Source organism: Phodopus roborovskii, unplaced genomic scaffold, assembly GCF_943737965.1.
Source record: "Phodopus roborovskii unplaced genomic scaffold, PHOROB, whole genome shotgun sequence".
Classification (NCBI taxonomy): Eukaryota; Metazoa; Chordata; class Mammalia; order Rodentia; family Cricetidae; genus Phodopus; species Phodopus roborovskii.
This window is the reverse complement of record NW_026126511.1, coordinates 50,367,955-50,478,665: the sequence shown is the minus strand read 5'-3', so window position 1 is coordinate 50,478,665 and position 110,711 is coordinate 50,367,955. Positions and strand designations below refer to the sequence as shown.

Genomic DNA, 110,711 nt, shown 5'->3' with positions numbered 1-110,711 from the left:
AATGCCTTCTCTTTTCTCATCTCAAAGGGAAAAGGGCTCAGAGTCAAAAGTAAAGTGTAGTTAGTGCTTTGAACTCCTTGACATGGAGGATGGGGGGACCAAGCATTAAAATGTTCAACCTTCTTACATGTCTCTAACCCCAGAAGCTTGAGTAGCACAGGAAGAAAGAGGGAGTTCAAGACCAGCATGGGGCATATGGTGAGCATGAGATTTGTCTAGGTTACATGGGATCCTACCTCAGAAACCAAAACCAAAACACATTCGTTTTCCTATCTTGCTTTAGTTTGGATCAGAAATGTGGTCCCAAAGTCTGTGTTAAAAGCTTGGTCACCAACTTGGACTAGAAGGTGATAGTGAAAACTTTAAGAAGTAGAGGCCCAGCTGGAGGCCTTTAGTCATTGGACTCAACCTCTTTCTCTTTCTTTTTCACTTCTAGCTATAAGGTGAATGGCTTTGGCTTTGTTATGCCGCACACTCTTACCATGGTCTTCTACCTCCCCATAGACCCAAACTCTGAAGTTGTGAAATTAATCCATCAATCTGATTAGCTCAGATATTTATCATAGTGACAGATAGACAACTAGCAGTCATTCCTCCAATAAATCAATCATCCAGTATGTGTTGAGGGCCTTCCACGGGCAAGATTCTCTTCTCAGAATTAGCAATACAGCTGTAAATGAGAACCTTCTCTATCCTCATGGAGCACAATGTTCAGAAAATCAAAACCCGGTTTTTCAGTTTTCAGTACGCTCACAACCCCGTTGTTCTTTATGCATTATTATCTTCATAGCATTCTTCTCAATGGAACCCTCACAAATGAGAAGGCAGTCTGCTTCTGGGGTCAGGGGTGGGGGCCAAGCCTAGATTTTGAGAAATCTAAATATACTTTAACACAAACAGTAGGTAACCCATTAGCCTGTGATACACATAATGAAGTTCATAAATGTTCCTTATCCTATGTTTTATAAATGAATAAAAAAGTATATTTGTCATGCTTATAATTGCTAACTAAGTTTTCCACCAAAAGCATTTGTTTACTTGTGAAATGGTTTTTCTCAAAAGCAGAGTTGTAAGCATGCTTACCCGCTTACTGACAACTACATAGCTGCCCTTTCAAAGGATAAACATCTACTCTGTGCCAATGCCAGGAACACAGCATAAGCTAAAAATGGATGGGATGCATCAGCAGGTTATGGTACAACTTGGAAGTCACTTATACAGCTACGTAAGTAATCTATGATACCTCACTGTGGTGAATGTAACTGCAGCCCACAGGCTGTGAGGGAATCCCTGAGAACTGGGTCTCACATTTTGCAGGGAGGACAGCCAGCTGGACTCCTGAACCATGGGAGCCTTGACTCCCTGAACTCCCTGAAGTGTCCTGAACCAGGTGCCATTTGCTTCACAGTTTAGAATTCCATCCTCTCATGTGGGGAGATGGGGGTACATCTTGGAGGATGTAGGGGAAGAAGAGAGAGTATATATATGATCAAAATACATTGTATGAAACTTTCAAGTAATTAAAAGTTTTAAAACTCTAAAATGGGGGTTGGAGCAATGGCTCATCAGGTAAAGACATAATGACTGCAATTGGATCCAAGACCCCACATGTTAGCAGAAAAAAAGCAACTCCCTCTAATTGTTTTCTGGCCTCCATACATATACCATTATATGCCTAACACACACCCAAATAAACAAATAAATGAATAAAATGTGATAAAAACTTAGAAAAATGCATAATGGATATGAGTAGGTAATTCCAGGAAAGGAAACAGAAAAACAAGCATACTTTGAAGTCCTCAAGCCACTGGTGGTCACCCAAATGACCAAATTAGTACTGTCCCTCTCCGTACAGCTATCAATTGCTAATAGCTCCTCATTTAGGGGTAGAACTTCATGACCAACTCCCTTTGCCATACTGGAATTTGAAGACTTGTCTGGCTTGAGCTTTAACATATCTTGTGTATGCTGTCATAAACACTATGAGTTCAGATGTGCAACTGCCCTGCTGAGTCTGGAAGACACTGTTCCCTTGTGGCCATCCATCACCCTTAGCTATTACGTTCTTTCCACCCCCTCTTCCACAATGATCCCTGAACCTTGAGATGAGGGGGGTGCAGTATAGATATTCCATTTAGGGCTAAGCATTCATCAGTTCATTCTCTACCTTGGCCAGTTGAGGGTCTCTGTGTTATTACCATCTATTACTGCAAAGAGAAGCTTCTCTGAAGAAGGTTAGGAGATGCATTGATCTATGGGTATAATGATGTCGTTATTATCCATTTGAATACTATGTCTACTTAGCAGAAAAATGTAGTAGGTGGTCCTTGGTCTGATAATGTTGCCAGGTGTTAATTTTGTCTTGTGGAGGAGGACTTAAATTCAAACAGAAAGTGGTTGGTCACACCCATGATATTCATGCCACTATTACATTAGTGGGTATGTCTTGTCATGCCAGTCATTATTATTATAACTCACAGGGTTCACAGCTAGGTAAGACTGATGATTATTTTCCTCCTCTGGGAAGCTACATAGAACTTAGCACTATAGAAGCGAGCATCAGGGGTGGAGCTTCCAGCTTGACTTCTCCATATTCTACAACTCAGTTATGTGATGTTTTCATCAGTAAGGTCTTACTGTCAATATCTAGAGGGTAACTGAGAGGTTTTGCAAGCTTGTAATGTTTGGGAGGTCTACAAGACCTCACTGACCAACAACTAAAAAAGATGAATGTTATGAGCACTCTTTTCCACCAGCCTGGTCCCACAGCTGTGTCAACCCCAAATGAACACTCAGAGACTTATATTAATTATAATATGGTTAATTGTTATAATATGGTTGGTTGATGAATAGGGCTTCCTATTGGCTAGCTCTGTCTCAATTATTAACCCATTTCTATCTATCTATATATTGCCATGAGGCCGGTAATGCCCGGCATGGTGTTACTTCTCCAGCAGCATCATGACTCTGTCCGGTGGGCTCACTCGGCCTCCCCTTCCCAGAATCCCCCTCTTCTCCTAGCCCTGCCTATCTTCCTGCCTGGTCAATCAGTGTTTTATTCATCAACCAATAAGAGAAACATATACAGAATAACATCTCCCATCAATATAAACCATTCCTGGCACTGAGCCTTTTATTTGTTAGCCTTTGGTGTCTACTAGAAGCATTTCCCCTCTATTATAGGGAAACTCCATTTTCAATATGTATCCAAATATATATGCATATATACATACATAGATATACTTTAGGAAGCTTCAACAATAAATTCCCATATGACTTTTTTAAGATCTTTAATGTTATTTTTCTCTTCCCTTGTCCCCTTCTCTATCCTGCCCTCTCCTCCCCAACCACAATTTGACTCTTCCTTTCACATTATTCCCTTTATACTACTTCATTCTTTCTGCCCTCTCTTGAGCACCCCCCACCCAGACCCCTTAATAATTTCCTGGATTCTATGGATATTCCAAATAAAGCACACATATCTGAAGGTCCAAATACTGGCATCCACAAATAAGAGAAAATATGTGACCTTTCTCTTTCTGGGTCAGGGTTCCCTCACTCCAGAATGACTGCTTCCAACTCCACACATTTATCTGCTAATTTCATTTTTCTTACCAGCTGAGTAATATTCCATTGTATAAAATATACTTACCTTTCCACTATCCATTCATCAGTTAATAGACATAGGGCTATTTCTATTTCCTGGCTATTGTGAATAGAGCAAAAATGAACATGGAAGGGCAGGTATCTCTATAATAGGATATGGAGTCCTTTGGGTATACATCTGTCTTAGTTAGGCTTGCCATTGTTGTAATAAAACCCCATGCCAAGAGCAAATTGGGGATGGTGGTATTTGGTTTACACTTCCACATCACTACTCATCATTGGAGGAAGTCGGGACAGGAACTCAAGCAGCTTATAAACCTAGGTGCAGGAGCTGATACAGAGGCCATAGAGGAGTGCTGCTTACTGGCTTGGTCCTCGTGGCTTGCTCAACCAGTTTTCTTATAGAATCCAGGGCTACCTGCCCAGGTTTGGGACCACCCACAATGGGCTGGGCCCTCCCCCATCACTTACTAATTAAGAAAATGTCCTACAGCCAAATTTTATAGAGACACTTTCTCAGTTGAGGACCTCTCCTCTCTAATGACTCCAGTTTGTGTCTATAAAACCAGCCAGCACAACATCTAAGAGTGGTATAGCTGAATTGTGTGGTCAATACATTTCTAGCTTTTTTAGGAACCTGAACACTGATTTCCACACTGGTTACTCCAGTTTATACTCCTTTCCCCACATCCATACCAGCATTTGTCATCATTTGGTTTGACTGTTGACCTTAGCCACTCTGACTATGTTGACTTGAAATTTCAAGATAGTTTTAATTTGCATTTTCTTGGTAGCAAAAAAGATTGACTGTTTTGTAAGCATTTCTCGACCATTTGTATTTCATCTTTTAAGAACTCTTTTCGTTCCATGCTTAGTTTTTAACTGGATTATTTGTTTCTTGATGTTTAGTTTTTCTGTTCTTTATAGTCTACATACTAGTCCTCTGTCAGATGCATAAAGAGTAAAGTTTTTTCCTGTTTTGTGGGCTACCTCTTCACCTGAGTGATGATATCTTTTACTGTGTAGAAGCTTTTTGGCTTTATGAGGTACCAATTTTTAATTGCTGGTCTTAATTTTTTTTCTGTTTAGTCTTTGGTTGGTTTTGGTATAAGGGTAATACAAGGTTCTTGGAAAGAATTTGGAAATGTACATCACTTTCTAATTGGTGTGATAATTAAATAGTATTGCTGTTTGTTTTTATTTCAGAGTCTGGTAAGATTCTGTGTTTAATCCTTCTTAGTTTGGAGATTTTTAGTTGTTCCTTCTAGCTCATGATTATATCATGGATCTATTTAATTTAGCTTTGGCATGCTATAATTATCTATAAACTAATCTATTTCTTTTAGGTTTTCCAGTTTGACAAAATACAGATTTTTTTAAGCATGTCCTTGTAATTCATTAAATTTCCTGTGTATTTTGCAATGTCTCCTATTTTATCCTTAATACTTTAATTTAGCTTCTTTCTCTATCTTTTCAGCTTATTTGTATACACTCTTGTTAATATTTTCAAAAAGAAAAACTCTTTATTGAGATGATTCCTTTTATTTTTGTTTGTATGTTATTGATTCAGCTCTAATTTGATTATTGCTCCTTTTTTTGAGTAGTTTGTTCTTGTTTTTCTAAGTCTTTCAGGGATATCATTACATTGTTAATTTGAGATCTCTCAAAATTTTAATGTAAGCACTTAGTGCTCAAGTCTCAGGAATGCCTTTAGGTTGTCCCATTGATTTTAGTCTGTATATTTACATTTCCATGCAATTACAGGAATTGTTTAAATTTCCTCCTTCATTTCTCTCTTGACCTAATTGTAATTCAGTAGTGTGATATTTAGTTTCCATGCATTTGTGTGTTTTTTCTTGTTGTTGATATCCAGCTTTATTTCATTGTGGTCAGATTGGATGCAAGGTGTGAGTTCAGTTTTCCTATATTTGTTGAGACTTGCCTTGTGTCCTAATAGATGACAGATTTTGAATAAAGTCCCATGGGCTTCTGAGAAAATTGTACATTCTTCAATCTTTGTATGGAATGTCCTGTAGATGTCTGCTATATACATTTGACTTGGTTTTTGCCCCAAATAATAGGTCTATTGTGAGATTAGGATATTGAAATCATCTACTATCAATGTGTTGGCATCAATCTGTAGTTTGATATTTAACAGTGTTTCATTTATGAAATTGGGTTCCTCCATGTTTTGTGCACTTATGTTTTGGACTGTAATATCCTGTTGGCAGATTTTTCTTTTAATAAACCCTTCCCTATCTCTTCTGATTAATTTTGGTTTGAAGTCTATTTTGTCAGATATTAGAATAGTTATGCCTGCTTTTTTTTCTCAGTTCCATTTGCTTAGAATACCTTTTTTTTCATACTTTTGCCATAAAGTGATGGCTATCTTGATGGTGAGGTTTGTTCCTTGGAAGCAGGGAAAAAAAAAAAAAAACAGATCTAGTTTCCTAATCCAACCTGCCAGCCTTTATCTTTTTATTGAAGAAATGAGACCATTTATATTCAGAAATATTATTGAAATGTGTGTCATCTTAACTATTGTATTGACCTTTTGATGTTTTCTTGGATCTCTTTTGATTAGCTGTTCTGGTATTACTTGAGCTTCTGGGAACACATATTCTTCTCTCCAGATTGAAGTATTCCTTCTCACAGCCTCTGTAGAGATGACTTGTAGCCAGAAAGTCCTTTAATTTGCTTTTATCATAGGAGTTTTTATCTTGCTTTCAATTCTAATAGATAGCTGTGCTGAGTATGTTAACCTGGATGGCAACTGTGATCTTTCGAGACGTGGAACACAGCTTTCCAGGCCCCTTTGGCTTTATAGGTTTCTGTCAAGCAATCCAGTACTACACCCAGCATACTTTGTACATAACTTGAACTTTCTCTCTTACAGATTTCAATGACATTTCACTATTCTGTTTTTAATGTCTTGGTTGTAATGTGCCAAGAAGTTCTCTTCTGGCCTTGTGTGTTTCACATTCTGAAAGCTTCTTTCTACATGGACGACATCTCTTTCTCCAGGCTTAGAATTTCTTTCTTCTATGATTTTTCCTAAAGTTTTTTTTCTATGTTTTGGCTCTGTTGTTCTCCTGTTTTATAAGCATAATTCAGAAGGTGGGGTTTTTCATATTGTTTTTATCTGTTAGAATTTGAACATCTGGATTGAGTTTGTTGATTGTAATTTCCTTCTTATTTTGTAAGTCACTTTTCTTCTCTCCCCAGGAGCAATTACAATGCTCAGGAGGTTAATCATACAAGGGTTGGGAATGTTGATTGTCCCTAATTTTCTGGTTTGGGGAGACAGAACCTCTTTCTCAGGTCTTCTGCTTGTCAACTACAATTTGATGCCTTCATTGGCTTAGTCCAGAAGCCTAGAACAAGTTTACCCTAGAACAGTGTGAACCTCAAAATGGGCTGGTGATGGGCTAGGACAATGAGAGGGTCCCAACCAGGAAGGTGACAAAGACTCTGGTGATCCCAAAAGAAGGAAATGGCCTGTGTCTTCCAGCTACGTGTACTGACTGGAGAGTCCCTAGTTGGGGGAACAGGCTGAGAACTAGTGAGTCCCAAATGGAGGGAGGGAGCGTGGAGGAGGTCTTAGGTGACTAGAATGAAGAGAAGTGTCTGTCATAATCCAAAGGTACAGTACTCTGTCTGCCTAGATGTACTACATCAGAACAGCCCCAGGAGACGGAAGCATCATAGAAGCACATCACCAGCCCATAGAATCTGAAGAGATTACCAAAGGTCCTAGAATCCCATGGGGAGTTCAAAAGATCCAATGTCTCAGCCGGTAGTGGACGTGAAAGCAGCCTGAGAGTGAAAGCAGCTAGTTATCGGGTCAAACCTCAGCAAAAACTTAAATTCTTCTGCCTTAGTTTCCCCCTCTATGAAATGGGAATAATACATATCCTCATAGCATTTGTTGTGGGGATTCACACAATCTGCAGGTGTGCCTGGAAAATATCTAGAACACGGAGAATACTCAGTAATGCTCACCTTGCTTGTTGTTATGGCTATGAACAAATGTTGCAGTGTAACCCATCCACCCTGGCAAGATGGAAGCCAATACACAATCTCTTTAAGTGATCAGAGACCAGGGTGACATCAGCTTCTGCTGAGCACCACAATGAAAAATCAGTTGCTGTTCATATTTTATTCATCTGCACTTTGAAATATTTAATTCACGTAGGAAATATCTCCAGCATTTTAAGTTTCCCTGTCAATGTTTCGTGAAAATGTCTCCAGAGCAATTTAGAACTGTGCATTCATGAAGCTGGGAAATCATAGCCACAGAAGTGACACAGCCAGAAGTTGTTTTCCAAGCAACAATCCATGCTAACATTAGCAATTAGTTAGCCAACTTCTGCTAAATTAAATCCAGTCTTAAGAACCTCACAGTCATACAAGGAAGAACCTAAGAGATTCATACAAGGGGAAAGGAACAAGAGCTCCTGAGCATATTGGAGTGGGGGGCAGTGAGTGGAGAGGGAGTTAGGAGAAAGAGAAGGGGAAGAAAGGAGAACATGTGGGACCAGGAAGATTGAGTCGGGGGACAAATAGACAAGAGGAAAAGAGAGAGAAAGAGAGAGAGATACCATAATAGAGGGAGCCGTTATAAGTTTGAAGAGAAAACTGACTCTAGAGAAATGTCCAGAGACCTACAAAACTGACCTCAATGACCTCAACTAACAATCTGAGCAACAGTGGAAAGGCTACCTTAAATGCCCTTCCCTGATAATGAGATTGATATCTAACTTATATGGCATCATAGAGCCCTCATCTAGTAGCTGGTGGAAATAGAAGCACACACCCATAGCTAAACACTGAGCCAAAGTCCTAGAATCCAGTTGCAGAGAGGGAGGAATGATAAGAAAAGGGGTCTAGACCAGGCTACAGAAACCCACAGAGACAGCTGACCTGAACAAGGGGGAGCTCATGGACTCCCAGACTGATAGCTAGGAAACCAGCATTGGACCAACTCATACCCCCTGAACGTGGGTCTCAGTTAGAAGGCCTGGGCAGTCTAAGGGACCTCTGACAGTGGAACCAGGACATATACCTGGTGCACGAAAGGACTTTGGGAGCACATTCCCCATGGAGGGATATTCCCTTAGCCTAGAGGCAGGAGGGAGGGCCTTAGCCTAGAGGCAGGAGGGAGGGCCTAAACCCTACTCCAAATGACTTGATTATCCCTCCTGGAAGGCATCACCCTCCCTGTGGAGTGGATGAGGGAATGGGATGAGAAAGGGATTGGGGGGCATGGGAGGGAGAGGAAACTGGGATCAATATGTAAAATAAGAAAAAATTATATAAGGTTTTTTCCACCCACCGCTGGTCTGTCTGTATTAGATATAATGATGTTGGCCAGGTACTAGTTTCTTATCAGCTAGCTCTGTCTTAATTATTAACCCATTTCTGTTAATCTACGAATTTCCACGTGCTTTCATCTTACTGGGGAATGGGCCTGCGTCTGGTCTCCCCAGCCTCTCCATCTGACTCCTCCTTCCTACTTCCTCTTTCCTCCTTGTCTCCTAGTCCCGCCTATCTTGCTTTCCTATTGGCCAACAGTGCTTTATTCATTAAACCAGTATGAGAAACATATATACAGAATGACATCTCCCATCATATATATAATATATATGTATGTATGTATATAGATAGATATATCACCTCACAATCTTGTAAGAAAGCGCTTGCCATTTTCTGTAGCTCCCCGTTTACATGAACATCTAAAGTCTACCTTCAAAGAGAAAGACTGAGTCCCATGAGAGGTAAGCCAGGTTGCTACATTCCCCTGACCTGGCCCAGAGCCTTAGATCCCAGCAGATAACTAAGAGCTGTTTCTTGGATGAATGGATGGGTGGGAGGGTGGATGTATAGATGGATGGATGGATGGATGGATGGATGGATGGATGGATGGATGGATATATGCAAGGATTGATGGATACATGGATGGATGGGTGGATGGATGCATAGATGGATGGATGGATGGATGCATAGATGGTTGAGTGGATGGATGCATGGATTGATGCATGGATAGATGGATGGAATGCTTTCTGTGGGTACTTGAACGGAAGTTAAATACATGTCTTTCCCCTGTTATACTGTGGCTTAGAGTCCGAGACACACAATAGTGACTTGAATGAAAATTCAAGACTTGGAGAGATTTCGTATGAAACAGAACTGGAACTATCCTTCCTAAGACCCGAATTACCCTTGTCTTGAGTATCTCCAAAACTTTGAAGTGAATAGCCTACTGATTACAGGGGTGTGGGTGCTTGTCAGGTTAAAGAGACCCCACTGGACCTCTTTTTCCCAAATAATTATAGTGGGTTTGTTGTGCTGTGTCTGCGGACTGCTCTAGAGCTCACATTCCATGCAGTACACTCACTCTTGTTAGTAACAGGTGAGGCCAGCTGTCTTGCTCCATCCTGATTGACACAGACCTTGCACTGCTTGCTTCTCCTTTACAACATTGCACTTGTTCGAAGTTTCAGGTCACGCTCACAGACTGATCTATTGTTTTCTTTCCAGGAGGAGGAGAGAAGCTTTAGGTACCTGGCACTCAGCAAAACCCAGAGTTACCATGGAATTCTTCAAAGTAATAAAGGACTAGCTGAAGGGCTCCTCACTGGTACAACCAGGTCACAAGCCTAAGAAGGTTTGATGGGCATGACTGGCTCTATCCCCAGGGCGTACTCTGCTCTCATCTGGGCTTTGCTGCCTAGAGCTGAGTTGCTTCTCCTGGCTCGCTGTAGAACTTCCAAACTCCAGGAATTTGGACCGAGTGGTAGAGACATCGCCGGCAGAGACGGCTATCGCCAGCTTCCTCCCTGGGGTGTCTTGTGATTCAGAGCACACTCTGTCCCACTCTTTTAAAAAGAGCAGCATGTTGATGCTTGAGACACCAGAACAGAATCAAACAAGGAGACTGCCATTTGATCAAAGAGTCGGTGAGTATGCAGCTCATCCCTAGTAGCAATGGCAGGACTTGGGTCACATGGAGTCTGGGTGTCAAAGTCTGTCTGCTGAGGGTTGCCAGTGTTCTGGGGAGTTTGTAGAAGCTGCAAGAGCTCTTGGAGTAGGGCTTAAAGCTTTCAGTAATGACCCTAGACTAAAGCCCACTTTCTCTACAGACACATACACCCATGCAAATTCCCACTCCCTGGGTTCCAAGGTCGTGTGCATTTGTGCTCAGCTGTGAAAAGCAGAGCTAGAAAACATGGCTTTTTCTCTTGGGTCTTCATCTAAAGTGAACACCACCGAGCCCAGGGCCTTGCTTGGAAGCTTCTATAGGAAGTATTTTGGACTGAGCCTCCATCTCCCATCAACCTAGTCCAGTCCCACAATTAAGGCACTTAGTGAAGATTGCTACTGTCTTCTGTCCACTGACACAACCATTGAGAATACTCTGCTCGGCTCTGCTCTCGTCGGACATTGCCCTCTTCTCGTGGTACCCTGTCTTCCTTGGAAGGGCACAGTTCTGAGGAGGGGCTTTCTTTTGATTCATCTCCTCTCTGTGAACTAATCCATGTAGCATGGGTTCTAGGGTTCTAGGCCCAGCTACCCCATGCATCAGTCTTCAGATGCATGAATGTGTTCTTGACATTTTATGGAGCACTCTTGAAGGCCAGGATCTGTCACAGCCCTATTATTCTCCCCAGACCAATGAGTCACTGAGTTCTCTAGAGCGCAGCCACCGTAACTGTAGTTGTGATAGCCAGTATACTCATTACAATATTAACCCAGAATACATACTCTCCTTAGCATAGAAGATGATCTTCAAGTATGATTAATATATAACTACTCATGATAAATGTGGCACAGCTATAAACAGGCTGAGTCCCAAGAAACAAGGAATAGGGTGCACTTTTGGCATTTCTTTTCCAAACATATTGGTTTGTTTCGGCATGACCAGGACTTTCCCAAGGCCACACCAGCAGTCAGTAACAGGAGCAGACATTCAAGCACGTGATTGAGGTTTCTAACTGACCCCAGCCCAGTCAAGCAGCCTAGACAGGAAGGCTCATAGTGGGTAGTCAAGAACATGCAATGAGCCTGCCCTTTAGCCATTCCTGGTCCCTGGAAACAGAGCTGGGTGTCCTAGTTCTCAGGCAACGAGACTTGCTGCCATCTCTGTCACCAGCCTCTCCCGTTTCTCCTCCCTCTGCATTGCAGGTGTCCAGCCTCCATGCGGCCTCTCCTGCTCGCCACTCTCTGTCTTGTCTCCTCCTGCTTCTCAGCAGCAGGAGGAGGAGGTAGCCCCCTCAGTGAAGGCCTGTGCTTGCTGAAGACTGAGTTTGCCCTTCACCTCTACCGGACTGCAGCAGCAGAGAGAAACGGGACAAACTTTGTCATCTCACCTGCCAGTGTGTCCCTCTCCCTGGAGATCCTGCAATTTGGAGCCCGGGGAAACACCGGCTGGCAGCTGGCAAGTGCTCTGGGATACACTGTACAAGGCAAGAGGCTCCTTCGCTCATGCTTCCTCTTCATGCCTGCCCCCTGTCCCTCCTTCCTGCTCAGGGGCTCTCAGGAGTGGGGAGCTCAGCTCCCAGTGTGCACAGGCACAGAAGTGAGGCTGCACATGATGCATGCACTCAGACTTTACAGCCATACTTCCTCCTTCTGGCCTCGTGACTGTATTTCAGTTTTGAGTCCCCCTTTTATAGTCTTGTTGTGGCCGGACAGGGTGGGAGACCCCTTATAAACATTTACTAATTGCTCAACACCCTTCGAAGCTGGTGATTTCATTGTGTTTGGGAAGTAGATAGACACAGGGTAGAGGCAACTTGCTGGAGGTCACATAGTCAATAAGTGGCAAGGCTGGACTCAAATTCAAATGTTTAGAGCCAAGGCTATGCTCTGGACCAACCTGTTTTCATGAGACTGTGGTTTCTGGCCAGAGCTCAATCCACAGCTTATCTCTGTGTGTTGTGAATCTCAGAACAGCTCTGCTGGCAGCAATGAGAGTCTATAGAACCCAGGTCAGCCCACATACTCCTGATGCAGCTCAATACTTGACCAACTATAGTCTACAGCCAACATGACCCTCCCTTCTCAATCTCAGAGTAGGATGCCAATGGGAAGCTTACTGTGGTGGCCAAGGTGGACTTCTCAGTTCCAGGCCACTCTGTTATGTAGCAAGAACCCCCTTCTCAAAACAATGAACAGGTCACTAAAAATGACAGGAGTGGTCTTTGTATGAATTAAGATTTTTTTTTCAGAAAGCACAAGAAATAATCCCAACCTTGCCTGGCCATGACATCCTTTGTCATGGACCCTTGAGCTGTCAAGTAAAGGTTAGTACGCTACATATAAGGCACTAATGCCACCTGAACTGCCTGCCCTCCTCTGTGTATGTTGTTCTTTTGATACAACTATTGCCTATGAAACACAAACACGAGACTCAGTGCCCACATGGAGTTTATTGAGGGAAGGGAGAGAAAGGGGGGTAGCTGGTGGCCAACCGAAAGCAGGGGAGAGAGAGAAAGAGAGAGAGAGCAGATAGAAAGAGCAAGAGAGAGGGGGAGGGCAAGAGATGGGGGCCAGAGAGAGAGAGAGGCACGCTTGGTGCACTTGCTTTAAAAGGAGGGCTTGCGCATGCATGCATAACTGAGTCCCTTGGTAGCCAGGTAAAGTTTGAGCAGCCAGGTAAGGCTGACATAGCGATGACATGGCCATGAGCGCCCCTCCCATTGTTGGGGGTGGGGTCAACAGACTGCTAGTTTCCAACAGTGTATACTCTGGCCACTGCTAAAATCAAGTCTTACACTCCTGTTGGACAACAGGTAGGTTTGTTCTCTTTAGGGACAAAGGAAATCAAAGGTAGCTTTTAGAACGTAGTCTTTCTCAGCAGTTATACCCCACAGCAGTGTACACATCCATGGGCTCTCATCAGGGTCCACACAGTTCAATTCACCAAGTGTCATGGTGATCCTACCACGAGGCCACGACTGGGGAGGGACCTGCTTATGTGCATGAGGAGAACTCTGAATGCAGCAACTATGTCTCAGGGGAGCAACACATGTGGATGGGGGCGGGTGCTGTATGATGTTGTAGATGGGGGAGGGTGCTGTATGATGTTGTAGATGGGGGTGAGTGCTGGGTGATTTTGTAGTTGACAGTGGGTGCTGTGTGATTTTGTAGGTGGGGGTGGGTGCTGGGTGATTTTGTAGTTGGGGATGGGTGCGTGTGATTTTGTGATTCCACTAGCAGGCCAGAGGATCCCTGGCCAGGGAGAAGAAATGTGAATATGAAAGAAAAGGAGGTACTTCAGCCTTCAACAGAGTCTCACACAAGTCAGAATGGTTGGACTGGGACCTGCAGGAAAGGGTCAGTTCTGAGACCAGATCCTATCATGGTACCTGGTACCAGGCTGATTGAGTATGATGATAAAATCCTGTCCAGATGTCAGGAACACTTTGCATGACAATGATCCTCCTTAAGTTTCTGAATCACACACTTCTTTACCTTTGTATGGAGCCAGCATCAGTTAGTAAGACAGGGACAGGCCGTTCTCAGCGTCCTCTTCATCACCCCATTTTAGTCACACTGTGTCCTGCTTAAAGTCATGCACCAATGTCAGCTAGCTGCCACAGCCCAGCCTTTCTTTTAAAAGGTAATACAGGCCTGGAAAGATCTCCACAGCAGTGGTTAAGAGCACATGCTTCTCTTGCATGTCAGACAGCTCACAGACCTGTAACTCCAGCTTTAAAAGACCCAATACCATCTTCTGGCTTCTGTGAACATTGCATTCAGCTGCACAAACAAACCTATACACAGAATGCAACTTTTAATATGTTCTTTGTTTTTAATTCAAATATAATTACATTGTTTTCCCTCTTCCCTTTCCTCCATCAACTCCTTCCCATACATGCCTTCCTCCCCCTTGCTCCTTCTTGAAATCGTGGCTTTTTATTGGCTATCGGCACACACACACACACACACACACACACACACACACGCGCGCGCGCACATACAAGCACGCGTCTTGTGCAGCGCACGCGTGCATGCGCGTGAATGCCTAAATATATCAACACAACCTGTTCAGTCCATTTATTGTTACTTGTGTAGGTATGATTTCAGGGTTATACCACTTGGTATTGGCTAACAAATAAGGAGGAGGTTCTTCCATAGGGAAGGATATTTCTTCCTTAGTGTTACTCAATTGCCTATAGCTCTTTTTCTAAGGCTGAGGCTCCATGAAATTTCCTTCTATATTAGCATGTCTGTTGGTGTTATACTTGTCCTGGTCTTTTTTAGGCAGTCATGCTGTTGAGATTTCATGGATAAAACTCCCTTGTCATTTGCAGGAGACACAATCTCACGGTAGATTTCCTGGTCATCTCATTCTTCCAGTCCTGCAGCACCCTGTCCCTTGCTGTGTCCTCAGGTGAAGGAGCTGTGCTGCAGGTGTTATCAGTAGGATCAGTTTGATCCAGCTGCATTTTGATCAGTTGTGGTGTTCTGTAAATGGTCTCCAATCTGTTCCAAGGAGAAGTTTCTTGATGAAGGTTCAGTGCTACTCTTACCTGTGGGAATAAAGAATAAGTACTTGGAATACACTTAGGTGTCCCGCACTACCGTCTCGCCAGCAAGAACGATGCGGCACACAGATAGGATCCTTCTGCGATAATAGCTTTAATGCTTCTTGAGAGGCAGAGCATAAGCTTACACCAACTGTAGAGCGAAGACCCCGAGAGCAAAAACCCACACCCTTATATAGAAACTCAGCCTCGCTTAGGACGTGTCACTCCCTGACTGGTTGCTCGCTCATCAGGCCGAATGACGCCACGGGAGAGGCGTGGGAGAAATCCCCTTGCACTCGCACACAGGCTTATTTATGCCAACCGTCAGCCGGATGCCAGTGCCATCTTGTAATGGAGAATGTAGGGACGGCTCCCTACACTTAGGAATTATGCTGGTTTAGTAAAGTAGTGGTTGTAGGGTCCATGTAGTTGGCTAGGTTTCTGTACTTCCCTCTTGTTGAACGGGTCTTAAGTTCAGTTAGCGAGCTCTTGGTTACTGACAAGATATGTGTGCCACTACTATACCTTTAGGGGTTTTGTGCCATGCCAGTCATTGTGGTAGGACTACTGGCTGCTCTCCTTCCTGGGAAGATTGCATAACAACTTCTAGTACTGAGAAAACTGGTTCTCAGGGAGGAGGCTTTCAAGCCAGAACCAGCTTGAATTCCCTAGGCTTTGTTCCATGGGAATGAATAATTTCCCAATGCTTTGGCATCTAAGCATTTTCATTATTCTTCTAGGTGAATTAATGAGACCATTTTAGCACAGAGGCTTCAGAAAGGAAAGTGGTCTAGTCCCAGGGAAAGAATTATGTTTTGTGGTGCATACTAAGTTTTCTTTTACAATTGTCATTGATTCTCACAGACTAACACAAGAGGTAAATGGTTTAGCAAATCTCAGCTGGACCAGTGGCAGGTAACAGCCAAGATTCAAGCTCCAGATTGTTGATTCCAAATCCTGTGCTCTCTCCACAGTTCCTTAGCCCCATTTGGACCAGGAAGCAGCTGCATCCATTTATAAGCAGCTTACTTTCTCTCTTGCTCATCACCTCATCAGAGGTAGCTTCCTCATCCTCCCATCCCAACCACACCTGCTGGAGAGCACCTGCACTCACCCCTCTCAGAGTTCTTGAAAATTCAAATACCAGTATTTCTCACAGTTTGAGATTTTTATGGACATGAATCTCCCAGAGTCTAGAATTCTGCAGAGTCCAGAACTTCCCAGAGCCCAGATCCGCCAGCTTTAGAGTCGCCTATCGGATGAACTTAAGGGTGATTTTTCAGTCCCTGAGCATTTATTTTCTTCTTCCTTTTGTCCCTTGGTACCTTGTAAAAGCCACTTAATTATAGGTCCTCTCCCAACACCTTTTTGCTTTGGAGGCTGGAGGCTAAGTAGAAGCTAGCAGACATAAGGTTCCTCTTGGAGAGCTTGGAGAGCCTTATCTCTGCTCTCAGACCATTCATTTCTTCCCCTCTAGAAGGCTAAAGAATGTAGTAAACATAGTCCCTGCTCCCTAAAGTCTGTGTGATCCACAGCTCCTGTTCATCTGGAGAACAGAGCTCTCCCAAGCAGGGTCTTCAAGCCTAGACACTCCTCTTCCTGATAGCAACAGGGTGAGGAGGCAGCACTACCTCCAACATGGTGACCCTGAGTAAGTGATGAACAGGTCTGAGACTAGGCTGTCTCCTCCCTACCGCAGTTGGAACACAGCCCTTACTGGAAAGTGTTGCTGAGAACATTCATTGTAATCAAACTGTAGAGTGTTCTATACAATGTTTGTAGGCAGCATCAAGTTTAACATTTTATTCTAGCATTGAACACTCTGGAATGAACATGTGTAAGCATGCTTCTCTGTGTATAGATGGGCAGGGACAAGTCAGGCTCACTGGACCTGCCATATCCCAGCTCTAGACTCTTCTGTTCCAGAATATTTGTACACTGTGTGAAGATGTGTTGCTGTGATTGGTGTAATAAAAAGCTGAATGGCCAATCAATAGGCAGGAGAGGATAGGCAGGACTTCCAGGAAGAGAGAGAGGAAGTCAGGGGATGATTCTAGGTGTGTGAGAGACTCCAAGAGCATGTGAAACAAGTAAGACATATATGACAAAGGAAAGGTAACTGAGCCACATGATAGAACATAGATTAATAGAAACAGGTTCATTTAGGTTATAAGAGCTATTGGGATAAGCCTAAGCTAATAGCCAAGCTTTCATAATTAATAAGAAGTCTCTATATTATTATTTGTAAGCTGGTGGCTAACAAAAAAAAAAAAGCTTACTTGCTACACTCTCCTCTGGAACTCAGCAATGTTCCTGAATCAGGAATTCAGGAAAGCACAGTCTTGCCACTTCTAAGACATCAGCAGACTCCCAGCTAGATTTGTTTGTGACCTAGCATGTCTTCTGCCCAACTTTTAAGCTATGGAGTTAGGTGGATTTCAACTCAGGTAGCTATGTCATATCCAGTGAGGGACTTTTAGGTGATACTTAGAAGGTATGTACCTTCTGAGACAATCTATTGACAGGAGTTTCTGTCCCATCTGGTCCCACAGCCATTTAGTCCCAAATAGACACACAGAGGCTGATATTACTTATAAACTGTTTTGGCATATGATTTAAGCTTCTTATTGACTAGCTCCCTCGTAATTATTAGCTCATATCTATTCATCTATATATCTCCACATGATCTTGGCTTACCAGTGATGCCCGAGTTTCTTGCTTTCTTGGCAGCTACATGGTGTCTCCCTGGAGACTCACTCTCTTAGTTCTTCATCCCAGAATTCTCCTAGTCTGATAACCCTGCCTGGCCATATCTGGCCTGTCCATTGACTGAAACAGCTTTCTTCATCAACTAATAAGAGAAACATATATTCACGGCATATGGAAGGACATCCCCCATCAACAATCTGCAGATGGGAGCTGTGCAAGCCCTTATGAACATTCCTTTCCCACAGATTCAAGAGTGAGAGAGTTCCTGCACAGTGTTTATACCGCACTGCACAACTCCAGTCAGGGCATCGGGATGGAGCTGGCCTGTACCCTTTTCATCCACACTGGAGCATCTCTGTCTCCCTGCTTTGTGCAGCAGCTCTCCTGGTGGGCCAACAGCAGTCTGGAGCCAGCTGACTTTGGTGAGCCCAACCGCACCACCATTGAAGTCTCCAGACAGAGCACAGGTAAAGGAAAACCGTCCTCCTCGGCACAGCTAAGGGCAGAGGACCGCAAAGAAATAGTGCCACCCATCATTTGTCAGAGCCATGGTGAGGTTCAGTATGCCCTGGATTATAGCAGACATTGAGATGGCAGATCTATCTTTCAGTGACATATATGTTCTGTGAAACAACCACAGCTGACTTGTTCCTCCCCTTCACACCCCAGCATAAATGCACATATCCACCCATACTTGAGTACACAGACACACAGAAAGGTGTTCCTCAGAGCTTATCACCTCTGGAAATACCCATGTCATTCTCCCCAGGTCATTTCTCACCAAGATCTGTTTTCACCTACAATTAACAATTAACCCCAGATGAGAGCAAAACGCAGCAGGGGCCAGGAAAGTAGCTTCTGGAAAGCACACATAAAAGGACAAGGTATAATCCATATGTTTCACTTGGTTCTGTCCAGGTTAGCTATGCAATCAATGGCAACCACCATGTGCTATGACTGTTAGGAAGCGGGTAGAAGTCACTAACATCTGCTAGCCTGTTATTTTATTTTATTTTATTTTATTTTATTTTATTTTATTTAGTGCTGTTTGAAATTTGATTCCATTTCACTCACCCATTGATCCTAAAAGTTGGGTGCGGTCTCCATTTTTACAAATGGAGGACTTGAAGTACCAAGGGTTGAGCTTCTTGCTTGCCCGTGAGCCACCAAGCCAGGATTCTGATCCAGGTAGTTTGGCTGCAGTGGTAAACACACAAAAGACTCAGACAAATGGAGAGTATTCAAGATCCAGTGTTGTTTAAAAATAGAACAGAAAACTGGGATCCATATAGACTGGATGCTGTATTCCCTCGGTATTTTCAAATGCTTAATGCTGTCTTTGGCAATTTACTTCACAAGGAGTGATCCTTGGGGACTCAACTGTTAAAAGGGTACCTCATAACTGCCTTTAATGCCATGGAGGATCTGATGCTCTCTTCTAGCATTCAAGGTTACCTGGTTTCATTTGTACATACCCACACAGAGACAAACACATAGATGCATTGTTAAAATATTGTTTAATTAAGGAGTGATCCCCTATATCCTCCTTGAGCTGCCGGGGAGCACTCAAAATCCGACATAGGTATTCTCAACTCACGGCCTGGCTTCCCTTTAAGAAAAAGGACTTGTGTAGCTATCCAAAGTGACGAATATAGAGCCCATCTGCTCAGATTCAAAAGCAAGGACCTTTTGGTGGGTAACTGGGTAGATGGTAGTATGACAATGACTTCCCTGAGCCTCACTCCTCTCATCTTGGAAATAAGGAATGACAACAAAATGTCAGGGAGACTTCTTCAAGCATTTAGGCAGAACTTAGCACAGAATGTATTTATGAAACAGTTGAAGCCCCAGGACAGACACTGTCTCTGTAGGAATGGTCTGCTTGCTCCTTCCTGCTCTAACATGCAAATTTAACCACAGACCTCTCCAAACTATTCTGACTGTAGTTGCCTCAGCAAAAGTTTGGGGAGGGATACAGCTCAGCAATTAGTGGGCCCCAAGGTTGGGGTGACAGAGTATAGTCTTCTCCCCATCACAGAGTGTCATCCGTGCAAGCATCTGCCTGGGGAGACAGTGCCTATTAATCTCTGGGAAATGACTCAATGGAACCAGGGGCAGGGAATCCATGAATACATGCTAACAAGAAGGCTGTAATCAAATCCTAAGGTGCCTCACTGCCCCTGAGCAGGAGTGCAGTCATCGGGGACCCACTCTGAGCCTATGTTCTCACTTTCCATTTCCAAGGCAATAAGTTAAAAGCCAGTTAGTTAGCAGCTAGTGGCTGTGGATCCCTTGGCAGCATAAGGAATTAAAGCTTTTGTGGTAAACTGAAAATAACACAAAACTAGGTGGGAGGGAGGAGAGGGGGGAAGAGAGAGAGAGAGAGAGAGAGCCTTCTAACTATAGGTGAGGGCCCAGGTAGCCCACTGTGGGGGCAGGCTGGTGCCCTGTCTACTCAGCTCTCCATCATGAGCACCATGACCTTCCAAAGCACCTGGCAGAGGAGATTCTCTTCCATGGCCTCGCAGCCCCTGCCTTTCACCTGCGCCCAAGGCCTCGTCCTTCAAGTCCCTGCAATGCACCAAGTGACAGAGGTCAGCTACGGTGAGTCCTCCTCCTCCCCACATTCAGAAAGTTGGAGGAAACCCAGCAACTCACACAAGAGAGGGGAGGTGGTCTCTGTTTTTCAGGACTGGATGGACATAGGTTTCCAGAGGGGTCCATTGTCTAGGCTGTGGGTGGACTGAAGGAAAGTCCAGAGTAGCGGGAGACTTACAGAGGAGTCTTGGGTGGTATACCCATCTGGATGCTGAGGACACAAATGTGGAAGAGAATTCAATTTCATGCTTGTCATTGGCCTGTGCACTGCATATGAACATGTTCGTGTGAAATCAAAAATGCCTGGACCAAACGCCTCTCCTAGAAGACACTTTCATGACATAAACACCCAGCTAGGACCAAATGAAGGCTAAGATGCCACCAGACTACAGGGCCTCCTGACCCTGAAATGCCATTGCTCTGTGTGACCCTCCTGTTTGTGGGTACTTGTCTCAGTCAGTGTGGGAGGTTCCCAGTGCTAGAAGATGCCGGTGTCCTCTTGGGTGTGTGATATAGATGCCAGCAGACTGTCCTAAGGACAAGCCAGAGCATGCAGTGGGTTCACCTAACACTCATCTCCACCTTTCTCCCTACAACCCGCACCAGCCCCCAAGCCCCCATCCCTTCTCCAGCTCAGCATGTTCTGCTCTCATCACACCCTTCTGCAACCACACTCTGCCTGGTGGCCTGGGCTTGTCTTCAACCAGCAAGTTTCTTTGCCCACAAGCTCCCAGCTGTCCATCCTGAGACCTATCTGTTTAGGTCACAGTTAAAAATGATCAGTCCTCAAGTCAAACCCAGCCAGGATGTGTGTTTTGTGGGTCTGTGGGATGTTCTCATAAGAAATATAGACTTGAAGCTTTTCTTAAAGACAAGATGAAAACACAAAGAGCCTGGGCCCCAATAAGCCCAGGCTACTCAGGCTCCCTCAAGACACTGCCCCAACAGGTTCAGTTTCTGTACATCCTTGAGTAAGACCCCCCGGAGAGATCTTAGGGGGCATTAGGATTAGTAAAAGGGAAATGCCACCCAACTGTTCCCAGTCTAGGGCTGCTTTGAGGCTGAGATTGGCAGGCACTCTGTTTTACTGTTACCATCATTTTTTTTTTTTTTTTTTTTTTTTTTTTTACTGTTACCGGGTAAGTCTCTCTACCCCAGGTTGTGGCATTGTTTGGTTTCCCTGGCTCCTAGGACAGAGCTAATCCCTGACCCACTGGACCCCTAGGCCAGTTCCAGGATGCTGCAGGCCATAAGGTAGATGTTCTGGAGCTGTTGTACCTGGGAAGGATGGCCAGTTTGTTCCTGGTGCTCCCCCAAAACAAGGACACCCCTCTCAACCTCATTGAACCACACCTCACAGCCAGTGTCATCCACCTCTGGGCCACCAGGCTGAAGAGAACCAGGATGGATGTGTTCCTCCCCAGGTGAGTGGCTATCTTCTTTACTGTGGAGCTTTCACTTAGAATCCAGTGGTCGGACTCCAGGGCCTATCCTCCCACTGAGCTAGCCTGTCAAATGAGCTTAGGCCAAGGAGAAGTTCCCTGGGGTTTGAGTCTATTCTAAAATTATTTCAAAGTAGATCAGGGTAAATACAGTTGAATTAACTCATCTCGGGAAGACCCGGGATGAACTGCTCTCACTAGGCTGGCTCAAGTCCCTACCTCCTTGCTGCAGAGGCATGTCACTATGGAATGAAGAAGTGTAAGGAGGCACCCTTGTGGGTACAGTGGTCAGTGCCCCCAAAACAAAGAGAAAAGATAACTTACATAACTGAGAAAACATATGTAATGCTAGTCAGAAGCCAAATCAGAACACAAAAATTTAAGACTTTTTCAGGCATGGTGGTACAACTATAAATCCAAACAATGGAGGGGACAGTAGTCAGCAAGTTCAAAGTCAGCCTGGGCTACAGAATGATTCCAACTAGCCTGAGCAATTTAGTGTGAGTCTTTCTCTATTAGATAGCAAATTCAAGATTTGACATCTTTGTGCTAAGTGGGGAGGTTCCTTACTTGAAGAAAATCCAATAGATACAAAATACACAATTGAAAAAAAAAAAAAAAGAAACAAAAAACAATCTAAGGAGAGTGCTAGCTCTTATTTTCCAAAGCAAAGATGTTAGCAAAACATTGTTTTACAAAGGGGTTCTGCTTAGAGTTTTTCAAATGATGGGATTGTTTGGCAGTTTGAGAACATTCAGCATAACTTTGTAGGTCAGCATTAAGTGCACAGTGTTGCTATCCAGGAGCTCATTTGCAACACATGAATTCTTTACACTCCTGGCAACTTGGGGGCCTTGGTCACACTCCAAGACAAGGGCTCCCAATGGGTGAAAGCCAAGGCCTTCGAAGTTCTCCCTCAAGCAGTTAAAAATAAGTTCATGTCCTGGAGCAAAAACACACAAGGGTAGCCCCAAAAGAGGCAGGGCCTGGGTCTAACATGAGATCAGGCATGATGAAGGGCCAAAGGTGAACTCATAGCCAAGCACAACCCCTCTCTCAAAGTCAAATGCTCAGCCCCTACCAGAGCCCCTGATTCTGTGACATTGGGGAATAATCAGTGCAAGAGGGAAGGCAGCTCTTGCAGTCAGCATGCAGGGAAAGTGCAGCCCAGGGAAGAACCTGCTCTCACATGACGATGAGAAGCCTGGACTGGCTAATGTAAGAGTCTCCAGGAAACACTGAGCTCTGTAGAGAGGAGAACATCACAGTGACATTCTCCCGAGCCCTCAGCAGTGACCCTGAAAACTCTGGGAAGAGGAGGTCTGAGGGCCTCAAAATGATTCAAACAACCTTGCTCTGATAGTTATGTAATCACCCCAAGGTATCAAGCATCTAAGCCAAAACTAATAGAAGATTTTTAGTAAAACAAAACCAAACTTACACACACACACACACACACACACACACGCACGCACGCACGCACGCACGCACGCACGCACGCACGCACACACACACACACACACACACACACACACACACACACACCAGACCACAGAAATAAGACCAACCAAATGGAAAACTTAGTTGTAAACTCTGTAGGGTACAGGTTCCACACCTCTAGGTCAAAGACCCCTTTGGGGATCAAACAACAAGATATCTGATATGGAGCCCCGTATCAGATATCTTGCATAGCAGACATTTACATTATAACTCATAACTAGAAAAAATACAGTTATGAAGTAACAACAAAAATAATTTTATGATTGGGGGTCACCACAACATGAGGAACTGTATTAAAGGGTTGCAGTATTGAAAAATTTAGAACCACTGCTTTAGGAAATAAAGCAAAAAGTTAAAACTGCTTTTGGTTTGGATTTAGACATATAGTTTGAACCATGATAGACAGAGCCAGGTTTTTGTTCTTTGCTTGCTTGCTTGATTTTTAGACAGATTCTCACTACATAGCCTTGCTAGACTGGAACTTACTATGTAAATCAGGGTGGCCTCAAACTCACAGAGATCCACCTGCCTCTGCCTTCTAGTGCCCAGGTTAAAAGACACGCACCACCACATCCCACTACACAGCCAGCGTTTGAGTAAGAATTTCCCTCTGGCTCCCTCAAATTATGCATTCACCATTTAGTGTAATGTGCTCTGTGGTCATCATATAGATTCTGCTGAATGAGAGCCCAAACTCTTGCACCCTGTGGACAGGAGTTCATGTTGTTGCATATTATTTGGCATGAGCCCAGAGGGTGTGCTTGAGTTTGAGCATCACCAAGCCGTACTCTAAGATGAACTACCATGCTGTCTCCCAGAGTTTGTTTATTTATAAAATTAAAGACCAGTTAGCCTACTAAATAATCACGAAAACCAAGAATGGATGTTTTTGGACCATTTGTAGTCATCATCATGCAATCATACCCACACTCCGCAGAAAATAGATTTAATATAGAATATAGATTTAATGAATAAAATGCTTGCTTCTAGGTCTATAGAGGAGAAAACTGAAAAAATCCACAATATTAGATATGGTTTGTACTATCCTGCTTTGTACTTTCAAACCATTGAAAAGCAATGCCTGAAACTAGATAGTAATATGTTTAGGAATATAGAACAACCCAGGCCAACAGAGCTATATAGCTGTCTAAAAGACGAGAACCTGGCTGTGTCTACTGTGGTCCAAAGTCCAAGATATATGTCTAAATCCAGATATTAATCAGTTTATTGCCTACTATGTTAGCACACACTATAGTTTCCCCATACATACGTTATAGTTCTAGAAGAGCCTGGAACCAGCATCTCCTCTTCTCTGTATCATGACACAGATGATGACATAAACGGTGGTGGCAGAAGCATTCACAGGGCAAGAAAGGATGTGGGAGATTTAAGGTCTGACTTCCTCTTCTGCATTGAGAACCACTCTCATGGAAAACGGCAGCAGAACTCCAAGGGCTGCCCTGAGTGGTTACCTTCTATCTGGCCCTGCCTCCCAAAGTCCCCACCAACTCAATACCACTACCCTGAGAGCCAAGCTTCCACCACAAGATCTTTTGGGGACACACCCAAGTAATATTCAAACTACGTAACACACACATCCAAAGTGAGTTTTGCTCCTCTTTGAAGCTGCCAGCCAAATGATGCACAGCACTTTTCTAAGGATCCCCCCCCCCATGGGATATAGTGCTCATAAAAATCACTTTTAAAGTGCACATTGAGCTGGGTATGGTGGTGCACACCTTAAATCCTAGCACTCCAGAGGTAGAGACAGGCAGATCTCTGTGAGTTCAAGGCCAGCCACATAGAGGCTAGCCACAGCTATTTAGCAAGAACCTGTCTCAGAGGATACATAGACAGATAGATGATAAATATATATATAGATAGATAGATAGATAATAGATGATAGATCCACATTGCATGTCTTTTTTAATATATTTACAAAATTGTGCAGCCATGAATACTAATTTTAATTTTTTTGAGTGTTTCACATTGCTAAAGATGACCTTGAACTTCTGATCCTTCTACCTCTGGATCCTGAATGTTGGACTCATAGGTGTACACCAGAAGTTGGGTTATGTAGTAGTGGGGATCAAACTTAGGGCTTCATGCATGCTAGGCAAGCACTCTATCAACTGAGCTATGCCCCCAACCAACTTCAAATTCTGAGAGATGTTTATTACCTTAAAAATAAACTCATATTCATCAGTCATCACTTATCAGTGATAGGCAACCAGTATTTTACACTATATCTTTTAGGGATATTTCATGCAAATCAAAAATATACAACATTAGTCTTTTATTGGGCTTTTTTTCACCTAGTACGAAGTTTTAAGATTTCATCTTTTTAATGGCTGAATAATATTCTAGAGTATGGATACACCAAATTTTATTTAAGCATTCTTTTTAAATGTTTATAATTGAAATGGAATAACATCACTTTTCCCCCCATTCCCTTTCCTCCTTCCAGGCCCTCCCAGCTATCCTCTCTTGAGCCCCTCCTATGCATGCCCCTCCTCAAATGCTATCATTGTTGCATACATATGCAGTCATTATTTGCCTCTAGCTCTTTATCTGGGGGTGTGACCCGGAGAAAATTTTCCCCTTCCATGTTAACAGGTCCATTGATATTGTCATTGCCTAGGTCTTGTTTATGCAGCCATTTCTAAAGAGACTGTTTTGTGTAATTGCTAAAACCTATTGCCTAATTAAAGTCTCAAAGATCTATGCCTAGTTTTTCTAAGAGTTTTATTGGTTTCGCTCTTACTTTAAGTTTTTGTTCCACTGTGAATTAACTATTGCACCCTTGACAACTTGAGGGTCAGGGGACACCAACCTCCCTTGCTGTAGGAAATCTGCATGTAGCTCTTGGCTCCCACAAAACTTCTAATAGCTCTGATCTTGACTGTTCTTATCTCAATATTAAATCACACAGTATATATTTTGTGTGAAATATGTATGGTTAAAAATAAATGAGGCCCACAAAAGACCACTTTTCACAGAGATGATCAGCATAGAATAGTGGGGGGGGGGGGCATTGCAGATGTTCAACAGAAGAGGTTGTGAAATGACCACGGCAGTATAATAGACTGGTGTCAATCTTATGCAGTTATTTCTCAACACAGCATCTTTGCATCTGCTCATATTTTCAAGAATAAGAGAGTGAAACTGGTGCATGTGGCAATCTCTAGGTGTATGTCAGCCTTAACTTGTTTTAATACATTTGCACACATCTTCTGGTAGTAAATGGCAAATTACCACGTGTTATGTATCCATAACATGCCTTCAGCGTTATTTTGCTAAGCTGCATAGTTCACCTGTGAGGTTTCCAAATTGTTGCAAATTTCCCAAAATAAAAGAAAACTCGATGTTAAGTGGAAACATCCAACGGCACTTGGTGTAAAAGAGAGGCCAAACCTTCATGTGTTCCAATGTGGTGATTGGCCCAATATCCTATACATTTGTTGATAGGATCATCCTTTCCTTCATTTTGTTGTCTGGATATCACTGTCAACATTGTTTGCCAAATGTATGTGTTTATTTCTGAACTCCGTTTGATTCTATGGGCATAGATTCTTATATTCTATAGTGTTGTGTCATTGTGGCTCCTAGAACACCAGTCTAGAAATCAGCAGGTGACTCTTTGTTCTCTTCTTCCTAAAGACTGTTTTACTTAAGATCAGCTTACCAGTTTCCGCCCAAAACAAGCAAGTTGGCATTAGACACAAGTATGTCTTGAATGATGTCAGTCAGGGAGTACTGTCTTCTGACATGGGTGTCTCATCTGTCAGCTTTGGATGCCTTCCATTCAGTTCATTGTTTAACAGTGTTTTGTGCTTCTCAGTGTCCATGTCTTATACTTCTTTTACTATTTTTTCTAACTATTTGGCTTATTTTGGTGAATTGGAATTAGAATTATTTTCTGAATTTTGTCTTTACATTGTCAATATTAGAAATGTCATTGAGTTTTATATCTTGATAGTATATCTCAAATGGGATTGTCTCAAATTAGCTATAATTAGGGTTTTTTAGTGTTCTTCAGTATTTTCTCCAGGTAAGACCAAGTTATTTGTGAATTCAAATAGTTTCTTTGTCCTTTTAAAAACTTTTATTTCATAACTTTTTTTTTCATAGTACTGGAGATTGAACTCAGAGCCTCTTGCATGCTGTAATCACTGAGATATATCCCCTAGACTTCACCTCCTTTCTATGGATGCTTTTATCTGTCTTTTCCATCCTTCGGCACAAGGCCAAAGAGAAGTGATGAGACTATTATCCTTGTCTTGTTCTTGATCTTAGATGGAAACTAGAAGGAAAGATGCCAGGTGTTGGGATTTTATAGACATTCTTCATCATCTTGAGTCATCGAATGTCCCAAGTTGGCCGAGTATTTGATGCTTGATGGAGCTTTTTGTTTGGGCATTATTTTTTTGTTGTTTTCAATAGTGAGGTTAAAGCAAGCTAGGCAAGTGCTCTATCATTGAACATTCCCCAAAGTCCTGTTGATTTTTAATCATGAAAAGGTGTTAGATTTTGACACAAGCTTTTTCTGCATCTGTTAAGATGACTGTGTGGTCTTACTCCCTTACTTTATTAACATATGTGTTATCTTATTTTCATGTCTTGAACACATCTTGCATTCTTGCAATTAATTCTACTTGTCGTGGAAGGATTTCTGTGGTACTGGATTCATTTTGGATCCAATTTATTTCAAGTCAATCTTACTATGTTGTTGAGAAGTCATGGGATATGGCTTTATTTTCTTTAATAACTTGCTTTAATACCTAGCTTCTTACAAGCAGGCAGCTACTTGTTACTGTGCCATTTCTTGTAGTTTGGCTTTCATAATATTACAGGAATATCGCTGGAATCTTTTGAAATCAGACCTGACTTTTGTTGCTTTTACTTTATTAAAACATATTATTCAGTTTTCTTACCCCACCACATCTTTGATTTCAAACATACTTTAACTTTCTCAATATTACTATGAAACCACAGTTAAAACACATGCTAAGTGCTTAGGCCATGCTGGGCGTTGTACTGAACACTTTACAAGAATTTTCATTTAGTTATCACAACCCTGTTTAGATTTTACTGCTGTCATGCTTATTTCACATAGAAATACAATAAGGATAGAGGCACCTTGCCACTGAGTCTGTAAAGTAAAAAGTTCCTGGTGAAGGGAACCAAACTAAAAAGCCAGGTCCATAGTACTAATCATTACATTTAGTGTTTATGGATTTTAGAAAGGATGCTTTCTGTGCTAAAGACAATTTCAGAAGTGGGCCAAATAGTTTGAAATACATCAACATACTTTTTTGTTCTAACGTTATGTATGGTTTATACAAAAGACAGCTTAAATTATATATATATATATATATATATATATATATATATATATATATTCAAAGACACATAGTAGTAGCAGTCTATTTGAAGGCTTCTTCAACAGCAAATAAGTGCTTTGTCCTGGGGAAAAGTTGGTATGAGGATTCTTTCTGTTCTCAATGGTTTATTCAAGGCTGAATTCGTTCTCTGATGCACATCAAAGGCACATACTGCACACAGCAAACATGAAAATGTGTTACACAGTAGAAAAATATATGCAAGGTACTATAGCTACTTTTTTTTCTTTTTTGCATCTATTATGTCTGAGAGTCTACCCAAATGTGAAGATTTGGAGTCCAAGTAATCGTGGCTGGGCTCCACATGCCCATAGCCCAGATTTAAACCAAGGTGCATCACATACTCATTAGGTCATTGGACACGTCTTAAATACTTTATGCCTGGTATTTTTCATCTACTGCATAAGGAATAATAGCCATTAGAGGAAAATGAAATAATTTCTATGAAGTTCTCATCATAGTGTCTAGCAGTGTGCCAGAACTCACTAAATATTATTAATAAAAATGGGCTGAGGCAGCTACTCTTCTCAGGTCATTTATGCCGTCACAAAGAATATTAATAGGAAGCAAATTGTTCTGTATATCCTAAGAGTACAACTTTGCAAATTGGGCTTTAAGAACCAAGTGTCACTAGGCTAGGGGTGGAGCTCAAGTAATAAATATGTTGATTATGCAGGAGATCCTGGATCCTATCTCTAGTACCATTTTGAAACAGAAAATCTGAGTAGGAAGGTAACAGCTGAGGAATGGACAGTTATTTAAAGGCAGTCAAGGGAAACAGAGCCATCACAAATGAGCAGTATAGACAAAGCTGGGAGAAAGCCCAGAGGGGTCAGCTTAGTCCCAGGGATGACTCAATAAAAGTAACAATGAAAAATACAGTGGGGTGGGAGTCCAGTGTGCACTGACCTCCAGTTAGAACCTTATACTTCATTCAATATGTATGAACGAATAGTGTGAATTCCAAATAGCAACCGATAATTTGCTTTTGTTTTGCAGGTTTCGGATCCAAAATCAGTTTGACCTAAAAAGCATTTTAAGATCATGGGGTATCACTGATCTTTTTGACCCACTCAAAGCTAACTTGAAAGGAATTTCAGGTAGTAATTTTTCAATTCTTCCAGTCTTTTGGGGGACAGTTTTGTTATACTCTGATTAAAGGACATTTATTGTTTCCATAGAGCTGTTGACAGTAAAACACTTGCATGAAAGAATCAAGTGTTGGTTCTATGTAAGAATGTGGGGCCTCTCTAACTGTAAGTTTTTATTAGATTTGGTGGGCAAGGGATGCTCCTTGGAGACATTAAGCATAGAATTGGAAACCACCTTCACAGTGGAGCAGGTGGCCATAGGTAACGAGTCTTTTCCCTTCTACCATAACCAGACTCTCCTGACTACAGGCAGTACCAGAACCTTTATTATGCCCTCTGCTTTCATATCAGCACCAAGGTCATCCTGTTTCTACCCTTTAGTCCTTCCTGACTGCCTTTAACTCCACATGCCTTTTGTGATGAACTAAGCAGAAACTTTTCCTTCCATCCATTCCTCAAATGCCCTGTGCTTTCGTGACCTAGCCTTAAGATGCTCTTCTGAGCATCCATGCTCAACTTTTCCCCATAGTTGACATGCTACTAATGATCAATAGGGGCCTTTTGCCCGTGGTCTGAGCTTACATTGCACACTGAAAGGGAAATGAATGGTAACGTCTACTTTGAAAATTATTTGAGGGAACCACCGTCTTAACTTTAGCCAACTCAAAAGGCCCTGGATTATATCTACTCTACAGATTATCTGTCAGGAGAAAACACTGCAACAGACATTCTCATTGGTCTTGACATTGCCTTTACTTGATGAACTTGAAAGTTACCATTTTAGACAGTGACCATTGGAATACCTGGTACTAAAACTTTGTTCTGAATCTTCCTTCTTAATCACAGAAAATAATGGGAGTTTTATCTTCAAGTCCTGGCTTGTGCTTTAGACATGGCCAGACAGAATAACTGCAAGTTACTTAGTTAATAAAGCTGTATCTAATTAAGAGTACTAAAAATTTGTCATCTTGGGGCTAGGACTTCATAGTAGTCTCCATCTCCAACACTACAATACACACAAACACACATACACACACACACACACACACACACACACACACACGCACACACACACACACACCTCAAAAACCCATCTACCACCTCTTATCTAAATGTTCAGAGATAACAGTCAAGTTATCTAGTGTTCACAATACTTGATACACAATTAGACAAAAGGGAATATTGCTGGCTTAGTTGAAAATTTCAACCAGAAATCTTCCTTATTAACAGGCATGCTTTGACACTGCAGAAAAGGAAAATAGCAGCAAAATGATCAAAGGCAAGGAGCAAGGGACAGCCAAGTTATGCACATTCTATCTTCAATTATGGGCAATCATCATGCTGTCTTCTCAAGGCTTCAGAACTCAGCTACAATATCCCTGTGGCTACTGGAGATTCAATTACTATTTTAGGGTGCTGGGTTTGGTACCCAGTACCAGAAGAGGGGGCAGCCTTGAGGTTATTCTTGGCCCTCTCTTCCACACTATTGTACTAACCTGTTTTACTTCTGCTTCTTCATAATTCCTGGCCTTTCTTCCTCAGCATCTGAGAAAAACATACTCAAATGTCAATCTTGTGTTCTTAAACAGTAGTGGTCCTCAACTGAATCTTGCAGTCCCACTATAAGCAAAAACACCCATGGCCTATGAGTGATCCACATTTTTGAGACAATCTCTCACTGGGATTAGACTCCACTGGGCAGCAAGCTATGGGACTCCACTGCCTTTCCCCCATACACTGCTGGAAATGGATGCATGCACTATGCCCCTGACTTTTAAACGTGGATTCAAGGAATCAAATTTGGGTTCTCACACCTGCACAGCAAGCACTTAACCAACTGAGCCATCACCCCAGCCTGTCACTGAATCTTCTGAGTACCATTTAGATGGTTCACATCTAATACAATGCATTTACTTACATTTGTTCAAACCAACATAATTATAGGCTCACAGATCTGGCTTACTTAATAATCCAGCATGTGTTAAATATGGAGTTTGTAGTCATGCTTTTTACTGATGAGATCTAGCGATCTCCTTTCACTGTTTTGTTTCAATAACAAAGAATTTAACAAATGATGACTCAATACCTGCTTCTATTAATTAAGCAGCTTATACTCATAAAAATTATCTGCCTGTGGTGACACATGCTTTTAATCCAGCACTCAGGAGGCAGAGGCAGGTGGAACTCTGAATTTGAGGCCATCCTGGTCTATGAGTGAGTTCCAAAACAGTCAGAGCCATTGCACAGAGAAACCCTGTCTCAAAAAACAAACAAATATAAAATAAGGCTGTTTTCTTGCTATGGTAGTGATGCTGAGTCACTGGGACAGACATGGAATTGGTGATAATTAAAAATTTTAAGTTCACTCCCTTATAGATATAGCTTGCCAACTAAGATTTTGATTGCTTTCTGATGCCCTTATTTAAATATAACCCAAGACCACTCACTCCAAGTGGCTTCTGCCTATTGTAGAGACAAGGCCATTGAAACAAATGGAAAGCTACTACCCATCTCACCAATTGTATTACTCAATGTCTTGGTTTTTAAAATTAAAAATTTTATGTGCATGCTTGGGTGGGAGGGAGCATATGAACCACGCATGTGCAGGACAGAGGACATAGTTCTCCCCTTCCACTTTTATGTGGGTTTCAAGGATTGAACCAAGGTCATCAGATTTGTGAGGCAAGCACCTTTACCTGCTGAGCCATCTTACCAGCCCTATCTGCTGCGGTTTTTACAAAAGAAGAAATGATCAGAAAACAGAGCCATCCTCTATTAACAAAGGGTCTCCACATTTTAGATTACTGAGGAAGCCCAACAAAGCTTTTCTTTCCATCCGGTTCCAAAGCAAGAATCACTCACAATTCTCCTTTCCTAGCTAAACATCACTTCTCTGTTCCTTCTTGGCATCAAGCTCATCTGAGCTCAGATATAGCTCTCCCCTACCCATTGACACCCTTCTCTCTACAGATTACAAAGTTACTGAATTGTTCCAGTCTCCTCACTGAAGAGAGCAGGGAGGTACCTGTTCCCCTTCCTTATGGACCACCAGCAGGTTTTAATACAAGCTCACACTCCAGCTAAGGAGGTCTTCCTTGTGTACAAACTCAAACCTCTTAAGAAACTATCTTAGTCTTTGCTTTCATAAGCAGGTAGTCCACTTCCAACTTCTGCCCATTAAGAAGTTCAAGCTTATATGCAATGACTTTAAGTAAGTCTAGAGTGCATGAATTAACTTGGGCCAAAGGAAGTACAGCCAACACTGCACAGAAAACAAGGGGAAGGACAGAGGAAGCAACCAGCTGTAACTAATTGAGTCACCAAGATTCTTCCTGACACTTTCTATATCCTGGTCTATCTGCAATGGTATGTTACACATCTACCCTTCACTTCTTAGTAGCTAAGTCAAAGCATGAAAGACAAAAGGAGGCAAGTGATATCCCATCTCTGTTCTGATGAGGATGAGGTCAAAATGCAGACAATGATTTACAAAGTGTGTGACCAAGAGTATACAAAAGAACGATTGCATCTACCAACCAATGGGGTAGGAATTAAATCCTTGCCAATTAAATCCTTGTGCTTCATCCTTCCTGATATGCACACCCATCATTTCTTTGACACATGCATGGACTAAACATCATTCTGAAAGTTGGGTAGAGTAATAAAGTGAGCATGTCATAATTTCCACTTGCTAGAGCTAACAATCTAAGAGGGAAGAGTAATCCTTAATAGTGCCATGGAAGAGGAATGGGCGGTATGTTGGGAGGGAGGGCAGAAGAACCCCTCACATTTGCTGTGCAACATGGAATACAGGCACTGATGTATTCACAGTTGGCTGTATGTGGCGCTTCAGGGTTGAAAGCTGTGTGCTGCAGTCCTGCTGAAGCCACCATGCAAACATTAGCAAATCAGCAGCTCCAAGAAAGTTTCCTACTCACAACAATGTGGGCTCCATTAACTAAAGGAGTCTTTTCTACAGAATAACTATAAATGATTCTGAGGGCAAATTTTGGGAAAACAAGTTGTGACCTTTAATGGCACTAAGCTGATACCAACAACTCAGATAAGCAAAAGCCAAGAAAACCCCTCAGCTTTTCCTGGTTATTTCACTAGTGGCGTAATATTTCAATAGCCATATGACAGAAGGGAGTAAGCTATAGTCAAAATACAAGGTAAAGGAAGAACATGAACTAGTCTACAGAAATGTCAACTCTCCCCAAAGAATTTCAAAGATGTGATGAGGTAAAGGAAGAACATGGACTAGTCTACAGAAATGTCAACTCTCCCTAAAGAACTTCAAAGATGTGATGTTGGTGGCATGTGGCTATGGGTAGACTCAGCTATGGTTATGCAAACATTAACAATTATCAGGTCATTCTTAGAATCTGGTGAGAAAAAAACTACTTGAGCAATTCACTTGCTTTTTCAAAGACTTTGAAAACAGCCCAACCTAGCTTACCGAAGATGTATTTGGATTTGCTGTGTTAGCTGACAAGGAGTTTTAGAGGGAAGCTGTTCTCATTTAATCATATCAGTGTTCAGACAGCATAATAGTAGTGAAGTCACAGACAGTAAAATCTCAACTGGCAAAGACACTTTTTATAAAACTTTAATTTTGGCACTGTTTGCTCATGGCTAGAAGGGGCTAATAATCATTAACAGAGAATCTTGTTTCTTCTCTCAAAAAGACCACCATCAAACCAATCTGATTCTCCACTGGTACCATGTGACTATCTACTGACTTCTTTCCTGTGGCACTTGCCCATCATCCTCTACTGCTATCAATTGTTCCTTACAGTCAAAATAACCATCTTCTGATATCCCATTGTCTCCTTGCAATGATGATACACAAGGATCTGTATCTTAGGCTCATTTTTAGTTTCACATGACCTTCAGGGGCCATTTCCTTGTATGTGTATGACTAGTGCAGACCAATCTAACAAGCAAAGCTTCCCAAAGTACATCAAAATGACTGTTAATATGCAGGTCTCTCTGATGGTGTGCTATAGAGAGCAGTTTCTTGAATGGAGGGGGTTGGGTAGAAATGGGCCTTGAGTCTGAAGCCTGGATATTCTCAGTTCTCATGAGGGTGTGTGATACCAGATGAGCACTTCCTCTGAAATGTTAGGGCTGGGCAGCTTAATGTCTTGCATGACCACTTTTCACCTTTGGAGAATTGTTAAATTACAGAAATCTGTTAAGTCTTCTAAGTTCTCTCATCACTAATTGCTAAGCTTATATTTGAAACTGTTAGCACATACATATAGCTATAACCTCACATTTCTCAGCAGGTTACAGTCCTTAAGGTGAGCTAACTAACCAAGCAGCATAGCCAGCTGCCTAGGAAATAGTTGTGGAGCAGCAGACACTTCTAACACTGGACTATCCTCATAACAGAATCCTATGGCTTTAATCTTCAGTGTCTTCCTAAAAGCTACAGCCCAAGAAGACAGCCAAGGGGAAATTATCTCAAAAGCTTGTTGAACTTGTTCCTGGGCAACAATATTTTTATTTTAGAAGACACTCTTAAGAGCCTAGTAACATACCTAAGTTTTAGAAATGCAGGCTAAAGGAAAGATTTTAATATTTTAAATTAGCTTTGGGTTCAGTTTTACTTATGAATCTTTAAACATGTACATGATATGTACAGAAAATGTAAATAAATCACTTTTACATTTCTGTCATTTTTTAATTAGGTCAAGATGGCTTTTATGTTTCTGAAGCAACCCACAAGGCCAAGATGGAGCTTTCAGAAGAGGGCACCAAGTCATCTGCAGCCACAGGTACATCCACAAGTCCAAGCACTAAGCACCATGGAGTGGCTCACCCAGTCTAGCCTTTTTGAGTCTGCCCAGTTGACTCTAGTTGTAAACCACACTACTTAAGCCCAACCCAAAGTGTGATATAGCATTTTAAAAAACTAACAGAAAGGAAAATCTTTTTGAAAAGCAATGATACCAGTTTTAACAAAGTATCACTGCCCCATAAGTATTTTACATTTGAGGGAAGCTATTTCATGGAGTATCTTAAAAATGAGACACAGGATTAGTTTAATATCTTTCCTCTTTAATTTCAGCATTTGCACTCCCATAGTACTACACAGTGAAATGTCACTAAAGTGCTTAGACCCCTTAAAGGAAAACCAAGGTTAGTCCCTATGTATCTACATGTATGTGCTTTGCGGTGACAGGAAATGTGACAGGGTCTACTCTCTCCCCAGCTGTGCTGCTGCTGAGGAGGTCCCGGACTCCTGCTTTTAAAGCAGATCGGCCCTTCATCTTTCTTCTGAGAGAACAGAACACAGGTACTGACTCTTTTAAAACACAAATTCGGACATTTATCTTCATCTCTCTAGCAATCCAATTTTACTTATCCATTATAATCTCAAATAAATATTTCTTCTCTCTCTTTCTATGGTGTTTTCCTAGCTGCTATAATTCACAGTACAAAGGAACCTCTTTTCCTTCATAGCTTTTATTTTTCCAGTCTATTTATTTGTAGCTAATGCTGACTTTTTCAGTTGAGTAGATTTCTGCTTTAGACTTAAAAAGTCATGAAATCACAAGTCAATCAAATCTTGCCTTCCTTGTTGCTGTCCTATCATGTTAGAAAAGATGGTTTCTTCAAGCCAAGATATACCACAGAATTCACCAGAGATGATAGTATTTTAGCAATCCAGATTTCTATGCTGATTGCTAGCCTTTCTCAACAACCAAATGCTTATCATCATAGTACTTTCCCACGCCACTACAGAAAGAACAGTCTCAATGCCAAAATGGCAGGCACAGGTTATCCTAAGTAGCCCAAAGGAAGAAGCACATGTCTCTAAAATCCAGTAATATTGAAAACAGTCTTTGAATGGTTTTATTTCCCCCTTCATTGTTCTCCCCCAATTATTGGCCTTAGAAGGAAGAGATTCTCAGTTAAGAGTTGTTGGCAATTCTCAGTAATGTTTAAAACAGCAGTATGGAACAAGATTAATAAAATCAAGTCAAAGTGAATCTACTTTAACTAAACATCAAGTATTACTTTTATTTGTGGAAAGAAATATTAGAATAAAAATTAGCATAGTTTAACACAGATTGTTAAAAGTAAATACTGTCAACATCATTTTATCTGAGAATCATTTGTATGCTGCCATAACGTGTGCTAGAAAGGAAAGGAGAGTTCATGACAAAAAGGGTGCAGATAATCACTCCCTGGAAATAATCTACTCAGGGATGATTTGGGAAGAGGGCCCATAACAGAAAATGTCCACTTAGTATTTCACCGTGATCACCCCAACCCCAGTGACTGCGACTAGACAAAAATGGCACTGATTACTCAAAGTAGGCAGCAGAGAGAGAGAGAGAGAGACACAGAGACAGCGAGAGAGAGAGGGGGAGAGAGAGAGAGAGAGAGAGAGAGAGAGAGAGAGAGAGAGAGAGAGAGAGCTAGCAACAAAAAGACAAGTTTTAAATCCTCAAACCAAGAGAGAGGACTAATCTTAACTTCTAGGAGGGCCATTGCAAAAGCTAATATCCAATAAAGGGGACAATTAGAAGACAAGTAACAGATTCTTGAAATTCAACTGTATAAAAACCTTTGTAAAGATGTTGGACTAGAAAAAAAGACATCACAATTTCAATAGTATAAATTTTAACTGCTTTAGGAATGAAAATAAGGATACAGGTCTAATCAAAAACGAATACCCTAATTTATCACAAATCTTAGTCCCTGTGGCTTTTCCTTTCCAGAAACTGGCTGTTCACATTACCCAAGGCAAAGGGGCTACTTTTCTGATGATATATAAACTTTCAGCTGGGGCTGAAAGATGGCTCAGCCATTAAGAGCATTTTCTTCACTTGTAAAGACTCCAGCTCCCAGCACCCACATGGAAACTCAACAATCTGTAACTCCAGTTCTGGGGGGGGGGTTTGACACCTTCTTTTCTGGCTTCCACAGGCACCAGGCATGCATGTGGTACACTTACATACATGTAGGCAGAACACTGAACAAATAAAAACTAACCTTAAAAACAAAACAAAAAGAGCCTCAGCCTTCACTGTTTAAGAAAAATTACCTAAAAACTCCAATATTAAGCATTTGGAGAGTACCACCTGTCCAGCACAGCATCATTCCATGACCTCAAAGACTTAAAGATACTGACCTCCAGGTATACCCCTACCTTTGCTAAGGATTCTGTAGAAATTTCACTAGTTTACCTAATAACTTGCCCAACGTTTTTTAAAAGGCAAAAGCCTGAGGTGGGATCTTAAGCTTTAGTTTTGATAGGCTGCAAACTTTGGGACTAAGTTTTAGTGTTAAGGTATAAAGAGTTTTATGCCAGGCAGATAAGGGGAGGAGGGCAGTGAAAAGTGACAGAAGAAACTATTATTTTACCACCCCCTTGCTGGTTCATTACGTAAAATGTAGTAAAGACAAAAGATCTGAGCATTTTCCCACCAACAACCTGTGACATGAGGACCCTTGCAAGAACACTCCCCAAGTGCTCAGACTTTAAGTATAACTTCTATCTTTAAATGACTCCAGTGTTCCCATGATCTCACTCTTAATACACAACCATAAAGTCAATCTGGATTTTGTATAGTTCCTACTGAATTTAGCAGCATGACTACAGGCAATTATTTCAATAATTCCGTTCCTAAATTATTATCTTCAATTACTTCCAGGTATTTTGAAGAGGTAAGAACTGTTTAATGAACTGTTATATGAAAATACTACAAGTCACATTAAATGCTTCTTTTTCTTTATAGGGTTTGTCTTCAGTATTGGGAGAGTTTCAAATCCCCTTGACTAAAATAGCAAGTCTCAAGAATGTTCTATGTATGCTTTCCTTCATAAATATTTACAATTTAAGGGTATGTGATTTCCAAATATTATTAATCTAAAAATAATTCAATTAAAAAAATAATTTTGGAAGCTTTTCCCATCTCAAATTATTCCAAATCTAAAACTCCTAACCTTTTCTATTGGATCCCTCCAAACCACTAAAAGGCACAGCAGTGATCTATGAATGTGTGTATAAGTCAGAACACAGGGTGGCATCCATTGTAAGAGTGTACAGCCCTGTGAGGATGGAGAACCTAAGTGTCGGATATCCTCGTGTGCAAATCAGTGGAAAACAAAACGAGCAAGTCATCTAAACAACAGTCTCAGTGTCAGAACCAAGAGATTTTCTCTGAATCCATCATCACAGACTCATGTAAGCATGACATGAGACCAAATTACTACACACTAGACATTTCAGAATGTGACATACCCTAAACCTACCATGCCCTAACTAATGGCTAGACTTGAGTGTCATCCAAATATCCAAATCCTGTGAAAAAGGTTAAAGGGTGCTAAGAAACCACTAATAACCAAGTAATCTACTTATAAAGTTGTTGTTTTTTTTTTTTTTTTAAACATGTCTGTCAGCCACAGGCATAGCCATTCCCATTATCCAGGTAAGAGTGGAGTACGTTGGCATGGCCAACAAAAAACTAAGAACATATACTTAAAAAGACAATGCAGGTTATGTAACATATAATTACAATAGTTTAACAAATATTAAGTTGTGTTTTTTCAATGCTAAAAAGAAAGGCCTTTAAATTTCCACTGTTTTAGAATGTTAAGTAGTTACTTTAAATGTGATTATTTCCTAAACCACACAAGAGTAAAATAGAGCATTTATTGATGGAATAACAAAAGTGCTTTTCTTAAATATTCTTCAAAATACATTTGTACAACTTACAATAATATATCCAAAATAACTGTATATACAAAACATTACCTAGTTCTTAATGTATGTGCTTTTTTTCCCCAAAAATTACAAAGTAACTTCTTTTTAATTTTTTTTCTTTTTTTCTTTTTCTTTTTTTTCTTTTTTTTTTTTTTTTTGGCAAAGTTCAACCTTAACAGAGCTGACAATTTTAAAGGTTGGTTTAAGAAAATATAACCTGAGGGAAACTGACACGCAAGAGCCAATGACAAGCGGACGATTTGGAGAATAGTTTTAGTTTGTTAAATTAAAAAAAAAAAAAAAAAATTAGTGATACTTTTCACATTACAAAAATAAACCAAAATGAAAAGGTCACTGTAAAATGATGGAAAGAATCTGTAGACTGTTTTAGTATTTCAAATAGTCAACAATGCATGTCAAAGAATGAATGCAAGATTACAACAGTCTTGTATTTACTTTGTATTTGGAGAAGACAGTGAAATAAGTGGCCACATTCTATTTTCCTTTAATTGCTATTAATATGGTTGATCTGATTGGCTCTCCGGTGAATTTCATCCAAGAAGTTCTCCAGCTGTTCTATTAGCATTCGCTTTTTAAACCTGTGTGAGCAAAATAAGAACATTCTCAATTACCTCTAATGGATAGCATGCATAACCTAGTACAGACAATTCAAAAAGAAAAGCTGGCTTTGGGAAAGATTAAAGTAGAATGAAAATGAAACCCAACACCTAAGATCTGTTGGGAACTGCCTAAATATGAGCCGAACAAGGGTAACACCAATGAACACATGCTAAAGTGGACAGAGAAAGCTCATGAGGTCTCAAACCACCAAAAAGGAAAAGAGAAAGAAAATACTAATATACACAAGGATTCTAAACATTATAGTAAAAGTTGGATCCCATCCAGTCCCTTCTGAGAACTAAGCGTTAAAAGAAGAATGGAAACAAGGAAGAAATGCAAGTGCCTACACAAAGAGGAAATGGAAACCAGTAGTAGCATTAAAAATCACAGTGTTCTACTGCAATCTGAGGACTAGGATACCAAGTGTAATAAGGTATCTATAACAGAGTATATATAGCACAAAATGTTTTTTCAGTATCAAATATAAATAGGCTAAAATTATATACACAAAATCATTACTATCACTGATGCTTTTCAGAATATCTCAAAAATATTGGATGTTCTGTTTTTTTTTTCCTTCTTTCTTGTAAAATGATACAAATAGGCACCAAATTCTACAACAAAGGTGCCAAAAAGGCAGGTGCAAGGAACTAACTAGATCCAAGATGCATCAATATGGGGGCACATTCCTAGCAGATTGAGGCTAGCCTGAGCTATGCAGCAAAACATTGTCTTAAAAATCATCTACACTAAAAATTCAAGGTACACTATGAACTGACAAAAGACAGAATAGTCTTTCTTTTCTGTTTTCTTTTTTTTCCAAGACAGGGTTTCTCTGTATTGCTTTGGAGCCTGGAGCCAATCCTGGAACTAGCTCTGTAGACCAGGCTGGCCTCGAACTCACAGAGATCCACTTGCCTCTGCCTCCCACATGTTGGGATTAAAGGCATGGGCCACCAATGCCCGGCCAGAATAGTTTTCATTAAAAACAGAATAATTTAAAATATTTCAACTTATATGAAAATGTATAGCCTTATCTTGATCATTCAAGTAGCCTAGACCCAAACCACTCAAAAAACAAACAAAAAAAATCCTGTCTAACTAAAGCAGTTGTTTCCAACCTTCCTAATGTTACAATATTACCTTTCAAGGTTATTTCTAATCACTTAAAATAATTATTAATATAGAAAAGGGGAAAATTAAAGATTTATATTCAACACCATCAAAAGCATGAGAAGAAAAAGCAAGAATTTTAAAAGAATATATAATAGTTTACAAGGGAAAAGGCTATAATTCCTCAAGGGTTTGTGTGTCTATTAATTGTGTGTCTATTAATACCTTTGAATTAAAAGGGGAAAAATTCACATTTCAATAATCAAATGCATGCATAAACTCAAGTGTATAACAAATGCCATTCAAACATCAAGCATGCAGACCATTCACTAATATTCAGTAACAAACAAGCTTCTTTACCTGGATGCTTCCTTAATGACATTCTGCAAAAATATTAGCCTTGTTTGTAAACTTCCTTGCACATGCTTCAGTAAAGTGAAGATTCTTTCATATTCTTAAAACAAAAAAGGAAAAACAATTAACTGGCTTTATCTGTATTCTCACAATGTTTCTCCTGCAGCTTCTTTGCGCTGACAAAAATATACTCAGACAAAAATATTCCACACAAAAATGTTACCGTTACCACAGACACAGTTGCCGCCCTACTTGTTAGATATGTACATCAAAGTATGTGTCACCAAAAATTAAACAACTTTCCAAGCACTTTTTTTTTTTTTTTTTTTTTTTTTTTTGCCAAAACTTCCCAATAAGACAGCAAGGCAGCTTAGAGATTAAAGAGCTCTGCAATCATCCAGAGAAACAGGCAAATAGCCTTTACACAAAACATCTTTACTGTTCAAATTCTAAACTCTTAACACAATGAAAGGAGAAAACCCCAAAAATAAAGTTACTGCTTCACTTTCAAGTTTTCATATATAACTCCATCCAAAATTCCACAAGTTCCTGAATACCCTTCCATTGTATTTCATTGCACCACCATAGTAGTGATGACCTGTTATACCCTGAATGGATGCCAATACTACTCACAGTTCTTGTACCCAGAGAATCTTCTTGCATTCATGTGACAGTCTTAATGACTTTGGTTTTGGACTAAAGCACACCCAGTTATTCACACATGGTAGTGGGCAGTAGAGAGGAACTTTACAAACACAAAAGTTTTGAAGGGGCTTGCAGAGAGGACGGTGTTGAGAACTGAACTTTGGGCTACACAGGTGCCCTACTTGTTAGATATATTGTCAGCCTAACACATTTAGTAGTTAGTAGTCACTCTACCTCTTTGAGTTATCTATTCTACTAAAATTTCAACTCCTAGTTGAAATAACACACCAAGACTCTGGGTCCCTGTCATGGCAGCTATATCTGTCTACTACACTGGAGTACCATGACCACCAAAATTATTCAGTGTTTTCCAGCTGAATAAGAACTTAAATCTTACAGAGTTCATATAGTAAGTACTTCTATCTTGATGTGTGTTTAGTGAATTTGACTTGTTTTTGTTTATTTGAACACATAACGAAATCAACATTTTATCTCTAATTCTACATACTTCTTCCTGGCTTTCGGATCTCTTTCATTATTTGTGCTTTTAGTTCTGTGTTGACCTCTTCATGGCTTCTGCAATGCACTGGTTTCTTTCCTTTGCTCAGTGAAGATGCTGGTATATTCTCTTCAGTGCTTTGTTCTTTATTTCTTGGCTCATCATGATTTTCTAAAAATCCACCAACAGTGAGATCATTATTTCCTAAATGTTCATGAACAAGGGCCTCTGTATGATTGGTTGATGGTTCAGGAAGATTGGCTGGAGATGTTAAAAATTCAGTATCCATAGCATTTGGTGTCATGCCTGATGAAAGCTGGTCTGCAACATGATTTTCAACCACATCATCTCCTGCCGAATCACTGGTGCCTTCTGAAATAAAACCAAAGACATACAGCCAAAAGTGAGACCTGGTATTAAAATACACAATAAGAATGTTCAAGTAACATAGTTACCACAAATAACTCATTTCTTAGACTAAGACATACCAACAATGTGATATGGTTCTTAGGCTTTGCCAAAGATAAAGTATATCAATATGGAGCATTCATAACACATACAGAATCCTGCAACTCTGTCCTTACAAAGAAATGTAAAACAAAGTCTATTTTAGTTTTCAATTTAATACCTTATTTTAGCAATTTTATTTAGCAAATTTTCACTACTTCAGAGAAAAATACATCACTAAAATTGTCATTGTCACCTTTTTACCTACCTACCTCATTTTAAGCCTACTTCTGTCATATAAACCTGTTATTCTTTAGAGAGAAAAGTAAACAATGAGTGGTGTTTCCAGCTCAACATTTTGCAGAAAGCACCAAATAGGGCACACATGATTTTCTAGCTAACCTTTCATTCCCAACCTTGCAATACTTTGGTGTCCACTTCAGCTCAATAGACTGGGAGACCCAAAAGTTTACTAGCTTGACAATAAAAACGAGATTCTTAGACATGATTCCTAAAGTCTGGACTGTTCACTAGCCTCCAGAGCACCAGCTGAACTCATCTGTTCTATAGCTCAATGTAAAGGCCTGTTTTCTATATGCTACATGCTTCCTTGAACAAATATTCCCACAAATGCACTGCTCTCCTCCTTCCATCATCTCCTTGGTCCTTTCTAAAATCTAATCACTGTTCTCCACAATTGCTCCTCAGCCTTTTGGCTAAAGTGGAGACTAAAAAAAACAATAATTTCTGCTTCACTGAAAATCCAGCTCTCCTATTTAAAAATAAAGACAACAACAACAACAACACTGTTTTCCTTTTCAAATCTAGAGTAGAAATTGCTTTTTCATGAGTGTAAAAGTGGGATATACCTTCACCTCCTAAATATAATTTCAAAATTCTTTTTTTAAGCTCTTGCACTTTTGAACGATACTGTCACTTATCTAATCCCTTCATCATTATCTTCATATTGAGTCCAGTGCACACGCTCTGGCACCTCATTCACTGTACATTCTCAAGCCCCTCCTGACATTCTAAGAGTCTCTTACAACTCAAAGTGGCATTAGCCCAGGCATAACCTCTCAAATGCTTCCTTTGTGCCCCAGCCTCCAAGTGCTCGATAACGAGTAGTTTAACAAGAAGCCCAGGTAAACATCATCCATGTTCCATTTGGTAAGTTCAGCAGCACCAATATCTATGCAGAGCAGCAGCATCTATCAAAAACCTTAACTCAAAAAACTTTCAGTCCCATGTATACCTTTTCCATCTAACACAAACTCAAAGATGGAGGTGCATCCCTTTGCAGTATTCCAGTTCCTTGTCCTTAATACAGCTGGACTTTTACTGCAGCAACTCCTACTTTCTTCTAAGAATCAGACTCTTGCTATATATTCACTTTCTTCTTTATGAGGCTTATCTCCATGATGAATCATTTTTATACTACAGTCCCAATGATCTAGTTCTAACACCTTGCACTATCTGTCAAGTACAACATCAAACTTTATGACAGGTTTACCCTGTCTGGTAGGTGCAGACCTTTAATTGGAGCGATGGCAACTGTTGGAGAAATGGGTGCCAGGTTTGCAGGGATGGCTCCTAGGATCTTCAGCACTGCTTAGCAAGCCCTCCACAACATATTCTCCCACTCCCACAGATATTATTCAGTTTCCCTTAGCCTCTTCTAAGCTCTAACTGTCCCAATCTCCCCTGTACCTCAGTACCTACTTTCTACTCATAGGAGAAAAGCAAAGTCCTAAAATCTTTTCTACACTCTTGTTCCTAATTAATTTATACTCAAACCCATTTTGTTCAACAAAAGCAGCATTCTTTCACCAACACTCTTGCCTTCTTGATAGAGATTATGGCCTCTTTCATCTTTATTTTGACCTTTCTCTATAATGTGTCCACCATGCCAGGATTTAAACACTCAAGCAAAACCACTATTTTCATCTCCTTGAACTGGACCATTGACCAGCCTTTCTGCCTTTAGAGCTAATTTTTCATACTCATTGTCTCTTTTTTTTCCTCTCACTTACCCTTCATCCTTTTTTCTGTTTTAACTTTCTATCCTTTACTCCACAAAAAAAAAAAAAAAAAAAAAAAAAAACCATTATTGGTAAAACAGAGACCAAAAGATGTTTCTAATTTTCTTGGTCTGTTTCAAAAAGCATTTGAACTGGCCAACACAATATCAAAGTAAACTCACACTCATTGCTTTTCCCAACTTGCCTATTGTGTCTCAAGACACAGTGTGGGGTTATAATCATCAGCATTTAATAACTAGCCCCTGTGGATGAATAATAGTTACATTATAACATCAACTATCCTATCAGCATGTACATCCTTCAGTTATTTTATACATTTTGTATTTGAAAAGTTTGATCTTATTTGATTCTGGGTCCAAATGAGGCCCTTGAATTTAACTGGCTTGTTTCCTGAAACTTTGGATTACAAACCTTCTGTGTCTCTCTTTTCACCTTAACAACAAAAAACAACATAACAAATGTTTTTGTCCTATAAAATTCCTTATGACCTTAGTTTTCAATTCTACCCCTCTTTTGTTATTTAACATGTTTTTCTGTCTTTTATTCCCTATGGAATTACTGGCTCTAGAGGCTTGATGACTCTAATATCCAATAAAAGATGTGGAGAACAGGCAGGTGTACTTAAGAGGGAGTATTATAGAATTCCATCAAATGGTATATAATATTGGGTTTCTTTCCACTTAAAATGTTATATAAGCCAATGGGGTCATTAGGTATAATAAAAATATTGATTTACTCATGTTCTATATACATTAACCCTGATAATATCCCACTTTATACCCAAATATAATTATAAAATCCTGATTAACCAAGTTACTACCTCTTTCAAACCTTTCAATGGTTTCTCACTGTCCTGGGGTTAAAACAGAATCTTTACAAAAGGTTCCAAAGCCACCCATGATCTGGATTCTGAGTATCTTTCCAGTCTCTTCATATTAAATACGCTCAATACCTATGCTATAATGGGACTCTTTTGGGCCTCCTTAAATACCTTTCTTTTTATATATTTTTATGCATACTCTCTTTAGTACAAGTAAAGCTTTACTTTACACTCTTTCCACAAACAAAACATTCAAAATTCTTCATGTCAAATGGTTCCACAGTATGTATACACTCTAACATTTATAACACATGTAATTGATTATGACTTTCATTCCTTGCCCTCTGTGAGGACAGAGATCACTACTGCCTTGCTCATGTCTGTAGCACAGTTACACATTTAATAGTTGTTGGGTTTTACTAAATTGAAAAGCATATTTTTACTTATAGTGAAAATACTCCTTCCAAACTATTTGTGAAATACTTAGTTACTAATGTCATTTTATAGCATGACATGCAATATAATAGAGTAAGAATATATAAAGTGTTCATCAAAAAGACATCCAAAAGCTACTACATACCAATTCACAATAAACAATACTCACTGGACTCTGCTGAACAATTTTTTTCTGTTTCTATTATAAAAATATCTTCCCTTAGGAACCCCAAAATAGCAAGTAGTATTTGAAAGCCTCAAAGTGCTACCTTTATGCAGAGGAAGGGGTTTAATAAGACCTGGCTGTGCTTGAGTCATGGGTGCAGGCGGTCCTTTCCCTCCGATGTGACTGTTCACAGCAGGGCTCTGCCGCCGGCCTCTCAAGAGTGGAGAGGCACACCGGCGCCTCTTTGGGATCCCTTGCATGCTTGGCTCTCCAGGACGTTTGTGTTTATTTTGAGGTCCAGCAACAAATTCATCTGCTTCATCTATCATCATACCCTATTAACAGAGATAAAATGTTCTTGGATTTATATATAATTTCAAAAATGTAATGGCCACCATTTATTTTAACTGATGAATTTATAGGATATAATATGACAGCTTGATTCATGCATAGTGTAGAAAGGTTTAATCATGGGCTGGCAAGGTAGAATAGCAGGTTAATGTGCTTTGCTTCACAATCCCAGAGACCTGAGTTCAGAGCCCAGAAAGAATCCACAGAAAGGTAGAAGAAACAGAGAACTGACTCCACAAAATTTTGCCTTCAGATTCCCACATGTGTGCCATGACATGTATCTATATACACACACACTATATTTTAAAGATTTAATTGTGGAATCAAAAGGTAAGAGCACTTAACGGCTCTTAACCAGACATGACAGCTCAAAAACACCTATAAATCCAATTCCAGGTGATCTAACACGCTCTTCTAGCTTCCAAAATTCCAGCACACATGCAGAGAATAACACACAGACTCACATATTATACATGTAAGTAAAAAATAAAATCTTAAAAAAAATTTAATCAAGGTAATTAACACAGCCATTATCTTACTAACTCGAGTATAAAGGGGGTAGGGGAGTTAAAAATATGTTTTTAGCTATTTTGAAATATATAACATTATTTAGATATTATTAATTGGGATTACAATGTTGTCAATAGATCACTAAAACTTAGTCCTCAAGCTGAGACTTAGTATCCCTAACCATTATCTTCCCCTTCTTTACCTTCATCTGGTATCTATCTACTTTTCTACATACATACATACATACATACACACACACACACACACACACACACACACACACACACACACACACAAATGCCATTTTCTTGAATGTCTATGCCATTTGTGTAAGGGTGCAAGCATTCTCAGCAAGGACATGTCATACTATACATATGGAAGTCAGTGGTTACAACCATAGGTAACTTTTCACCTTCCACCTTGTTTTTAAGACATGATCTCTAGTTCACCACTGTGTGTGCTAGGTTAGCTGGCCCACTAGCTTCTGGGGGTCACCTGTCTCTTACTCCCAACTTGACAGTGTGTGGGGATTAAAACTGAGTGCTACTGTGTCTGGCTTTTTTTAATATGGGTTCTGGAGATTTGAACTCAAGTCTTCAGGCTTACAAGGCAGGTTCTTAGCCCACTGAGACATCTCTCCAGCTTCTCTATACAGCTTTTTAAGTAATACAACAAATACAACTAATCTCAATTCTTTAATTAATACTATACTACTGGCACTTTTTTAATAAGACACTCTACCCAGAAAATAACTTTAGCTAAATAAACAGCAGCTACCACAAACAAATTATATTACAGAACATTTCAAGAGTTACCTTTTTATCCAGTTTAAAGGGATTGCCAAATGTATGCAACCTTCGAGGCTGATCAGGATCAAGTTCTCTTAGTGGAGAAGGTACTTGCTTGAGGTACTCCTGGTAATTCCCCATTTGTGCTATAGGTACACTGTGCACTTGATCTTTTCAAAGAGAATATATCAACAACAAAAGTTACCTTCACTAATATAAATACACTCATCCTGTATTACTACATACAGGAAGCCAATATGGGGAAATTAAAAATATAATAGCCTTTAATTCTCCAAAAGTAAAATTTGAAAGTACTAATTTTATCTTCTAGGCAAAATACAGTAGAATTTGTAGAAAGCATTAGAGTGGAATTATCACATGAATATAAACTGGTAGTGAGACTGTTCAAGTCACAGCAAAGGTTAATGATTATTTGATGTGATGCACAGTAGATGCCATAGATACATCAAGGAAATAGCAGAATATGCCATGAAATGGTCAACCAGAGTAAAACTATCAGATACTAAAATAGAGCAAAAAAAATGACTGTATGTGTCCACGTATCTGAAAGTATGAGGAAGGCTAAAAATAAAATAAACTGTTAAGAGAATTTGTGGTTAACAGTGGCAGTAAAAAGGAAGACAGAAAATAAGGGATGAATCACCCTTTTTTAAAAAAATTTTACTTACAATTATGTGTATTTATATTATTTGTAATTATGTGTATGTACCTATGTGAATGATTCCCCTTTATGTCACTTGTTTGTAAAATTTGTTACCACTCCCTTAAAAATTATAAAGAAAAGTTCTTTTATAAACAGGAACATTTAAAATTGTACTCTAACCTTCATCCTGGCCTTTAAGAAATTTGCGGGTGCTCTTTAAAAGATTAGATCTCATTCTTGTTAAATGATCCAGAAGATTCCGTCTTGGTATATCATAAGCATTTCTAAAGGTCTGAGGCTTCAAATCCTACACAAACACATTCAAGGATAAAATATTTCTAAACAGATTTTAAAAGGGTCTAAAATCTCTTAGCCTGCAGCATAGGACCAGAAAATAAAAAATAAAAATAAATAAATAAATAAATAAAACATGTAACTAGGTAGCTTTAAAAAGGAAAAAGAAACCAGACATATGATGCAATCTTAAATACAATGTGTTTAAAGCCAAATGACAGAAATTATGGTAAGCTCAACAAAATAATTTCAAATTCACCTTTAACGTTAAAGGTTTTTTAGTATGTTCTGGGTAGGAGAAGCAAATCACTTAATAAGACCCCTATTTAAACACTGGAAGAACCCACTTTGACACCCAAACACATGACCGAGTAAGTGTGTGAGTTTATAGTTGGGTGACTACCACCACAACTTAGCTTTAAGCACTGTCATGTGTATTATCAATTCCTATTTCTGTCTCCAGGCACTATCTATGGGTTGCTTTCTGCCTACCTATATTCATTCTGTCTTATATGCAAAATCTTCCAATTCCTAAGTGTTTCATACCTGGCTTCTTTTACTTCACTTCAACTTTTCTTTTTCTTCTTGGGTTCTCTTGGGTCCCCCACCCTCACCCTGAGACAGGGGTTCTCTGTACCTTTTTGGAGCTAGTTCTGAAACTCATTCTGTAGACTAGGCTAGCTTCAAACTCACAGAAATCCAACTGTTGCTGTCAATGGAGTGCTGGGATAAAGGTGTGTGCCACCACTACCCAGACTGTTTTTCTTTGTATTCTACAATACTATTTCATTTTATGGAAATAAAATTTTTTTTAAAAATCCACAAGGATGTTTTCTGGCTACAATAAATAACACGGCTATGAAAATTTGGCACATGTGTCATATAGACAATGTATTTTCCTTTGTCTTGTTACTTACAAATAAGAATTGCTGTCTGAATACAATTATGTGTGTTACCTCTTTAAAAAACCACAAGCTATGGTCCTTCAGTCATTTCTTTGTTTATATTTAATTAGTTTACCTTTATGTGTGTGAGTATTTTGCCTGCATGGTGTACCATGTATGAGCAGTGCCTCAAGATCCCCTGGTACCAGAGTTACAGATGGTTATGAGCTATAGTGTGGGTGCTGAGAATCAAACTCGGGTCCTCTGGGATGGCAGCAACTGCTGAGCTATCTCTTAAGGCCTGCCTTCACTCATTTATGAAAGTTCCAATTCTTCTGTGTTTGAACAACATTAGATACTTCAGTAACTCTGAATATGAATATCACATGATGCATTAATTTGCATTCCTCTGATGGCTGACAAGGCTAATTATATGTGTTGTGTTTCTAGATCTTGAAATGTTTCTTCAGTTGTGTTACTTTGGTTATTTTTACTGGGATATTCAATTTTTTTGTTAGTGAGCTAGATGTCAATTATTTTGAAACCAGACTTTTATCAGATGTTATGTTTCTTTTTGGCCTGTACCTTGCCTGTTTTTTCTTTTTTTCTTCTTTCTTTAATGTATAGAGTACTGAGGGTGAAAACAGGGCCTGTCAGATGCTAAGCAATCACTCTACCATTCAACTACATCTTGTTACAAAATTTCACTGAAGAGCAAATTCTTTAATTTTTTAAAAAGTTCAAATTACTAACACTTTGGGCATATGTTTAATTATAAAACTCTTCATTCGATTAAAATCATGAAGACTTTTTTTTTTCTACAAGCTTAAGGTTTAATTTTTCTATTTATGACCAGGATTATTTCAAATAATGTGAGGAAAGGGTCTAATTATTATTTTGAACAGGAATATCCATTGTTATAGCACTGTTTAAAAGTCTTTTTTCCACTTTGATTATCAGCACCTCTGTTAAATGATTGTGTGTGAGAACCCACTTCCAGTCTATTCCATTCTACCTCTCCTCTGTGTATTTAACCATACACAATCATTTCAATGTAATTACTACAATCTTTACAGTTCTAAATCATGTAGTTTCAGTCCTCCAACTGTTCTAAGTTTGGTTCAGCTATTCCAAACCCTTCAGAATTTCCATATAAATGTTACAATCAGCTTGGCTATCATCTACAGAAAGGCTGCTGAAATAAAAATAGTTTTAATAATGAGCATAAAGTATTTCAAGGTCTGCAATGTAAGTGAATTCTAACATCAGCTCTATAATTTTTTAGAAATCTTTAAGTGTTTGTTTAACTCTATAAAATAAACAAGCTTACTCATTCATTCACACCATATACAATTTCTGTTTGAATTCCAAAACTCAATGTTCAGTAATAATACAATGAGTATCATTCTGCAGCCAAACAAAAGGACTCTGGAAGCTCAGACAAATTGAATGTTAGTTACATAAACTGTGACTTGCTCTATTAAGAATACAATACAACTAAGGCAGTGTTAAGCTGACTGTTACCTTATTTAGTAAAGCAACCTGGAACCCAGTGTACTCCTTCATGTTAAGGTCTAGCAGCCTGTGGGGGACATCCTCTGAAATTCCCTGCAGCACTTGTTGAAAACCTTTCCTGTGTGCCATTGACAAACCATGTGACCTGCTTCGGACTTTAATTCCAGTTTCCTGTACTACTTTTTTGCCTACAGAGCCGATGACTCTATCAGATTCAATTTTGGCCTAAAATAAAAGAAACAAGAATTTCATCAATACAATCTAATTTACAAATTAGATACTAGGGAATTTACCCTTCCATAAATTATTTATTGCATTTAAAAAATTAAAATCTCAAGAAATCATAACTTACATTGAGAACTAGGTAAACCAAACATATCTTTAATAACAATACTTTATCACTTAAAATAAATTACAATTTAACCAGGTAGAGGTGGAGCAGGCCTTTGATCCCAGCATTTGGGAGGCAGAGGAAGACAGATCTCTGAGTTTGAGGACAGTCTGTCTACAGAGTGAGCTGCAAAGAAGCCCTGTATCCAGGGGGGAGGGGGGATTACAACTCTAAGCTTTTACAGCAAGACAAACATTCCTTCAGGTTATTTTATTTATTAATAACCACCACACATAAACTATGAGGTATAAATGTTTCAAAAAGAAAACATTCCCAATTCAGACGTTATAAGAAATAAGACAACAAATTGTTTGAAGACATTATGATTAACACATAACTACACATTTACAGATGTGGCAAACACTGATGTAGACTTCAGCCACATTTTTTATTCCTTCTAAGTTTCAGAGAGATGTCTAAAATACTAGGAATTTTTTTTTCTAAAAGACATTCACAATTTGGATAGAAGTAAACTGCCCACTGCTTGATAGTCACAGTATCTACTCATAAAACTTATAGCTAGAATAATAGAATCCCAAGATTTTACATATAGTTCCAAAGAAACAGCTCCAAAAACTACGGCTTTAAAATACAAAGCAAAATAAAATGGTACTTTTTTTTTTCCCCCTTTTCCTTAGAAAAGAATCTCCAAAAAAAAAAAAAAAAAAAAACACACACACACACAATAATCATACATAGAAGCCATATTCACAAATGAGAATTATTAAAAATTTAGAACCAGCAAAATCTTGCTTGTAAGTCTGTTGGCTATAATATGGTAGTATACTTGCAATCATGGCTACTCAAGAGACTGAAATGGGGACTACCAAATTCTAGTCTGATGCAGATTAACTTGTCCCAAAATGAAAATAAAAAAGTGTTGGCCAACAGTATTAGCTCAGTTGCAAAGAGCTCACCTACCATGTGGGTTTGATCCCAGCATCACAGCAATAAAGAAGAGTTATCAAGAACTAGCTTCTAGACTATTAGCCATCTTAGCTATCAGTCAGATTCTTTTTCTTTTTTGTTTTTTTGAGACAGGGTTTCTCTGTGTAGCTCTAAGCTTTGTAAACTTTGTAAACCAGGCTGGCCTTGAATTCACAGAGATCCACCTGTCTTTGCCTCCTGAGGGCTGGAATGAAAGGTGTGTGCCAGCTATTGGTCAAATTCTTAATGCTCATTTCTGACATTACCTGCTGACTCAATTTTTTGAGGTATGAAATGACACTGTAACTGAGTCCATACTCCATACTGTCTGCTATAAGATTAGGTGCGCCCATCATCCTAACAGCTTTCTTTAGGGGCTATAGAAAAGAAGAGGAAAACAGCATTCAATGTCAAGCTTGTTAAAAAATGTTCTACATAGTAACTTTTTAAAACTTCTCACCACAAATCACATTCTTTGCCTTAAAAGGAACATAATATATCAATTATTTGTATTTTTATGAAATGTTTGTAAGTAGCATGAAAAGCAATTAAAGATAACTAACATATATTAGAAGTATAATAATCCATTCCAGGGCAGTAAGTTTGAAGTCCTGTAGTGCTCAGTGCCATGAGGAGATACTCATGTGGAAGACAGGAGCGTCTGAGACATACCGCGGGGCCAGTCTGACTGCCACCTGAGGGTAAGCAGCTGGACTGCAGCTTAGCAAGCCAACTGAACTAGTGAAAGATTCTCCTGTTTAAGCTCTTACTTTCAGAGGGAGGACAATAACATCTGCGTTGATCAAGTTGTCATGGAATTAGGTGAATTAATACATGGAAAGCCTTATATCATAAAACCACCTGGCATACACTACACATTCAACAGGTCTTGATCCTCATTATTACTATCATTACCTGAGCCAGAAATACAAACAAGCTCTGAAGAGGAAAAAGAAACAGGAGAATGGCAGAATAAAAACTTTACAGCATATATATAACAGTAAAAATCTTCAGTGGTAAGAAGGTGCTAATTCAGAGTCTCTTGATACAGTAAAACATCACTAGCAAACATGCCTAATCTATGTGGACGAAATACAGCCAGAAAAAGAAAAATAACCAATGGCATGGAAAGTGCCTATGCTCTGGCGTCTCCTGAAATCAAATCCCAGAGCTCATATTTAATTCTCATGAAGCTCGAGCTAAGTTTTAAAGATTTCTATGAAAAATAAGTGAGGTGAGATAGCTACAAGTCCCTTCTTACTCTCTAACAGGACAAGCACCCTGTGCTAGACTAAATGCTTACAACTTAGAAAGATTAGTTCTAGACAGAGATAGAAAATTATTGCATCAAAGTAGAAACTAGAGCTAGGAATGACCACTTTACTTTTGGTTCCTGAACTTCATCTGTGAAGCAGAAAGAAGTCATTTCTACCTCACAGAGTGACTATAAGGAGGAACCACCATTAACAGACACATCACACTAAGACAGTACCTGACCTTTGCTATAGAGATTTCACGTATTTTCACAACCACTATTATTCTATAAGCCATTAAAATTTACATAATTACACTCACAGTATGCCATGTGTACATTCAATTTTCATGTCATCTACAGTGAGGAGTATAAGGTTACAATACCAACAATAAACTATAAGTGTTAAGGTCTATTTTAACAAGGTTATTCTTACCCCAAGATAGTAGGGAGGCATTGTCTTCAAATAACTTTCAAATGACTGTCTCCACTTCAGCGTTGGCTTTGCTTTGTGCACTTTGAACAAGTCATCTGGGAACAGTCAACAGCAGAGCAGCATTACTCACTGAGATCTAGTCAAAGCTCCTCAAGTCTGCATGCTTACTGCTGAGGTGGTAGCACAGAAAATCTTAACTAAAAGCAGCAAACACAGCTCTAGGGTTCTTGTTTGTAATTCAATTTTAAAGGTGAAATGGTGTTAATTATAATCTAAAAAATAAGCATTAATGAAGTAGCATCATAAAATACACAAGGAAAAAACTTATTCCCTGCTAGAAAACTAAGCATATATAACAGTTCCCACAAAACACAAAAAACTCATTAATTTCCAGAGATAAGAAGAAAGAACTATTCCTTAGCATTATATAAGAGCACATGACAAGAATGACCTACCTAAGAGAGGAAGGAGGACTGGGTAATTGTAAGGCATCACAAATAAGTTGACACAGTTCAGTGCTGTACTAGCTTTCAAGTAACCAAAGGGATGACCAAGTTCATTATACTTTGCACTATTGCTCACATATACCTGTTTAAAAAGAAAAGTTAGAATCCATATTCAATAAACCTGCAGTGAATGCTATGCAAACCATGAACTGATTCAGCTTAGCTTGTGTGTATATGCACACACAAGTATGTGCAGGTATGTGTGGAACCCAGAGGTTGACTCTGGGAATCCTCCTCAATTCTTCTGTTTTATTCTTTTGAGACATGGTTTCTTACTGAATCTAGAGCTCACCATTTCAGCCAGACTATCCAGCCAATGAATCCCAGGTCTCCCCTCCAATGCAAAGATAGGCTATTGTGCCTGGCTTTTTACACGGGTGCTGAGAATCCAAAACTGGATTACCAGGTCTTTGTGTTCTTACAGTAGATACATTACTGACTGGCCCATCTCCCGAGTTGCCCAGTTTAGCTTTGTAAGAAACATCTGGGGATGGGCAATGGTGGCACGCGCCTTTAATCCCAGGACTCAGGAGGCAGAGGCAGGCAGATCTCAATGAGTTTGTGGCTAGCCTGGTCTACAGAGTGAGTTCTAAGACAGCCAGAGCTGTTACAGAGAAACCCTGGGGAGGGAGGGAGGAAGGAAGGAAGAAAGGAAGAAGGGGAAGAGGATGGGAAGAAGGGAGGAAGGGAGGGAGAATTCGCCTTTTTACACACTATAGAGTTTCAGCTTACCTGCCAACATGTTTGAGGAGATTTCCTTTCTAGAATAAACTGAGTCAGTGGTGAAGGTTCCAACTCATACTTGTCAAAAGGCAGTTTGTCAATAACCATTGGCTCACAATCTGTACATGAAAACTTCACTATAGGATGAGATGTACGAGGTGGCTAGAAGGGAAAATCTCATTACTATTTATGCAAAATACCAGAAATCAACAGATTGTTAAGTACCTTTCTCTTATCAAAGTTTACTTCCTCAGTTTTGTAAGTTTGATTTACTAGAAATAAATATCATTAAGCTGGAAAAACAAACTAATGATCAAATTATGTAATATCTCCGGGAGGGGGACATCAAAACCTGCAAATGAAAGTCCATATTGTAATCAAATTTATAAAAATGCAAAATTTAAATTTAGAATAAAAGCATTCAACTAATTTAGAACTAAAAGGCATTCACTATTTTTACACCCAAAAGAAGAAATGTACAAGTCTTCATTTGTGGCAATTACTTAAAGAGAGTAGTAACTTCCAACAACTACTTATACAAATAGTAACTTCCAAATTAATCATTCCTTGATTAATTTCTGAATACATAATATCAAAACACTATTTATAAACTACTGCCAGAGACATACATAATAGAATGTACATATAATAAAAATATAAAACTTATTTATAAGTATTCCCCCAATGGATTCCTCTGGCATGGAATCTTTCGTATATTCATTCCTAAGGCACCGAACACCTTATTGTAAAGATCCCTGTCCTAGAGGCATAAAAAAACTTAACACTTAAAAAAGACATGATACTTAGCCAGGCGGTGATGGCACACGCCTGGTCTACAAAGCAAGTGCCAGGATAGGCCCCAAAGCTACACAGAGAAACCCTGTCTCGAAAAACAAAACAACAACAACAACCAAAAAAACAAGACAAACAAACAAAAAGACATGTTACTAACTTTTTTATCTCTTATCTTCTTATAGCCCTCTTCATAAAAACCTCACCAGTTAGGAAAACTATATGAGCTGTAATTTGAGATTTCATTGCCAGAAAGGACTCAGTTGGCTTCAGAACTGTCTATAGTCTGGTGGCTCCCAAATCTACATTCAAGGATCAAAATTATTTCATTTCCAGTATGTCTACAGTTGTCTACTAGACATATTCTGACTCTTACACAGCCTTCAGATACACTGTACCTAATTTATTTCTCTCCAAACCACAAGTGTTCTTCTAATAACCTTGCCATTTTACCTGTCAAAGAATAGATAAATAAAATAACAGTGCAATTCTAAGGAACCACCAGAACACAAACAGGATTCATGTTCAGTGCTAGCTGCTCCCACCTTTTTGACAATATGAAATCCCCAACTTTAGCAACTAATCTTTCTTACCACTTCAGTTCAAATCTTCAGTTTCTCCAATTAGACTATACAATTGCTTTTTAATTAGACTCCCTGACTAGTTAGTCCACTCCAATAACCCTGTTGTCATTTTATGTAGTTCCCCACCTAAAATTATAAAATACAAGTAGTAGCCAAACACACACACAAAAAAAGAGGGGTGGGGAGGTCCCAAGCTCCTTTAATTCCTCAAATAAAAGCCTCACTGCTTTGGTCTCTAAGGCATTCCTCAGTCATGTCCTACAGTCAGACTCCATGCTCCAACCATGCTGTCCACGTGCAGTTGCACATCATTTTTCATGCTCCTGTGTTTCATTCTTCGTTTTCTCCTTTAAAACTAAATTTCAAGTTGGGCGTTAGTGGTGCACGCCTTTAGTCCCAGCACTCAGGAGGCAGAGGCAGGCAGATCTCTGAGTTCAAGGATAGCCTGGTCTGCAGAGCAAGTTCCAGGACAGGCTCCAAAGCAATACAGAGAAACCGTGCCCATGTCTCGAATAAAACAAAACAAAACAAACAAACAAACAAACAAATAAATTCCGAGCATGAGTAAGTTGCTCGGGGAGTTTTCTAGTACCCATTCCCAATACATACTCCAAATACACACCAACCAAGCAGTTAAGTCCCGTTTCCTGTCATTTTGTCCTACCCTCCATTGCAGTCAGCAAACTGTGCTGTCCAGTACACATTCCTAAGATCTGCCCTAAGCCGGAAGTGTTCAAGATGCTCAATGTACTCTTCCCTTGCTGCATTTTGTTTAAACATATTTTCAGATGAGGTGGGATATTTTACCCAAATATTTTAACTTTAAATGAAGAGTTTAACTATTTTAACAGTTTGTCTACTATCTTTCAAATGGTCTTTAAAATTTCTCTTTCCTTTTCCAAGAGGATCCTCTATATTAAGGTACAGAAAATTCTCTTACATATTTACATTTAACTCCCCAAAACAACCTAAGAAGACAAGAGAGATGATCCAGAGGCCCACAGTTAGTGGGGAATCACTTTTAACTTCTGTAACAATAGTTATTTGGAAATTGTAATTTGTAGGAATGTCGTTCCCCTGCTAATAGCCTTTGGTTAACAAATTTTAAAGAGCTCTTTTCAGTATTATTTCTCATGATTCTCTTTTATCATTTTAGTAAAAAAAGAAAAGAAAAATAGCACCTCTTAAATAAACCGTATTACTGGCCCAGCAGGTAAACTGCCCTTCCAACTCACTTTCTAACTTGCTCCAAATAAAAACCAAGTTACTTTCCTGAAGTGGCAACTCCTTAAAAACAACTTCAAATGCACTCTGACCCTGACCAGGGAAACCTCACATACCCTAATCTGGTATTTTAAGCCCCAAGTAATTTGGTTTATTTAAGAGTATTCCAGCTACCTCTCCCCTCCTCTAAATACATCTTGTTCTTTTTTTTTAAACTTCCATTTTTTTTTCACTTTCCATGAAATACTAGATAATGCAGTCATTAATATGACAGCATTAATAACTAAGATGATACTTCATAAAAATATGAAATTAAAAAAATTAGAAAAAGTAAAAAAAAGTCAAAGAAATGAAAAACTTGTTCATAAAGGCAAATCAAAAATTTAATACATTTAATAAGGAAAAGAAGAAAGAATAAACAAGATTTTTTAGATACTACTAAAAAAGAACACTAATCTGAAAAAATAGATTAAGCAATTCTGAATAGATATGATTTTGTGTAATTTTTAATTATGACTTTACATTTACTCTATAAAGTATTATATAACAATTTGTAAAATTAATTATAATGATTAATAAATAATTTATATTTTTAAATGTATACTATCATAAAGAATACTAATAATGTGCCATGATCACTTAACAATCATCAATATTTATAAAACAATTCATGTAGGCAAAACCAGAAAAATCCCTACACGTTAAACTTTCAAGTTGCAATATTGAACACAACTAAAGGTGTACAAGTGATCATGACTTCAAGAGTATGACCAAAAAGATTACAGGTGAACTATCCAAGTGTTCTAAATCTTCATTTAAATTTAAATTGCACCAAGGGTAAATCCTCATGCTACATCACAATTAAAATCCAAATAAAGACGGTGGTGGGGCACACCTTTATTCCCAGCACTTGGGAGAGGCAGAGGAAGGCTGATCTCTGTGAGTTCTAGGGCAACTATCTCTGTGAGCTAGTTCTAGGACAGCCAAAGACACATAAAGAAATCCTGTCTCAAAAGAAAACAAAACAACAACCAAAAAAAAAAAAAAAATCCAAATAAGAAAATCTTACTACATTTACACTTCAGTATCCAAATAACAAAAAGTCAGATAGTATTAAATTCCAAAAGAAACAAGATACCTTTTTCCTCTTGGTTCATAGCACCAAATGTGGAAGCAAATAATGGCTCATAGCATTTTATATATGTCTGACTTCTATAAGAAACCACTCCTTTAAATAACAACTGGACTTTAAAAAAACACATTATGCTTCAAGCCAGCCTGTGCTACACAGTTAGCACAAGAGGGCCTCAGCAGCATGCAGGACCTTCTCTCAAAAACAAGGAGCTCCACAAAACAAGTCATCTAGGGTTATGACCATCTAAATGGTTATCATCAAGTAGTTGTGGTCTCTCTGGTACTTACTAGTGTTGGAGAATTCTGATCTGGCCAAAAAGACTCTGGAACAGGCCAGTGTCCTATAGGAACCCCGGTTTTAGGATTTGGTCTGACATATATTAGTTTGTGACAGCTATGCCAAGGCTGAGATCCAAAAGGTCTTGATATATCTGGCTGCCCATCTATAGTAAAAAGTTAGAATAAAGAAAACACAACATTAAAGGACAAAAAAAAAAAGTTAAATTACATCCATTAATACTCATTAAGAAATATTCTAGTGTCTGCTGACTTATGAACTTTCCTCTATTTCTTAAGTGGGAGAATATCATGACTGCCTAACAATTAAACTAGACTGCAGTTCACTTGCTATTAAATCTTCCCATTTCAAATGTGAATTCATCAGCCCAGAATTTTTATCTTTTGCTCACCCAATCAGAATATGTAAAACAAACATCATAGTAAATTTAATGAATTACATGATTTCCCTAATAGAGGATAAAGGCAAGCACTCACTATGTATTCTTTATCTCTGTACATCCACTGTCAAAACAGTGCCAGACACACAGTAAACAGCATCAAAGTACTGCTAATGGTGAATCACTTATCAATCATAAGACAGTACCCTGGATTGAATCCACCACACACAATTAAAAGGTAAAACAACCTTAGAATTAAAGGCTAACCATGGCAAAGAAAAACTAGCTAAGTTGCCTTCAATCTAGAATAATTCTAGCAAAACAAAAATTCTCTGAACTAATTCAATAAACATTTTACTCAGCTTAGACTTAGGCCTAAACCAAATATTAAAATACATTCTAATAACCTTTAAAATTTTTTTGTTAAATAAACTTGACAAAATGATTCACTATAATCTTCCTGTCATCTGGTCTCTCTCTGTACCTCTGAGTGTTCTAATTAACTCACTCCATGGCCTTTTTCTTTTCTCAATCATCCTCTAGCCAAGTACTACCTTGGCAAATTGTCACTGATACTCTGAAGTTATGCATAACTGTCAGGGAATCTATGGAAGCCCTCAAATCCACTGGCTATTATATACAGTTTATGGATACCAAGCTGAGAAGAAAGTCAGGTGGAACAGACCTGGATATTTAAAAGAACCAACCTCAACAGCAAAGGCTGGCTTCTCATTTTGGTGCCCACACAAACCATTTTGCCCTTATGCTTAGAGCAACAGTAGCTAAAGAACTGAATAAGGATCTCAGGTTGAATAGAGAAATGCCAAGCATAGGAAAGGCAAATATACTAAAGTCAATGATCTAAAAGTAAAAAGGAAATATGAGTTTGTTCTATCTATAGACAGTTAAAAGGGTGTTTGGTTCCCTAAAACTTGAGACAACAACCTATTATTTAAAAAGGTGATGCTCCTAAACAACCAGTTTATACTAATATTCTTGTTATCTTCCTTTCTGTACCAATAGCAATTGTGTACCCATAACAACTGCCTTTGCTAATCTTTAAATTTTCTTTTATTTTGATGTCTCTATGTAGCCCTGGCTGTCCTGCTGGCCTTGAACTCCCAGATGCTTAGATTTAAATTGTGCCCCACCATACCCACCTGGATTTATTGATCTTTAAGGCCAAAACACACATTCTCATTCTCTCTCTCTCTCTCTCTCTCTCTCTCACTCTCACTCTGGGGGAGGTGTCTACTTCAATTAATTCACTAAATCAAACTCAGAATCACTGTAAGAAAAATACAATACCTTCTACAGGGGAAGGATCTGGTCCTGCCTTTTCAAAGTTTATTACCACCCCACTTTGTACTTTCTGCACCAAGGATTCCAGACACTGATTAAGCATTCTTGGAGAGCACACAGAGTATGAGCGGCCTGAGAAAAAAAGAATGAAGTAAACTAGTTAGTTGTAACAAGTCCACTTCCTGGAAGAACTACAGTAGGGTTTCTGACAACTAATCCCAGAACTCATGAGGCAGAGACAGGTGGATCTCTTTGAGTTTAAGGCCAGCCTGGTCTATAAAATAAGTTCCAAGACTGCCAGGGCTACACAGAGAAACTCTGTCTCAAAAAAAAATAAGAAAGGAGAGAGACAGAGAGAGAGGAGGGAGAGAGTGAATGAGGGAGGAAGACAGAAAAAAGAGAGGGAGGGAGGGAGGGAAGAAGAGAGGGAAGGAAGGTTGGTTAATTCAATGTAAAGGTAGGTATTTTCCATTTAAGAAGAATAAACAAAATCATAAGAGGAACATTACATAGAATAAGGCAGAAAAAGTACTTATTTCTATTCTAAGACAGGAAATCATTATGTAGTTAGCCCTGGCTGGTCAGGAACTCAGAGCTCCAACTACCTATGTCTCCTCAGTGTTAAGATTAAAGGTATACACCATCATGCTGACTAAATCACTGGTGATCTTTGTAGACAACTTGTCTAACAACTTCAAATACCTCTATCTGCTATCTAAGTATAAAATATTATTATCTATGAAATCTAACAGTAACTACAACTATTAACGTGTCAAGATCATACACCATCACCAACACATACAATTTTAAAACTACAGGTCTATCAATGTTGTTAGACAAAATTAAACATGCAAATTTTGAAATGTACATTTTAGCCCATGCAGATAAACTGTTTTAAGCTCCAGCAAAACAAACAAACAAACAAAAAAAAAAAACAAAACAAAACAAAACTTACCTCCAGTCACTTCACACATTGGTGTGATAGCAGAATCATCCAAAGGCACACCTGTCAACTGTTCTGATTCTACTGACACAGTGCCAGGCAACCGCAGTACTAAAGCAAATAGTCTCTGATCCCAGCGAAAAGGTTCCTTGGTCAATTCACTTCCAGGCAAAGGAGAATTAAGAGGTAAATGGAGCTGAAAATAATGAAGAAATATAGTAAAATTTCCACTGTTTTTTTATTTTAATTTTTAAAGATTTTCTTTTATGTATAGGTGTTTTGCTTGTATGTATACATGCCTGTTTATCATGTGAGTACCTGGTGCTCATGGAAACCAGGAAGGGCATTAGATCCTCTAGAACTGTTGTTAGAGATGATTACAAACTGTCCCATGGGTGCTGGAAATTCAACCTCAGTACTATGGAAGAAGAGCAGCCAGTGCTCTTTAACCTATGAGCCATTTCTCCAGCAACCCACACTATTTTTTAAATCAATTTTAAAAACGAATCCAAACCACATGCTCTCTTATCACTCTTAAAATAACAGAAGTAAAAGCTTTAGACATATCTAATAACATATACCACTTCACTATAAAGATCTTAAATTGAAAGATAAAATCTGTGTTACTGTAATGGCTCAGCAGAGGACCCACATTTGATTCCCAGCCTCCTTATCAGAGAGTGCTCACAACTACTTCTCATTCCAGATTAAGGAAATCCAATACCTCTGGCCTCTTTGAGCACACTCACATGCGTGTGGACACGTGCAGACAAAGACACAGACACACAGACATGAAATTAAAAGCCAAGAATAAACCTTAAGGGGGCAAGAGAGATGGCTCAGAGGTTACAAGTACTGGTTGCTCTTTAAGAGGACCTGGATTTGAGTCCTAGAAACCACATGGCAGCTCACAACTATTTGTAACTCACAGGGATCCTTCTGGTTTTCAAGAACACTGAGGCATGTACATGGTGTACAGATATATATGCAAGAAAAACACCCATATAAATAAATTATTATGTATTAACATAAAAAACATGATTTTTAGAATAAATCTTAAAAACTAGTATGAATACTTGGATATAAAGTACTGGCAGTGTACAATAACACAAGAAGTACACTTCCTAGAATAGAAATCAAGCTTTTTAAGGGATTGTTAAGCCAATATAGACACTCAAGTCTTAAATCAGGACAGAACTGACAGAAGACCTTAATTTAATCCATTTCAAAAATCAAGGTGAGAAATTTCACACAGGAATACATAAATAAACAGATTTACTTCTAAAATCTCTAACCAAAGACACTGGATGAAGAAGTTTTCAAATTATTAAGCATTCAGGGCCAGAAAGGGCTGTAACCCCAACCTCAAATACTCATCACATGCAATGATAAGCATCTGCAGCACTGACAACATCAAACAACTGGTATTTAGCTGTACAATGGCAAGTCTAAAATGTACTTCTAAGAAAAAAAGATAGGCTCATGAGAATATCTTCAGGCATTTTACACATGATTACTTCAATTTTATAAAACTGTCCACTTTTCACTAATGTAGTGACATTTCTTATTCATTCCTCTGAGTATCATCAACTTCTCATCTGCCAGGGCCTGAGAATCTTTGAGTAAAATAAGGAAAAGTAATGGCTGGCCAACAGGAACAGGGGAAAAAAATCTGAGAAAACTGCATTATCCAACATAAAGTAGCTGAAATCCTAGTTATCATAGTCACTAAAGGGAAGATTCTTCATGACTATATAGACTTTGAGAATTAAAAACAGCTGCACATAAAATCAAGAAAAACAAAACTGATCATCACAAAAATATGCAATGAAAATGATACTTTCTAAAATTAAAAAAATGGAAAAGTACTCATGTAGAAATTCAAGTGGCTAACAGTATGCATAAAAAGGATCAAGAATACTAGTTACCAAATAATACAAATGGAAATATCAAGGAATGCTATTTCATATTCATAAGATCAGCAGAAGTAGTAACACAAAGCATGCCCCCACACTGCTGGTGAGCTGGTAAATATCTGGCCATCTGGAGGACAATGACATCATTTGGCAGAGTTGAATATAAGCACAGACTACAGAAATTCCACCACACAGAGACATCCTCATTTTCACAAAAGTTCAGACAAAGAATATTAGTGTGTATAAATCAGTGGCATTTAGCATTCATGAGACACTAGGTTCAATTACCTCAAACTCTCATACAATGGTGTTATCTGAAAAATACAAACAAATTGAAAGACCACCTACAGCTAAGTGCCATAAGGCAATCAATATACAAACTGTGATCTATTGTTTGTTTGTATCACAGTTAAAAAAAAAAAAAAAAAAAAAAAAAGAGTAATCTGGGGCTGGAGAGATGGCTCAACAATTAAGAGCAGTGGCTACTCTTCCAGAAGTTCTGAGTCAATTCCCAGCAACCACATAGTGACTCACAATCATCTATAATGAGATCTGGTGCCCTCTTCTGGCCTGCAGAGACACATGCAGGCAGAACTCTATACATAGTAAATAAATATTAGAAAAAAAAAAAAAAAAAAAAAAAACTAAAGGAGTAATCCAAGTCTCAAGGATCCAACATAGTACTTTTTAAAACATACCTACTTTACAAAAGAATGTATGAATGTACAATTTGGTAAATTTTTAGATATACCATGACCTAACTGATAACAACTCCAGGTAACTACTTTTCCCAACTGATGACATTATGGAGCAGAAAACTGTACAAGAGGCACAAAAAAGGCATTATGTAAATAATAAAAGCTACACTTATATCTGCAGTGTTTTCTTCAATATGCTAAAGCCCACAACAAAAAGAACACAACTAAGTAAACATGGTAAAATATTTAAACTATTTATTCCTATCAAAACTACTGGAACATATTGAATCAACGTGAAAACCAATGAGGTGTTTAGGTAGTTATCCAGACTTAAAAAAAACAATGTGATTATTTTTATAAAACCAAAGACAAAATTTCACATATTCTTCAATTAAATAGGAGATAGGTTAGATAACTAACCCCAAAGGTCACACAACTGTTAATCAGCTATCTAAGAAGTATATACAAATGCACTCACCTTCTTTTTCCTCCTAATGTATCTACCAAATAAACATAAGGCAAATTTAGGTTTGGGTGATCTAAAGATGAAATGAAATATGGTTCCAACACTGAGAAAGCTTGGTATATGAGGAAGTGAATCATGACCCTTCAGGAAATCTCTTTCAGATGAGCTTAAATTAAGCTAACAAGCAGAAAGAAGAAAATGGAAAATCACAATACCAGCAACTTTCATGGTACTAACCAGTACTTCTACTTTGAACACTTGATAAGAAAATATTGTATAATCCTGGGAAACTTTAGTACAAGAATATTCAAACTGAACTATCAGGGGACAGACAGAGGGGGACCCCATCTCAAACAAACAAGCAAACAAACAAAACAAAAACAGCCGCTAGAGATTGAGTTAATGTTAAAGTGCAAGTATACTTTAATGAGTGAGGCCCTGGGAATAAATAAATAGCCATGAGTAACAATACTACTTTCATAGTAGTTAATTAATATGCTACACAGTGTTCTAAACCACACATGCAATAGTCACTTAATCGTTAAAACAAGGACTATTATAATCCCCATATACAGATTTAAAGAATTAAAGTACAGAAGCACTTTAGCAGCCTTTGGAAAGTACCTAGTAAGTGATGAGATAGAACTGAAGTTCAGGTAGTCTGGCTCCATAGTCTATGACTTTTAACACTAGATCATACAACCTAACTATTACTGAAAGAAAACACATACACACATGCACACACACACACACACACACACACACACACACACACACACACACAAACATTCTGCATTTTAAAATCTAATTATGGAATCATTAAAAGACCTAATTTTATCAAATGAAAAAAAACTGAAACTTCATAAAAAAAACTACTTAAAAAAAGAAACTTCATGTTGGGTAGTGATGGCTCACACCTTTAATCCCAGCACTGGGCAGATAGATCTCTGAGTTTGAAGCCAGCCTGGTCTACAGAGTGAGTTCCAAGACAGCCAGGGCTACACAGAGAAACTCTATTTCAAAAAAAAAAAAAAAAAAAAAAAAGTCAAAAAACAAGCAAGAAAAATTTTAAATTGGTATCTGAATCAAGCTAGTGATTATAACCCACAAACAGTGTCTACACATGTCACACATGTCTCTTATGCACTATTGGGGTCACTGCCTTGCTACAGACTTAACACTTCCCAATCACCCTTCCAGCTAACAGAAAAGAGCAGCAGTGTTTCTTCCCCTTCTAATTCTCAAAAGGGAGTAACAATGGTTGATGAACAATTATAGCAGTATATTTTGAGCACTATTTTCTAAGATTTAGATGTAATATTTATAACAAGTAAGTGGGGATAATGTTATTCCACATAGAGAACATAATATATATGTTCAGAAACATATTCATGGAATATACTCAAACAATCCCTGCTATACAATTATATTTATAACATCTAAAAAGGACTGTAATCTTTGAAATTGTATAAAACACATGTGACTTAATAACAGTTACTTTTCCCATATTGTTGGCCTTTATATAAGTCTATATGGCAAAGTGTCAAGTCTAATGGACAAACAAACAAAGGAAATTATTGTTTATATTTACAAAGTTTAACTTGGGTACAAGTGAGGTTTCCTATATTGTTAATTATAAATGGGTACTTTTAGTAACATAATTAGTCCAGACATGATTCTCTTAGTGGCCAACAGAAAAGCAAATACAACTTCAATCTAAAGTCAGGAAAACTTGTCTACTTTCTTCCCCTTGATGGCATTATTACCCCTTTCACCTGGGACTCCTTGAGCTTCTTAGAAAAAACTAAACTTCCAAACACTGCTCTGAAAACAAATGACAGTATCATATTACAAGCTCAGGCTTTGTCTTTATTAAGTCCAATAGCCTATTTTGATTGTCGTGTGTGTGTTGTGAGATAAATGTATGTGTCTGGCTTCTTATATCAGTCAGCCTCTCTCTGAACTGGAGACAAAAGACTTGGCCTGGCCCAACTGGCCAGCTGCTCTCCAACCTCAGCAGCCACAGGTTAGCCTTGCTGCCATGCCCAAACTCAGGTCCTCACCCTTGCAAAACAAGCACTTTACTGGCTTATCTCCCCATTCCTGATGGTCTTATTATACTTGACAATGGCTCAGGTCCTAATTATCCATGACCTTGCTAAAAGTGAACTAAAAGTTCAAATTATTTGTTTGTTTGTTTGTTTATGGGACAGTACATATCAGGATATTAAAAACCAAGTTAATAAAAGTAGAGATACTAGTTGTTAAAGTTCTTTTTAAAGATTCATATTACTGTGTGAGTGTTTTGCTTACATATAAGTAAGTTGTCTATGCACCAAGTATATGCCTACAAAGGTCAGAAGATATCAGATGCCCTGAAACCAGAGTTCTAGATGGTTGTAAGCTGCCATGTTGGTGGAGTTATTTTAGCTGGTTCACTCTTTATGGAAAATGTATAAAAATCTCAAATAACAAGAATTCTTACACATTATCTACATTTTAAATTGCAGAATATAAGAACTAAATAAAGAGAAGTCAGGGAACAGTAAAAGTAGGTATATTATTTTTTAGCCATCTTTAACTCTGGCATCTGAGCAGACATCTCCTGGTTGTAACTCAAATTGTTTTCACATGAGGGTCACACCACAGTCTGCACAAACACACAGGACACTGTACCTTCTCTGGCATGATCTACTGACCCACTCTATTGTCTATATGTCCTTTCAGAATTACACTTGAGGTGTAATGGCCTTGCTTACTTGGCTGCCTATCTTACTAGTTTAGTGAGGGTCAAGAGGACAACCTGGTTCTTTTCTTTCTGCCCATTACATTTGTCAAATAAAACTCTGAAGAAAATATGTAAGAGTTGTAAACAAGATCCTGACAATAGAAACTGCTACCTCTACCTCAACACCAAACAAACACAGACACAAATAGTTTCCATAAAATAAGTGTGACGGAGATGGGCATGTGGTGAACATCTTTAATCAGGAGGCAGAGGCAGGCAGCATTCTTGAGCTCAAGAGCAGCCTGGTCTACAAAATGAGTTCCCAGTCAGCCAGGGCTACAGAGTTTTAAGAACAAACAAGTGTGATGGATCATAAAACCAGGCAGTCCCATCTCCAGATGTATGTTCTTCTATTCCTGTAGAGATAGCTAGTATCTAAATAGCACTTTTATGTACACAAACACAGAGGATAAAGCAATGAACTACAAAACCTATCCAGCACCGGGAACACAGATAGAGTCTATACAAACATTCGCTTTGCAGATCCCATGGCAGCTATTTCATCCTTTTCAGCACTCACAATGAAAATTTACCATGTCAGACATAATCCCATTTAGAGCCACACAGAACACAACCTCATAAATTCTCACTTTGAGATATACAAAAAATATGACCATATATCATTTCTTGTAATTTTTTTTACCTGATACACCAAACCATAACTTTCTTTTGTAGTTTCTGCATGGTCTAGTACCAATGAGCCTGGCAGAATATCAAAGTTGTAATAAGGTCTAATGGTTATCAGGTGAGGCCTTTTTTGGACGAAAAAGAAATCATAAATCAAGTCATGACTCAGGTTATGTTACATTTATAATTTCTTACTCTCAAAATCATATGAGTAAATAACCATAGCATGTACAAGAGTAAAAGCATGAATAAGGTACAGAAGAGTAATTATCTAAGGGAAAATGTAGAAAGGCTTCACAGGAAACAGTAAAGAATAAAAAGCTTACTGAAAATTTACAACTGCATGAAGATTGGGAGATGATGAAGAGTGCAGATAGTTATTAAAGGCATAGGAAGGACAATAGCTCCCACAAACGCACATACACACACTGGAGATAAAAACTACTTTAGGACAGATGGGGAAAATGCAAAGAGACTAGAGACCTTAAGAACACCTGTAAGCCTAGAATAGCAGCTCAAACCTATAACCCAGGCAAAAAGCTAAGAGGGCCACCATAACTTCAAGATCAGCCTGGATTATTATGGAGTAAGGACCTTAAGACATCAAAAAGAAGAGACAGAGAAAGGGAAGGAGGCCAAGAAGAAAGAGAAGCAGAGGGGAGAAGGGAGGAAAGCAGGAGGGAAGGAGAGGAGGAGGGAGTGGGATAAGAAGGGGAGGAAGAGGAAGAGGGATAGAAAGGAAAAAGAACAATAAAAACAAGCACCACCACCCCCAAATAGACATCAAAAGTGGTTTACAAACAGCTTAACATTCAGGAAAATCAGCAGTCTAGTTCAGGTCAAGCTCAAAGAAGATAATATAAAGAAATCACAGGTACTTTTCTTTTAGTTATCTCCCAGTCCATTCACTCCACTTAACCAAGTGGCACTGATTCGTAACTATTCTTTTCTAGTTGCTGGTAAAAGAAGTGTAGCCAAAATATTCTGAACTAAGTCTTACTAATCCTTGAGAAGCTTATTTCACCCTTGTGGGAAATGGAAACCATGTAAAGAAACTTGAACTGGATTACCGAATGATAGAGATACAGAAACTTCAGGAAAGAGAAGCCAGGTACTTCAACTGCTAGGCAGCACCAAAAGCCCAGAAATGAACGCAGCCAGCCCACATAATCCAAAGCAATAATAAATTGTTTTAAGCCAGTTAAGTTTCAAGATGATATGTTATGCATTAAATGGTAACTGCAATCATCATCAAATCTTGAGATTTCAGAATTGAAAAAAAAAAAAAAACCAAAATATCTGATATATCTCTCTCTTCCTTCCTCTCCCCCTCCCAGCCCTCTCAATTCCTTTTAGCTTTTGCTCTTCTTTTCCATACAGAACAGAGGACACTCCATGGCTCCCCAAACTACAGTCTACAAGTCTACTGCAACCTAGTCTATCTCATTCTTAACACACCACTACTTACCCACTAATATCATGAGTGCTTCTTTCCTACAACAGCAGAAGTCAGTGACTCTACTAAAGACTACAGGGGTTAAGAATGTTCATTATCCCTTTTTTTGTATTATTAAATACGATTAATTGTACATTAGTGAGACTATGTACTGGTCTGTTATGACCAGATATAGGTGTATGTACTACTCTTGTGCATGAAAACTTGCAATTTTATATCAGTAATTTCTAGTCCCATCCTGTTTTCAAAGGAATTATATAAAGAAACATAAATGTTATAATTACCACTGGAAAGGTAGGAGGCCAGGGTAAGGAGACCTTCCCATCATGGATTGATTTATATGTCCTAGTTGATACAAGTTTTTGAAAGCATGTGCTAAATGCCTATCCCATGTCTGGAACCTCATCTAATATTTATAGGTTGTAATATAGTGATCTTATTATGTTTCCTGCTGCATCTTACACTGACAAACTCATACTAGGATTGCCTAACTACATCACCACGTTTGTGTATGTTCCCTCTCCTACAAAACAGATTTATAAAATATATAAACTGCTTTAACATTCAAGTTAATAAATTAACCATATTGAAAGAATTCAAAAAATATGATCATCTTAAAACTCGGCATCTATTCACAATTTAAAAAACAAAATGTTACCAACAAGAAACTTTATCTCCGCAAACTGTGAATAAAGAAATGCCTCAAAAGAGTTGTAAGCAGCATAGTAGTGCCAGCCTGTAATACAGTCAGGTATGAATGGTGGTGCTACTGGTAATCACAGCGAGAGAGAGAGAGAGAGAGAGAGAGAGAGAGAGAGAGAGAGAGGGAGGGAGGGAGGGAGGGAGGGGAGGGAGGGAGGGAGGGAGGGAGAAGGAGGGAGAGAGATGAGAGAGAGGAGAGAGAGAGGAGAGAGAGGGGTGAGAGGAGGGAGAGAGAGAGAGAGAGAGAGAGAGAGAGAGAGAGAGAGAGAGAGCGCATACAGGCATACACCACCTGCCTGTCTCCTATGCAAACACAAACCTGCAGTTAACATCGTATCAGCAGAGGAAAAGACTAGCTCATTTCTAACCTGATCTCCTGAGTCATGAACAAGGCAAGGATGTCAACTCTCACCATTTTTACCAGTACATTAAGGGAAGAAAGAAAAGGTAGACAAATAGTAAAATGAGAGAGCTTGTAAGTTGTATTTAGAAACAACTTTGTGCATACAAACTCCCAAAACCTCCAGAATAGGCTACTATACAATAAGTAAATTTGGGCAGCTCAAAGGATAATGGTCTCAGAACAACAACAAAAACACACTATGTATTTCTACACTAGCAATACACAATCAGAACTTAAAGTAAAAAATCTAATTTATGAGAGATGTGCCAAGCTCATGCACTGAACACTATGCTGTTTGCAAAATTAAAGATGTGGAAAATATGAGAAATAAGCAATAATAATGAATCAGAATAACAAAATAGTAATGTCAATCCCATCTCCAATAGTTTTAACTGGATTCCCAATCAAGACATCAGTAAACTTTCTTATAAGACTTAGCAATCTTGATCCAAATTTAAGTGTAAATTCAAAGCCCCTACATTAGACAAAGTTGGAAGTTTTCATGACTTAGAAAAACAGTGTGCTCTGGGTTCTAAATAATGCAGACCATGGCCTCAAAAAGTCCCTTACCCAGGTATTTCTTCTGACTAAATTAACTGCTACATCCCACTTAAACCCAGTCCTCTCGGAAAGCACAGATTACAGTTAAAGACAACTTTCAAACCCCTGTAAGAAGTAGAATGTCTTATCTTTTTGTTCAGTGATAGCAAAAGTATCCTTAAGGTGTCATTGTGATACTATTCAAAAGGTAACAACACTAAATCTTGTATCGAAGAGAATAAATACACTTAGATCTCTAATTAGAAGAGCCAGAATTCTAATGTTGGTCTTCAACAACATAAACTCTTCAACCAGTGCTTTCTAAGTAACTTAAATTTGAACTAGATATACCTATATTAATATATAACTTACTTTCTCTTTTAGGAAAGAAAAAAATTCTAACTTGGTCACTCTATTGACAACAGGAATGGGGGAGGGGGTATTGAATGAAACACAGACACCAACACAATATCAAGAATTAGCCCAAAGCCTAGAGTATAGTCTCCACACACAGTTTGCTAAGCATGAGAAACCTGACCTTGCTAAGCATGAGAAACCTGACCCAATTCTAAGCCTGAGGCAAAAATATAAGCTTTGAACAGCCATTATATAAGAGAACAAAGAACACTCAAGTTTCTTTATTACTCTTTTGACTCCAGCTCCTCTCCCAAGTCTAATCAACCTCTTTCCTCCTTCTACTCATCACACCCCACCTCTACCCCCAACCTCAACATAGTTGTGAAACTCTACTTGACAATGCTGATAGGGACTATCCTTGGAGTCACCTTCATATAAAAAAAAAAAAAAAAAAAAAAAAAAAAAAAACAGCTGCTCTCCAAAGTCTGCTGCTTTTCTTGAAAGTCAAACCTTGATTGGAGGATATGTTGTAAAATAAGCCCACTTGGCATTAACTATCCACCAAAGAGAAGCAATTGAGACCAATACAACATGGAGCAGAACCACTCTACTTTAAAAGTCCGTTTTTGTTGTTACTGTTTTCCATTAAGACCTCTAAACCAACTGAAAAAATAAACCAAGCAGTGGTTCTCAGCTACCCTAACAGCAGTCCCTTATACTGCTGACCCATAACTATAATTTTACTGTTACTGCCTGTAATGTAAATATCTGACATGAAGGATCTCGTATGTGACTCATCTGGTTGAGACCCACAGGCTGAAAACCACTGAACTAGATAGAATTTGTTGATCTATTGACTGCATAAACTATGCAATCAAAAACTGTATGAGCGTATAATACATGCCTGTAATCCAAGCACTTGGGAGGTAAAGGAAGGAAAGCTGACCTAGGATAAGACCCTGTCTCAAAAAGCAAACAAGGCATTGAGCTGCTGTAGAAAGGGCAAGAATTTCTATATCCTAATAATGTAACTGTTTATGTAACTTACAAATTAGAAAGTGAGTGACTCTAGTCCCAATTTCTCAGATTTACTTAGGTAATAAAGACAAATTTTTCAAAAGGGAATTTAATGTCTTCAGTGTTTCTCAAAGCTAATCTCAAAGCTAATACTGCCTTAGTTAGGTCTTTAATTCAAAACACATCAGAGAAAGACAAGAAGCTATGATGTATTAGGCCCTTACAGATTGACTTCAGTTTCCTCCTTCCCAGACACCTCTCTTCTATTGGGCCTTTTGTTTACTGGATTTCATATTATCTATCGTGAGCAAAGATCCTCAACCTATATTCCCTAATGCTTTACTTTCCAATAACCTCAATCCTTGGTACTATTTCTAACAACAGCAAATCCAAATGCAGGGATACCAAACTGAAAATTATCTGGTCAAGGTACATTATCCTAGGATTTATGCATTTCATGATGCCAAGCACAAGTCTAAAAAAAAAAAAAAAAGTAGAAAAAATGGGATATAGGCAAGGCTTACAGCTCAGTGGCATAGAATTTGCTAAGAACTCACATGGAAGCCCAGGGTTCCATACCCAGAAATAAAAATGTGTGTGTGTATTTACATCTATATATAAAAATGCCAAGGAATATTATTTATTTCAAAATGATTAATTTTATTATGAAAACTTCACCTCAAATTCTCTCTTTCTCTCTCTCATTCTCTCTCTCTCTCTCAACAATGGCTCTGTTAATAAAGTGCTTGCCCTGCAAGCATGAGGACCTGAGTTTGGCTCCCCAGAGTCCAAATAAAATGTCAAGCATAGCAGAATGTACCTATATCCCAATGCTGGAGAGACAGACACAGGAAGATTCATGGAGTTTTCTGGACAGGAAATTTAACTGAATCAGAGCTCCACGTTCCAGTCTCACCACCATATGCACACTCACGCACGCACGCACGCACGCGCACACACACACCCCTACCTCACATATCAAGCAACTTAGTAATTCAGTTAAAGAAAACTCCCTAAAACAACAAAGACAGATAGATGTAGGAAAAAGGGGAATTGGAGGATTTGGGGGGGGGGGGGGTGTATAGAGGATAAAAGGGAAAGACAGAAGCTATCAGTATAGTCCCAGAATGCTTCAAGCTCACAAAGCTGGTTATCCTCAAACTCAGAGATTCCCTTGCCTCTACCTCTGGAGTCCTGTGGGGTTATAGGCACGTGCCTTATGCCCAACAGGGGGGGAAATGCATTTTTAAAAGTTCAATTCAGAATTCTACTATCTGGAAAGAATACAATGAGGGGGTGGGTAGGGATGTACAGGGCAATACCTGGAAGAGCCTGTAGAAGAATAACATTTTGAAACAATATCAACTCTCAGAATGAAATGGCCTTGGAGACAAGAGTTCAGCACATAATCACCCTCAAGCCTATCAGAGCAGGCTTGCCTTCTGGTCCTAGTGTTATTCTGTTCCCTGCATTAAGGAAGAGCAATTGCATGGATGAAGACCACTCCAAAGCTGAAGTGGAAAGCATCTAACGTCTACAGCAGTGGACTACAGAACAGAGGACACTCCATGGCTCCCCAAACTACAGTACAAGTCTACTGCAACCTAGTCTATCTCATTCTTAACACACCACTACTTACCCACTAATATCATGAGTGCTTGTTTCCTACAACAGCAGAAGTCAGTGATTCTACTAAAGACTACAGGGGTTAAGAATGTTCATTATCCCTTTTTTAAAATTTACAATTAATTGTACATTTGTATGTAAATGTGCATACATATGCTGTGTGTACCACAGTCCATGTGTGGATGTCAGAGGACAACTTTCAAAAGTGGGCTCTTGTCTCCATGCAGTCTCTAAGGGTCCTATTTAGTCTTTTAATTAAAAAGTTTACAAACTGTGAAGGCTAATTTTAGTTAACAACTTGATACACCAGAAAATAAGGAACTTCATTTGAGGAACTGCCTCCATCAGATTGGCCTGTGGGCATGTTGATAGGGCATTTTTCTGGATTGCTAATTGATGTGACAGGATCTAGCCCAATTGATGGACGTGTCATCCATGGGCAGACAGACCTGGACTGTATAGGAAAAGTTAGCTAGGCAAGTCAAGGGAAGCAAGCCAGTAAGTTGCATTCCTCCAGTCCCTGCTTCAGTTCCTGTCTCCAGATTCCTGTCTTGAGCTCCTACCCAGGCTTCCTTCAATGATGGACATAACTGATAAGATGAAATTAACTCTCCAACTTTGTTTTGATTAGTGTTTCATCACAGCAACAAAAAGCAAAACAGAATACAAACTTCTGGTGTATTCACAGCTCATGTTGCACAGAGCAAATTTGAGAACACATACTAGGAGAAATAAATAAACAACTGAATCCAGGACCCACTGACTATCTACAACCTAATATATATATATATAATTACTAAATTTTTAAAAGTACAAACACTGGGAATGGTATATGCCCCCATATTACTAGTAAATAGTAATTCAATAAAAAGAAATTAGTAGGTCTCAGGACTTCTCAGTTGACTTAAATTTAGAAACTTGGGTTATTAATGAACTACTAGGTTTTTTAAGTGCTTCACATTACAGAGAAAGCAATCTAAAATTAAACTTTTCCATGATAAAATGGTCAAAATATTTTAAGAATCTTTTTTTACTAAAAGATGTTGGTGAAGGAGATAGTACTAATATTCTTCAAGTTAACTCAATAAAATATGAATTGTTTCAAAGCTACTGTGCTTTTTTCATCGTTTTATTTCTCACTTTTCTTGAGACGGGATTATAATATGTAGCCCAGGTAAACTCATAATCCTCCTACCCCACAGCCCATAATAGGGTTGATAGGCATGCACCACCACACCCAGCAATAACTGGTTTTTTTTTTAACTTTTTATGACAGACAAAAGTCAAATGCAAACTTGTTTTAATAAACGTCTGAAGCTTAACTGCCTGATACTTAAATGATAAATGTACAAACTAAAAGGAACACTTCATTTAGCTTTTAAAATCTATTTGTAGTTAACAACTGAATGCAATTTTGAAACCAAGGTATCACATAGCTACAACAAAAAGGCTATGTCCAATTAAGAGAACAAGTATTAAGCTAAAGCTCTCAAGAGCATGGGAAACACCAAATTCCTCCCTATATTGCTGCAAAGCTCAGAAAGATAGTCTCTAGTAACTCAAAAATTGGGATCTGCTCATCATCAATGAATTTTTAAGCTTCAGGTTAGTTTACCAATTGAACCTGAATAATCAGGTTAGGGCTATCAATCTGTTTTGAATCAGATTCTCCAACAAAAAGGCACAGTCCCAGAGAGAACTACACTCTACTCTGCTCACCTTTAAGGCTTTCTCTGAGGCCTTCCGAGATGACTAGCATCAGACTTTTGAGGAAGGCTAGCCATTAGACAAGGCTTTTCCCCACGATCTGACTGCTTGAAGTGACATCCAGGATCAGGTCGATCCTGTATCCAGGAATCATGACCCTCCCTGAGGCACCAGTCATCATGAGACAGTCAGTGCACTTTGGCACTTCTTGAAAACCACTGGGCTGCTCCTTTAGCTGAAAGGAAAAAAAACATCAAAACCACAACAAACAAAACAGGGGGGGAGAGGGGAATCAGTAATTCAATCTGAAAAGAGAGTGTGGGGAAAAATATACCAAAACAGCCTTGTCTAGATAAAAACTTAGCCTTGTGTTGATAATAAAGGCCAAAGTTTCAAGATTGTTCCAGTCACTTCAAGTTTATTTCTAATAAATAAATCTAAAAAACTTAAAACTACTGTACTATTATCTGAAAAGGACCAAAAGAGGAAACTATGTTTAAGAAACTGGAAATAAAGCTAATATAATCAATGTATTTATAAGTAACTAGCAACCTAATACTTATGTTAGTGTGGCCATCCGGAATCTAAATGGTAACTTTTAAATTTTCTCAAAAAGAAAGGCAGAAAATAACCAAACAGACTAAGTTCAACAGAAAATTGCCTGGGGCATAGATGAACATATTGATACACACACACACACACACACACACACACACACACACACACACACACACACACACACACACAAAGGGTAGGGGAGAGAGCACATAGAGAGGGAAAACAGAGAATATATTTCAGTTCTAGTATTTTTTTAATGTCAATGTTAATGGTTACTTTAAGCAAATTTAAATATTCTTAAAAATAAAAAAAGTGGGGCTGTATGTGATGTCATACACTTTTCATTTCAGCACTTCAGAGGCAGAGTCAGGCATATCTCTGTGAGGCCAGCCTGGTCCATATGGTCAGTTCCATGCCAGCCAAGGAGACATAAAGAGATCTTATCTCAAAATTGATTTTTGAAAACAAAATACAAACAATAGGCCAGAAAGGTAACTGAAATGTGGGGTGGGGAAGATAGGACAGGACAACCTTGACCATACTTGGGAGAATGAAGCAGAAGGGATTACATAATGGTACCTGTCTCAAAAAAAAAAAAAAAAAAAAAAAAAGTTTTGAGGTCATTGTCATAAAAGCTAAATGAACTATCTATCCCTCGTTGACCTGGAGCCTACCAATTAGGCTAGACTAACTAGCTAGACAGTCACAGAGTTCCTTAACTGGCTAGACAGTCACAGAGATCCTTCTAGCTCTGCCTTCAATGACATCAAGAGCCCAGCAGTGTATCTTCAGTCCTTTACTGACTGAGCCATTATGCTAGCCCTGAGATGATTGTTTTACAGGTTGCCTCATAGTTCCTTGACAGGTCTTATTCTAAAATTATTCTATTTCCTTTCTTCCTACTTTTTTCTATATCCTCCATAATCCAGACAACAGTATTATAACCTACATAGACACACAAGATGGAAGCCTAGAAATAATGCTAAACCATTTATTTTAACTTATTTGAAAAGCTGTGAGTTGGATGTAATAATGCATGCAATTGTGATCAAGGCACTGAGGCAACTGAGGCAGGAGGGTGGTTGAGTTTGAGGGCAGCCTAGACTTACACACCAAAGCTCTGTCACCAAAAGCAAAAGAACAGAGACAAGACAAATCTATGGACTTCACCCCAGTAAAATATGTACACACACATTCACAATATTTAGATATCACTTTAAGAAATTTACAGAACCCTTAAAGGGCCAAGATTTTAGGTTCAGAACCCTATATAATACTTTTTTTCCTCCTAAGCTATCTTTAAAAACCTGAATCACACACTATCAAATCTCTTCTGATTTCTACTTGCCTAACACTGGCTTACTTTGACACAATTATTTTTCTTGAGTTAGTAAGTGTAGCTTATTAATTTGTGACAAATAATACTCACCTTTAGTCTTTACTCCATCTCCACTCACCTGGTTGACAGAACAACTTTGCTAAAAATGCAAATTTAATAATGGGTCTGGTCAACTTCAACCTTTTTTGTTTGTTTGCAGACAGGGTTTCTCTGTATTGCTTTGGAGCCTGCTCCATAGACCAGGCTGGTCTTAAACTCACAGAGATCCACCTGCCTCTGCCTCAAAGTGCTGGGATTAAAGGCGTGTGCCACCAACGCCAGGCTTAATAGCCTCCCCTGCAAATGTTAGCAGAATGAAATCCGGTACCCTTATAGCACTGTCATCTGCCTTCTACCTCCATTCTATGTACCTTATACTTTCCAATTTATAACATCTCCTAAATGGTGACCATGTATTTATACTTTAGCTTACTATTCTCTCTTGGAATATCACAGTTCAATTCCTTACTCGAAATTTAAAGCTCCTTAGTTTATGCTGAGAAAACTTCATTTTATGTCTGCTATGACACGTCTCATTATAAGCGCTAATTTTGTTGACTGTTTCCAAAGACAGTATGTTTTCTAGGGGCAAGAGTTTCATTTACTTCCATCTTTGCTGATGCAGTAGTTAGAATATAAAAAGAGAACTACACATGTGTACAGTGATTGTCAAAGTTATGGTATACAGCCAAACCTATTATATATCACGGGGGGGGGGGGGGGGGGAAGTGCTAAACTAAAGCATATTCAACAACTCAAATCTGAAGAATCCATTCTGGAAGGTAATTAAATGGCAACTCTTCAGAAAATTAATCATTAACTGATATCAACTTTTTTATAAATAGTCCTCATTAGGGTCATTTTTTAAATGATGCTGGTTACATAGCATTCAAAAACAAGTAATTATAACATAGTAAAGATACCAGAATATTATCCTTTGGATGAAAAATTCTAAGGCAAGAATAGCAATGGCAGACAACACTGAGTCAATTACTCACCTCTTCCTAGCAGCTTATCTCCTCTACCTCATCTTAAACTCTGGGTAGAGAAAAAGTCCTCAATACAGCACACAATAACTTTAGACTGACAGGTAGTCAGTGGAGAAATTGTTATTTTAAGACTGTCCAATAATCTGTTCTAAACCATATCAACAGATAAGAAAATATCCTGTTATAAATATTCACACAAGCCCAATTCTACAACCTTGGGATTCCAAGTATTACAATTGTAAAGAGCAAGAATATTTTATCTTAGAATAACTTTAGGCTAGCCCTGTTAAGTTAAAAACATTTCACTACTGTTTACTAAGGTATTTTCACATGAGGAAAAAAAAAATCTGTAATTATAATGTGTTTTCAAATCTGACTGTTCATCTCATCAGAATCAACTGGGACATTTCCAGCCTAAAGCAATGGATACATAAACAGCACTGAGGGCTATATATTTTTTAAGCTCACTTGGTGATTTTGATGCAGCTGTGTAAAAGCTACTACTCAAGTACCACAGTAGTTCATGTATGGAAGGAATACAAGCAGCAATAGAAATGTCTCTAAACTATTTTGATGTATCCTACCACAGACTTAGGTAATAGTCACTACTGCCATATCTGCCATACCACTTTCATTAAGAGGACCAAAACATTTCTTTTTCGTTATTCTGTCTGTCTAGATGCTTTTCTTGGGGGTTATTCTTACTACCTAAAAGTTTAACAGTATTACTGTATAACTGAACTTCTGAATGTGCACTATATTAAGTTGTATCAAACTTTATTTTATAATATGTATTTCCAAGAAATTATTAACTACAAGTACAAACATTCCTAAACCAAACCAACAGTGAAAAATCCAGGAATGGAGAAAATGGAGGCGAAAATATAGATAGAAAAAAATGTAAATGGTCTATATCCAACAAATTCCCTTAGCTATTCTTACAAAACTGCCTGGGCAACGGTTACACAAAATACAAGTATAAAATATTTAATCACAAACATGTGATTATTCTTTTAGAGTTACTATACTCCAACAATACCAACATGAAGAGGCTACTACAAGACAACACAGAAATTTTTTATAAGTATTTATGTACTTTATGTATATGGGTGTTTTGTCTATATACATGTACACCAGAAGAGGGCATTAGATCTCACAGGACTACAGTTATGATAGCCATGAGCCACTATGTGGGTGCTCTTAACCACTGAACCATCCGTCTAGCCCCTCTTTCGGTCTCTCTTAAGACAAAGAAAGTTGCCCAATGTATCCCAGGGAGTATGGAGCCCACTCTAAATGTGTTTTTAAGTCTTTACCTATACAATAGTTGTAACAGCCTCTGGCAAATAATTTATTGACTTCTATGGTTAAAAACATTTTGAGGAAGGAGGAAACAATAGTTTCTGAATTATTTCAGATTCTAGAATCTACATTGCTTTTGAATCAGTAAGAAGGCAAATGTATAACTACACCTTGTCAAATAAAGTAAAACTATTATCAATGTGTAATGTGTAGGATGATCCAGGAAGGGAAAAAAAAAGTGGTATCAAATCCAATTACCTTTAAGAATTGACAAATCAGACTATAAGACCAACTGAATCCATAAGCTGAGACTGCTCTTACATTCTTGTCCTATACAAGTGTCTAAACTGGATATCTCTGCAATAAGTTATAAAAGTAATTATCTAGCTTGGTCTTAAAAACCTAGTTAGTACTGCAAAGCCAACAGTTCATTTTGACAACAAAAACCTTCTCAAAAAATGTCACCTCCATGGAATACAGAAGACATGCTGACAGATTCATCTATACAGAGTAATCTCAATATGTGAAATAGAAGAGACTACTATCAGCATCTTCAGGAACCAGAAAAATAACTGTTTCAATACACTGACTGCTACAGCAGGATTTCTTCTGCAGCCTTACTGAACCATTATGTACTTGGCTATGTGTTTATGGAATCAGTTCAGAACACATTCCCACTGCAATTTAGCACTCCAGATAATCTTTCAATCAAGTTTTTAGCAAAGCCTGGTGACACACAACTGTGCCTTCATTACTCTAGAGGCTGAGGCCTAAGAGGACTGCCCCAAATTTGAAGCCAGCCGAGGTTCTGTGAGTTCAAGTTCAGCCTTGGCTTTGACTTCAAAGAAAAATCCTGTTAAATAAATGTAACAAACAACTCTAATTATAATTTGGTGATTTTACCAAAAACATCTGACATGCCAGTATTAGCATGATTAGCATTATGAGTATTTGGACACAGGAATGTTTATCAACACCAAAAGGTAAGTATTGTGGGAGCAAGGAAAATAGTGTTCTTGGTGTATCAGAATTCAAATCTGTACGTAACCCATTTCCCTTATATGGAAATACTGAAGACAACCAGTTTTACTAAATGGCTGTATACATATACACATACAAACACTCAAAAAAAAAAAAAAAAGCCAAAATAATACACTTAAACTTCCAATCCGATCCAAACAGTCATCGAAAGTCCTAGACAATACTCAGGTCACCTCAAGTGATAGCCTAGACTTTTAGTAAATGACTCTCAATGCTTTTGCTTCATCTAAGCTGTCACAGAGTACACAGCACATCTATTTTCCTTCTTACAAACATGCTGTAAAAAAACTGGGGTCTGTACATACAAAAGCCAAGGCTTAATATGGTTCTAAATATTTCAACTAACTACTTTTCTATGCTCTAAACAATTTAATACTGGACCTTTTTAAAATAAATTTCACAAATATATACAATAATGCCCACACAATAAATGGTTATCCTAAGATCTTTAGATCAAATTAGATTGTATATAATGTTACCAAGAATTTGCCAATTACATGAGAGGCAGTAGTGTCTATGAGGTGGAATGAGTTCACCTTTTCAATGCTCCCACATACTTACTCTTTTTTTTTTTTTTTTTTTTTTTTTTTTTTTTTTTGTTTTTTGAGACAGGGTTTCTCTGTATTGCTTTGGAGGCTGTCCTGGAACTCGCTCTGTAGACCAGACTGGCCTCGAACTCACAGAGATCATGCCTGCCTCTGCCTCCTGAGTGCTGAGATTAAAGGCGTGTGACCAATGCCCAGATGAATCACTCTTTTTAATACTCAAAAAACTCCTTAAAACACCAAGACTTATCCTGTTATATACTCATTGCCTAGAAATGCTCTGCTCAGTATTCATGGGAGACTAAACAAATTAAGAACAAAATTATCTATATCATACTTGCATAGAAAGCTGAAATAAAGAATTTATATAGACAAGTACACAAACACAAGAACCTGAGCTCAGATTCTCAGTATCCACATAAAAGCCAGGGACAGGGAGTACCTGTAAGGCCAGCACTACTGAGGCAGAGACAGGAGGATCCCTGAGATGTGCTAACCATCAGCTCCGTTAGTGAGCTACAGGTTCAGGGAGAAACTGTCTGAAGGAACAGAGAAAGATAGCCAACATCAGCTTATGGACTGCATATCTATCTGCCCATACACTCTCACAGCATATACACAAACACACACAATAGTAGGTAAATCCTAAACACATTCAACAACAAAAATCAAGAAGTGCTGGGTAAGTCCAGGAAGTACCATTGGGCTGGGATACCTTCACATTGTAAACTAATCCTAATATAGGTTTTGGCAGCAACAAATACCATACCAAAGCAAATCATTTTATTTCTTTTGATCTCAATTTCCTCATTTGTACAATACAAGAGACTAAGTGTGTGTGTGTGTGTGTGTGTGTGCATGCATGTAGATGTATACTTATAGATGTGTGTATATATACAGGTACACTATGAGGATTATATGAAAGCAGTGAGGGCACTCATTGTGTACTAACAGAACAAATACTACAGCACACATCATATCTCTCAAGTAAAGTATATAATGAGGGAGGAATACACAAACCCACAAAGAGAAATACATTATATCAACAGCAGTCATAGCTGGCCAAATGTTGTGGTACATGCCTGTAATCTAACTACTTTGGAGGTGGAGGCTAGATGATTTGAATTTGAAGCCAGTGTTACTCAATGAGTTCAAAGCCAGCCTGAACTATAGAATGAAAACAGTCTATTAAAAAAAAAAAAAAATCGGGTTTTACCAAAGGCAAAGATAAAGAGACTTGTAGAGACTTAAAGACAAAACTGACATGCCCTAATAAAAATAACAATACAGATTATGCATGGAGCAAGCATATAGATGAATATATTCAGGGGGCTAGAGAGATGGCTCAGTGGTTAAGAGCATTTGCTGCTCTTCCAGAGGCCTCAGGTTCAATTCCCAGCATCCTTATGACAGCTCACAACTATCTATAAATTCAGTTCCAGGGGATCTAATACCTTCACACCAATACACATAGAATAAAAGTTAAGTAAATTATTTCCCCAACTAAGAATTGAAGCAATAGGGGAGAGGCTATCTTAAATGATCTTCCCCAATGAGATTGATGGCTACCTTATATGCCATCATAGAGCCTTCATCCAGTAGCTGATAGAAACAGAAGCAGCACTGAGCCGAATTCTTGGAATCCAGTTGCAGAGAGGGAGGAGTGATGAGCAAAGGGGTCAAAACCATGCTGGGGAAACCCACAGAAACAGCTGACCTGTACAAAGTGGAGCTCATGGACCCTGACAGCTTGGAAATCAGCGTAGGATGGAATCAGGCCCTCTTCACATGAGTGAGTTAGGAAGCCTGGGAAGTCTATAGGGCCCCTGGTAATGGAACAGCATTTATCCCTAGTGTATGAATGGACATTGGGAGCCCATTACCCATAGAAGGATACTCTCTCAGCCTAGACACACGGGGAAGGGTCTAAGCCCTGCCCGAAATGATGTGACAGACCTTGATGATCCCCATAGAAGGCCTCATCCTTTCCATGGAGCAGAAGAGGGATGGGATGGTGGTTGGGGGGGGGGGGCGTGGGAGAATGGGAGGGAGAGGTAACTGGGATTGATATATAAAATAAGATAGTTTCTAATTTAATTTTAAAAAGGGAAAAAATGAACATATACACATCCACAGAGAGAGAGATGAGTTGGGATAGTGTTCAATCCTAGAGCACTTGCCTGGCATGCACTAGACTTCAGGTTTGAGAAACTGTACTGGGTGGTAGAGAGTGAGGCAGAAGGAGAGAAAAACATGCAGGTGCTTTCTCAAGTTTGAATATCAAATAGCTCACAGGCCTATGCTCCAACTTAATAATCAAAAATGTTTGTCTTAAAATAAATGAGCTTTCTGTTTCAGTTAAGGAACAGCAATAGGAATCAATTTTTAACTTCCTATCAGATTCAATATATCAATGTCTATAATATTTTTAATGTAAACTCTTTTATTAGTACCATATTAAATATTAGATGTGTTAAGAACAGAAAAGTTAAGATATCTGCCCACAGGAAAATCTTCCCAATATTATTTTCAAGTTAATATTGGAATATTATACAGACACAGTAATATCCTTCTCAAAGAAGGAATCAGAATACAAGCTCAACAATTCCAATTCTCATGTACATTTCAAGATATCTTAAAGCAAGAGGAAGTCCCATAAATAGATATTGCAAATAAAGCAGATCCAGATATAGAAACAAGCTACATCTTCAAAAGCATTTCTAAAAAGGCAAGAGAAAGAGTTCCTTGAATAGATAACCTTACAGGTAGGCATATTTCACAATAGAAAACAGAAACAATTGTTTAATCAAAATCATTAATGTAAAAAATGTCCATCAAGAGAAATTTGGAGCAAGGCATGGTGGTGCATGCCTTTAATCCCAGCATTAGGATAAAGGGACAGGCAGATCTCTCTGAGTTTGAGGCCAGCCTGGTCTATAGAGTGAGATCTAGGACACCCAGGGCTATACAGAGAAACCCTGTCTCAAAAACAAAAACAAAAAACAAAAAAACAAAAAAACAAAAAAACAAAAAGAAGACCTGCAATTTCTACAAAATGAGTACAAATACTGAAATGATTATGGTTAAGAGAAAAATTAATTTGAAGGTTGCTAAGTGACATTTATATTGTTTGTGACACTGTCTACTAAGAGTGACAGGACCATAAATGACTATACATGCCAACTAAGTCTAAAAAAGTCCAAAATAAGCCATTAAGTTCCATTTTTAAGCAAGCAATAAAATATCTAATTATAGTTTATAATGTATTTTTCAATGCTAGCTCAGTAATTGTATCCTTAAATCGCTTTAATATTAACTGCTGAAACAATGCAATTCTAGCATTTCCCTTCTCTATAAAATTAGGTAATCTGCATCTAAATTCTACACTGGTTCTATTGCCTCATGACGGAAATGATACAATACACTTTTTCTTTATAGCACAAACACTTTTCCATACATTCTGTCATTTTAAATTTCAACAGCCCTATGAAGGAAAGCAAGAATTATTGTCATTATTTCACTGATGAAGTAGAGATTTAGAGAAATTGGGTCACTGATACAAAGTTTACTTACTAGAAGTATTCGAATTAAGAAAGAACCCCACATGCTCTGATCCCATGTAATTTATATTCCAGAGTCACACAATGGAAATAAATTCCAAAACTTTAATTAAATTTTAACACCAATTCTTAAACTAATTCTTTAAATTCTGTACCTTTCCTGCTTCAAATTCTAGTAAAATACCATAGAAACTAAGAGTAATGTAAACAAGTCTTTAAAGAGCACCTGTATATCAGCATGTCAAGAAGAAAAAAAATGAATCAAACACTTACCAACAGTTCAAATACAGTAAAAACATTGTAAAGTTTTGCTTTCTTTAATCTAACAGATTTATCATAATACAGCACACACAACTCACTGACAGAGAGCAAACAACATTAGCTCTGAATTACTTACACTACATACGACTTAGAAAAAACAAACACTGAAAATCTTCACTTCTAGTTTTAACCTACCCTTGGCATTGTTGTACTTCAGCCTGGAACTGGTAAAAACACACAAATGACATGATTGGGGATGAAATGTCTTTAAAAGGCCAATGTATTAAGTCTCAGTCCCAAGCTCTGGGTGCTACAGAGCAACGGTGACAACACTGAGAGATGAGACCTGTCTGTAGTATACATAGTCTCCGAAGTGTTAAATGATTGCAGTCTCTTACTCTCTTTGCTTACTGGTCACATGAATTTAGCAGCTCATCCCATCACACAACCCCACCAATGCTGCCTCACCAAAAGGCCCAAACTCCAGTCTACTGACTATGGATTGAAACCTTTCTGAGGAGTTAAAAATGAACCTTTCCTTGGTATAAGCTTATTTACTTCAGTCATTCTGTCAGTAATTAAAAACTAACATAATAATCAACTAAATTAAGTAAAATTATTAGAATTCTATTTCTAGGTTGTTGGGTTTTTTGTTTGTTTAAACATGAAAGTAAGAATTTTATTACTATACAGACTGACTTTGGAACAGGAGGGATGCTCACAAACTTTGCAAAGAAAGGATTCCTAGTCAAGAAAATATAAAGACAACTGCTATGAACAAAGATAGATGATCTCAGGAGATGGGCTATTAAAAATTGCACCAGATAACTAAAAAGAAAATCTACTACAAAGTATTCAATACCCTATTATGCACATACAGACAGGTTTCAATTGCATCTGTATGACCTGTGTGACACACACGACTTACCTCATCCTGGACACCACTGGTAGTAGTCAATTTGCTTCCATCAGTGATTGTAATAATTATTGCTGGCTCCAAGAAAAAAGGGTTTCTTCCCTGAAGTCAGAAAACAAACAGGTATTAAGGCTTAAATTCTGGCTTAACTTTCTTTAGACATAAAGCCAATTGTTAGAATAGAATATCCCCAATTCCCCTCAATGTATACCATCTCTTTTCATTTTAAAAGGCTTTTTTTTATTGCATTTACTTTGTGTGTGTACTCGAATGTTATAGGCCATGTGTGGAGGTCTATTCTCTCTTACTATGTGAGACCTGAAAATCAAACCCAGTTTGTCAGGCTCTGGAATCAAGTACCTTTTTATTACTCACTGAGCCATCTCACTAAACCCCATCTCTCCTGTTAGTAAATTTTATGTAATATAATACCTGTTTGCATATTTAAAACAAACTTCAAGATACATACTAATAGTGTTAGCTCTAACTAGAGATATAAAGATAGATTTCTCTCTTCTTATATATTCTTGAGTTTTTACTTTTACAGTGCATATTTCTATTTATGTGCCTTTTAAGGCTTTTTTTTTTTTTTTTTTTTTTTAAGATTTTATGCCAGGTGATGGTGGTGCACACCTTTAATCCCAGTAATCAGGAGGGAGAGGCAGGAGGACCTCTGAATTCAAGGTCATTCTACAGAGTTAGTTCCAGGACAGCCAACGCTACACAGAGAAACCATCTCAAAAAGGACAAAAAAAAAAAAAAAAACGATTTTATATTAAGTGTATGAGTGTTTAACCAGCATGCACGCATATGTACTATGTATGTAGTTGGTGCCACAGAGGCCAAAGGAAGACAAAAGACAGTTCAGATGTCTTGAACTGAAATTATGGACAACTGTGAGACGCCCAAAGTAAGTGCTAAGAACTAACTGAATCCTAGTCATCTGGAAGAGCAGCAAATGCTCTTAACCACCAAGTCATTTCTCCAGTCCCAGTATTTAATTTCTTAAATAGTACCCTAACAGTTTAATTCTAGCAATTTGATTTTCAGAAGCTATCACAAACTGTGATAATAATCATTTCTTAGCCAGGCAATAGTGGCGCACGCCTTTAATCCCAGAACTCGGGAGGCAGAGGCACGCAGATCTCTGTGAGTTTGAGGCCAGCCTGGTCTACGACACAAGTTCCAAAACAGCCAGAATATTTAAACAGAGAAACCTCTCAAAACAAAACAAAACCCTCAAGCTTTATATTAAGATAAACAAGATAAACATTCCTTCAAATAAACAAGGTTTTCAGCAGAGTTGTGGAGCACATTTAAAATAAGGCAGTTACATACTTATGGGATCCCTAAGGCTTGAGCCTATACAATGTATCAGGAGTAGCATGAACAACATAGCAGTAACAAAACAAAACACACAAAAAAAAAAAAGATGATGATGATATATACCATTTTCACAAGAATAAAAATATTTAACACTACCCTACTGTAGATTAAAAACTAATTAAGAGCACCAAGAAGATGGCTTAGGAAGCAAAACCCATGCCTGACAAACTGAGTTCAATCTCCAGGAAAAAGAAGATTTTCAGAAAGTTGTTCCCGTGGCATGTGTGTGCAGTACAAGCGTGTATGTACACACAGAGACAACACAATTTTTTTAATTTTTTAATGATTAACATATTTATCTTTATGTTGGGTGTTTTCATCATGATTAAAAAAATAACGTCTAGTTGGAAACAAGAGAAATAGTTCAGAGGTTAAGAGTATTTGTTGCTTTTGCAGAGGACCTGGGTTTACTTTCCAGCACCTACATGGTAGCTCACAATCTGTAAATCTACTTTGAGAAATGCCCTTTGATGCCCTCTTCTGGGTTTTGTGAGAACAAGGCATGCACATGGTGCACACACATGCAAGCCAATATGCAATGTGCATAATATATATATATATATATATATATATATATTTATATATATATAGTTATATATATATATAAAATAAACCTTTAAAAATAGCATACACATTCATCATCTAATACTGCTTCTTACTGTTTCACTTAGTTTCAATCTTGTTCTCATATAAGCACAATGAAAAAATAGCTTTCACAGGCACAAGAATTGATCAAAATTTCAATTAAGTAGCAAAATGCTATTATAAATTAAGACCTTTGTATATGATGATCACCCCAAAAATAATACAGTTGAACATCTTTTCCCCTGCATTTATAGATTCAACTACTATAAATCAAAAATATTCAGAAAAGAAAAACTGTGAATATACTGCATGTTGTCTACTTTTTCCAATCATTCCCTCACAATGCAACTACAATTCACAGAGGACTAGGAATTAAAATCTGCAGATGATTTAGAGTTCAGAAGAGAATGCACACTGGTTTTTCTATAACAAATCTGTTAGCTGAAATTTTACTAGTCTTATAATATACCTAACACTCTTAAGAGCCACTACAACAGATTGTGGAAATATCAGAATACTTATGTTCTAAAAGTCTTGAAGAGGCCAAATTTTCAGAAAGATGAAATGGTGTAACTCAAGATGTACTAGTAGGGTTAATAAGCAACTTTAAGCAGAACTTGAAATTCTAAATCATGATTATTCCATGGCAACAAGAAGTTATATAAGGACTGGCAAGATGGCTCAACAGATAGGCACTTGCTGCCAGCCTGATGACTTGAATTACATCCCCAGTAGGAAAAGTACAAATGACGCACCCCTACTAGTTGTCTTATGATTTCCACATATACACAAAACACATACAATAAGTAAAATGAAGCCAGACAATGGTGGCACATGCCTTTAATCCCAGCACTTGGGAGGCAGAAGCAGGTGATCTATGTGTTCAAGGCCAGCCTGCTCTAAAGAGTCAGTTCCAGGACAGTCAGGGCTATATAGGGAAACCCTGTATGAAAAAGCCAAACAAACAAACAAATAAATAAGTAAATTGAAAATAAGATGTTGCACAGGTAGCACATATACTCTCTAGATATAATTCAACAATCTGGTTTGTGCCATATGCAACCAACAGTGAATGCTGCTATGATCAAACGGCTGTTCTCTGTGGCTTTTGCAGTGCTGGCAATGAAACACATCAGAATCACACACCAGACAAGCATCTATCACTGAGCTACACAGCCCACCACTGTTCTTTCAAATGCATTCTATCAACAGCAAAATTAACTAAAACAGGATAATTGTCTGTTCTGTGATTTCATACCACCAGTGTTCTTTTTTTGCCCTGCGTATAAATCAATACAACTTCTTCCAACATAAAACAAAGCACAATATACGGGAATGATTACTTGCAAAAACTTCAACTTCCACTGGGCAGTGGTGACATACGCCTTTAATCCTAGCACTCAGGAGGTAGAGGCAGTCAGATCTAAGTGAGTTCGAGGCCAGCCTGGTCTACAGAGTGAATGCCAGGACAGGCTCCAAAGCTACAGAGAAACCCTGTCTCAAAAACAGACATACAAAAAATAAAACACTACACTTCCAGAGTGAACGAACAGGCACACACATATGAATAAATTATAAAATATTAATCTCTCAATTTTGGAAAAATTAATGTAACTATCAAGGAAAAGACATAAGCATCTTCTTGGCACCAATCCCCTCTACAATAACTAAGATCCCTTATATGAGTTAAGCAAAAATCACATGTACAAAATAATTACAAAACTAAAGAATGACTGGAATATGTAATATACACGCAAAGTGTTTTTATTTCTTCAGAGTGAAAGGCCCTATGAACATTAGAAGTTAGTGAGTTTCAAATCACTAACAATAGTAGGACATGCTGTCGCAAGTTTTCTCATGTATCGTTCCACATTGTTCCTCCCCTGCTTTTCACAGAATTAACTCTCAATAGCTGTATAATGACTTTCTCTTGTCAGCATTATTTATGTATCAAATTAAAAGTTTTAGTTATCTACCAATAAAACAAAAAGCAACTGAATTTAGCATTCAAAAGTCTACATAAGAGCTAGATTCAGGGAGTGAAAAGATGACTCAGTGGTTAAGAGCACTGGCTGCTTTTCCAGAGGACCCAGGTTCAATACCCAGCACCCACATGGTGGCTTAGACCATCTGAATTCCAGTTCCATGGAATATGATGCCTTTGTCTATTTCCATCGGCTCCAGACATGCAGGCAGTGCACAGACACACATGCAGGCAAATCAGCCATTCATATAAAAAAAGAGATAAATAAATCTTTTTAAAAAAAGAGATTCAAATTGAATATATAATTAGCTATTTATATTTAAGACACTATCATATATCTTTACTCTTAATGATGTATGTAATATCACTTAATTTAGAGACAATGCATAAGAATTCTTGGTGTTCACTTTTTGTCTCAAAGTTTTGTGTTGGTTTTTTAGTGTTCAAAATAGCAGGTTTTCCTACATCACTTTCACACTTACTTGGCTTTCACTAACTTCCCCGTCTCACTTTGTGCACTGCCTTTTCCCATAATTACACACACACACACACACACACACACACACACACACACACACACACACCTGTGCTAGAACATAGCAGCCAGCAGAGGGACTGAGAGTTCACTTTGCCCACTCATCTTCTTAGAGGAGTACAAACACAATCATTAGAAAACATAAGTTCTAATAGCTTTCTTTAAGCATCTATCTGATCTTAAACAGGACATGGAGGCAGAAAAATGCAATCCCAGTACTTGAAGGCTGTAGTAAACTGTAATTTGATGACAGTAGGCTACATATACAGACCTACTTCAAGGCTAGAACACAGTACTCATTGAGATTTAGAATTTAAACCAAAGAAATGGACAAGAAAATCTGATTTTAATATTGACCAAGACATTATAAAACCCCCATTACACATAAAACCAACAGTTCAATAAACAAATTATCATGGTGTTAGATGTGTCAATGAAAGCATGAATTTCAAAAAAATTGAAAGAATGAATGTAAAGAGCCGATTTACCAGCAACAATATTTTTGCAATATTGGTAAGCTTGTGAAATGTTAAAATAAATTTTAAAAATTGTTTTAAAATTTTAAGTCAATTTCTTTAAAATACAAAAGCAAATCTCAGGGCCAGAAGTCTGTTCATTTTATTCAAAACCCTAAAAAAGCGAGCCAGGTGGTGACTTGAAGCAGGAGGATCTCTGTGAGTTCAAGGCCAGCCTGGTCTACAAATCAAGTTTCAGGACAGGCTCCAAAGCAACAGAGAAAACCCTGTCATGAAAAATCAAAAAACAAACACAAAAACAACTTAAAAAGCAATGGAAGAGAAGCATAATTTTTATCATGCTCTTAAATTTAATTATAATCATCTAAAGAAAAAAAAAAAAAAAAAAAACTAGCCCTGAGCACTCAGGACAAATGCTTGTGGCTACAACTGTTATTGACCCAGTGGACCCAAATTTTCTTCCTATGCCACCACATTCCACACATAAGTATAGCCAAGAGCCTGACTATACTACTCGGTGTTTTGCTAGGGGATAGGAAGAAATGCTCAGAAATAAGCAAATGAGATAATAAAATGTACATCCCTAAGCCAAAGCTATCACCAAAAGCAGGAAAAAAATTTCCCAAACTTGCCCATGATTTCTTTAATCTAAAACGCCCTTTTCAAATAAACAGCTATAAGCGAAGGAATGCTGAAAAGTAGAACCAGGTATTCCTTCCTAAGGGTGGGGCTGGTTCATTAAATTATGAAGATAGATATAAAATTGGTTAGAGTCCAATAAAGACTTCAAATAAAGTAATAGGCTTATTTCCAGAATTAATACTCCAAAACTGGAATTTTAAGTTTCATGTTTTAGAATCTATACACATTACTTTTATTAAGATCTCAAATTGTTGCAAACACAAGTTTTTTTTATAAATATACATCAAACTCTAAAGTAATCATTGTTCTTAAGATTTGTTATTTTATGTGTGTAAGTGTTCTACCTGCATCTATATATGTGCACCATATGTCTGGTACCTGAGAAAATCACAAAAGAGGATTGGATCTCTAAAATCAGAGTTATAGTTGGTTGTGACCTTTCATCTGGATGCTGGGAACCAGAACTGTGTCTTCTACAAAAGTAACCAGTGCTCTTAATCACTGAGCCATCTCTCCAGCCTCTAAAACACTCATTTTAAACTATACTTTTAAAATAGTATGCTTGACTATACACAAAAGATACATTAGGAACTCATTAGCTGAGGTTGCTTATTTCTATTTTTAATACATCTTAAAATTTTATCAATTTTAAAGTTATGATCAGACATTTTTATAAAGACTACAACTGTATATTTACTATCAAATTCCAAATATTCATGAAAGTTAAAATATGATTAAGATCCCAAAATAAAACTTCTAAAAAGTTCTCCAAGTGTATGTTGGCCCCATTGATTAATAGCTATGATTCTAGCATTTCGTTGGCGAGGCATGAGGACAGTGAATTAAAAGCCAGTCTGAGCAACATGGCCAGTTCAAAGCCCATGAGACTACATTTATTAAGACTCTGCTTCAAAGACAAACAGAAAAAGGTACTATAAAAAACCTAGTTATTGTCACATGATTGAGGTCTCTAACTATAGGGGAAAAAATTTTAAAATTATACACTAATAAACATTTTATTTTCAAGTTAATCCTACTATAGAATTATATGCCAATATCCCTTTTTTCAGCCCTATAACTTCTTATGTGGTAAATTTAACAGCAAGCATTAAAAAACATGAAATAAAAAGTCTTGAGCAAAAGTTTAGACTCCAGTACTGGACAAAAGAAAAAAGTAGCAAGATGTAACAAATTTATACCAGAGTGACTAGGTAACTCTATTCTGGAATTTCATAATAGAGATATAACCTTTACCATAAAAACTAAAGAATTACAGATGCTTGACTTTGTGAAAAGCTAATATTAAGGAACAAATGACAAGTCTGGTTTCATAATTTGAGTTTTACATTTAAACTAGATCCTAAAGTTTAAGAAAGATTAACAAATTGGTTTTGATAACTCCTAAAAAGTAGTAGCAGGCAAACAGAATTTATACTAGCATAGAAACATAAATGAAGATGCAAGAATAATTTTACTGAAGAGTATTGACATTATGAATAAAAAACCTAATATATCCACTGTATTGCATGGATTAGGTAATATAATGTGTGAAAAATTAATGTAGCAAAATGTTAGAAAGATGACAAGTAAAATAAATGCAAAGATGGAAATATATTTTCCAATGACAGGTAAATGAAGACAAAAAAAAAAAAAAATCAAAACTCAACAACTCACCCAGATCTGTCTATCCAATCCTAAAGCTTAATGATCTCCTTGTGTTGCTGAGTACCACAGGATATAGGACACTAGGTTTGGCAAAAATCTGGCTAGATCATTTTATCTTATTTTATGTGTATGGATATTTTTGGCCACAAACACATCTTTATACCACATGTGCCTCATATCAGAGGATAACAGAACCCTGGGATTGAAGTTACAGGTGGATGGCTGTGAAGAGCCATGTAGATGCTGGCAATTGACCCAGGTCCACTGATTAACAGCAGACATGCTCTTAATCACTGAGCTATCTCTCCAGCCTCCTAAATCATTTCTTGAACTCAAATGTCAAATTGAATTTTAAATACTCAACAAGCAGACTCTAAATGTATGACTAAGTAGGATGATTCTGGTTACTTCTCTCTAAGCATCTATAATACAAACAGGTTCTCAAAAGAATAAATTTACACACAATGCTATCTTTAAAAGCGAAAATATAGGAGCCTGGAGAAAGGGCTTAGCAGTTAAGGAGTACTGGCTGCTCTTCCAGAGGAACTTGGTTTAATTCCCAGCACTCATGTGGTGACTAATATTCATCCATAACTCATTTCAGGGAACCTAACATACTCTTCTGGCCACCAAGGGTACCGAGCTCAACTGTGATGCACAGACATACATTCACTTTTTAAATAAAAAATTTAAAAACAAAAACATGGTGCAACAGCTTTCCCTATAATTAGTGAAAATATAGTCAATATCTGTTATAGTAACAAACATTAGTGACAAAGTATTATATTTTTAAAAGGAAAAAATTCACAACTAGGGTATTATTTCACATATGCTATGGCTGAGGATAAATCTTAACTGGTAAGACAAAGTTCTAAGGCTTTTTAAGGGTTTTTTAAATTGCATTTTAATTTCATTTTCTATCCAGACCTATCTTTCAAAAATGGTCTTATTATCTGCTCTGAAGTGCCAGAGATCAAACTCAAAGAGTTCATACATGTCAGGCAAGAATTATGAAGCTACATCTTCCAGTACTTCCAAAATGTCTACAAGCCTTCCTAGCAGCAGCACACACAGAGTAGACAATGGCTTCAACAAATTAATATGATTTATAAAGGAGTAGATGTCACACAGGGGTGAAAATACAGACTGCAACAAATTTAAAACCTTACTATATACATTTCAGAGTTCATAGAAACTCTTATGAACACAACATGATACTTTTTTACATTAGGACCTTCATTCAATATAATATTTGAAATCAGACATTATCCATTGTAGATTAACAATAAAAGTTAGAATAAACAGAATAATTTAAAATAAAGACCTTTTACTCTTTGATTTAGGCTCATTTTTCTGCATATGGTCTCTTCTTTTTCTAACTTACCAGTTAAAAATTCAAACATTTATAAAAGAACATAAAAGGCCATGAACTATCATAATTTAGGCATTACCAAACACCATGAAATTTATTGGTTTACTAAAGCCTGGCATTTCAAAAGCACTAACCCTTGCCATCTCATGAACACAGCCTTTGCAATCACCCACTGTCTTTATGGTATGACTTTCATCAGCACTCTAAATAGGCAATCAATTTTCTTAACAAAATTTTCTTAACTTTGAAGAAATTGCATTTGGAATTTTTAATTTTGAAGATCCAAAATACCCCTTAAGATTTGTTTATATCCAACCAGGTTCAAAAGTTTTAAAATGAATTATTTTAACAGTTTTGTCATTCAGTAACCATAAGCTGTACCACCTAACAGGTAATATTACAATTATCATTGCTCACATACTTAAAACTAGTAGTAAAGTTTTGTAGAAAATATAATCCTCCTAAATCTTTGTCCACAAGGACCTTTACCACAAGACCCATACTACATTTGGTCAAATCAAACTGAGGGAAAAGAGTACACAGTCTTTTAAGGTACACATTTCAGGGGAAAAAAAAAAAAAAAAAAACCCAAGGACATAAGGATTAGGATACATTTTCATTATGTAAAGTCACTAAGCTAACAATTAGGAAGTCTTTCAACAAACAACTGTATCTTGTAAGTAATCACATTTCAAATAGCTTATGTCAAAAACACCCTTCATATTTAAAAAAAAAAATTATTCATAGGTTTATACTATTAGTAGCTTGTCCCACACAGATCTACAAAAAAGAACATTTTACACTTGGGTCTCCTGGGCCATCACCAATGTGAATTCTAAAACTTAGTCCTGGAAAAAGACTGATCTGAGATTCCGCAAAGACTGAAGATGTTTCTTATTCTGAAATTCACCAATGTGTTTGCATGTGTCTAGTGGTATGAAACTGCTTTTCAAAAGATAAATGAAGATTTCAGGAAAGACGTCAATAAAAAAAAATTTTTTAAATATATTTTTAGAACAACATATTGAGACTCAAAATTAAAAACAAAAAACATGTTCCCTACAGCAAAAGTTATGATTTCAGCTGGAAGGCAGGGATAACTTACTGGGGGTAAGGAAGGGGAGAACATACAGTATACCATAGAGATTATGGGTCTGGTCAGTTTCAGAACAGAAAGCTTTTATCCTTGTTGTTAACTGTTGCCCCTAATGAGGATGATGAACCTCATCAACCAATGCCATGTCATTATTTTGTGATTTCTAATCCTTATAAAACTTTAAAGACTGGTACTGAAAAACTTTGTGGACTTGTCAAAACATAAGCTGTTAAATGGAACAGACCAGTACATACACTTCTTGTTGTTTGTTGGGAATTTTGGTTTTCTGTATCATCACAATGTTCTAGAGAAGTAGAATTAAACCAAAGTTAGGTTCCCATTATTTTAGTTTTTAAAATCTGAAAGGAAATTTAAAAAATAATGTAGGTTGCACATTACCCAAACTCCACCATAGTCATCTATGGTGAGCTCTTCTATTCAATTTTCCTAGTGGAGAAGCAGAATGAGAAGCAACACAATCTGACAGGAACTCACCAGCGTGGTGGAAATCCATAAGTAAGACAGTTATATTTTTCTAACTCAAGACATGAGGCTTAAATATTTTCAAAATCATCTTAAACAAAAAGAAACCACAACAGTCAACTAACTACAAAGCTGTCCAGGGGAGTTATTATTGTAGCCCCATTACTAGCTGGCTCAAATGGAAAGTTCAACTAATTAATTGACAAGTTATTAGCTGTATGTTAACCATCTCAATCAGAAAATAAAGTGTTAAAATGTGAAAACAAAAAATTCTATTAACTATATACATATTATTACAACCTTGGCCTAGGAGACAGGGAGATGGCTCAACAGATAAAGATACATACACACCAAAATAAACTAAATTGTAAAATTTAGATTATAAACTTGCCCTTAAAATGTCATGAAATTCTATCAACCACCTCTTATATGTCCCACCATATGTATCCTTTTTTAGAAACCAGAGGGAAAAAACTGAATTGAAGCTAGCAATGTAACAATACTTGGATAAAATGTTACAAGAAAGGTTAAAAGTAACAGATAAAGGAAATGCTATTTTCTTTGCTATTTTTTTTGTTGTTGTTGCTATTGCTGCTATTGTTTTTTGAGACATGGTTTCTCTTGTGTAGACCTGGCTGTCCTAGAACTCACTCTGTCTACCAGAATGGCCTCCAAGTCGGAAGATCTACCTATCTCTGCCTCCCAAGTGCTGGGATTAAGGGCACGTACCACTGCCCAGCTATGAAATGTTATTTTCAAACTAAAACCACAAGACTTACAGAAAAACAGAAATGAAGAAACCCTGATGATTACAGCTTATAATAAGACTCATTAAATTACCAATCACTAATAATTATATGACTATTTCAAATACAATATGATCTTCTGAAATGCTTCAATGTTTCATAAACTGTAATAAATAACATCTTAAATTTTCTGGGCCTTTCTTTATTCTATAAACTTAAGAAGATAAAATAAACCACAAAAATGAATAGTTGCCAGATTGAGACTCTGTTCAAGAGTACACATAAAAATTCACTAAACTTCAAGTACAGGATTTGTGTTTTTAATTTTTTGTCCAATAAAAACATTGGAATAGAAAAGATAAGTAATAAGAAATTAAACAGGGGCTGGGGCTGGGGATATAGCTCAGTAAAGTGCCTTTCTAGCAAGCATGAAGTCTTGCATTCAATCCCTAGTACCACATACTCACATGGTTGTACACAGCACTCTGGAAGTGGAGGTAGACTTCAGGAGTTCAAGAACAGAGCTAGCAAGATGAATCTAGTTAGGACCACCTTCTGTTCTTTTCTGAGGCTCCAAGGTATGGGTCTCAGCACCCACACAGCAGTTTACAACTGTCGTTAATCACAGTTCTAGGGAATCCAAAGCCAGTGTACCAAGTACAAATGTATACATATGCATGCAGGCACTTACAAATGTGTACAAAATAAATAAGTTTTTTTTTTTTTTTAAGTTCAAGATCATCCTCAACTACATAGCAAATTCAAGACCAACCTGAGATACATGAGACTTTGACTAAAAAAGGGGGGGAGGCACAAACCTTTAATCCCAGCACTCGGGAGGCAGAAACAGGAGGATATCTGTGATTTCAAGGCCAGCCTGGTCTACAAAGTGAGTTCCAGGACAGCCAAAATTGTTACACAGAGAAATCCTCTCTCAAAAAAACAAAACAAAAGACAAAAGTCTTTCCAATACTTAACCCCTGTTTCATTTAATGTGTTTCTTTAAAAGTACAATATCAATACTAATACTAATCAATTACCATTAAGACAACTTTGACAAAGAATTTTCTCTCACACCCACTTCTCTAGGATGAACTACAAAATCCAAGAGTAAAAAACATCTCAACATCCTAACATGTAATAGAACTCAACATTAAAGCTCAGTAGGTTTTTATAATTGCAATTTCAAACAAGGGGGAAAAACAGTAAACTACTGTACATCTTTTTGTTTCTTTTTTTTTAAGGCAGTGTCTCACTGTGCCCACAAGGCTGGCCTTCTTGTCTCTATTGGGATTAAAATTTGGCCACCAAGCCCAGCATTTTGTGTTTTTTAAAAGTTTTTTGTCCCTAACTAAGCACTTATAGACATTTTAAATATACATCAGATTTAAGCCTCTCATTCATCATATAACACTATAGATATATAGTTGATTATTCAGAATAAGCAGCAGAGACAGAGGGCAACAATGCCATTGCTCAATATTATATAGTGATTCAATGACAAAGACTAGGAATTCCATTTCCAGCTACTGCTCTCCTGTAAAACAATAGTTTTATGGGGAGGAAATCTTCCCCTCACTACAAAATCATTTTAAAATGCTTCTGAAAAGGACTTGCCAATAGTGCTGGGGAAACTGTACAGTCGCAGGCAAAAGTGGGACCTTTATAATACACACACACACACAAACACACACACAAGTTCAAAATAAATAAAAGGTCTAAATGTATTCTGAAAGTATAAAAGCTTCAATAAGCTAGATTAAAGAAACCTTTATAGATATGAAAAAGTACAAGGGAAAAAAATTAATGGGCTCAACTACATAAAAACAAATTCTGAATGCCAAGAGTGTGAAAGCATAACCTACAGAATGACAGAAGATGTGTTAGAGTTAACAAACAAACCATATAAAAAGAGTCCCAAAGGGCTAGGAATGCCGCTCAGTCACAAAGGACTTGCCTAGGATGTGTATGGCCATAATTCAACTCCCAACTCTTTGAACAGTACAGAGAACAAAACAAAAACTCCTGTATGTGTGTATATTGTCTTGAGTTCATATTTAACTCTACACTTTAAATACACATATCTCCAAGGACTGTATATAAATGGCTAACCAGAACATGAAAAAATGTTTAATATAAACAATAACCTTAAAATGCAAATCAAAACAATTAAGATGTCTAAGAAAGAATTGTGCAGTCTGGACGGGCCAGCAGGATACAAGACGCACAACCTTTTGTGTACTACTGCTGGGAATGTAAAGTGGTGCAATTACTATGGAAAGAGTATGGAGAGTGCTTCAAAAAGAATGTACTCTTCTGTTTCAACATGTATATCCTAAAGGAATGAAAAGTCTTAAAGAGATACCTACATACATTAATTACAGTATTATTCTGATAAGTCAAGAAAATTCTGACGAAAATTCTACATGCTACAACATGGATGAACCTTAAGGCAAATAGTCCTTACTCATAAAAAGATAAGCATGGGTTGAAAAGCTGGCTCAGTGGTTAAGACCACTTGTTCTTGCAAAGTACTGGAGTTGGAGTCCCAGCACCCACACGGAGGCTCACCACTTCCTCAGGAACCAGGCCTGCATATGGTGCCCAAATATATGTACCTGCAAAAGCACCTATATGACTAAAAAAAAAAAAAAAAAAAAAAAAAAAAAGTCTAGCGAAGGGGTTGTGGTACACATCTTTAATCCCAGCTCTCGGGAGGCAGAGATCTCTGAGTTCAAGGCCAGCCTGGTCTACTCAGGGAATTCCAGGACAGCCAGAGGCCAGAGCTGTTATAAAGAGAAACCCTATTTCCAAAAACAGAGAGAGAGAGAGAGAGAAACACTTCCAGTATCCTCCTCAGTATCCATAGAAAGTTGGTTCCTGGTCTTGCCCAAAAGACAATAAAATCCAGATTGTCAAGTACGCTATATAAAATAAAGTATCCATAACCTACACATAAGCTCTTACATACTTTTTACATCATTTAAATTTAATGATTTAAATACAAAACTCAATCTTTTTTTTTTTTTTTTAGATTTATTTATTATGTATACTGTTCTTCCTGCATTCCTGAAGAGGGCACCAGATCTTATTATAGATGACCGGTGAAGTCACCATGTGGTTACTGGGAATTGAACTTAGGACCTCTGTAAGAGCAGCCAGTGCTCTTAACCTCTTAGCCATCTCTCCAGCCCTACCTGAAGCAATCTTAATGCTATGTGAAAGAGATGTATTTAGTCAACAGTGACATGGCAACTTGTTCAGTACAGATTCAGAATTTGTTCAGATATTTCTGATGTGTAGTTGACTGAATCCATGGATTAGCAAGCCCACAGATGGAATGTCCATCTCATCTATAAGAGATATACACAGTAATCTAACTCAAAACAAAACAGAAATTAGAAAAAGCATCCCTCAAGGGAATGTAGGGAATGGGTTTTTTTTTTTAATTTTCTAGGCATCACTTGAACAAAAAATGTGAATATGCCTAACAGTACAAATCAGCACACTTAAAAATAAGGAACTTATGGATAGCAAGATGACTCACCAGGGAAAAGCACATGCCACCAAACCTGAGGATCTTAATTTGAGTACAAGGACCAGCACAGTGGAAGGATAAAACTAGTCCCACAAGTTGTCCTCTAACTTCACACATGCACTCTGGCATCCTATACCTCCCCACACAAAAATATCATTAAAGTTTTAAAAATAAAACTTATTTTAATTAAAGGACTTACAATTTTTACAACAGGACAGAGGATATACCTCTGCAGCAGGACCTCAGTCTAACATGCACAGGGTTCTGGGTTTCATATCTAACACCACACAAAGACTAACTATTCACTGTTGTTTCATGTCACATTTCAGTACTATAGTATAATAAGCAGTATACAGGCAAGTATAATAATCTACTTTTACTTGAAAAGGTTATTGATAGCTTAATATAACTACCAGAATACTCACTGATAATCTAGGGGAAAGAAAAACCAAAAACTCAAATAGGAATCAACTGTTCACTACTTCACTAATTAACACTTAAAGAAAAGTCTAGACAGGCATGGTGGTAAAAGCCTATAATCCCAACACTCAGAAGTTCAGGGCTAGCCAATCTACATAGTGAATTCCAGGTCAGCAATGACTACAATGAGACCAGCTCAAAAAACAAGATCATGCAATTCATCTCACACCAAAGCCACCACTATCAAATAAGGAAAATACTCTCATTTAAAATCCTCAAAGCACTAAATATTCTTCTCTTTTTAAAATGCACAGTAGGTCAGGCAATCCAATCAGTGCTACTATAATGGTGAATGGAATAGTCAGACTAGTGGAACAAATGATGTACAGGCCAGAGTCAGACTCAGCAGGTAAACCTAACTTAATAAAAAGCTACAAACATTTAAGAAAAAAAAATTAAAAAAAAAACACACTGAAAAATGTAAAAACATGTCAATCCATGTAATAAAACTGTCCAATGTGTATACATTCTTAATCTTATCTATATGAGCTTATTTTCAGATTCTCAAAGGGACAACATCATTTGAAACTATTAGCATATGTGGACAAAAACCTACGACTGTAAAAATATCAGCAAATGGTACTGATTAACCAAACATTTAAAAGGGCCTTCTACACAGGCAATTTGTTAGTGGAATATCCAAAGGTGATTGAGAAAACCTTTCAACAATCTTTTGTGCTCAGCTATTTTAGCCTTACAATTCTGAGTATCCTACCTAATTAAGAATGCCAAGTTAATAAATGCAATATGAAAATTAGTGTTCTTGCAAATGATAAAATCACTTGTGTCTGTATGTATATGGGAAAAGGTTACCGATGTTAAGTATACAAAGAAATATGTGTACATTTAACCCATAGTGAAGAGCATAATTTGAAACTATATCAAGATGTATAGATGCTCTGTAAGACTAACATGCTGTCTCCCAAATGTCCCACCTTTTCTCATTTCCTTTAACTACTGAGACTATATCCAGTATTCCTATTATTCAACATGAAGTACTTCTGTACAAAAATACTAAGGTTACAGAACAAAGCCATCCTGCAAAGTTCTTTTCCAAATATCCAAATAATATTTAGTATTAAATATATTCAATCATCCAAAATTCCAACAACTTTCAAACAGGAAATATCAAATACTTAAATAAACAAAGAAAAAATGGTTTTATGATGAAAAATCCAGAAGCATGTCTTCATCCAAGTAAAATTTACTCAAAAATATTTCCATTTATTGAGAAATAGTAGCTTCTTAATTATTTTAAAGCTAGGTTCATTATGTACAAATTCAGGATATAAGCAAAGACCATTAATATTGCTTCCTGAATCCTGATTCACTAAAAATCCTGAATCCTGAGAGGCATTATCCTTCCTTGTTCCAAGTTAATAAACCCTAGTAAGAACATCCCAATCTCCAGATTTTCTTCTCTTGATGAAAGTTGTAAAACACAAAAGTTATGCCTTCAGCCTTAAACGTCCTAGAAAAGTAAGTACACAAGTGCCCTGGATCTCTCCATGGTAAACAGTTCTCCTAAAGGACTTTCTGCTGTGTTATGTAGTCGAAGGTGCATGTATACAAATGACCTTCCCCTTATGAAATGTTACACAAGAAAATTGGAAGTAGGTAGTTCTAAAACACACAACCTGACAACAAAATTAAGGAACTAAAGAGCAAGTTTCAAATGTGTCTTTGAACTCAGCAAAGCTTGAGTGAAATAGCACTACATACAACAAAGGAATAAAACGCTTTTACAGAAACAGACCAACAAGTGGCAAAGCAGCAACAAAAAAGAAAAAAATAACTGTGTTGATATTTACTAATTAAATGATGGGAATGAATTCAGAAGTCTGACTAGTAATGCACTTTAAATGCAATAGGACTGAATTTCACCATTTTTAAAGGAGGTTAAGTGTTTAAGAGTTATCCCTAAATGAGGAATACAGCTTGTAAAGTCACAGGGAGAATTTCCCTGAAATGTTCCAAATTCATGAGAACTGTGCATTATGGAAGTTGGGAAGAGTATATAACATATATTCCTAAATATAGCATTATGGTAATAGTGCTTCGCATACTGAATTCCTTGGGTGTGATACTACTTGTGTGCAGCACTACACATTCTTTGGTATCTTGTATTTCTAGGATAGCAGTATCATAAATGAATCACCTCACATTTCCTTGGTGAATGACTGTTGTGACTTAAAGCTCTTGCCTCATCCTCACAGATGAGAGAGGGACTTTGAGGAGCTTCAGGAAAACAGGCAAGCTTTCATGTTTCCCAGAAAACATTTTCCCAAGGGTTTGGAAATTTTAAACTTTAAAAACTCTCAATCTGTCATTCATTTCAGACTTCCTACTACAGTAACTTCTAATAGTATATGCTTCAAGAGACATCTGAATGTAGTCAACCAATTAATGCACTCTTGACAAATCTTACCTTTCCAAGTATACAATCTGGGTTAACCTAAACCCTAATCTAACAGTCAATTCTTCCAACATCTTTACTAATATAACTAATATAACTACTAAGTTTACTGACAGCTGTGACCCACTCCAATAGTTACATGTGCCTACAAGTGGTGTAGTTTCAGACCAGTGTATTGACAGGATATCTTCCCTTTTATGTCTTTTGTGGATTTTGAAGGACTGAAACCAAATTCATGTCAACTTTATAGCCAAGAATTTAGATTCAAATTCTAAAGGGAAATACACTTAAAGGGGAATATGAGGGGTATAAAACTCATACACCTTAGGTGTTTTGAACTTTGTGTACATTATATTTCAACCTTGTTATGTTTTATACTTGCATTTCATGTTGCATACTTTTGGACCGGATTGTGTTTGTGTACACATAAAATACAAACAACTCTTTTCTACCTTAGTATTCAACCTACCTGACCATAGTTGTCTATGCCAGTTACTAATCTATTTAAATTTAACAAATCAAAAGCTGTCCTTAGGGATTGGCCAAGAGTCGTAAGTCCTTCTGCCTGAAGGTTTTTCAGTTCATTCATAAACGTTGCATGATTTTCTTTCCATCCAGCCTGAAAAGAAAGATGTAAGAATTTTTATCATTTGAAGCCACGAGCACACATGGACACCGATTATAATGTGATGTCCACCAAGCAGGTATTCCACTTCAGGTTTGCATAGTTAACTTCACTTTTAGTTGCTATGGCTTGGGTCACATGTTAAAACTGTTGTCTCTGGTGAGGAAAGGAATCTCTTCCAAAAGTGGCCAAGAATGAACCTGCTTGCCCTACACCTTTGGGTAAGTAACAACAGTCTTAATGCTTTAATAACTTCACTGGGAAATTCGCTAACATAACATCCTCCAAATTCTGCGTAAGGGGTGGGTGTTGCGAAGGTACTAGTGGAAGGCAGATGGCAGCAGGACTTCTTAAGTTGACCACAGCTGTCCCACCAATCGGTGGCCTTCCTAGTTCCACTCTGTGATGACCAAGTCTCGAAGCCCCCCTCTCCAGGCTTCCCTGGCAGCTTGGCTGATTCCCTTTTAATGCAAACCCGGGCTAAGCAAGGCTGGGCCAGGCTGTCACTCGGGCTAACTTGAATAAATATCCCCCACAGTTCATTGCTGCCGCTCACGCCGCGGAGGGGAAATGTCGGCCATGTTGATCGTAGCGCCTCCGCCGCCAGGCCGAGCTGGACCCGGAGGGGACGGCGGTGGGCCAGAAACTGCCTCCGCGCCGGCGCTCCCGAGCTGGGGAGGGGTGGGAGGCCGCAGGGGAAGGGACCTGGAGGCGGGAGCGGCGGTGGGGGAGGGGAGCATAATGAAGAGGGGGGCGGGGAGGGCGAGCTAGGAAGGAGCAGGGAAGGGAGGGGGAGGGCGAGGGCTGTTACCTTGATAGCATAGGGCGGCTCTTCGAAAGTGACCAGCATATACCTGTCTCCTCTGCTGGCAGGGTCCCGGGCGCGGAGCTGCGGGCCAGGGTGGGGACGGGAGGGAGAGAGGGAAGCACAGAGGCGAGGTTACCAGTCGCAGAAGGGTCGCTGGCCGCCCCCATCGTACCGTACACACAGGGCCACCCCTCGGCCGACCCCCCGCACCCACAGTAGCCCCACATGGGCCAGGCCCAGCAGAGCCCGCTCCCAGCGCCCGGCCGCCCGCACGCCCGCGCGGTGGGGGAGGGGGTCCCCGCGCCCGAGGCGCCCGCAGTAGCCCCGCCGCCCCCCGCCCTGCCCCCCGCGGGCCACCGGGTCGGGGTCGCCGCCGGGGCTCGGTCAGTCGGTACCTTCATGAAGGTCTCTACCGCGCCTTTGGCCGTGTCCAGGTAGGTGGTGCCCAGATGGCTGCGCTGGTTCATAGAGGCAGACGTGTCTATCAGGAACAGTAAGATGGGCATAGTGCTGGCCGGGGACACCGGGGCCCGAGGTGAAGAGATGGCAGAGGTGGAAGCACCGGCGGCGGCGGCGGCAACCGCCGCTACGCGGGGCGGGGAACGCGGCCCCCGGGAGGAAAACACCGGCTGTGGGGAGTTTCTCCCCCGATAGTTGAGAGGAAACTCCCCAGCCCAGGTCCTCCCGGTCGTACCCCCGCCTCCGGCCTGCCTGCCCGCCGGGGCGGCCGCACGGACGTCTGTCCGTCCGTCCCCCCCGCCTGGGGGTCCCGTCCCCACTCCCGGCCCCTGTGTGTGTCCCCGCGGGAGACCGGCCCAGTTCCCCACCCCACCCCCAGCGCAGGGAGTGGGGACCAGGGATCTGGCGAGGAGGGGACTGGGCTGAGGGGAGATTGGCCCTGGGGCTGTTGGGAGAAGTTTCAGGGACTCCCTCCGCACCCCAGCGGTGTCACCACTTTCTCAGCCCCTCTCGCTACTGAAGCGCTTTTCTCTCTCACTCTCCGGTTTTAACTCGGGCTGGGGCTACGTAGGCTCCGCCCCTGACACGTACTCGCGTCACGTGATGCGCAGCCCCGCTGTTCTACTGGCTGGTCTTTAGAGCCTTATTAGCATATTCAAACAGCTCAGGGGCGGGGGAAGCTCGCAGGCCGACTTTAGAGGACAGTTATTGAGCACGCGCGGGGGCGGGGCACCGGGTGCGCGCTAGAGCCAGCGCGAGGGGCGGCCGCAGGCCCGCAGCCTAGAGGCGGGCTCCGGGAAGGGGCGGGGCCACGCCGCGGAAGCGCGGCGAGTGGGGGCGGGGCCTGGGTCGGCGCGCGCAGGGCGGCCGCGGCCGTAGGCGTGCGTGTCAGGGCGGCCGGCCTTTGGGCTGTTCTCGGTGACAGGGTCGGGAGAAGGGAAGTGGAAGCCGCCCTCACTCAGCCTGTGGGCGAGGGCTCTGCGTCGTGATCGAGAGTGCAGGGCTGACGGGGGCTCGGGAACCGCGCAGAGCAGGCCCACGCGGCCGCAGCAGGCCGGGCCTCGGGACGGCCCGGGGAGGGGAGGGGGGAGGGGAAGTGAAAGGTTGTTTATGACCTGGTACTAATCCTCGCCAGTCATTGGGCTCCGGCTGCAGCCGGCCGGGGGACCCACCGAAAAGGAAGCCAGTCCTGGAGTGCCTCCCCCAACCCTGCAAACACGAAGGGGAACTCAAGTAGGGACGAGTTAGACAGTAGTCCTCCCCAGCCAAGTTCCCTCTTCAACTCGTGTCTGGGCACTAGAGTATATTAAGAAATAAAAGGAGCTTGCCAAATTCTAATCCACTGCCCTCGCTTTAAAATGGAAAGGATGACCACGTTGCGCAGGTGACCAGAGAATAGATTTCCCGGAAACCCGCCTTCCAGTCTCTGCCAGTATTGTGTCAGAAAACATTCTCTGCCCATGTCACATTACCTGAAGTCTTCAGTCTGCGCCTGCAAGTCGGAAGAATTGTTCTCAAATGTAGTTGGAAAACTGTAAGATGCTGCCTGATAGACAAGTTGAATTTGGGACATAGAGGCCTGGTTAGACTGTAGGTATTTATAGAGCCTTTCCCAATGGCCCTGCATTTCCAGATTTTCTCTATACTGAAATTCTGGCCTGCTGGGCAACTGGAATAAATTGCTTATGGCACCTTTTTTTTTTTTTTTTTTAAGATCTGTCTTTGTTGTGTGGGCTTTTCCTAATATTCCAGGCGCGTGGGGAGGAATGCTCTGAAAGTTTTAAATTTATTAACAAATTATAGCATAATGTTCCATGGGAATGAACCATTGTAGAGGCATGAGATTATTAAAAATTAAGACAATAAAAAAATAACTAAGAGCCATTTTTGCTGCTGCAGACTGGCTATGCCTAGGGCTGGTGGGAATTAATATATGAAAAAATGAGGGCCCCAACTTCAAAGAGTTTGTAATAGTCTAAGAAAATATAAAGACACTGAAAACCAGAAAATGATTCTGGAAGAAAAAGAAACCTATTAAATTAGGGGTAGTAGTAGTTTCCAAGATTTGTGTTTAGTACTTCAAGGATCGAGGACAAGTTATTTTCACAGCCATGCCATTTTTCTTTCCATGTGAGTGCATATTTTTCAGAGACTTAGTCTCATTTTCTTACCAGGGTCTTTCAGGTGTGTGTGGGCTGCCTGTCTGAAAACAGACTCCTATAGGGCCATGAGAATGTCTATTTCCTGTGTGTTGTGGAATTACGAGTCTGGTATGAATTAAAGAAGCAGCAGTTGATGATGAAAGGAGAAGAAACCAAAAAAGTCAAGCCACTAAAACTGCGAAGGAAGGAAGGTACGACAGCATTGCTAATAACCACAGCTAGACCAAAGCAAGCACAGCCAAGGTCAGAAGGGATGCCTTCAATCCAGTGAAAGTAATTTCCTCCTCTACATTAGATCCATTTTTTTGGGGGGAGGACACTGAAACAAAGCCATGTTTGCAGGAAATCCTGCTGATGTAACATACATCAGTAACACTGTCCCTTTTACAGTCATTTGAAGTCATTTGCCAATAGACCCTTGGCAGTTCTTTCCTGAGTCAGTGCTATTGGCAGACTGTCACACTAGGATTGTCCTGGAGGTATGTGGTGGAGACAGATGCAGAGCCACATCCAGAGAACTTACCTGAAGCAAATAACCAGAAGCCATGCTTGTGATGGCACTGGGGACCAAAGTCCAGAAGTTCTAAATGGCAAGGCCATCAAGCTGAACAGGAAAGAGATAGCACATATATAGGCAGCAGATATACAGTCAGAAACCAGGAAACATTCACAATCAATCCTTAGACAAAATTGTGAAATGGGCAACCTTTATTCTGAAGGGACTCTGCTTCACGGTTTTGTCATTAGTTGATGGTTTAAAAGCAGTTCTTGATCAAAACTTACACATTAGCTTTATCTATAGAGAGTTAAAACATAATGCACTAAGCATCTATACCCAGAGGAAGAAGATTCAATGGAATTAGGAGGGGGACAAGCAAGATGACTGAGAGAATAAAAGCACTTGCCTCCCAGTGATCCAACTTTGCCCTCTGGAACCCACTCAAAGGTAGCAGAAACCATATTCCACAAAAGCATCCTCTGACCTCCACATGCTTGATGTTGTCCATGTACATCACATACGTCATGTGCACAATAATAAAATTAAATTAGAATTGGGATAGACTCTGATTTTTTTAAATTTTATTCAGTTGAATCTTAATGGTGCTGATTAATAAACCCACAGGAGGTAAAGACACTTGCCTCATAAGCCTGGCAATTTCAATTTGATTCTCATAACACACATGGCAGAAGGAAAAAACTGACCCCACGAGGTTGTCCGCTAACCTTCACATGTATACCATGTGACATGCACCCCTCCACATACACAATAATTCGTGTTTAATGTACAAGAATTATATATGCATCTGGCCTCTAGTAGTATTTTTCACATACCCTTATAATTACTGCATTTGTTTAAAAAAAAGGGGGGGATTGGGGAATGCTAAGTGTGATCACCAGTCTGTATAGTGGGTTTGTGACCTACGTGCATAACCTCAATTATATTTGGCAAAAGGAGAGGCAGGAAAGAACACAGGTGGCTCTGGAGAGTGTTAGCATTCCTCAGCGACCATGGCCCTAAAGTAAACAAGAAATGAGCACAGTGAATCTCCTTTGTTCATTTTCTTCTTGTTGTTCTTGAAGACATCTACTTATGTTTAGCTTACTTTCTTAAAACACGGTCCCTAAATTGAAACCGAGTATTTTCCTAAGATTCAACTGAAGAAAGAGGTCTTGTGTTGCTAAAGTGCCAGACTATGGTGTCTGGAAAGGCTGTGCTGCATGTTGTGAAAGCTGTCTCTGGGAGGCAAAGCCATT

The 110,711-nt window shown here is 38.6% G+C and overlaps 2 protein-coding genes across 3 annotated transcripts; one reads left to right on the top strand and one right to left on the bottom strand.

Annotated features, from left to right (window-relative positions):
- Nucleotides 1-11,803: 11,803 nt before the first annotated feature.
- Nucleotides 11,804-38,739, top strand: Serpine3 (serpin family E member 3). The gene is made up of 8 exons (XM_051195171.1): nt 11,804-12,071; nt 18,095-18,271; nt 20,256-20,453; nt 21,673-21,871; nt 29,791-29,891; nt 35,579-35,665; nt 36,103-36,186; nt 38,639-38,739. Exons 1-8 carry the CDS (start codon nt 11,804-11,806, stop codon nt 38,680-38,682), a joined length of 1,158 nt encoding a protein of 385 aa, XP_051051128.1. The 3' UTR covers nt 38,683-38,739.
- Nucleotides 38,740-39,541: 802 nt separating this feature from the next.
- On the bottom strand, nt 39,542-107,434 carry Ints6 (integrator complex subunit 6). 2 transcript variants are annotated; one of them, XM_051195551.1, is made up of 18 exons: nt 106,731-107,434; nt 106,339-106,416; nt 105,372-105,521; nt 87,511-87,600; nt 62,658-62,841; nt 61,709-61,834; nt 60,012-60,166; nt 55,999-56,151; nt 55,216-55,348; nt 54,761-54,855; nt 53,339-53,449; nt 51,764-51,979; nt 49,242-49,368; nt 48,425-48,567; nt 46,852-47,083; nt 42,848-43,210; nt 41,701-41,794; nt 39,542-40,205 (listed from the first exon to the last, which is right to left on the bottom strand). In XM_051195551.1, exons 1-18 carry the CDS (start codon nt 106,839-106,841, stop codon nt 40,112-40,114), a joined length of 2,655 nt encoding a protein of 884 aa, XP_051051508.1. In that variant the 5' UTR covers nt 106,842-107,434; the 3' UTR covers nt 39,542-40,111. The 2 variants fall into 2 exon arrangements, with proteins under 2 accessions (XP_051051508.1, XP_051051509.1); XM_051195552.1 differs by having other exon boundaries at nt 46,882-47,083; nt 106,731-107,433.
- Between the last annotated feature and the right edge of the window lie 3,277 nt (nt 107,435-110,711).

Coding starts and splice junctions, on each gene's coding strand:
- Serpine3 (XM_051195171.1), top strand. CDS start 11,804: ATGCGGCCTCTCCTGCTCGCCACTCTCTGTCTTGTCTCCTCCTGCTTC. Junction 12,072..18,094: donor TCTGGGATACACTGTACAAG/GCAAGAGGCTCC, acceptor CCTTTCCCACAG/ATTCAAGAGTGAGAGAGTTC. Junction 29,892..35,578: donor TAACTTGAAAGGAATTTCAG/GTAGTAATTTTT, acceptor TTTTTTAATTAG/GTCAAGATGGCTTTTATGTT.
- Ints6 (XM_051195551.1), bottom strand. CDS start 106,841: ATGCCCATCTTACTGTTCCTGATAGACACGTCTGCCTCTATGAACCAG. Junction 53,450..54,760: donor TGCCTCCCTACTATCTTGGG/GTAAGAATAACC, acceptor TCTTTTCTATAG/CCCCTAAAGAAAGCTGTTAG. Junction 47,084..48,424: donor CCTTTAAACTGGATAAAAAG/GTAACTCTTGAA, acceptor CTCTGTTAATAG/GGTATGATGATAGATGAAGC.